The 114212-nt window shown below is 40.4% G+C and overlaps 4 protein-coding genes across 11 annotated transcripts; 2 read left to right on the forward strand and 2 right to left on the reverse strand.

Moving 5' to 3' along the window:
• The first annotated feature begins 6723 nt into the window (after positions 1-6723).
• On the forward strand, positions 6724-15501 carry PDHB (pyruvate dehydrogenase E1 subunit beta). The gene is made up of 9 exons (XM_081951381.1): positions 6724-7071; positions 9968-10075; positions 10173-10235; positions 10385-10420; positions 10693-10978; positions 12307-12417; positions 13735-13826; positions 14239-14380; positions 15000-15501. The coding sequence occupies exons 1-9, from the start codon at positions 6958-6960 to the stop codon at positions 15143-15145; spliced, it is 1098 nt and encodes a 365-aa protein (XP_081807507.1). The 5' UTR covers positions 6724-6957; the 3' UTR covers positions 15146-15501.
• Positions 15502-16643: 1142 nt separating this feature from the next.
• Positions 16644-74356, reverse strand: PXK (PX domain containing serine/threonine kinase like). 6 transcript variants are annotated; one of them, XM_081935132.1, is made up of 19 exons: positions 73967-74355; positions 61724-61774; positions 57580-57627; positions 53440-53626; positions 52308-52385; positions 51086-51159; positions 48652-48726; positions 47700-47804; positions 46239-46340; positions 45128-45289; positions 35811-35928; positions 34912-34990; positions 33780-33828; positions 31757-31834; positions 31019-31105; positions 30011-30080; positions 27677-27742; positions 22897-22926; positions 17534-17669 (listed from the first exon to the last, which is right to left on the reverse strand). In XM_081935132.1, the coding sequence occupies exons 1-18, from the start codon at positions 74066-74068 to the stop codon at positions 22910-22912; spliced, it is 1548 nt and encodes a 515-aa protein (XP_081791258.1). In that variant the 5' UTR covers positions 74069-74355; the 3' UTR covers positions 17534-17669; positions 22897-22909. The 6 variants fall into 6 exon arrangements, with proteins under 6 accessions (XP_081791256.1, XP_081791261.1, XP_081791258.1 ...); XM_081935131.1 differs by having other exon boundaries at positions 22897-22929; XM_081935134.1 differs by having other exon boundaries at positions 27677-27739; positions 73967-74354.
• Positions 74357-77884: 3528 nt separating this feature from the next.
• Positions 77885-88961, reverse strand: LOC309383036 (ribonuclease P protein subunit p14-like). Of its 3 annotated transcripts, XM_081935138.1 has the most exons (7): positions 88784-88961; positions 87436-87552; positions 87233-87317; positions 85302-85378; positions 84228-84306; positions 82927-83000; positions 82586-82716 (listed from the first exon to the last, which is right to left on the reverse strand). In XM_081935138.1, the coding sequence occupies exons 1-6, from the start codon at positions 88852-88854 to the stop codon at positions 82944-82946; spliced, it is 486 nt and encodes a 161-aa protein (XP_081791264.1). In that variant the 5' UTR covers positions 88855-88961; the 3' UTR covers positions 82586-82716; positions 82927-82943. The 3 variants fall into 3 exon arrangements, with proteins under 3 accessions (XP_081791262.1, XP_081791264.1, XP_081791263.1); XM_081935137.1 differs by lacking the exon at positions 82586-82716 and having other exon boundaries at positions 82794-83000; positions 88784-88958; XM_081935136.1 differs by lacking the exons at positions 85302-85378; positions 87233-87317; positions 87436-87552; positions 88784-88961 and having other exon boundaries at positions 77885-83000; positions 84228-84303.
• Positions 88962-92373: 3412 nt separating this feature from the next.
• On the forward strand, positions 92374-103533 carry LOC309399939 (uncharacterized protein). Its single transcript, XM_081968192.1, has 6 exons — positions 92374-92885; positions 94401-94824; positions 95794-95908; positions 96023-96087; positions 97164-97293; positions 98506-103533. Exons 1-6 carry the CDS (start codon positions 92794-92796, stop codon positions 99963-99965), a joined length of 2286 nt encoding a protein of 761 aa, XP_081824318.1. The 5' UTR covers positions 92374-92793; the 3' UTR covers positions 99966-103533.
• The last annotated feature ends 10679 nt before the right edge of the window (positions 103534-114212 follow it).

Here is a 114212-nt window from a genome sequence, read left to right on the forward strand (position 1 = left end):
ATGCTCTATTTGCCGACCTCTAGTTATGATTTATATCCTTCCCTCTCACATACCTTTGTAGCAAGCACACATTGGGCTGCATTTTGCACATGGTGTATTGTTTCACTCATAGTGAGGCCTGCATTGCAGGATGATTAAAGGAGGCTATTGAAGAATCCAAGCATGAGACCTTCACTTATATTTCATGCAACTCTTTGTTTTGTGAAAGTGATCGCTTATTTGCATATGATCACCCAGGTAGTGGGTTTCTTCAAAGTGAGGTCAGAACTTCAGCTGATTCTTTTAATCCTTTTTGTAAGTTGCAGCAACTTCTTCAGTTTATGGAAAACATGTCTTACTAATTAGAAATCTCAAAGTTCCTGTTACTTCATTGGCAGCCTAAAGAGTTCCTACCAGTTAATTCATTTTCAGCTTTCCAGAAGGCAAGATATTCCCATACAGTTCTTTCATTAAACTATTATCACCATTTTTTTTTGCAGGATCCAGAATCCTGGGACATGTATATTCTCCTTCATTTGTGACCCATTTTTCTCCCTGTTGTAGATTTTCCCGTCTATCTTCCATTCGTGCTCTAAAATGCTAAATAGAATATGTAAATACAAATTAAGATCTTTAACTACAGAAATTGCAATGAACCAAATAGCTATGCAAACATTAATATTTTATGTATGTTTCTCCAAAATGTGACAAGCCAAAACATACACTGGGTGCACAATTATTAGGCAAGTTGTATTTTTGAGGATTAATTTTATTTATTTCAAAATACATTTCAAAAAGCAACAACCAAGGACCAATATAGCCAGTCATCCTTTCAATAACAATCATAAGCCTTCCATTCATGGAGTCTGTCACTTTCTTGTTATGTTGACGATCAATTTTTTGTGCAGCAGCAACCACAAGGTGTACTGTTTTCCTTCATTGTAAATCTTCCGTTTTGAGAAGGGCCCACAAGTTTTCAATAGGGTTTACATCAAGTGAGGAAGGGGGCCATGTCACTGTTCTTTCATTTTTAAGGACTTTAGTAGCTAGCCACACAGTGGAGTACTTTGATGCATGTGATGGAGCATTGTCTTGCATAAAAATCATGGTCAGACTTGATACATACTTTTTCCTGTAGCACTGCTTGAAGAAAGTGTCTTCTAAAAACTGGCATTAGGTTTGGGAATTGATTTTGAGTCCATCTCCAACCCGAAAACATTTCACTATTTCATTTTTAATAATACCAGCCCATACCAGTGCCCTACCTCCACCTTGCTGGTGTCTGAGTCTAAGTGGAGTTGTGTGCCAGTTACTGATCCAGCCAGGGTCCCATCCATCTGGTCCATCAAGAGTCACTCTCATCAATCCATAAAACCTTTGAAAAATCTGCCTTCAGATATTTCTTGACCCAGTCTTGCCTTTTCAACTTAAGTGTCTTGTGTGATTGGATTTCAGCCTTCTTTACCTTGGCCATGTCTCTGAGCAATTAACACCTTGTACTTCTGGGCACTCCAGGTAAGTTGCAGTTGTGGAATATGACAGCACTGGAGGATAATTGGGTTCCTGGTAGCTTCACATTTGATTCTTCTCAAATCTTTGACAGTTAATGTGCATCTTTTTTTTTCTAACACATTTCTTGTAACCCTGTTAACTATTTCCAACAAAACATTTTCTTATCTTAACAATTTCAAGAGTGCTGAATCCCTCTAAAAGATTTTTATAATGTTTGACTTCTCCGAGTCAGTTAAATCTCTCTTTTTTGGCCCATTTTGCCTGAAGAAAAGAAGCTGCCTAATAATTATGCAAACCTTGATATATAGGGTGTTGCTCTCCTTAGGCCACATCCTCATTACACAAATACACATCACCTCATAAGCTTACATCCACTAAGCATTCAAGTTTATACAGCTTGGAGGTGGAAAATATGCATTAAAATGAGAGACGGTCAAAATACACATTTGCCTACTAACTGTGCATGCAGTGTAGACTTACTCAGTTGATTGATTAATGTGGCCACCACCTATATCAAACATGTCTCTAGGCAGCTAAGAGGCAATAAAAACAAAAATAAAACTGGGAAGTTATATTTTTAATTGTTCTCATTGTTTTTAATGGTTGTGTTTTAACTGTTTTGATTGTTCCTGGTTTATGTTTTTGTGTGCTAGCTGGAGTCCTGTAAATAAGAGGCTATAAATTTAATTAATAAATAATAAAACCATAGGTAAGGAATATAGCAGCCAAGATAAAACTAAAGAGCATAATCAACATAACCACAATATGGGCTTAATTGCATTCCTCAGGCTCCAGGCTTACTATTTTGGCTTTGGCCCTTAAGTCAAATCTTTTGTTAATATATTACGGTTTATGGAACTCTATTAAACACATCATTCTAAGAGTGTTTTTTTTTCTGAACCACACATGAATGCACCTATGAGATCATGACAAGCTTGCAAACTCAGAAGAAAAAGAGTTCTTACTGATATATTGGGTCTTAGGTCAACTTTGCTTCCCAGAGTGCTTCATTCTTGGTTCTTTCATACACGTAAGATGTAAACTTGAACAAGGTTATGATTATTCAGGAAATGTACGTGTGTGCATATATAGCTCCATATGTATGAGACCCAATTTAGCATATTATTTCTTGTAATGGCCTCATGGATACGGGTACTCCTGAACTTAGGGTCGCAAATGAGTTCAACATTTCTGTTGCTAAATAAGGCATTTATTAAGTGAGTCATGCCCAATTTTATGACTTTTTTTTTGCATAGTTGTTAGGAAAATCCCTGTAGTTATTAAGTGAATCATGCAGTTGTTAAGCAAATCTGGATTCCCCCATTGACTTTGCTTGTTGAAAGCCATCTGGGAAATTGCAAATGGCAATCATTGGTCTTGGGATACTGCAAGCATCATAAATACATGCTGGTTACCAACTGCCAGAATTTTGATCATGTAACTGTGGGGATGATGTGATTATTGTAAATGCAAAGTTCAATTGTAAGTAACTTTTTTCAGCACCATGATAATTTCAAACAGCTCACTAAATGAATGACTGTTAGTTGAGGACTACCTGTAATTGTTGCAAAAATACGTTTCTACCAGGAATAATTTTGCCCCCTAATTTTTCTGTGTAATTCAGAAACAAAGAAAGTAATAAGCCAACCAACCAAACAATTTAGTGTGAGCTGTTGGTCTAGATGATTGGGAACGAACTGAATCCTGACATTGTGAAGTTGCATGCAAATGCTAGATGCCATAGGTCACATTCCATGTTTTCATGAATCCCTAAATGGATAGAAGCTATCACAACCTTTACAAGGAAAAGAATTAAACATAACATCTTTCTGCATATCTGAACATGTACTTAACTATTCATCTGCAGCTATTGACAGATTCAAAATAAGAAATGGTCAATATGGCAAGTGCAGAAATTTAAATAATCTCTCAATTAGTAGTTCTTAACATCTTTGGCAGAAACAACAGCTTCCAGATGTTTCCTTTCTCTTGCTAAAATATCCAGCCTTTTTGTTGGTGGAAATGGAAGTAACCTGTTCTCTTCAAAAGAATTCCTAGAATAGAGATAATGGTTTCTGAGGAATAGCAAAAACACACTTTGGGTAAAACTAGTTTATTCTGATCAAAATAAAATAAAACTGGCACACTATCCTAACTATTTCTAGAAAGGTACTGGTATAACTGGTAAAACAAAGGCTATCTAGTTTTAAAAAGTGGTATGTGAAAATTCTGATTGACTGAATTTACAATGGGCAGCAGATGTCATTATCAATGGGCCCATTATGTAAGGATGTAAGAAGAATAGAGGATGAGATTTATGAATTAAGAAATGAAAAATGAGAGGGAGGAAGGAAGGAAGGAAGAAAGGCAGGTCTGTGAAACTAAAAAATTACAATAAGTTATGAATGCAAGTGGTATAATATTGAGAAGTTGGGTTGTGCAGGGAAATGAAGTAGATTTAATTGTGAATGAAAGAGCTAAAACATTATGAGAAAAAATAAAAATAAAAAAATAAATAAAAAAAAATTGCTATAACTAGATCCTTATGACTTTATATGACAGTAGGAAAAGATCCATATTTTGATTATAATAGATTATAATGCTGCAATAAATAATAACAGAAGAACCTGAAATGAGTTTTGAAAAAATAATGCAATATTTTGAACAAATATACTGAATGGAAAGTATGAATGAAAACAATGATCGATGAGCATTTGATTAGAAAAAGTATATTTTGATTATGTTTTTTAAAAATAAGTCTTAATATGTATGCATAAAAATGAATGAATCTGAAAGCACAATTGTTTTTGATGAAAAACTAATAAAAACTAAAAGAAACGAAGTGAAAATATAGTGAATGCAAAAAGCGTGAATCTATGTGAAAAACAATAGATTCTCAAATGCTGTGGTGCCATTACCCTGGAGATGCTAAATGAGAGTGTGATTTTTCTACCGGCTCTTTTTTGGTATTAATGAATATACCATCAATTAGTTTTGCTTTAAATGGCCTTTTATTCATTATTAGATATGAAATGACTTTGGGGTGGCTTACAACTACAATGTTTAATCTCCTAGATGCCCGGCTGTCCATGGATGACCATGTAACAGCCGTGGCGAGGGGGGCGTTCCATCAGGTCCGCCTGATGCGCCAGTTGCGCCCCTTATTGGACCGGGATGCCTTATGCACAGTCACCCATGCGCTAGTGACGTCTCGCCTGGACTACTGCAATGCTCTCTACATGGGGCTTCCCTTGAGATGCACTCGGAGACTACAGTTGGTCCAGAACGCGGCCGCGTGGGTGATTATGGGGAGGACTAGATACTCCCCTGTAACACCTCTCCTGCGCGAGCTGCACTGGCTTCCTGTGGTCTACCGAGTGCGTTTCAAGGTTTTGATTATGATCTTTAAAGCGCTTCATGGCACAGGACCTAGTTACATGCAGGATCGCATCCTGCCCCACACATCCCTACGACCAATTCGCTCACACAGAGAGGGACTTCTCCGGGTGCCGTCCGCCAAACAGTGTCGGGGGGCGACACCCAGGAGCAGAGCCTTCTCTGTGATGGGCCCAGCCCTGTGGAATGACCTCCCCCGTGACATCAGGATTATTTCCGATCTCCGCTCCTTCCGTGTACAGTTGAAGACCCACCTCTTTCAATTATCTGGCCTGGCTCAACCGTAATTTTTCATATTCCTCCTGACTGTCTTTTTTAAATTTTAAATTTTTATTGTATATTGGGTTTTTATTATTGGGGTATGTTAATGGTTTTAATTGTCTAAATGTTGTAATCTATTACCTCCTCCATGCATGTATGTCTTTGTATATATGTTTGTTTATATATGTTCTAGTGTACGCCGCCCCGAGTCCTGCTTGGAAAGGGAGCGGCTAATAAATCCAAATTTATTATTATTATTATTATTATTATTATTATTATTATTATTATTATTATTATTATTATTAATCTTCCAACATAATTAATGCAATGTTGCTATAAAGAAAGTATATAGGCTGCTTAGAATAGAGTGAATAATTATGTTGCTTAGTGTTGCAGAATTGTGTGGAGTTACACTAACAAGAATTGTAAAAGCTCTGCTTGGTGCAATGATAACATGAAAGATCCTGTGGGCTAGGAAAAAACCTCACATATGAGAGACTTCTTATTTCAAAAATCAAAGACAGATGTTTATTGTATGTGCAAAGAAAGAGAAAGCTGCAAAGAATCTAGCTGAAGAGCAAAGAATGATTTATTTGAAAAGAGCCACAGCATATGTATGCAAAGTAAGATGGTGTAAACATTATAGAAACATGCCTTGCATATGGAGCGGCTATGGGATTTCTTTTAACATGTGCAAAAAATTGTAGCCACAGCTGACAACTGGAAGAAAACTATTGTTGTTTCCATATACAAAAAGAAAAGCAGCAAGAACGAATATACAGAGGAATTAATTTGTTTTATTGCCTGAGAAGATATTTGGCTGAAATCTGATTGAAAGAATAGATTATTTATTCTTGGAGTGAACACTGCAAGCCCAAGGTAGCAGTGCTAATCAATTCAGTTGGAACTGAAAGATGCCTTTTGTATTAATTCCAGCTGCATATAATGCATTTTCATACACTTGTAACAGAACTTGCAACAAAGAATGGGCTTCGTTTCCAAAGTATGATTAGCAAGTGTATGCCATCCATTCTACTTTTTCCTTTTTTTTTTTTTTTGCAAAGTAACTATAAAGAAAATGTCTTTTCCAGGGAAAAAAACAAAACAAGATATCCAAATGAGTTCTGATATGAGGGCTCAATAATCTTAGATGAGCTTCCATTCTAAAGCTTTATTCTTAGAGTCCTACACACACATCCTTATGGCCTTTATTATTTTGGAGTGAGGAAAGGTATGCAAATCCTCCTTAAATAACATTGTTTTACAGTTTAAAGTTGTTTACAGCTTTTTCAACTGTCTTCGACCTGATCTCTTCTTTATTAACTGAAGCTTTTTCTATATAAAATCTTTTCAAATACATAAAATCTGCCCTGGAATTGGATCATAGGGGGATTTTTAAGTAGGGCTGTGGATTGGAAATATCAGCTGATTCCATTAGGGCAAAAGGTGTTAAGCTTTTTTCAATTATCCGGCTGAAAAATTGGGCTCTTTTCTATGTTGCCCAATCGAGACAGGTTTCATAATAACACAGACTTTTTTTCTCTGTCTCATCCAGCCAACTTTCTGTGACCGCCTCGAATTACAGCTGGAGAATATTCTCTGACGTTGAAATCCCAGCGTTCTTAACTGAGGGCGGAAGCGGGGCAAAAAAGTACCAGCCAACAACTACAGGGGCAGTTCTCGTTGGTTCAGCCTCGCGAGAATCTTTCTGTCGCCGGGTTACTGGGCAACCGTCGAGAGCCGGGGTGGCTGGGCGGGCGGCGCAAGGATTACGTAACAGCCGCGCGCCGGGTGGAGGGCAGCTTCAAGATGGCGGCGGGTCCACTCCGAGGTTTTGTCCGGTGCCTGTGGCGGTTGGAAGCCTGCCGGTTCTCGGCACCTCCACAGCGAGGCTTCCGGTCGTCTGGGCCTGCAGCTGTTCAGGTAGGAGGGCTCGAGTAAACTGTTAAGGAAAGATTAAAACACCTTTAAAAAGCAAAGGTCAATTTCTCCCCAAATTAAGGGACAGCCGAAAAGATGCTTGTCTGGATGGAGGTGACCTAACTGGGCATTACTTGCTTGACCTAAAGGGAGAGCAGATGCGAATAGGAGCATTTGCTGTGTTTTAATTTTTCAGGCAAAGTCAGTTTAGCTTTCTATATTTTTCCATTTTAAATCAGGCACCTAATAATACCTATTTTGTTGTGTTGCAACATTGAAGACGTACCGGGAGAACAGAGATAATAACTTTGTGTAATTTCTTCAAAAATGTTCACCAAAATCAGCTGAAATGTACACAGCCATCAAAAATGATTAACATGAATCTTAACCCTCCAGTTTAGAAACAATATAATTAATAGAATACAACTGTAAGCAATGGGTATTGGCACCCAAAACGCTAATATAAGTGGTTCTTGGTTAACAACCACTTTTCAGCGACTGCTAGAACTTATGAGGGGCACTGATTGTACATACCGGTACTTGCAATTGTGGCTGTTGCTTGTTGTCTCTCTTAATACAAAATTATGCATATACACACATATATGACACATTCCGTGCCATTGACTACCAGTTTATAGTTTATATTCTAGTAGCTTGCCTGTCAGGGTTGGTGGGAGTGGTTTTAGAGATTCTTTGGTTGGGCTGTTAGCTGTTGGCTTCTTTGGCAGTTTGATTGGAGTATTGTATACCTGATTGCTGGTCTGATGTTAACCTTGAATTTAATCTGCTGATCTGGGTGCTGATTGCTGATGAAGAGATGCTTGGGTCTTTTTGTTCCTTTTTGGCAGGGTGATAGTCTCTTTTACATAGTCTATAGATGCTGTTAATGTCTATGTATCTAGTGATGGCTGAATTGTTAGAAATTCTCTGGCATTTTTGGATTTGGCTTAGTCAAGGATGGTCACGTTTTCCCAATTGAAACTGTGGTTAAATTTGTCTATATGTTGTGAAATTAAAGAATTTTCATCCTGTCTTCTGACTGCTAGTTGGTGTTCATGGATGCGCTCTGCCAGTCTTCTACCTGTTTGTCCTACATAGTGGTTGTTGCAGTCCTTACATTGTATGCTGTAGATAAGTCCTGTTTTTTGGGGTCTTTTTGTCTGTTTAGGATGTTTTGAAGGGCTTTAGTTTATTAAAGAAACTGCCAAAGAAGCCAACAGCAAACAGCCCAACCAAACAATTTTTAGACCATCCCTACCAACACTAACAGGCAAGCAACTGGAATATAAATTGATAGCAAGCTGCATTCCTTACTAGCAACGATAATGTTTATCTAGTTTGGATAATAAAATGTTTGCAAGAAAACAAGCTCAGAGAGCACCAAGGACCCCTCATATTTTCTGCAAATGGTTGTTTAGTGAGTGGTTGCTATCTAATCCTATTATTTATATCCATCCAATCTATCTTTAAACCTAGCAGTTACGTGGAAATACCCTTGGTTAGGAATGCTAGCATAGTGATCCTTCTGGATTTTTCAGGTTTTTGACACCACTGATTATTTATGGAGCAGCTCAGCAGTTGTAAATTAAAGGCATGTTGTTACTGCAGTCTTATTTCTAGGACCATCACTAGACAGTAACCTGGGAGAAATATTAGTTTAACCTCAGTGTAATGTGTATTCTGAGATTGTGATTTAAAAAATTAATTTTTTAAACTTTGCATACCATAGTTTTAGTTCTTATAGTAGTGGAAATGTTTACACACTAAGACCTAGCTGCTGGCTTGCCATTTTGTTGTTGTTATAAACATTGTAAAAGGTGCATTGTGTAGGTTAAAAGTGAATTGTATTGGAAAGTTTTTATATTTTTTGCAGAGGTTCCTTGAGACCTAAACAAATATTTAAGAGTAAAAAGCTTGAGGAACATTGTTCTAGAGAGTGACTTGAGTGCTCTTACTATTCAGAGAATATGTGCTATTAATGCCCCAGTCCAGGATAAAATTATTCATGATCATGCTGGATCAAAATGTGATTTGCTTAGTCTTAAGTTAGCACATTTTTTGAATCCAGATATTGTGTTTTGTAAACCATTATTTTACCTAAGTTTAATGTGTAAAAGAGCTGTGATTTATTGAATCAATAATAGCAATCAGGACTTAACATGAAAATGCACAAAAGAATGCCAAGATACATTAAAAATACAGATAGTACTTGCTTAAGGTTATGATCAACCCCTCCAAAGCTACTTATGACCCAGTTCCAGAGTTCTGATTGCTGCACACATCTTTCCCCCCTGTGTCAAATGTGATCACATTTTGGGTGGCTATACAACCATTTGCAGTATCCTGTGGTCATGTGATTGGTTTTCTGCGATGTTTGCCAGTTTCTGGCGTTTACTTCCAGTTTCTGGTAAAAACGCCCATTGAGTAAAATGAGTTTGCTTAACAACTGCTGCAAAAATGGTAATTAAATCGGGCAATCATGTGGTGACCTGCTTAATGACTGCCGTAACTTACAAGCATAATTTCGGGCTCAAGCAAATTGAGGACTAACTCTAGTACAGAATAATTCAGAAACTTCTATAATAGTCACATAGTCTTTTCCCCCTTGTAAGTGCCAATGTAGAAAAATAGTATTTCTCGAGCATGGGCACCTTTCATTTTCCCCTGTACAGAACTGAGACAGATACCCCTCACCTGTTCAATACATTGTTCTCCAGGGTGGAGGATAGCCTGTCCTTTCTAATCCTATGGTAGGATGTCGGATTGGCGTAAAATACTTGCTCTTAACTATTGAAACTATAATCCAGTTAAAATATTGCAGTATTCCTTCCTCTCTCGGGACAGTAACTACTAGAAGTAACAGTTTATGGATTTTGACTTAGGTATCTTATCATCACAGGTCACTGTCCGTGATGCTTTAAACCAGGCCTTAGATGAGGAGATAGAGAGGGATGAGAAAGTTTTCTTGCTCGGAGAGGAGGTCGCGCAGTATGATGGTGCATACAAGGTAAGGTCTATCAAGGCATTCTAGTATAAGTATTAGTATAATTATTTAAAAGAATATTGTTTTAGCAGCAATTTGACCTCCTTTTTCAAATCTACAGATTAGCAGGGGACTTTGGAAGAAATATGGAGATAAAAGGATAATAGATACTCCTATATCAGAGGTATGAATTCAGAAAATTCTTTTAATCTTTTTATTTTAGCTTTAAACAAATTGGCTTGCAAGTGAGTTCATTGGTATCTGTAAATCTTATTTCATAAAGTGATGGTCTGTGTTTGTGAATTCTTTAATTTGCTTGTTTTCCTTCCTTAGATGGGATTTACTGGAATTGCTGTTGGTGCTGCCATGGTATGTAGCTCCCATATGTTATAAAGTATTTTAAGTACCTTTAAAGATACCTTAGTTTTTGTTTACACACCCACCTGATTCATTAAAAGAAACAAGATTTTTAAAGAAACTATTCTTTAAAAAGAACGGGCACCACACTTTTGTATTCAAGGGCCTGGCAGTTCCAATTAGATATAGGAAATGAATAGAGGAAGATATGGAAGAAGGATTAAGCAGCAATAGACTGTGCAAATTTGTATCTCAATATTAATCCAGTTGGTTTGTTTTACCAGGCTGGCTTGCGACCTGTTTGTGAATTCATGACCTTCAATTTCTCCATGCAAGCTATTGATCAGATTATAAACTCGGCAGCTAAAACCTACTATATGTCTTCTGGGTTGGTATCCGTCCCTATTGTCTTCAGGGGTCCCAATGGTGCCTCAGCAGGAGTAGCAGCCCAGCATTCACAGTGTTTTGCAGCCTGGTATGGGCATTGCCCTGGACTGAAAGTAGTTAGCCCCTGGAGTGCAGAGGATGCAAAAGGTCTCCTTAAAGCATCAATCAGGGATGATAACCCAGGTAAACCAATCCCCAAAATTACTATGTAATATGAATGCACTGCCGCCTTATATTTTATCTGCATCAAATATTTTCTGTACTTATGAAATCTAAAATACAGTCCTTGTTTAGCAACCACAATTGGGACCAGTAACTTGACTGTTAAATAAAGCAGTCACCAAGGGAAACCACAACTGTGCTGTCACCCTTACTTCAACTTTCCTTTGCTTTACAGACCTGCAAAGGTTGTAAATGCGAAGATTGGTTACAAAGTTATTTTTTCATCATGGGCATAACTCTGAAATGTCTCTAAGCAAGTCAGTCTCTAAACAAGGACTGTCCGTATGAATTGCTGAATTTATATTAGAAAGCTTCCACGTGTATTAAAAGTATCAACATCTTATAACCAGGATGTAACAAGCTGGGGGCGCCCAAGTTAACTTTCGCAATAGCAACCTATTTTCCAGATTCAGGAAGTATGTCTTCGATTATCACATGCTTTTGTGAAAGTTTTCAAATTCAGGTAGTTTATAATTGTGTGGGCCTAAACTAATGTACTGCCCAATTAGTGCATTTCTTTATTATACAATTAGAATTTTCATGGTTGGAAGTGACCTGATGGTTTTCAAAGGCAAACTTTTATGGGTAGAGGATGAAATATCAGGAAAACCCCACAAAAAGTCACTTTATATACCCGTATTAAAGGAACCATTTCAGGAAAGTTGCTATTAACCCTTTGATTTTGGATCTAGCAAACATTGTCTGAAAGTTTCAGGAATGTTCTGTTCTACTGAAGGATTAATAATAACCTGTAAAACTGGGTGCTTTGATTTTTTGCATTAACATTTCATATGCTGTGCAGAATTAATTCACTATTTGCATAGGTTTAGTTGAAAAAGTAGCAATGTTTACTTGGCTATTTTAAAACTAAAACAAAAAATCTAATGTGAACTAAATAACCACATTTCACTTGTGGTATAAAATGTACGGAGGTGTTTCATGGTAGAGAGGCACAGATCAATTATTTTAGGCTTGAAATATTTAACACCGGAGCTTCTAATACACTCCTGATTCCCATTTGATTATTTCTGGCATTAGATATTAAAGGCATACCCAGAATGTTATTTTGCATGAATGCACGCGCACTGCAGAATTTTGACTTTTGGAACTAACATGAACTCCTGGTACTTATGTTTCATCAGATATTTTTTGTACTTTAGGTTTCACTCCAAAATATCAAGCTGATAATGTGCAGGCCTTTATTGTGTCTTTAAGTGTCTTCATTGTAAAAGTAATCTGTGATGAGCACAAGAATTTGTGATTAAAGCACATTTTTTTATTTCTCATAGTTGTCATGTTGGAAAATGAGTTAATGTATGGTGTGTCGTTTGAGTTGTCTGAGGAAGTACTTTCAAAAGATTTCGTTGTTCCTATTGGAAAGGCCAAGATAGAAAAGCAAGGTGAGCAAGTATACTATTTGCATTTAGCCTTCCCAAATTTGCTGAGTGCTCTACAGTGTCTAAACAATTTGCTCTATTCTGCAAGTATTTTTTTAAAGAGAGATTCCAAAGTAGTTTTTAAAATCAGCCAGGTTTTCTTTTTTTTTTTAATGGCTTCTTTGCATCGGCAAACTTATTGAATTTATATGCTGCCTGATTCCCAAAGCAAAAAGAAGATAGACTGCAGTTACTAAGCTCAGAAACAGAGAAAAAGAAAAGGCCTGGACGAAAAATAGAACGAACTGAGTTTGCAAACTTCCAGAATTCATCCTACCCCTAATGATCACCCATTATTTCAAGCCTTAAAACCTACATTATTCCTTGTAGAAGTATGTTTACAAACTCAATGAGAATAGAAACAATCCAAAACCTTGGTCATTCATTGATTTTGATTTTTGAGAGGTAGCTTTTGAGTATGCATGATTAATCCCTACGTTGAATAGCTTTGTCTGGTGTATTCACTCCTATATTGTTATGTATGCTCCCCAATGGTCCATCATGTTTGTTTAATTTGGTGATAGAAGTATACATAAACATTCATTGATCTTTTTAAAATTGACTTACCCTTTTTCATTTCTAGATGGTTCTAAAATATTATTCACACATGTAGAAATTCTTCTAATTTGCTAAGTTAGGAGAGTTTCAACTCCTATGTTTGGCAGTACCAGTAGTCTTCAGGTTACGACCATTCATTCAGCAACCATTCAACGTTACAGTGGTGCCGAACAAGGGGGACCTATGAGCAAGCTTAAAAATGTTACACCGTCACAGTCATGTGATCACCATTTGCAACATTTACTGCCAGCTTCTCATAAGCAAAGTCAGTGGGGAAACCAACAGGTTGTACATTGCTCTCGTTCCTGGGTTTGTTGTTGTTTTTACCTCACTGTAATATTCACCCAAAATGACTGGCCATACCCACTTGCCAGGGTTCCCACTGTTTCCTCTATCATAGTCATGTGAAGTCCTCACTTAATGGTTCAAAATTCCCTGCTTATGATGGCAACCAGGATTGCCATTGCTAAACCATCCCGATCCCAATTACTATTGTAACCTTAGGACTTACTGGTAATTACAACACTCCTATAGTGTTTTGACAATATTAGATATGTTTTTTTTAACAGTAAAACATTATACATTTTTGAGATAAGAAGTTCAACTTCAGTTCAAGGGTTTAAACGTAGACATGGCGACTATTGGATAATATTTCTTTTAAAAAATTGAATTTAGAACAGATCTCTGCCCATGTTACAACTCTCAATCAATTTTGTGTTTCAGGAACCCATATAACCTTAGCGTCTCACTCAAGATCTGTCAGCCACTGTCTCGAAGCAGCTGCTGTCCTTGCCAAAGATGGAGTGGAATGCGAGGTACACATTATTTTGTTTGGATACAATTCACGAAAAAGATATCTTCGAAACTTGTTTCCTGCCTTTAAAGTGTGCTAAGAGTTCTGCTGGTTCCTTGGCCCCAAGCAACCGAGGCAGCCTTAGAAACCATCTTTGATGAAAATCTGTTACCCATCATTCACATATTTGCAGGTAACATATTAACAACTAGACAAGGTAGATATTTAGAAGGAGAACAGTTATCTACCATGGCTGAATAATTTCCAAGATTTTCCAAAGTAAAAAAAAAAAAAAGATCTTCAGTAGTACACAAGTTGGAAAAGTGCCATTCTGTGAATTTTCTCTATTTACTGAGAAAAAGTTACGATCTCAATTTATTTTCCAGACTACAATGGAACTGACAACTGGTCAATCTCTCAAATCTTTCTCATAGGTTGTAAACCTTCGTAGTATTCGACCATTGGATATCGAAACCATTGAAACTAGCATCATGAAGACCAATAATCTTGTTACAGTAGAAGGTGGCTGGCCCCAGTTTGGGGTGGGAGCTGAAATCTGTGCCAGAGTTATGGAAGGTATTTGAAGCATCATACTATTGTGGTTGTTCTTAACATCAGGACACTGGCGTTCTCTTTGGGACTTCCAATGAAGGTTCAGTTGCCCTCATCCTTCATTAGAGTGAGTTTCTCTTTAGACTGCAAAGACCATCCAGTGTGCAATAGCAGTCTTTCAATGAAGGTCAAGTATACCCACGCATATACTAAAAAGAGCCAGTTAGGTCTAATGGTTAAGCACCATGCCAGGACTTGGGAGACTGGGTTCTGCCCAATTCACATCACAGGGTGGTGGTTGTGGGGAAAATAGGAAGAAGTAGTAGTATTAGGTACTTTGCAATAAAAATAGTAACAGAGATAAACTAAAATCTAAATGGATAATAGAACCTTCAAACTTACAAACCCCTATTTGACATATCCTCATCCTAAATAAAATATGACTTTAGGGTGTGTTTTTTTCACGAACTCTGTGCTAGTGACCACAGTACCTCTTTCTAGCCTCTTGTTTCCCGAGAGAAATGATAAGTTAAATCTGGGGATGCAGATTCTTGGTTCTATAAACTTTCACAAGCAGTTTCTTAGACATACCAGACCAGCTTAAACTTGGAGGATGAATTTCAACCCATTATTCTGATTTCAGGTCCTGCTTTCAACCATCTGGATGCACCCGTGGTTCGTGTCACAGGTGCCGATGTGCCAATGCCTTATGCAAAGATCTTAGAGGAAAATTGCATACCTCAAGTAAAGGACATAATAGTTGCTGTGAAAAAGACACTCAATATCTAGATCTTGTGTGAAAATGTTGTTCTTCGAGAATTTATCTTTTAAAAGAAATATTATTTATGGAGCATACTGCAAGCCACTGTATCCAGAGCTGCACCTTATATTGCACGTGGATTGGAATAAGGCATTACAAAAGGAATAATAGAAACCATGTTTGTTACAGACCATGTCTCTCCCTCTCTCGCTCTCGAGAAGCCAATGCAAAGAGGGATGAATTATTAGGAACTTTCATTATATGGTAAAATGTCTTGTTATTGCCTACAAGATCAGGTTTGCTCTGATGAGCAACCTATTATATCAAGAATCAGCTTGTGATTATTTTGTAACTTATGTAGCTTGTGATAAAGATATTAACTAAATTGTGTCGGTGTTGCATTTCTTATTTTCTCCTTTTATATCACAGAGAGCACAATCATGCCCCCTTCTATTCTTTCCTCCAAGACAGAATTCCCCAACCTTTCTGGCCTTGCGGACCAGTCAGGAGGAGGAAGAGGAATTGGTTTTGCATGTGAGCGCAACTCCGTTTGTGCAAGCAGAATGCACGTGCACCTGCCACTCATGCAATTGGCACGTGCATGCAGAGATGTACAAGCGCTCCCCCAGCGCTCACATAAGTGGGGATGCGTGTGCATGCTTGCCCGTTTCCATGACCCAGTTGCAAACATGGCCCATAGGTTGGGGATCCCTGCTCTAAGCCACTGATGGTGAACCTTTGGGGCTGGCATGTCACAAATTTGGAAAATGCTTAACTTGACTTTTCAGGCATGTCACACACACCTCTCCAAACAAAAGAAAAACAATTTCTTCACCCCCAATCTAGGCCAATCTGGAAAGTGGCATTTAGTGGGAGTGCCAAGGGTGGGCCTTTTTTAAAGTAATTTTGGAGAATGTTCTTCCATGGCTATGCAGTTGCCCAAAACCACACAAAAGCATTATCCCATTCTCGTGAAATTTTCAGAGGCTTCACAAGAAAACACCCCATTTCTGTGTGGCCTTCAAAAATCGCATAAGAATGTGAAAGTTCACTTGCTGAGTGTAGCAACCCTATATTCATTAAGCTAAGATGGGGAAAGATCTTGATTACAGCTAATGCATCAAAACTGATCTTCAGCTTAGAGCAGTGATGGTGAAACAAGGAGAGAAGCAATTTAGAACTGAGGAGGAATTTCCTGACAGTGAGAACAATTAATCAGTGGAACAGCTTGCCTCCAGAAGTTGTGAATGCCCCAACACTGGAAGTCTTTAAAAAGATGTTGGATAGCTATTTGTCTGAAACGGTATAGGGTTTCCTGCCTAGGCAGGGGGTTGGACTAGAAGACCTCCAAGGTCCCTTCCAACTCTACTATTGTATTGTATTGTATTGTATTGTAAACTATCATGTGTGCCAAAGGTGACATGCCATTTTTTTGATTGCATGCTGGCATTCACCATACCCAACATCTATTCTTGATAACGTCTCATTTTCAAGGCATTTATGCTTTACCATGTTTAGCAGTACTACTGAAAGATTAAGCAGATTTATTTTCTTCCAACATCAATGAAATCCTATTGACATTTTAATAAAAATATGAGTATATTTCAGACTACATGAACTCTTCTACACAATGACATTGTCTGCATAGGAACAAACACTGACACATACTTGACTTTAAAAATGGATTACTAATAATCCTTAAAGTGCAAAGATTTTCAACAAATCAGAAAAATGACATTTTTTCACTAAAACATTAAACTTATGTAGGTTTTTTTTAAACACCCAGCCCAATAATAAATCATACATTGAGGTTAAATTTGAATTAATGGAAACCCTGCATACGTAAGTAGCTTGATATCCAATTTAACCCCAAGTCTAATGGCATTATAATTTAATGCCCTCTTTTCTTTCTAAATTGAGTTGCATTGGGAGCTGTACTTCTAAACTTTGAATAATCCATGGATTACCTGCGTTTTGCAGGACAAAAAAAAGAAAATCTCAGCGTTGCCCTATTTTTCAACATTGCTGAATTAACAGTACAGTACAGCTAACATCAATGGGCCAGGGTTTATAATTCATCCTTTTTGGAAAGCAAGCCTCAGAATTTAAATGGTCACACTCTATCAGAAGAAATAATATCCATCCCAAGAAAGATTCCATCAAAAGAAATCTCTAAATGGGATCTTTTCACCCTTCAACACAAGCCAAAGACTCTGATCATAGTTATTCAATTATATTACTTTAGGGGGGAAAGTTTGAAATGACTCTAAACAAAGAGTGGCTAGGTCAAATTATTACAGGAAAGACTGGTTCTGAGAACAGAAATAGAAAATATATCCAATTTGATTTGTAAACAACTTCAGCTGATTCTGGGAGTACTGTGGTCACAGATTTCTGTTTTCTTCAAAGCTGCTTTCTGGAAATTCTGAATGGAACTGAGTAAGGCGTTCCTGCTTGTGCTGTTGACAGGCTGCAGCTCAGGGGGAGTTGGCACATCCACATTAGGAGGAGGACCAGGAGCTGCTGGTGGTGATGGAATTGTTGAGGCACCGGCTAGAAAGAAAGAAAGAGTTCAAGAGTTGAACTTGAAGGAAATGCTGCTGGCAAATGATGGATAACAGAAGCATGATCTGGAGAAGCTCAATACACAAAAAAAGAGAGGTAGGAAATCACACATGGTAAAAAGTAAAAAAAATGGTTTAAAATGAGTAATGGCATACTGCAGAAAAGTGCAAGTTTTTTTTAAAAATCAACATTCTGTACAATTATTAAGGACTGGCAGGCAACCCTTAATATGGTGAAAGTTTTGTGAACTCTTTAGAACTATCCATAATCATGCAGTGGTATAATCTACACAATGTCGTGAAAAGCTTCATCTGAGGCCCATTAAGAGATAAGAGATTCTGGTTAAGCAGTACCCAAAACTCTGCCCAGTCTTTGGTAGCATCTCTTTTAGCAGTAATGTTTTAATGCAAACATTTCTGTACCTGTTGAACAATCCATACATTTCTTGGAAATATTTTAGTCCATTCCTTTTTTTAAAAGCTTTTAACTAATTGATATTATTTGACTGTCATGCATGAATTGTTCACTTCACTTGTCCTACATTTCAATTGAGTTCAGTTCAGTTTCTTTGACCATCCATTCACATATATGAATGGCTTTAGCCTTTCTACTGTAGATTTATTTATTTAGGATAGGTGTCCTGTTGCCGTGGCCCACATTTAAAAAAATCTTCAGTCACAGACAGTTATTCTGACATTCTCCTATAAAATTTGCTGACACGATTCAGAATTCCTTACTCTCTCACTACTTGCACACCTTCTGACTGATCATATGTAGGTTACAATACTGTTTGATTATAGATCTCTATAAAGTGTTCATAAACTTTCATCACTGAAGGAAGAATTTCAGACCTGATCCCATTCTTAGGCAGAAATGCTAAGCTACAAGGTGGTTTACATCATAGATATCAAGTTTTTAGGATGCATCCCCTACTTTAATACCATTTGATAACAACTTGCAATTCAAATTCAGAATAAACTAACTTGTTCAGTTTCCAATTTTAAGTAGATATTTGCTTAAGACTAAGTATCTCAACTACTATTAACTGTATTTATAACTTATTTGATTAATAAAAGCAGATTTTCCTGTATTAAAATTGGCAGTTTTTTTCTCCATAAACCTGAGTCAGTTCTTACAAAAATAATTATTAAATTAAATTAAATTGCCACCAATCTCACTATCAAGTTACTCTGGGCAGCTTGCAGAATCATAAAATCATGTTGTAAGGAAAAATATGAACATTATGTGAACACATATGATTTACATTTGATTTAGGGCAGTGTTTCTCAACTTCAGCAACACAACTCTTTTAAGAATTCTGCAATCTAAAGTCCACACATCTTAAAGTTATTCAAATTGAGAAACATTAAGAGGATTTGTGAAGAACAAGGATTAATTCCAAAATATTTTTTTATAGAAAACTGTTTCCAATGTGTAACATGTTCAAAACCATGAATCTTTGTCTCAGTTTGAGAATATGAGACCAGCTAGGTAATTTTCAGAATGAACTTTAAAAAGCGGCTCCATTGCTCAGGAAAGAAAGTACTCAAGTATAATATTAAAGCTTTAGAACTTTTCATGAATTAAAGATGAACTGAATTATCTTCATGAGAAAATAAAAATATGTACAGTAAGTCTGTATTATTAATTAACAATAGAAATCTGGGGAGAAAATCTTCTATCAGTTATATTCTCCTGAATACAAAAATAATCCAGGGTGGACAGATCACCCAATTAACTAAAGGAGTTTCCTATAGATCCATGATGGCGTACCTATGGCACAAGTGCCGGAAGTGGCACACAGAGCCACTTCTCCGGGTATCTGAGCTGTCGCCTGTTGCTCTTCCGGGTGCACCAGCCACCTGGTCTTCATATGTGCAGGAGTGCCGGAAACCGGGAGAGCAGCTGCTAGTGCACATGCACACATCTGGCGGCTGCTCTTCCTAATTCCAGTGCATCCATGCGCACCGCCCACCTGGTCTTCCGGCTTCTGGTGCATAAGCCCGTACGAAGACCAGCTGGCCGATATGCATGCATGAGCCAGAAACAGGAAGATCATTTTCCTGGCGTGCACATGTGCACCGGGCGGCTGCGCTTCTGGTTTCCTGTATGTGCGCACACGCTCCCATTTCGGCACTTGGTGTCAAAAAGGTTTGCCAACACTGCTATAGATCCACTCTTTCTTAAAGTGGCTCTTTCTAAGGAATTATAATGGCAGGGTGAAGACACCAGGGCAGAAACCAGGAGACTGTGAGTTCTAGTCCCATCTTTGACATGAAAGCCAGCTGGGTAACTTGGGTATATATATCTCTATCTATCTCTATCTCTCTCTCTATCTCTCTCTCTTTCTCTCTCTCTCTCTCTCTCAAGATTTTTTGGATTATAAGACGCACTGGTGTATAAAACACACCAATATTTCGAAGAAGAAAAGAAAAAGAAGTAAGAAAAAAAGTTTTTGTCCTCCCCGGCCCACAGGAGCACTCTGCAGGCTTCAGCAGGGCTGGGGGAAGGCAAGAACGCCATTTTTGTGAAAAATGGGCGGAAAATGGGCCATATTTTGCAAAAACAGGGAGATTTATGCCTTGCCCCAGCCCTGCTGAAGCCTGCAGAGTGCTTCTGGAGGCTGGGGGAAGACAAAAATGCCTCCACTTTTGCAAAAAACGGCCTATTTTTCACAAAAATGGGATACGGGGCTGGGGCTTTGGGAGGCCAAAAATGGCTGTATTCGGTGTATAAGACGCACCAGCATTTCCACATTCTTTTAGGGGGGGAAAGGTGCATCTTATTCTCCGAAAAATATGGTAATCATTAGAGAGTGAATTTTGAGTTAGGACAAACTAAATAGAAAGAAATAAATGCTGTAATAAAAGTTGACTGAGTATATGCTCAAAGTACAAATTCCAAAGAATATGAAATGGAACTCAGGGCTAAGTTATACTGGTCACAAATAACAGTCCAATGAATTGTAGCTTTTCCATCACTTTCCAGTTATATGAAGTTATTGGGGCATCTATTTAACTTTGGTCTTACACAGATATTTCCTTTACTAACTCTGGTTTTATTCCACAGACAGTTTTTTTTCCAGCCCAAAACCTGAATGGCCTTTATCAAGTGAAAAATGAAAACAGTTGAGGGACCCAAAAGCTATTAACTCTAGTGACATTCTGTTGCTATGCGTTCCATTAGCCAATTTGACCATTTCACTAGTGAACTGTGCATAGAATTCCCATCAGAAACAAAGGTTGTCATGGCTCCACCAGCACTGAACAGCACATCCTTACATGTGATATTTTTTTTCATAAAAGTAAAATGTTCCTCTATATCACTGAAGCAGTGGTGGGATTCAATTTTTTTTACTACCAGTTGTGTGGGAGTGGCTTGGTGGGTGTGGCAGGGGAAGGATACTGCAAAATCCTCATTCCCTCCCGATCAGCTGGGATTCAGAGGCAGAGAATAGATGGGGGCGGGGCCAGTCAGAGGTGGTATTTACTGGTTCTCTGAACTACTCAAATTTTCTGCTACCAGTCTCCAGAACTGGTCAGAACCTGCTGAATACCAGCTCTGCACTGAACCCTGTTTCCCTGAAAATAAGCCCTCCCTGGATAATTAGCCCAATCGGGCTTTTGAGCGCAAGCACTAAAATAATCCCTCCCCCGAAAATAACCCCCCCCTGAAAACACTGCAACACAGCAGCAGCCATGAGGTGACCATGCTCACAGTCTCCTGCACCTCAAAAATAATGACCTCCCTGAAAATAAGGCCAAGTGCTTATTTCGGGGGTCAAAAGAAAATAAGACCCTGTCTTATTTGCGGGGAAACACGGTACTCTTGAACCCCACCCCAAAACAAAAACTCCCAAAAGCTAACAGTGCTCCATTGCCCCTAGAATATCATCCCAGAAACCATGTTTGATGTTTAGCTCCTTTAAATCTATGTCCTTCTCTCCTTAACAACGGAGTGCATCTCTTGCTTTCAAGATGTAAATTGCCCATGTGGAAAACCAGCCCTACAGCAAAAATACTCCCCCAGGTATCTTACATAACTCCTGCAATATCAGCAAACAATATGTTTACTTGAATATGGTAGCTGTTAAGTAAATGAATGTTCTCTCGTTACATAATACTCATGTAAATAAATGAAATGTTCAGGCTGCTAAATAGGTTGGGTCATCCACTATTCCTAGTTACCATTACATCTAAAATATTTTTCTAAATGGAGAGAAAATGTACTTAAACAGCATTTTAATTTATTTGCCCAGTTACTTCATAAAGACATTAAAAACATCAATAATTCAGCCTAGATTGATTTTGAAAAAAGTTTAAAACTGCAAAATTTTATTTGCTCCATAATTGGTAGGGCTAAAATACCGGTAGATGGACATACTTCCAATGTTCCCATATCTCTAAATTAGTGAATATTTTGTATTCCTTCAAGAAATAACTTACTTAGCTGATAGGAACTTCCCAGTGTCGCTCTGCTAGTGGTACATTCAGTAAAACTTACTAACTTCCATGGAAGAATAATAAATACTTTGATGAGTTATGTTAAGAAACACTGCTTGCTTGAAATGAGCTACTAAAGGGGCTTTTTACCCAGTATTGCTTCCTCATTTTACTCCACTATGGAAATTTCTTAATTTAATTATTTACCTTTTTACTATGGTGTGGTATGATTTATCTTTTCTATGTGAAACACCAAAATATATAGAGTTATCCCTGAAACCGGGTCCTCCATCTTTATATCGGACATTTTATCATTTTGGATTAATCTTTTAAAAAGTTTAACAGAGGAAAAGCTTCTTGGAAGTTTTCTTCCAGTTTCTTTTCTGTTGTAATTCCCTAGGCTCCTCTTTTGCTTTACAATTGACTAAGGAAAAACATTGTTTATAAAATGCTAGCAGTGTATAGCATTGCTTGCTTATATATTTATTTGAAGAAAGCATCTACTTCAAATTGCTTGAATATTGGATAATCCTAATGCTAACAAACCTAAGGAGGAGTTTAAAAAAATGTTTTCTCAAAAAAATAAATATTTCAAGGATTTGTTTAATAGTAGCAGCTGCAACTTTGATCCAGGGAGGAGGGAAATTTTTCTGCTTTTTAACATAATTTAGAAAATTATTAAAATCAATATTTCATATTTTTTCCTTTCAGCATCGATATTCTCATAGTCTAACATATCATTTTTTAAAAAGGGACATCAATATTTACTTTACCGAGAATTCATGTTCAAAATGGCGCATGCTCTACTGAAGACAGAAGAAAGGAAGAAGACAGGAAAAAAAGAGCACAACAGTCAGTATTCCAGCATTCGATTATATCCATTCAACAACAAGAGAAGAGATATACAGATATAAGTAGCCTGATATACAGGACCCAGTGCACATAATTGCATTAATTGGTCTGCTGATGTGTTTGCCTTATCCATAGGTTCAAACAGGTGCTTGTGACAAATACAGTAACGTCAGACACGTCCAAAAATTTTAAACATTAAAAATTGTAGTGAACATATTAAGCTACTTAATATGATTGAACTATCTGTCCACATTGCCCTGATTTTTCCATTCTGATTGGCAAAAGTTTCCCACAATCTCCAGAAAATTGAGTGTTCCTCAGCCTTTCAAACTGGAGATGCTAAGAACTGAAAAAGAACATAGGCTCTATACCTCTGCTATGAAATACAGTTTCTATATTATCAGAACTACTATAAAAAGATGAGGGTGTGATGGCTCAGTGGTTAAAGATGCTAAGCCTGTCAGCCGGAAAGCTGACAGCTCGGCTTCAAATCTTGAGAGCCAAGCAATGCGGTGAGCTCCCCTTACTTGCCACAACTCCTGCCCACCTAGCAGTTCAAAAGCATGGAAATGTGAATAGATAAATAGGTACCACTTTGGTGGGAAGGTAACAATGTTCCGTGCGTCTTGGCAAACAGCTATGCTGGCCACATGACCACAGAAATGTCTTCGGACAATGCTGGTTCCCTTGGCTAAGAAATTGAGATTAGCACCACCCCCTCGAGTCAGATTTGATTGGAAAGGGGGAACCTTTACCTTTACTATAGAAATACTCTGCCAAACGTAATGGTAAAAAAGCTACATCCTTATAGCCTGTCTTGTCCAATAAGATGCCTTGAGGAGGTATCACAAATAAACAACATTGAAATTGGAAAATAAGGTGAAAAAATACATAATTGAGGTAGCCCTCAATTTACAAAAGTTTACATTTAGTGACCATTCAAATTTGCAACAGCAGTAAAAAAAAGTGACATGACAATTTTTCACACTTGCGACTTTTGAAGCACGCCCATGGTCACATGATGAAGTGTCAGACATTTAGCAACTGGCATGTATTTATGATGGTTGCAGCCTCCTGGGGTCACACGATCACCTTTTCTGGCAAGCAAAGTCAATGGGGAAGCCAGATTCACTTAACATCTGTGTTAGTAACTTACTTAACTATCTTAAAACTGTAGTGATTCACTTAACAACTGTAGCAAGAAAGACTGTAAAATGGGGCAAAACTCACTGCCTTGTTTAGCAATGGAAATTTTGGGCTCACTTGTGGCCGTGAGGACTACCTGTACACAAAGAGGTCCACTCCACATTTTACTGTACATAAAACAACCCAATGATACTGGGTTGCTTAAAATCTAATGACTGGCATTTTTCAACCTTGTTAATGATAGTAATCCTTATCAGCTTTACATTCTCATTCTACTCAAATGGGAATTAATCAGAGTAACTGTGCAAGTAGCAGTTATTTCTATATTCTCACCTTATTAGTGAGACAGACAGAAACCCACTTTTCACACAGTTGCTGTCTCAGGCTAAATCAGCAAGTGTCTGTAACAAAATTATCTAAGATTTGGCACTACTGATCTCTATCACTAGATGTCAAGGTAAATTTACAATGCAAACAGCCTCAAAGAAACGTAAGACAGGCAATAGGCTCATGTTACTATGACCAAATGGGGAGCTTAAATAGTAAGTTACTGTACTATTCTGTAACTGTCAGAATAGATGTCATGGGTTAGTCATATGAAAGCATTCTCTCATTCATTCTCCAATTTGTCTCTCTGTAATGCTTTTGTGCAACCACACTTGATTAGGAAAGTAGAGAAAAGAAAGTTTTGCAACCAAGATAAAAACCATGTAGTATAACATGAATATGGTATGATTTATATGTTACTATTGGGTTCAATGGGATTTACTTTTGTAGATCGCAGCTAAGTTCGAGCTTATCTGATTTAAGCAAGATAGATATTTGTGAAGAGTTTTTTTTATATTGCAGAACCACTCTCCTACTGGGATCAATGACAATTTTACCACCTTTTTCCATGTAAATGTTTTAAGAATAAAAGCTAACTAGCAACACTCATATGCTTCCATCCCTTGAAAAACTAACTAAATGCAAACGTATAACCATAAACACTCACATGTCACTCAATTTATGTCATAATATTCATGAACTGGAATAGGACATAGCAAAAGGTCAGCCATTGGGGACTGGCTGGAATAGGATGTGGTAACAAGGTCAGCCAATGTACAGGCATGGCAACTGGGTCAGCCAATGGGAACTATTTGGTGATTGAGAGCCATGCCAGACAACTCAGAGCCTGGGCATGGCTTACCTATGTAGCTCTGAGCCTGTGCAAGTGAACTACCGTAATCTAGTCTGCTCTCTGAACTCTGAATTGAAACTGTTCTCTCCTCTGCCTGCGAACCAGCTGTTGGTATTGCTACCTTCATATACCACATTATTATTATTATTATTATTGATAATTAACTTGCAAACATATTCTACTATTTTATCCCTTCATTAAACATATCTATTAAATTTAATTCTGGATGTTTCCATTCCCCTGTTCAGTCCTCAAACTAGCAGCAGTAGTTTGAAAGAATTCTATTATTACTTTTATCAGTCTCAACTGAAGGAGAACAAAGGACAAAGACGTGGATCTGGCAATAATGAAAATCCTCTTGCCCCACAGAAGAAACAGGATAGAACTCAGCAATCTCCTTTAATGAAGAAAAGGGGAAATTTAAAAAAAACTATTCTCAATTTAATTCATTCTCTATTGGTCTGGGCTATCGAGGGGGAAACTGATGTAGGTAAGCCTGCTGGCCAGATTTGATGGATTTTAGGTTTTGGTAATATTTTTACTGTTGTTTTTAACTTGCTTTTTTGCCTCTTTTGAGTTCTATATCCAGTATGCAGCCATATAAATTGAATAAATTAATAAAACCAGCCAGTATTTCCTTTACAAGTCCTGGCACTCATATGCTGGGAAGGTAAGGCAGGTGTTCTGTCCAATTTGCAACAGTTTTAGCTACATTTAAGTTTAAAACAAATAGCTTAGCCTTCCAATGTTATTAGTACAGTAGAAACACAAAGGTCTGCAGCTGTTTTCAAAGGCACCTAGAATCTTGGTAGATTCCTCAGTTCATTACTGCAAGATGCATAATTGCTCTTTTACACCTATACAAGAAACCACTCCTTTCTTTTGTCTTTGCTAGTTTTCAAAAAAAAGCATATCCTGGCAATAGCTGAAATAGCACATACAATCACAGTCAGTGGGATGCCAAAGGGTGAAAAGCAGATTTTTACTCAGATACACTTGTGTTCCAGACAGATGTAGAATCTTTAAAGGCCTCAAATATATTTTGAATAGAATAGAATAGAATAGAATAAACAGAGTTGGAAGGGACCTTGGAGGTCTTCTAGTCCAACCCCCTGCTTAGGCAGGAAACCCTACACCACTTCAGACAAATGGTTATCCAATATCTTCTTTAAAACTTCCAGTGTTGCAGCATTCACAACTTTTGGAGGCAAGTTGCTCCACTGATTAATTGTTCTAAATGTCAGGAAATTTCTCCTCAGTTCTAAGTTGCTTCTCTCCTTGATTAGTTTCCACTCATTGCTTCTTGTCCTACACTCAGGTGCTTTGGAGAATAGTTTGACTCCCTCTTTTTGTGGCAACCCCTGAGATATCAGAACACTGCTGTCATGTCACTCCTACTCCTTCTTTTCTTCAGACTAGACATACCCAGTTCCTACAACCGTTCTTCATATGTTTTAGTCTCCAATCCCCTAATCATCTTTGTTGCTCTTCTCTGCACTCTTTCTAGAGTCTCCTCATCTTTTCTACATCGTGGCGACCAAAACTGAATGCAGTATTCCAAGTGTGGCCTTACCAAGGCATTATAAAGTATATAAAGTGGTATTAACACTTCACGTAATCTTGATTCTATCCCTCTGTTTAGGCAGTCTAGAACTGTGTTGGCTTTTTCGGCAGCTGATGAACACTGCAGCAGCTGCCAGAACAGTTTCACATCTTGAAACTATTCTGTGTAACAGTTCAGAACTGTGATCCTCATATTACAAAGGAGGAACAGAAGGTGGCTTACTAAAGCTACCTTATCGCCCAGACAAGGTTTTCTGATTTATAGTTCAATCTCTTAATCACGTGCAACTATTGAACTAGAACCAGCTATTGCCACTGCAGGAATAAGCAGTTTCAAACTTCCTTTCCTCTTGCTAGGAACCAACTGCCTGAGTTTCGAGATTTATTTCTTTTCCATGACGATCTTCCGTTGACATTCCAAACAAGGGGTGTGTGTACTATTGACACAAAGGGAATAAATTATTAGTCTTATTGCACATAAAGGACAAAAGCGGAGCACCCAGATCAGAGTCTAAACGGCGCTACATATTACTCATGTTGATCCCTATGGATCCTTCCTAAAACTTACAAGGGAAACAGATTTAAGTTAACACCAATTATGCAGCAAGGATACTTCAAAAAAATAATAAAAAATAAACAGAAGTTGGAAAACTAGAATGTGGAAATATTTTCCTTCATTATGAGAAAAAAAAATCTTTTTTTTTTTAAGTTTCATTTTTACAGAAGCCAAAAGCCACCATGATCCATGGAGGACAAGGTTCGAAGCCAAACCATGTTAGATGAGCATGCAGGGTACCGATTCTTCAACTCACCTGCTGTAGGAGGAGGAGGAACAGGAGAGGAAGGTGATGTTAGAGGGGAACTTGTGCCAGACCCTGCTGGATAAGAATGTTCACAATTAGCATGAAGATCATTTCAACACTTTTTTTTTAAGTGAGAAAGAGACTTCCAAACTAAAGGGCACGTCCCAAAGTAGTAATATAAAAGGGGATTTGGGCCAAACTATAGATACATACATATAGTCATTTGCTGAATTTATATAGCACTGAAATCACAAACAGTTTCTCCCTTAATGCTCTTGTAAATTGGGTCAATCCAGGTCAGAGGCGATTGCTTTGCAGGTATGATAGAATCTGGAGCTGGCTTGCAAGAAGAATGGGGCTCTTTCTGAAAGAACTAAAAGACAAATCAGCCTTGAGTCATTGGTATGCAGAAACAGGCTCAGAAGGGATTCTCCCTAAAACCTTCATAGGATTTAGTTGATTGTTATGAATAGTGTACTTTAGTCAGGCAAGATTCTCTTCTATAGGCAAGCAGCAACGAAGAAATTATTCTGTGCAACTCATCTTGTCATTCTTGGTTCCTTGCGGGACATTAGTATTGCTGTTATATGTTCCCAGCATCAGGAACCTGTTGATGCACTGTGGACCAATTGTAATTTCTGAGTCACTTTTGAAGGAAGTCCCATGTATTGTCAACACTGCAATATTTTATCTGATTAGTACCGAGGGTACTACTGGTTCTCCTACACCATATAAGATCCCAAAGGGCGCATCAGCTGAAGCTGGGCAACGGCCCTTCTCGCCATGGCCTCTAATTGTTGTTTCAATAGGTACTGTGAATCCAGGAAGGTCCTAAACTGCTAATCTGCTCCTTCAAAGGTAGTGCCTGCTTGTCCAGAGAAAACTTCTTTACGAATAGCAACTCTACCTAGCTTTGGCTTGTTCTCTCCATCCAGATCTTTACAGCCTCCAACCACTGAAAAAGAACATCAATAGCATCTCCCTTCTAGCCTGAAGGGGGCGATGTATACCATCAGTATACTCAAGATAGCACTCCAATCAGTTGACTGGCCCCAATAATTTCATATAGATGTTAAAAGACGGGCGAAAGAAGATTGCATCCAGTGGTGGGATTCAGCCAGTTCGCACCACTTCGGAAGAACCGGTTGTTATCTCTCTGAGCAGTTTGGTGAACTGGATGTTGGAAGAAATCATTAGGGCAGAGAACCAGTTGTTAAATTATTTGAATCACACCAATGATTGCATCCCTTATGGTAAGGCCTACTGGGTTGACTTCTCAACCTTCACCAGTACAGATTAAAAACTACACACTGAAGAAGGAGCATAACCACGGCACAAAAGTGCCTCCGATCCAGGATTTTCAATTCCCAATCCTAGCAGGGGGGTTTAAGTCTGCTTAATAGCATTGTCTCTTAACAAGGGACATTGACAACCTGCAGGACCCAGGGTGTCACATCTCCATGCATTTCTTGAAGCAGCCACAATGGGAAGGGATCCAGAGCACAATTGTCAATAATTTAGCGTATGGTGATGTTCCATTAGCCAGGAGACTACAGGGTTAGTACAGAGTAGTTGTTTGGCTCCATAAGATTGCTAGTACGTTTGGTTCCTGCTCTCATGCTATCCAGGGCGCACCACAGGGGGTGAATTAGATCTGTACTAAGAATGGTTAACAGCATTCAGTAACGTCATCCAGGGCTTTTCCCTCAACCTATGCCACTTCATGTTCGGGCGTCACATTTGAGCAAGTCCAGCACTGGTTGGGTTTGGTCTCCTGCACAAAGCGTGTAGATAGTACCTTATCCATATGCTTACAATTCTTATCTTCACAGACCAAAAGGAATCCTCAATAATATAGCAAAATATAGTCACCACCTGCCCATCAGGAAGTAAGACTTCAGCTGTGACTGGAAATGTGATCACTAACACATGTTTATGGTAGCTGCTTTTCCTCTACCCTGGCTTACAGCAGCTTAGCTCTTGGCCTCAAAGAGATAAATTGCCCAAATCAGATGTTATAAACAGAGATTAACATTTGCATGTACACACAGCGGTATTCAAACCATTAAAAATGAAGGGCACAATCTAAATTGAATAATTTATCATGCATATACCAAACAGAGCATGTTCTTTTGTGAAGGTGGCATTGTAAGTAATCCCTGCTTTTTATTTTCATAATAGGAAAGACTAACCACCTTGAGTTCCTATAGATTGTAGCTACCATTACGAAGAAAGCTTTCCTAGTCCACAACCGGAACAACAGCAAAACCCCTGAGAGTGTCCCTACGACAAAAATAGATCACTTCGGTGCCACGCATCACAGGAAAAACCACACTTGGTTACCTGAATTGTTTGAGTTGCTGTATTTCATCGACTGGTCTTCTCCGCTCTCAAAGGCTGAGCGTTTAGATTTCTTCAAACAGCAGAAAGAAAAGACTAATTAGTTTCCGTTTGCTTGATAAATTGCTGTTTATACACCATGTTGCTATCAGACAAGGTTTTATTACACAACTCCCTTTTCTGACAAGAACTTTCCTAAGAATGATAATTAAGCTGTCTCTCATTTGTGGCCCTTCCTTGCTTTCTATCCATTTTTTCTGACTTCTTAGTTACCAGAAAGAAAAGTATGATGGGGAGTAAAGTCTTTTGATTGGTAGCGCTAGCAATGAGAACCGTCCTTGATTTCAAACTGTCATTCATTCCAGTCCATTCCATTCCAAGTAACGTTAACCCCGTTAGCATTTACTGTACTATTAAGTATGGTTTGCAGACTATGAAAAGATAACGAACACCAAAGTTTAACTGCATTTGCCGTATCATTACATTTGATAACACATATTGTTTCCTTATGCAGATAATGTGGAAAAGGGACAGGTGTCACTTTATATGAGCAGAAAATTTCCTGCAACTGCGGATTTTTTCATTGAAAACTCTTTCTAGGAGTACCAATCTGGCTCAGAATAATGTGATATTCCACATGAATAACAGATGAGACTAATGCACAGAGAGAGCTGCACAGGATATAATGCCTATCTATTGATGAGAATCTCTACACACACAAAAAATGAAACTATAACTTTATCTCAAGAAAGGCATGCGGGTGACATAGGATTACTGCATGCCAACAAAGAATGGCAATATCCAAATATCTAAATCCCAGGTTATCACAAAAAACGATATGGTTTTTCTCACTAGATTTTGCAAGAAAAGAAAATCACTTTCCAGATTTTCTACAGTCCTTCAAATTCTTCAAGGGAAGAGTTGACAGAGCAGTTCGTGGATGTTTAAATATTTGATAAAAACACTGGTTGGAAATATGCTGCATTTATTTTAAATTGGGCTGAGGCTTACTTTCCGTGCCAAGATTTTCCTCCTTTTTTTCTCTTCTTCTGACCCATGATGCGACTGAGCTCTTGTCAATCTTCTGTGCTGATGAATCTTTCAGTGGAAAAAGAAAAGTATGGACTTAGAACAAAGCATGCTACACTACCGTGTTTCCCTGAAAGTAAGACAGGGTCTTATTTTCTTTTGAACCCCAAAATAAGCACCTGGCCTTATTTTCGGGGAGGTCTTATTATTTTTGAGGTGCAAGAGGCAGCGAGAGTGGTGACCTCATGGCTGCTGCTGTGTTGCAATATTTTCAGGGGAGGGCATATTTTAGCGCATGCGCTCAAAAGCCTGATTGGGCTTATTATTCGGGGAGGTCTTATTTTCAGGGAAACAGGGTATAAAAGCAAAAATCACTAATGTCTCCTTAAATCTCCTTTGGTACATTTATTTATTGGTTTGTTTGTTTGTTTATTACATTTCTATACTGCCCATCTTGTCAGAGACTTTTCTTTCTAAAATGACTTTTGTTTCTTTTTATCAAATGGCCAAGTCCTCAAGAACCGGCCTCTCCATGAAAACACAGGCAATCATGTATGCATAGTGGTGTAGGGTTTCCTGCCTAAGCAGGGGGTTGGATTAGAAGACCTCCAAGTCCCTTCCAACTCTTTTATTCTAAGATTCATATTATTTGCTGTGCTTCTTATTACAGCATATTACAAATTTTAAGTATGGGAGCACAGAATAAAATTTGTAAGTTACCAGTTTCTGTTCTTCTACTAGCCTCTTCTCTATACATTCTTTGGCAATCCTTAAAGCTTCTTTTAACTTGGCTGGAATCTGATAGAGAAAAGTTTTCAAAAATTACAACCATAGAAACTGACACCCTTATGGATATTCATGTTAATTAATAATCAAATTAAGCACTGTGGCAAAAAAAAAGGCTTAACTTTGCATAAGAGGCAAATTTATTCTGATTAATGTAATGCCAAGCAGGATTTTCTCTCCATGAAGAAGGGTGAAGCAAGATCAGAAGCAAAAGAACTAAATATTGCAATGGTGAAAATATTTACTGAAGTAAGCAGAAGAATCAGTTAAGTTTATTGATGAGTTCAAAAATAGTAAATTTTACGGTGTCTAAAGTTGGCTTTTATTGCATTCTATTCCTCCTCTGTCTTACTGAACCATGTTATATGAAGGTCTCAATTCACTGAAGTCACAGTGAGTATCAGAGTTCAATATTTATGGACAATCTTGTGATGTTCATGCCTTGTAGAATGCTATATTGCAACTTGGAATGTAAGCAAAGGGAATTGTAAAGAGCATGAATTATCACATGAAAGAGTAAAAAAAAAGATATTTTGGGTCTCTGTGATGCTAAAAGAGGGGGGGAAATGGAACAGGTCTGAATTCAACCTTGTGTTGTACAGTTGATGAATTCATGCAAGAAAGTATAGGTGTAGTTTTAATTAAAAATGAATACACTAATATGTATATTAGAACATAGGAACTACCAAGATTGTTATAGATGTGGTAGGTAATCAGAGAGGTGATATAGACATGTCATACTCTAATGAAGGATATAATAGAAGAACCAGACATGAGTTTTAGGGGGGGGGAAGTACATCATTGTGAACAAATGTGATCCATGGAAAAAGCTTTTCATTCACTCTGACATAAATGAACTAATGTATGAAAATTATTTATATCCTGCCTTCATTATTTTCACAAATAACTCAAGGCAGCGAACATATCCAAGATGCTTTCCTCCTCCTATTTTCCCCACAACAAGAACCCTGTGAGGTGAGATGGGCTGAGAGGGAGTGGGTGGCTCAAAGTCACAAAGAGCTGGCTTTCATGGCTAAGGCAGGACTTGAACTCACAGTCTCCTGCTTCCTAGCCTCGTGTCTTAATCATTAGACCAAACTGGGTCTCTGAGACAGTTCCTATGGAATGAGTGAAAAAGTACCGGTAATTACTACAGGCTGTGTAGAAACCCGAAAATGAAAGAGAGGAATGATTTAGATTAAAATCTATTTGTTTTGAATACACGGCAGACTTAGTAGAAGGCACAAGTGTAATCAGAGGTTTTGTAGGACATACTATTTCTTGATTGTGTTAACAGCAGGCTTTAGGAAAAACATGGGGGAAAAGAAAACAGTGAAAAAAAGTGAAACTGCAGGAAATGAAAGTACAAGTCTTGTACAAAAAAGTAATAGGAGATACATTTCTCCCCCAACAGAATGAATGGAAAGAGGGCATGGAAACTTCACGGGACAAAAATGAAAAAGAAATGTTTAGAGAATTTGATAGAAGGTGTGAAGTTATAATACTAGGAATTATACAAAAGGATGTGGAATGGAATGGTTAAGTGGGAGAAATTGGTAAGAAAAATCCCCACAAGCAAAAAATAAAGAGAAAAGAAAATTATATAAAGTGTACAAAGAGAAAAATATACTTTCAAAGAGAGAAAAGGACAGTTAAAATTAAAACAGAAAAGGCAGACTGATTTTTATGGAAGTAAACGAATGTTGGAGAAATGAAAGAAAAATATATAGCCAGTAAGGTAAGTTTAAATCAGTTTAACATAATAGAATTGCTACAATCCTGAGAAGAACAAAGTCCGAAGTGGCAGATGCAGAATCCTGATGTGGAAGTTACCTAGAATGACATAACGATCTAGAACAATTGGTGGAAAGATAGCAATGAGCTAACACTTGTATGTTATGTGAAGCACTGCTAGATAAAACATACTCCCAAACCAAATAATATCATTCAACTGTACCTTAAACTGTGTTTTTTCTGAATTTGTTAGAAGAACATCACTGAATAACCTAATGGAAATAAAAAAAACACCAGTTACCTGGAAGAAATCATAACCATCCTACAATTTGCACTTGGAATTAACTTGTTCCTTTTGCACAAACGTACAGGAAATGTAGGTAAATGATTTTGTTTAACCATTTGGGCACAGCGGCTTCAATCAAAGTCTATACAGGTAGTCCTCAACTTATAACCATTCTTTTAGTCACTGTTTGAAGTCACCACAGCACTGAAAAAAGTGATTTATGACTGATTTTCACATTTACAACTGTTACAGCCCCCTGGGGTTACGTGATCAAAATTTAAGGACTTGGAAACTGGCATCATATAATCATCATTTGTAACCTTCCCAACCAGCTTCTGGCAAGCAAAGTCAATGGGGAAAGCAAGATTCACTTAAGTACCAAATGATCCACAACTGTAATGATTAGCTTAACATCTGTGGCAAAAAAAGTGGTAAAATGGGGCAAAATTCACCTAATAACTGGCTTGATTTAGCAACAGAAATTTTGGGCCCAATTGCGGTCCTAAGTTGAAGACTTCTTCTATTCTGTTTACCGTATTTTTCAGAGTATAAGACGGATCTTTTTCCCTCAAAAAAGAAGCTGAAAATCTGGGTGCGTCTTATACACTGAATACAGCATTTTTTGCCCGAAACCCCACCCCAACCTCACTAAAATGGCCGCTTAGGGCCTGTAGAAGGCTTTCAGAGAGTTCCCAGGGGCTGGGGAGGGCAAAAATGAGTGACAAATGGGCCGTTTTTTTTTCTCAATTTTGCCCCCCCCCCCGCCCCCAGGTGTAATCTATAAGCCTCCTAAAGGCTATCCATGCAATTTCTTTGACAAAAAACGGGCTGGTTTTTGCTTGTTTTGGGGGGGCACCCCCCAGGAGCACTGGGCAAGCCCCCTAAAGGCTATTCATGCCTTTAGGTTTGCAGAATGCAAAAACTTTTTTTTAATTTGCCTCTTCAAAACCTTGGTTCGTCTTATATTCCGGTGCGTCTTATACTCCAAAAATATGGTAGGTGTCTGATTCATTTTTCTTCAAATCGTTTCTCAATATCTCTGTACTCTATTTCATTGCTACAGACTTACGGCATTTGTAGCAGCCTGGAGACAGTTGGCATACCATTCTTCATGGCCTCAGGAGAAATAACAGATTCTAAAACAGTCACTAGAAAGAGAAGAGATGTGGAAAACAGAGATTCTAATATAAACTTGGACATAATGCACCATTCACATATAGACTTTACATAGTATCTTTTTAAACTCAGATAATGAGCTTGGCACATAGTCTTTATTGACTTTTAAATTAACAAAAGATAAAATTAATTGTACAGACTACAATCACATAGAGGGAGGGAACTAGGGGCAACAGATTAAGATTTCCCTCCATGCATCTCTCCACACATCTACCACCAGCCCAAAGATCTACCCTTTCATTGCAGAAAAATGGAGCACAGAATCCAAGAGGACTTCTCAGAGCTTGAACTGACTAAATGAACTAATTTCTTCCTGCAAAGGCTCACATCCATTTGCTCCTCTTTTATGTCTTATGGGAGGGGCCAATCATCTCCAAGCCTTACTCCTGAGTCGCCCTTTTTGTCTTAACTGTTCTTGCCTTCTGGCAGCTCTACGCATGGACACACTGGGAACAGGCTCACGCTGTTCTTCTGCCTCACTGATGTCAGGCTCCGGAGGCAGCACGTAATTACCAGATGGCCCTGGCCCCCTTTCTGCCTCCGACGCAGATCCCTCATCTGAGCCTTCCCCAGACTCCAAAACTGGCCCATGTTCCTCCACAACCTCCTCACTGTCCGACTCGGCTGCCAGCAGACCACAGCAATCCCCTTAGTTATTCTATCAGGAGATGATTCTATCCTCTCATGTGTCTTTGCCTTATATCTTAATCTTAACATATGGATTAAAATTACATGAATCACTCCATTTTCACTTTAAAATAAGACAGGCGTTGATCCAAGTTATTCACTGACCTACAGACATGGATGGTGGAGGAGGGAAGCTATCCACTGGAATAGAATCTGGAGGTCTCCCGTATGTCATTTCATATAGCAAATGTCCAAAGCAGTGTACATCTATAGCTTCTAACGTCTACAAGAATGAAAACAAAATAGACTTGGTAGAATAATTTTAAAATATCACATTGGATGAGTGATGCTGAGCATTTAGGACGCAATTATGCATGGGGGGAAAATTTTAAAAGTGTAAATGGCAACCATCAATACACATGGACTTATCAACAACAAACTCTTTCTAAAATGGAGATTGAAGATATTTGGGACACATCCCTTTTCTAGTCCTATCCTTGGAGAATGTTTGATGAAAACAGGAGGTGGCACTCTGGAAGACTACTCCATATTTTGGATTTTTTAAAATTTATTTAGATTTATTAAGGTTGCCTGTTCCAGCTGATTTTAGGTAGCTTACAAAATCCACTTTCCTACCAAAACTGCAAATCCTACGAAAATGTTCCTATTCCTGTAGGCATTTTATATTTATGGTCTACTGTATCCTTTTAATGTGTTTAAATTATTCAATTTATGTTATTATTATTATAATAATTTTATCTCTTAAAATATATTGTTAGCTACTTGGAGCAGTGTTTCTGATGGATTACAATAATTATAAGTTGAACAAATAGATATTTGAAGTAGCGCAGGGGTCTCCAATCTTGGCAACTTTTAAGACTTATGGACTTCCAACTCTCGGAATTCCTCACCCAGCATGCTGACTGGGTAATTCTGGGAGTTACAGTCCACAAATCTTAAAGTTGCCAAGTTTGGAGACCCCTAGAGTACAGAACTACCGTATTTTTCGCCCTATAAGACGCTCCGGAATATAAGACGCACCCAATTTTAAAGGAGGAAAATCTAGAAAAAAAAGATTCTGAACCAAATACTATAGTAAAATATTTTATATCAACTGTATAAAGTTAACAGCAGTTTAAGAACAATTTTATGTCAACCATGTAACACAGGGGTGTCCAAACTTTTTTCAAAGAGGGCCAGATTGGATGAAGTGAACATGCTGGAGGGCCGAACATTTTTCCGAACATTCTTTGAACAATAACAATTAAATGCAAATGAATTATTTTATGCCAAGTTAATTGCAAATGGCATACTTTTCATTTCATAACATTAAGATCAACTGACAGCTGAGTTTTCACAATGTATCCATCTTTTCCCTGAAGACTCGTGTTTAGTACATTCAGATGCTTTCTTTCCTCTTTCCCTCTTACTTGTCTATCCTTCCTTCCACCCTCCCTTCCTCCTTCCCTTCCTTCCTGCCTCCCTTCCAGTTCCCTCCTTCCTCTTTCCTCCTGCCTGCCTGCCTTCTTTCCCTCCTGCTTATCTATGCTTCCTTCCTTCCTTACACCTCCCTCCCTTCTGCCTGCCTGCCTTCTTTCCTCTTTCCCTATTCTCCTATCCTTCCTTTCTCCCTCCCTCCTTCGATCTCAGGAGCGAAAGCCTTTGAATGAAGTTTGATTGTGTCCCACCTAGCGTTCTCTACCCCCACCCCCAAATCTCTCTGGATCCGGAGAGATTTGGGGGTGGGGTTGGAGAACGCTAGATGGGACACAATCAAACTTGATTCAAAGGCTTCGATTTGATTGTGTCCCATCTAGCGTTCTCCCCACCCCCACCCCCAAATCTCTCCGGATCCGGAGAGATTTGAGGGTGGGGTGGAGAACGCTAGATGGGACACAATCAAACTTGATTCAAAGGCTTCCATTTGATTGTGTCCCATCTAGCGTTCTCCCCCCACCACCCCCAAATCTCTCCGGATCCGGAGAGATTTGAGGGTGGGGTGGAGAACGCTAGATGGGACACAATCAAACTTGATTCAAAGGCTTCCATTTGATTGTGTCCCATCTAGCGTTCTCCCCCCACCACCACCCCCAAATCTCTCCGGATCCGGAGAGATTTGAGGGTGGGGGTGGAGAACGCTAGATGGGACACAATCAAACTTGATTCAAAGGCTTCCATTTGATTGTGTCCCATCTAGCGTTCTCCCCACCACCACCACCCCCAAATCTCTCCGGATCCGGAGAGATTTGAGGGTGGGGGTGGAGAACGCTAGATGGGACACAATCAAACTTGATTCAAAGGCTTCGATTTGATTGTGTCCCATCTAGCGTTCTCCCCCCCCCACCCCCAAATCTCTCCGGATCCGGAGAGATTTGAGGGTGGGGGTGGAGAACGCTAGATGGGACACAATCAATGTTAGATATTAACATATATCGGGATAGGTCTTCCCTCTGGTCCGCTCCTACAGCGGGAAACAGGTATTCCTCTGATTGGTCGAGGGGCGTGCCCACTCCCTATAAAAGGGGAACCCTCCGACCTCAGAGTAAGCTGGATCACTATTACTACTAATAAAGAGCTGTTAAGTCACTTCGTGTCCGCAGTCTGTCTCTCGTTGCCCAGATCTAACATTGGCGACGAAGGTGGGATTGAGAGACAGATAGGACGAAGAACGCTACCTCCAGAATCTCCGGATTTGATCCAGCCCAGGAATTCGGCAGAAATTCCGACAGCCATCTCAGATCACCGCAGCGCGGCAAATTCAAACAGAGAAGATGGCGATGCATGCTCCCCCCGCTCCTTTCGACCCAGAAAACGACGAATGGGAAGCCTTCATGATTCATTTCGAGTGTTTCCTCGAAGCGAACGAATACACGGGGATCACCGATGCGAGGAAGAAAAACATCTTCCTCGGCTACTGCGGAAAAGAAGTCTTCAATACGGCCAGAGACCTCACCGCGCCTACTCCAATACAAGCAGTATCGTGGACAACGTTGCAACAGACTCTGCAAACCCATTACGCGCCAAAACCTTCCCGCCATGTCTGCCGCAAGGAATTCAACATGAGGACTCAGAAGGCGGGAGAATCCGTTAATCAATATGTTGCAGCCCTACGAAAAGCAGCAGCTCACTGCGAATACAGGGATCTGGAAGAACACATCTTAGAGCGGCTCATCTGTGGGATAAGAGACATTTCGTTGCAAAAGAAGCTGTTGGCAAACCCGAGTTTAACCCTACAGACAGCGTTAAACGAAGCAAGAGCGTCAGAATCAGCGGAGAAATCATCGGTGACCATACAACGAGGGGCCAGCGTAAACCAGCCAGCACCGAGGCAAACCAGAGTTCACTACGAGGACACAAGCCCCGACTACGAGAATCCCGAGTTCGAGGACAGTCACCTAATGCAGAGCAGTCACGTGAGGCCTGGGGGGAGACCCGGATCCCGTTTGCCGCCCTGCGCAAGCTGCGGAGGGAATCACCCCAGGTCTACTTGTAGGTTCAGGAACGTTGTTTGTTCGCATTGCAACAAACTTGGGCACATCGCACGAGTGTGCCGGAGCGGAGTCCCTGCCTCACGGCAGCCACCCATGTACCGCCAACAGAAGCCCAACCCAGGGGCTTGGCGAAATCAAAAAGGGCGCCCAGAGAGAAATCCACAAGTGTTTACCCAGAGAGAAAATTTCCAAAGAGCTGAACGAGCGTATTCCCAGAGAGACTACTCACAAGGAAGTGAGCGAGCGTATCCCCAGAGAGAATACACACAGAGAGCTGAAAGAGCGTTCTATCAAGACGCTCAACAAGAGTATTTTCAGGATGTTGACGATGAGATAGAGTTGACCCAGAGAGAGGAGTTGCGAACGTATCTCACCACGATACATCAGGTCCGCCCTAAGCGGCCCAAAAGGCTGAAAGTCACAGTCCTCTTGGAGGGCTCACCCTGCAAGCTAGAGGTTGACACAGGATCAACCCTGACGATCATTTCATGGGCATCCATGAAACAGGCTATCCCTAGCCTCAGAAAGAGCCAACTGCGTGCTCCAGACGTCCTGCTACGAGACTACCAGGGGAACCAAGTCCCCATCGTGGGCCAAGGCACATTCCGCATCCGTTTCAAGGACATCGAAGCCCAGCTGCCCGTGACCATCGCCAGCGCGCCATTGCAGAACCTTCTGGGGCTTGATTGGTTTGAAGCCCTGGGATTAGAAGTCACCGGAATCAACGCCGTGAGAAACAGCAGCGCTGAAAAGATTTTTAAGGAGTTCGAGGATGTGTTCAGCCCCGGTCTTGGTAAGTATGTGGGCAAACCAATATCATTTAATTTAGACCCAAATGTGGCGCCAATCCGACTTAAACCGAGACGAGTGCCTTTTGCACTCCGCCCAAAAATAGATAAGGAGATAGATAAGTTAGTGGAACAAGGGATCCTTGAGCCGGTAGATCACGCGCGCTGGGAAACACCTATCGTGACCCCAGTCAAACCAGACGGATCAGTCCGCGTCTGCGCGGACTATAAGTGCACAATTAATGTCGCGCTACAACAGAGCGCATATCCTGTGCCTGTAGTACAGCACTTATTGCACTCGTTGGGGCCAGGAAAGATATTTGCAAAGTTAGACATGGCACAAGCTTACCAGCAACTGCCAGTGGATAGCGCCACAGCGGAGGCCCAAACTATAGTGACGCATAGAGGAGCATTCAAATGCAACCGGCTACAATTTGGCGTAAGCATTGCCCCAGGATTGTTCCAGAGCGTCATGGAACGGCTTTTGCAAGGGATACCAGGAGTCGTCCCCTATTTTGACGACATCTTGGTGTCCGCTGCAAATGAGGAGCAATTAAACAAAAGAGTCAGATCTGTTTTGGCCAGAATCAGAGAAAAGGGTCTCCGCCTTAAAAAAGAAAAATGCCAAATTAACGTGCCTAGTGTAGAATTCCTGGGTTATAGAATCGATGGTCAGGGAATACACCCCACTTCAAAGAAAATTAAGGCGATCCAGGACGCCCCCACACCACGGAATCAGACCGAGTTGCAGGCCTTCCTCGGATTACTTAACTTCTACAGCGTTTTTCTGAGACAGAAGGCGACCGTTGCTGAGCCTCTACACCGTCTACTCCAGAGGAACGCACCATGGAAATGGGGACGAGCCGAAGCTGCAGCTTTCGCCGGGGTAAAGCGCCTGCTCACCGCTGACTCACTACTTGTTCAATACAGTCAGACTCTACCGCTAGTATTGACCTGCGACGCATCGCCTTTTGGAGTTGGAGCAGTCCTCAGCCACAGGATGCCCGACGGAAAAGAAGCACCCATTGCTTTCTACTCCAGAACTCTTTCATCGGCCGAAAGGAACTACAGCCAAATGGACAGAGAAGCGCTGGCTGCCGTAGCGGGTGTAAAACGTTTCCATGAATACCTCTACGGCCGCGATTTTGAACTGATCACAGATCACAAACCGCTGTTGGGACTTTTGGCGGGAAACCGCCCCACTCCGGTCTCCCTTTCTCCACGCATGACCAGGTGGACTGTTTTCCTGGCTGCGTACTCCTACAAGTTAATTCATCGACCGGGCTCCACTCTAGGACATGCAGACGCGCTCAGCCGTTGCCCATTACCAGACATTTTGCCAGACCCCACTCCAGAAGTACCGGTATTGCTCATTGACTGTTTGGATTCGGGACCGGTTTCTTCCTACGATGTTGCAAGGTTCTCCTCTAAAGACAGTTTAATAAAGCAAGTGCAAACTTGGGTATGGAGGGGGTGGCCGAAGGGAAATGTGGACCCGGAATTCAAAATGTTTTGGTCGAAACGGGACGAACTCTCAGTATTACAGGGATGTTTGTTGTGGGGGGATCGAGTTGTTATTCCTTATGCTCTACGAAAAAAGGTATTAGATGCTTTGCATATGGGTCACCCGGGGATCGTGAGAATGAAAGCGTTAGCGAGAAGTTACGTGTGGTGGCCAAACATGGACAAAGAAATAGAGGAGTGGGTGGCCACTTGCGACCCATGTCAGGAGTCGAGACCAGCACCCCCGGAAGCGCCCGCCACAGAATGGGAGAAACCCAAGGCACCCTGGTCACGTATTCACATTGATTTTGCAGGGCCATTCCAGGGTCAAACCTTCCTCATAGTTGTAGATGCTTATTCTAAATGGCTAGATGTAGTCTTAATGACGTCAACCACGGCAGAGGCAGTCATAAAGGTTCTTCGGCGGCTCTTCGCCACCCACGGTCTACCAGATCTTTTAGTATCCGATAACGGGCCCCAATTCACGGCCATGCAGTTTGAAACATTTTTAGCGGGTTTGGGAATCAGGCATGCCCTCATCGCGCCATTCCATCCAGCATCCAACGGTCAGGCAGAGAGAATGGTGCGATTCGCGAAAGAGGCCCTCGCTAGGATGGGTCCAGGTGATTGGCAAACACGCATTGACCATTACCTCCTCATTCAACACATTACCCCGAGCGCAACGACGGGTAGGAGCCCCGCTGAACTACTCATGGGTCGCCGCCTACGGTCTCACCTGGACCGGCTCCACCCGAATTACTCTGCCACGGCTCCCCCAGACTCTACAAGTAAGGTCCGGTCTTTCAGAGTAGGGGACTCAGTATATGCTCACAACTACACAGGGGGGACATTGTGGATGCCAGCAAGGGTCATTGGCATCACGGGTCCTCGATCGTATTTGCTGGAGCTAGAAGATGGGCGAAATTGGAAAAGGCACATCGATCAACTTCGAGGTCGCCTTACACACTCCAACATCAGGGATGAAGGCAAAAGTTTCCTGTCTACAGAGAGCCAACCGCAGGAAAACTCCATCGCAGGGAACAACGACACCGGCGAGCTAAGCGTAGAACAGGACAACACGCACGCAGCTGAAGAACCCCCAGTCAACGCAGCCGAACTAGCTCCTGAATGCCCAAGCAACGAAAGCGAAAGACCTCCAGAACGGAAAAAAGGAAATGCACCCGATCCTGCAAATACTTCGAACCAACATGCACCCGAGCCTGCAAACACTTCAACCCAACCTGAACTACGACGTTCCGCCCGAGCAAGACAAACACCCACCTACCTAAAGGACTATGTCACCTACCGTAACGTCCCATCTAGGAGGGGAGGGGTGTTAGATATTAACATATATCGGGATAGGTCTTCCCTCTGGTCCGCTCCTACAGCGGGAAACAGGTATTCCTCTGATTGGTCGAGGGGCGTGCCCACTCCCTATAAAAGGGGAACCCTCCGACCTCAGAGTAAGCTGGATCACTATTACTACTAATAAAGAGCTGTTAAGTCACTTCGTGTCCGCAGTCTGTCTCTCGTTGCCCAGATCTAACAATCAAACTTGATTCAAAGGCTTCGATTTGATTGTGTCCCATCTAGCGTTCTCCCCCACCCCACCCCCAAATCTCTCCGGATCCGGAGAGATTTGAGGGTGGGGGTGGAGAACGCTAGATGGGACACAATCAAACTTGATTCAAAGGCTTCGATTTGATTGTGTCCCATCTAGCGTTCTCCCCCACCCCACCCCCAAATCTCTCCGGATCCGGAGAGATTTGAGGGTGGGGGTGGAGAACGCTAGATGGGACACAATCAAACTTGATTCAAAGGCTTCGATTTGATTGTGTCCCATCTAGCGTTCTCCCCACCCCACCCCCAAATCTCTCCGGATCCGGAGAGATTTGAGGGTGGGGGTGGAGAACGCTAGATGGGACACAATCAAACTTGATTCAAAGGCTTCGATTTGATTGTGTCCCATCTAGCGTTCTCCCCCACCCCACCCCCAAATCTCTCCGGATCCGGAGAGATTTGAGGGTGGGGGTGGAGAACGCTAGATGGGACACAATCAAACTTGATTCAAAGGCTTCGATTTGATTGTGTCCCATCTAGCGTTCTCCCCACCCCACCCCCAAATCTCTCCGGATCCGGAGAGATTTGAGGGTGGGGGTGGAGAACGCTAGATGGGACACAATCAAACTTGATTCAAAGGCTTCGATTTGATTGTGTCCCATCTAGCGTTCTCCACCCCACCCCCAAATCTCTCCGGATCCGGAGAGATTTGAGGGTGGGGGTGGAGAACGCTAGATGGGACACAATCAAACTTGATTCAAAGGCTTTGGCTCCTGAAATGGTGCGCTGCCATCCAAAATGCTATTACTACGATCTCTGCTGCCTGGATCTGCCCGAGAAGCGGCAGGTAAAGAGGGCGCTGCAGTGATCGTGGTACCAGCATTTTGGATGGCAGCGCACCGATCTCAGGAGCCAAAGCCTTGAGGCACCTTTCATTTGCAGGAGGAGGGCAGCTTAAAGCAGCGCCCCAGCAATGTGAGGAGCCGCTGCCACCGCCACCACCGCCTAAGCCCTCTCGGGAGCCCAGCCGAGCGGGTGCTCTGAAAGCGAAACCTCTCTCCTTTCCAGCCATCACGATCTCTGCAGCCCCCTCTTTGCCTGCCCCATTTTCAGATGACCCAGTGGCTACATTCGGCTTACAAGACGCACTCAGATTTTTACCCTCTTTTTTGGAGTAAAAAAGTGCGTCTTATAAGGCGAAAAATACGGTATATACTATAATATAAGATGATTCATATACGTTTAGGAGATTCTGCTGGCTCTTAAGAAACTATAACAAAAGAACTCAAACATTTTTACACAGTTTGTTCAACAAGGCTTTTAATTATAAATATGAAGTCCAAGTCAAGAGCTCCTCTGTCTCTCTGTGTAAGCTCTCACACACAAATAGGTGATTTTAGGATTAGCATTAAAACAGAGCTAGAAAGCCTTTCCTAGTTACTTTCAAAAAATCCCTTCGCAAACTATGATTATTTTTAATCGCATAATACTACGGTGTACAATTTTGAAACACAAAACTTACACCCATCCAAGTTGTGTCTTGCAAATCATATCCACAAACTGACTACGCCAAGATATACATTAAAATTTATCTTTCCAAATTACATGGCTTTTGGACTATAGGTTGTGCATCTCTTTTAATAAGTGAGCTCTCCATAACTACATATTGAGAAGACAAGTGGTTTTTGCGCAGCAAATGAATTGCAACTGTATGTTTCTTGTGTACAAGAAGATTAATCTGGAAAATAAATAGGACCGTAAAACTGCATTTCAGTTAGAAGATAATAATGGTCATTCTGCTGCTTCTAGTTGCCTTTCCTTCCTAAATTGAAAAATGAACTCTTCATTTTGAACCCAAAAGGCCAGAAATGTATGATATACTTTGTACTTCATGTTTTATAGAGAGTTGTTAAGCTCTCAATATATCCACTCAACCCATTAGTCATAGGAACCAGAGGACATGGTTAAACTATCTTAGAAAAGCATAATGTATGCACCAATCCACATTTCTCTATGCTTCTTGAATTAAATGACTTTTCTCACAACACTAGAAGACTTTTTGCTTTGTTTTAAATAGATTATTGGCATGTATCACATTCAAAATTAATTCCCATCTGCAATAATAATTGCTTCCACTTACATTAATTTTACGGAATTGTGTGAAGTAGGATCGATAGAAGGACGGGAGCCCCAGTAGAGAATTCTCCAAATCCAGTAACCTACACGTGTCCCCTTCCAGCACAACATTGGAAGCATGAAGGTGGCCATATGGGAATCCTTTCTCATGCAAGAACTTTAAGACCTAGAGCACAAAACACAGACAAAAAATTCAGTCTGACAATCAGAAAATGAACTTCCATCTACAGCGTTTTTCCATAGAGACATCCCAGCTTCAAAGGCTAAAAACGCCCATTGGGGAAAACAGATGGCATTCATTTAATGAGCAAGGATTCGCTTAATGACTGCTGTAAAAAGATTGCAAAATCAGTCACAGCCTCATGGTAGTCCACTTAACAACCACTACGACTTACAATTAATTCTGGGTTCAGTTATGGTTATAAGTCAAGGATTACCTGTATCAAAGTTTCATCTCATGTTATCCATAGCAGGATATATTCTCTCCTTCTAAAGCAGTGTTTCTCAACCTTGGAGACTTTAAGTCCTGTGGAGTTCAACTCCCAGAATCCCCCAGTCAGCACAGCTGGCTGGGGAATTCTGGGAGTTGAAGTCCACAAGACTTAAAAGTCACCAAGGTTGAGAAACACTGTTCTAAAGCAAGGTTGACGGCATCACATGACATATCGGAACTCCTTCTCCTTCATTAAACCGGGTGTGAGCCTGGCCAGAGCGTGATGCATCCGACCCATGGGATTGACAGCCCTACTCTAAAGCCAACACTGTGTTCCAAATGGCATATCTCCCTTCTAAATTCTTTGAATAGGTATTTATATACCGCATCTAAGATATATCAGATGATTTAGAAAAGGATCTAGTGCCATTTCTTCCAATACTTTTTTTTTATCCAAGTATAATAAGAAAGGACAACATTCTCTAAAAAGGTGTTTGGGAGGGAGGGAATTTTAGACCCAAAAGTTGTGGTTTTAACTTATACAATGCTACAATAAAGCAGTGAAATATGGTGTTTGGTACACTTGTTATAAGCCTCCGACAGATGTAATTTTTTTGATCTTTCAACTGATCATGTCTCGAAGCCACATCAAAATTCATGTAGAGGATTCAACCTTTCTTACCTCTAATATTTGTCGGCCAAATGTTTTAATTTGTTGAAGTTCAAGACCTTGAATTTTCTTCGGGTTGCAGTACTTCTTCAAAAACGGATCTTTTGGTTTTGCCTTTCAAAAGAAACCCCTACTATGGTTACAAGTGTCAAATATAATATATATGCATTTGTGTGTATGTGTGTATTTGTATCTATCATCTATCAATCAATCATCTATCTATCTATCTATCATCTATCTATCTATCATCTATCTATCTATCTATCTATCTATCTATCTATCTATCTATCTATCTATCTATCTCCTATTACTAATAGCAGATTAAAAGATTCAGGAATTGACACACCTCAACTATGATTTCTTTAACTATTTAAATACGACTAATCATTAAGTAATGTGAAATTCCCTGGGTATCCCAGAAACATAAGTTTATTTGTACATTAAACAAGACTTTTGAAACAAAAGAACACAGAAATTTACTTTGGTTTGAAACACCAGTGTAATAACAGAGGCAATATTAAGTGCAGAACTTCTCTCTTGGATAAAAGAGAAAATGCCCTGAAGATAGTACTTGCCAGCTCTATGTTATATAAGGTAAAATTTCCCCTCGCACATATGTGCTAGTTTTTCCCGACTCTAGGGGGCAGTGCTCATCTCCGTTTCAAAGCTGAAGAGCCAACGCTGTCCAAAGACATCTCAGTGGAAATGTGGTCAGCATGACTAAATGCCAAAGGCGCATGGAACACTGTTACCTTCCCACCAAAGTGGTCCCTATTTTTCTACTTGCATTTTTTTACGTGCTTTCAAACTGCTAGGTTCGCAGAAGCTGGGACAAGTAACAGGAGCTCACACCGTTACGTGGCACTAGGGATTCAAACCTCCGAACTTCCGACCTTTCTGATCGACAAGCCCAGCATCTTAGCCACTGGGCCACCGTGTCCCTCCTCTGTTATGTATATTTATTTATTCAATTTTTATAGCCACACCTCAGCCAAATAGGTGTATCTAAGGAATCAGGATTTACCAATTTTTTTGTATCCAATAATGATAACAGACTGACATAGTTGGAAGGGAGCTCGGAGGTCTTCTAATTCAACCCCCTGCTCAAGCAGGAAACTCTATACCATTTCAAATAAATTGTTATCTAATCTCTTCTTAAAAACCAAGGTTAAAGGATGCTGGGAGATGAAATTCCCCAGACTGCCTATTATAGAAAGAGGGGCTAAATGTATGAGTATTTACTGCCCACAAAACAGAAGAATTGTTATTAATTTATTAAATGTTTACATCTCCCAGCATCTCTGGGTGGTTTGCAGTTACAAACACAGAGAATGATAGAATACCACAAAACGAAAGATAACACCAAAACAACTGTATTAGTTAAGCTGTATCCTTAATCAATTAAATCCTAAATATATAGTACATGTTGCACATTTATGGAATTCATTGCCAAAGGCATGTTATTGACATTACCTTATAAATAAGGTCTTTTAGAGTTCCTTTTTCACTGAAGTATCTAATTACTAGTGCAGAAGATTCACTGGCTGTGGCAAAAATGACTTTGTAAATATAAGGATGCTGTCCAGAAAAGAAAATGAATTAACATTACCTTCATGGAATACATATTTACATAAAGCCTTTCCCAATCCCCATTCCGCAGCAATTTAAATGAGACTAAGTCACACATTGGAGTGCATAGGATCGCAATTCATGATACACTTTAAGTAGGCTTTGGTAAACTTTTGTCTAAGTTGGCTTGCAACATATAGAGACCATAGCTAGCCATATTATATGTGAGGGGTGTCAAACTGGATTCCTTCGAGGGTCGGATCAGCATTGTAGTTCTCCTCCGTGGGCTGGCTGGAGGGGGGGGAGGTACAGGAGACAGGTTGGACGCCTACTGCAGCACTTTGCCGGCCAAAATGGGGCATGGGAGGCGGGACGCAGGGCCCATTTTTGGCCAGGATGGCCTCCTGCAGCACTTTGCCGGCCAAAACAGGGGTACCCCACCCCACCCCACTTTGACTACCACAGACACTTTGCTATTTCCAGGACAGCCCTTCAGGCCACATTTAAAGACCTCATGGGCTGGATCCGGCCCGCGGGCCTTGAGTTTGACACGCCTGTTATAGATGTGAAGTAGTAATAGAACATTAGCCTCTGAGCTTAAGGCAGAAGAAACGTTCATTTTTAAAAAATAAAATAAAAATTTTCTAGTGGAAATTTGCAACTGGGAGAGATGGAGGAAAGGAGATAAGGACAAGAGACCATTACAAAGAATCAGTGTTTCCTCTTCATAAGTTAACTCAGATGGCAATCTATAGGCCAGTCTCTAAAATCAAGATGAATCATGGACAAATCTTCATTGGTGACCTCTAAGTGTACAAATACATATTTGGCTGTTTAAAGCTACTTCTCTACTTACCGAACAGGAAGAAAGAAACTTGACAGCACATTGAAGATCTCTGTCAGATAAATATTTATCTGGACCCAGGTCAGCCTAAAAATATAATATTTACTAAATGACATGGTGTGTAAAAGTATTGCTATATTTAAATTATTTAAACATTTATTTATTTATTTATTTATTTATTTATTTATTTATTTATTTACTGAGCGCTTATATACCGCCCCCTCTCCCGAAAGGGACTCGGGGCAGTGTACATCCATACAAGAAATACATCATATAAAAACTAAATAATTGAACAGTTAAAATTGTTAAATAGGAAGATAGATATGGAGGAGGTTAAAAAGAAGGTTAAAAAGGAACTGTATAGCTGAGTAAATATAAATATAGATTTAAAACCCCTAAAAATATCCCATAAAATTAAATTTAAAACAATTCCCCTAAAATACCAGTTAAGAAATATGTCTGCCAGGAGGTAACAGTTATGATTATGCCAGGCCAGCCAATCGGAACAGGTGAGTCTTCAATTTTTGTCGGAAGGAGCGGAAGTCAGTGGTGGTTCTAATGTCGGGGGGGAGGTCATTCCAGAGGGTTGGGCCCATCACAGAGAAGGCCCTACTCCTTGGCGCCGCCCGTTGGCATTGCCTAGTGGACGGCACCAGGAGAAGTCCCTCCCTGTGAGAGCGAATTGGCCGCAGGGATGTGTGTGGGAGGATGCGATCCCGCAAGTAACTAGGTCCTGTGCCATGGAGCGCTTTAAAGATGGTGACCAAGACCTTGAAACGCACCCGAAAAACCACAGGCAGCCAGTGCAGCTCGCGCAGGAGAGGTGTTACGTGGGAGTACCTAGTACTCCCCATGACAGCCCGCGCGGCTGCGTTCTGGACTAGCTGCAGTCTTCGGGCGCGTCCCAAGGGGAGCCCCATGTAGAGAGCATTGCAGTAGTCCAGGCTGATGTCATTCAGAAATGGATTTTTTCCCCTTATAGTACAGAAACTTTGAGGTATGTGAAAGCAAATAAAATGATCGCATATATCCCATTCTTTTCCCTCTTTAGAAAATACAGCTGGGCAAGACAGAGCAAGGAATTCTGCTTGGCACAGAGGGAGCTTTAACTAATTCTAAAAGAGAATATGTCTAGGAATGCAATAGAAAACATTATCACAGTGTTCATGATCCACATGCTACATAACATACTTGCAAAGATAGAAGAGTCTCAGATAAACTGTAAGCCTTCTGGAAAGAAAAGGGACCAGCTAACCTCGAGTTACAACCATAATGGAGCTTATGACAGTCATAGGTTTTTATTTCCTTTAAGCCACCTTGAGCTGCCGTGAGCAAGTAGGCGGCAATATAAATTTTCCAAATAAATAAGTTGTAACCGTTGTAAAAGCTGACAGAGCCAATTTTACAATGTTTTTTGCAGGGGTGGTTAAGCGAATGCAGCAATCATTACATGCAAATGTGCAGACATTAAAAGAACATGGTGGCTGTAAGGACAGAGCCATTGTTTCACATTGGTACAGTTTGGCCGAAAACCAGAAATGCTAGTTTTTGGCAAAACTGTCATAAAACACAATCACATAATTGGAGGATGCTGCAAATAGCTGTAAATGCAGCCATGTTGCCAAGTGCCTGAGGTGAAAGCACATGACCACAGGGAGGAAGGGGGGCACTCATTGGAACTTCAGATCCAGGTCATAAGCACCTTTTTCCAGGTAGGTTGGTACCTTCAAACAGTTGCTAAGCAACCAGTTGTAAGTCATAGACTATCTGTCTCTTATTTAGCACTTGTTTTCCATTTCTCCAACTGCTTTCATAGTTTAGCAACAGAAATCTAATGAATCATTGCCAATCAACACAAGATGGCCTCTTTCTATTTGTCAGGTTGCAAGGGTTTTTTTGTCTTTACAGTAAACAAGTGATTATCTAGTACTCCAGTTTTTGTATAATGTTGATTTAGCAAATCAGTACTGTACAAATTATATTATCATGACTGTACAAATTATAAACTGACTGAATATCTTGTCTAGTCTCTCTGCCGATTAATATCTTCTTATAAAAATCAACTCTTCAAGATAAGTCAAGAAACAGACCTTGCAGGGGTACCAAGAATGCTATTTTATTGTTGTAAGATATAATAGACTCTTGAAAGCCTGTCCTAGTTTCTCTTCTATGTTATACTAAAGAAAATAAAAATGGATCTATTTTTATTTCTTTCTCATGTTTGCTTGGCTCTTTAGACTATGCAATTGTTCTCTAAGTGGCTTTACAACCACTATTCCATATTTTCCCTAAGGCCCTCACTAAACTCTGTATAATAGCATAGTAGTTGCTTAACTTTAGAGACAGTGCTCAATTTTCTTTAAAAGTTAGTTAGCACATAAAGCAAAAATCAATGTTGCAATTTTGGTAAGAGATAATGCCCCCCATACACAAAAAACAAACTAACCCAACTTAGCACGAGTCGCTCCTTTGGTTGATTCTTAATCTTCATTAAGAAATACTTCTTTCGTATCCTCCAGCCTGAAAAAACATATAATTCATCAAAATAAGTTAAAGTGAGTTGCAACCACTGTACATCATGCAATGTAATGCTCTTGTGAAATTCACGCTGGTGGGGGGGATGTATGCAAAAAAGAGAGAGAGAAATAGAGAGGGAGAGGGGAGGGTCAGAGGGAGAGAGAGAGGGAGAGCCAAAGAGAGAGGTATTTTACAATATAGGTAGTCCTCGACTTACGAACACAATTGAGTCTAAACTTTCTGTTGCTAAGTGAGACAGTTGTTAAGTTAACTTTGTCCCATTTTACGACCTTTCTTGCTACAGTTGTTAAGTGAATCGCTGCAGGTGTTAAGTTTGTAACATGGTTGTTAAGAGAATCTGGGTTCCCCATTGACTTTGTTTGTAGGAAGATTGCAAAAGGTGATCACGTGACATCGGGACACTGCAACCGCCATAAATATGAGTCAGTTGCCAAGCATCTGGATTTTGATAACGTGGCCATGGGCATGCTGCAATGATCGTAAGTGTGAAAAACAGTCATAAGTCACTTTTTCCAGTGCAGCTGTAACTATGAATGATCACTAAATGAACTGTGGTAAGTTGAGGACTACCTGTAAGTAGCATTCAAATAAAACATTTTTTTTACTGATTGTACAATTCAATAAGGCACATTCCAAGATAAAAAGGAGAACTGCTGTTTTAAAATATGGGGCAAAGCTTAACATTCAGTAACATAGTATGTGATAAGGATCCAGTCAACACTTGGCATTTCCAATTACTAGGATTTTAAGAACGGAAAGACCCTTTGACTTAAGGTCCAAGCAAGAAACAAAAAACACAGCAATTTGTAAATATTTGTTTTGTAGATCAGGGCTCTGCTTGGTGGGAATAGGGAGGAAAGATAATTAGGGGATTTAAATCCTTTGTCCCCTGCCGAAGCGTAGAGGTGAGTGGAGCCCACAAAGAAGGGATCTATAAGTTAAATAGAATGACAGCAGAATCTTGATTCTGACAATCAGGAACTTCATCAAAGTTTGCTTTCTATGTTTGCTTACAAAACAATCTACGTTACAACACAAAACACAATACAGAGATGGACAGAGCAACAACATATTCTGATGCCTGTGATATATAACGAATGTTATATGTCTAATAAAACTAATGTTCTTACCAATATCTTTTAACGGTTCTACCACTTCCCACTTTGGTTCCGACCGAAAAAACATTGAAACGTGCTGTAAGGCAATTTCTGCAGAGAGAGGGATTGCAAAGATGTTATATCAATATTGACAAATGTCTACAGTAGAGTTAATTCCAACTTTAAAATTGTATCCGTGTGTCAACATTCAACAGTAAGTTATCTTCAGGTTGGCTGATAAAGGTTGAACTAAAATTGGAAAGTATATCTACAAACAACATGATATGGGGAGGAATTTTCAAACAATATGAAGGCATCGTGACATATTTTTTCCAACTTCATCAATACAAAATACATGTATAATTTGTGTGGCCAAAAAACCCCTGGATTTTATACATAGGCATGTATGAGATCTTGAGAAAATATTTGTATATTTCTTATATTCTTATATTTCTTGCATTTCTGTAAGGCAACACATATTTTCTATCATGCTGGCTCAGTGAATTAATAGGTACATAAGGACTCCCCCTCAGCCATCCATGCTAAGAAATGAGAGAGAAGTAAGTAAATTGAAAGACATATTTACAGATATACAGAATCCAGGCACAGAAAATCCTGCATGAGATACAGCAAGATGTTCTACAACAGTTTCCAATTATTATTTTTTGAATACAAGGGCACGTTAAAATCAAATGCGAGGATAATGTCTCGTCTGCCTGGAATATATGCTATTCACTAAATTTCCTTTAGTATGATTTGCCAGCATGGAGTTCAGTAATGATAACATTCCATGGATAAACACTGAAGCCAAAATCACAAGGGAGTCCAGGAAATTCAAAAGCTACAGGCAGCATTCCACTCTCAGGTCAACCTACTGTGTTCAGGTGTTTCATCCTTGAACATGAAAGAAATGCTCAGTGGGGGAGAAATCCTTGAGCTGTGAAATGCTTTAATAAAACAGACCAACAAGGACATCACGTCTATAGTGCTGGCAATTCCATGAACTGACATATTTTCACTTCATTAGTTTCAGATATGCAGACAACAACTACTGCTTAAAATCGTGCATTCTTTTGCAGAAAAAGAGAGGAAATATGTGAAATCTGCGCTGGCTATTTGAAATATTTGATTTTTCAATGAAAATTTTTCAAAATGGTCTCCTTACCAGTGTAATTAATAGAATAGCTGTTTGGATCCAAAAATTTCTTTACTAGTTCACAATTGGATAGGATATGATTCGAAGTAATCACATTGAGATAGTTCTGAAGGCCCTTCTGTCTTTCAGCAATGAATTCACGGTCCATATTTCGAATCAATTTTTTGGGAGGAAGAGGTAGGCTAAGAGCAGAAATCTTAAAAAGAAGAACAGGCCTAGTGAAAACTACTAGTACAAAATATGTTCATTACATCTGCAATAAAAAATGTAATCAATATCCCCATCTTACAAAAGTGTTGACCGGGTTCATACACTACAAAAACCATATAATGGGTTGTTTACTGCAATACACTAACACAGTCTTTCTGATGGTTTCTAGCTTAAATGTAAGTTAGGTCTCTGTGACTCGTTCAATGAACCAAACTTGCAGGAAATCATGGCTTCAAACATCTTATCATGATTACCAAGGATGTTGGTTTCTATAAGAAGCTATATTGATAGTTCTTAACTTATGGTTTAGCACCCGTTCAAAGTTACAATGGCATTGAAAAAAAAGTGACTTATGGCCGTTTATCACACTTATGACCATTGCAGCATCCCCATGGTCACATGATCAACATTTGAATGATTGGCAACTGGTTTGTATTTATGATGGCTGCATACCTTTTGCAACATTCTGACAAGTAAAGTCAATGGAGAAGGCAATTAGTTTAACAATGGTGTTACTAGCCTAACAAGTGCAATGATTCGCTTAACAATTGTGGCAAGAAAAGTCATAAAATGAGGCAAAATTCACTTAACATCTTATCTCGCTTAGCAACAGAAATTTGGGTCTCAATTGTGGTTGTAAATCAAGGACTATCTGTAACTTTCAACAGGTCTAACCACCTTAGCAATAGTGAAGGCTGCTGCGAATTGTAGTTCAACAATATGAGAGGGTCAAAGGCTCAAACTTGCCCCACAAAGAATAAAGCCTTCCAATTAAAGATTTATATTAATTCATTAGCAATAAAATGGCAGTTTTAGTAACAAAGCAAGATTACATTCCTAAATATGCTCTGATGGTTCTATGTCACCAGAACAAACTACTGTGTTTCCCCTTTTGACTCCCAAAATAAGCCCCTGGCCTTATTTTCGTGGAGGTCTTATTATTTTTGAGGTGCAGGAGGCAGCAAGCGTGGTCACCTCATGGCTGCTGTTGTGTTGCAATATTTTTGGGGAGGGCGTATTTGGGGGGGAGGGCTATTTTAACACATGCACTCAAAAGCCCAATTGGGCTTATTATCCGGGGAGGTCTTATTTTCGGGAAAACAGCATACATCACGTAAAGCAAATGAAGCAGTATGGGAACTTTTGATCAAAGTCTTGTTTTTTTTAAAAAAATAAAGTGGAACGAAGATAGACTGTGCATGTCAGCATTCTCTATTTCTTTAACAGAAACTATACAAAAACTTTCAAAAGTATTTCCCTGTCAGAGTTTGACTCATTCTTTCATATTAAGAGGAAACATTTAAAGATCTTAGAACTCCTAGTTCTAGGAAAAATGATTTACATTGTGACGTACTTCTATTATTGCTAACATCTGCCTTTTTAGCTCATTTTTTTGAGTCAAAGTCATTATTAACATAATTTAGAGAACATCATGGCAGTTAAAGCTGTAGCTGTGATTACTGAATTTAACTAAACATTTGAAATAACTCTTTTAAAGCCCAAGGTTTGGCAAAGGGAATAATTTTGTAGAGAAGACATTTACAATCCAGATGTTACAGAATAGATTCAAAAGATGTGCTCTTTATCAATTTTGGAAATGTAGTTATATTAAAAATGAAAAGATGGAGCAATGATTTTACAGTCTAACTATAATAATACACTAAAGAATTGACTCTACATTAATTAGTTCCAGGCTAACAGAAATGAAAAGGACCTATATTTTATGGTCCTTCTTATTTCTTTAATAGTGTACTGTTTTGGTTTATTTATATTTTTGTTGTTACATTCCACCAAATTTTTAATAAATGTACATTTTAAAAACTACTTAATACTTAAGTCATTCATTGTGAATATATATGGGGAATCACGGCTAGCACATAATTAATATTTATGAGGGGATAGAAGTGTTTTGATATTGATGTAAAAAAAAGTATCCTCAAGATACAAAGGATTGGAGGGGGGATTTGGGTGTTTTGGGGTCATGGGTGACACTTAATTATTTTCAGAAACAGCAATTTCTTTTGAAAAAAGAAAAAAAGAAAAGAAAAAGGGGAAAAAGCAACCCAGATTATCAGTTCATACAGAAACAGGAAGGAAAGTTCAGAGCTTTTGTGAGTACAGCAAAACTGTTTCTTCCCTTTATCTGAGGAATGTTTTTTTTTTTACAAAAACTCTCACTGAACTCATTCATTCTCAGGAAAGGAAATCATACATTTGATTAATGCCTTTCAACAGTTTTGAAATAACAAGAAATTCTGCTGAAGCTAGCTGAGGAAATGCTTTATATTTCTGTTATATTTATCTAAGACTGAACAAAGCTGGAATGATTAACTTCCAGGATGCCGGTATTGGTCAGAAAAAGCAGGCATGTATTACAGAGACAGGATTCAGAGCCATCACTACATATCCCACAGGAGAATCTGTTAATGTATTAAGTCCCTGCTATCATGTCCGCTGTGTGTTATGCAATCTTTACCCAAAAAAGTGGTGTAGCAATAATTACCATGCCGGACATGCAATTGCAGTACTATTGTGAAAGAGCATAATTATCCTTGAACGTAGGAACAATCTAAAAAACAAACTGTACTCTGTGGGAGGAAGTTATTTTAAAAGAAATTGTTTACTGATGCCCACGCACAAAAAAATATTGATTTCTAAAATGGTACATCTAGTTTCTTTTTTTTTATTACAACCAAAGAGGCAGGATAAAAAAAAATCTCATTTGTTAAAATTTTCACCTTCCCATGGAAACAATGAATTTAAGTCACTCGGTCAGTTCCAGAAGTGACGTAAATTATATTACTCTTCTAGTCCTGTAGATTTATCTTGTTACTTGAAAGCCATTACTTTCAGAATAGCGTAAGCAACAATAAATGAGCTTTCTGCCACCGCTATGAAAGGACATGCATGGAGATGAAAACCTCCGTTATCTAATGGTCTCTCAAGATTCCCACCATAACAATATAAAATTGCTTATATGTAATCTTTCACTTTTATATTTGCGATATATTTCTTATACTGTCCATCAATAGAGTTCTTTGATGCTTCACAAATTAGACCTGAAAAATATATCTTCTTTGAAATTCAACATTTTTTCAGTCCAGCACATATTGAGAATGGACACAGAATAGTAATGTGCATTTCCACTAGTATATATAGCAGGGTCAGTGAATGAAACCCCATTAACACAACTATTGGTATCTGACAAGCACGAGTAGCAGCAAGGGAATTGTTGAAAATGACTATAATGTAGCTACCAACTTCCTTCTTCTGCCTGCAAACCACTAGACACTTTAATATACAGTCTCTCTCTGGTATTTTCCCACACACACTAAAAGAAACCAGTGTCCTGGAAAGTAAAAACACACAATTACTGCAGTGTTTAAAAAGCAAAAGGACACTATTTCACTGCACAATAAATAGCACCATTCAGAAAGGCCTTTCAAAATTGATAAAATGGTTCTCTACACTGCATGTCAGTACTTCATATTAAAAGATCAATATGACTTTTGCTTTTGTAGCAGTGAACGAGAGGAGCTTTTAAGTTAAATGATTGAGTGCTAACACTTGCAACTTTCCCACGTTCTGATTTTACCCTTCCACAATCACTTGTAGATTGTTCTAATATCTATTGCCTGGCTTAATCACTGAACTAACACTCAGCTAGCGGCTAGCTTTCACATTGTGTTTTCAATTTTCTCAAAACAGCTCTTTTCTCCCCAACTGTTAATCCTGATTATATATCTGTTTTGAGATAATTTCAAAACAGGTATTTAAAATGTATGCATGTTTACTTATTTAAAATACAGATTTCTATCAGAAAATTTAAGCACAAATTAATGTAAGAACATCTGACTGAAGACAAACAAAACTGATACAACTACCGTACACAAATCAAAAATTTTAAAACAGTTTTACATAAAAAGAAAACTAATTTACCTGCAAAGTGTTATTCAGCAAATCAAAATCACTGTATCTTCGTATAATCTGCAAAATAACATTATATTAGCTGGGTACAACTCATTCAAATACACTTTAAATCTCATCTAACGTGTAATTCAGACATAGGTTCGAAATTCTCCTATTGGCCCATGTTGGAAGATTCCATGACAATAAGGATAAATGTCAATGTCAGACACAAAATCTTTCAGGAGTTTCAAAAAGCCAAAACTGCTTTCTCCTCTACACAGAGCCTATAAAAGCAAAAATTATTTCAATGTAATTACACAAGGAATAATAGAGTGTGCACAGGGAAATTTAATGGACTTGTGCTTGACTAATGGCATGAATAATGAGTAATATTCCCACCTCCATTTATAAAATTGGGTCTCTTTTGCCTGGAACAAAAGGAAGGGCAGCTTGATAAAGGTATTTAAAATTAGGTATGGTTGAGATAACAGACTTTTTCCTCATTCTCTCAAACTACAGCTAAAAACTGAGGTCATTTAAACTAAAATTGTAGGAGTATTCAGGAGATAGAACTTCTTCATGCAATAAACCCATGATGGCGAACCTACGACATGTGTGCCAGAGATGGCATGCAGAGTCCTCTCTGCTGGCATATGCGCCGTCACCCCAGGTCAGATCTTCGTGGGGTTTCTTTCGTGAGCTTCTGTTTCCCTACAAATGACAAAACAGAAGCTCACAAAAGAAAAAAGATCTTACCTCTTGCCCCGCTGCCAGTGTTGGGACGCCCTGTCTCCCACTGGCCAGCTGGTCTTTGGGTCTCTGCTGCGCATGCATGCATGTCCGTGCATGCACGCATGTTCATGCGCTCATGCACACGCACACACCTTTCAGTTTGAATATGTGTGGGCATGCAGTTTGGACACTCGGTGTCTAAAAGGTTTGCCGTCACTGCAATAAACAGTTAAACTGAGGAATTCACTGTCAGTAGTTGTGTTATGGTAATTAATTTGGATAGTATTAAAAGATGACTGGATAGGGTCCTGGTAGATTAGCACTTAGACTTATATACCGCTTCACAGTGCTTCACAGCCCTCTCTAAGCCGTTTACAGAGTCAGCATATTGCCTCCAACAATCTGGGTCCTCATTTTAGTGACCACGGAAGGATGGAAGGCTGAGTCAACCTTGAGCCTGGTGAGACCCGAACTGCCAAACTGCTGGGAGCCGGTGATCAACAGAAGTAGCCTGCAGTTCTGCATTCTAACCGTGTGCCACTGCGGCTGTTTAGATTAGACTCATGATGGCGAACCTGTAGCACGCGTGCCACAGGTGACACACAGAGCCATTTGTTAGGGCACGCGAGGCATTGCCCTAGCAGCTTTAGCGCGCATGCACATGCTGGCCATCTGACTTCAGCCTTCTTTTGAGGCTGTTTTTCGCTCTCCAGATCGTGAAAAACTGGTTCTAAGGGGAAACCGGAAGTTCAGGAACGGACTTCCGGTTTGCTCGTAGGGCCGTTTTTCGCCCTCCGGAGCCTTTAGGAAAGCTCCTGAAGCCCCCGAGAGGCCTCAGGTGGGGGGCAGGCTGTTTTTGCCCTCCCCAGGCTCCTAGAAAGCCTCTGGAGCCTGGGGAGGGCGAAAAAAGTGTGCTGGGGTCACACGCATAGCATTATGGGTGTGGCACGTCCACGCACGACCCCCGTGCTCCCCCCCCCGTGCTTTTGGCACATGAGCCAAAAAAGGTTAGCTATCACTGGATTAAACTATCAGTGATTCCTGATATTAATACCAGTAGCTATTTACTATTTTAAGAACCATAAGTACCACGTGCCTAAAATCTTCTCTCCTGGGGAGGAATATCAAAAGGAAAATTTGGAGCATCTGGCAACATTGAGACTTGTGACTTTTCAAATACATCTGGCCCTTCCCAAAGAAGGCTAGACTAGCTGAGATAGTGATCTAATCCAGCAGGGCTTTTTATAGGTAATAAAAATATTTCTTTCTCCTATGGCATCTGTGCCTCTAGAACAACTAATATTTACAAGGATCCTAATTAGCAGCACCCTCTGTCCTTCTGAAATGAAATACAGGACCAGCTTCTTAAAACAACATTGAAAACTTTGGCATTCTCACATATCACAGACCTGCATTTCAAAGGATGAAGCTATCAGGTCTCTCCCCAAGAGTGATACAACTTTTCCTAACTCCACCTCCTCCTATCAGAATTAAAACCATTTCTTCTTTGTATCTGTGTCAGTCAAGTATACTTCATGTCTTTGATCAACATCATAAGTAAGAATTATGCAACCTTATAACTCTTGCTCAGGGCTGTTCTGGATGCAAGCGACCAATGATTCATTATAACCTGCCAGCTTTAGAAATAATTTAAAAACAAGAGTTATTGGATCTTCTCCAGGAGTTAGCATTTCATGGATGACTTTTTTCACCAGAAGAGAAAAGCAACGGGTTTTAAAGATACTTGAAAAAGAGCAAAAGGAGAGAAAAATGGTTAATGTTGCTTTTCTCCTATAGCAGCAGATGAAAATATCGCTGTTGAGAAGCACAGAGCTTCCTATTCACCCCATACTAGATTGGTGAGACTCAGACTCAGGTAGCACCAACCTACTTTCTTCAAGGCAGAGAATGCAAAGATCTGCCTTCTGTTCATATCCATTAGGTGAGGGGACTTTTATTTTAAGTAAAACTTTTGGAAGGGCCCTTATTCTGTCATTATCTGCTAGTCCATGTTCTATGCTTGGGACCAACTGTAGTCTGGACTTCATAATTTGAGAGAGGACAGGAATAATGAAATAATTGTCAGCTGGTCATGTCCTGGAGTTAGTTTCATTAGTCTTTAAAATAGAGTATCCTTATTACTCCGGCGTTTAGTCATATTGGCCACATGACCACAGAGATGTCTTCGGACAGGGGCTCTTTGGCTTTGAAACGGAGATCAGCACCGCCCCCTAGAGTCGGGAACGGCTAACAAACATGTGCGGGGGGAACCTTTACCTTTACCTATACTTATTACTAGCAAACCACAGAAAAAAGATCTTATGAAAGTATAAGTTTAACACTAACGAACAGAATTCAGTTTATTCCAATTGGCTCTTATTCCAATTTTAAGAAGATCACGGGGAAGAGAATCTATACTAGTAGTCCTCGATTTACAACAGGTGGTCACTTAATAACTATTGGAAGTTATGACAGGCTTTTAAAACAGCTACTTACAATCTGTCACATTTCAGGCACTTGGCAACCTCCTCACATTTACAACTGGTTGCAATGTCCTGAAATCATATGATTGCAATTTGTTTTCTGCTCTTTTGTGCCCATTAGATGTACTGGATTCATTTAACAACCATGTGGTTTACTTAACCATAGTGACTCTTTTTATGACCATTGTTAAAATGGTCATAAAATCAAATTTGGCCACATGATGTCTTGATTTTATGACCACAATGACTTAATGGCCAAATTCCAAGCTCCATTGTGGTAGTAAGTAAGGGCTACCTGTAATAGACTTTGGCTTTACTGATTTTAATTACTTTAAGTAAAGGTAAAAGATTCCCCTCGCACATATGTGCTACTCGTTCCCGACTCTAGGGGGTGTTGCTCATCTCTGTTTTAAGCCAAAGAGCCAGCACTGTCTAAAGACATTTCCGTGGTCATGTGGATGGCATGACTAAATGCTGAAGGTGCACCATGCGTTGTTACCTTCCCACAAATTGGTCCCTATTTTTCTACTTGCATTTTTTACCAGCTTTCAAACTGCTAGGATGGCAGAAGGTGGGACAAATAACAGGAGCTCACTCCATTATGCGACACTAGGGATTCGAACCACCGAACTGCCGACCTTTCTGATCGGCAAGCTGAGCGTCTTAGCCACTGAGCCACTGTGTCCCTCTTTAATTACTTTAGAGTTACCTAAAAACTAGTGATGATTTAACATGTATGAACTGAGTTATGGCTCAGTTGGTTCATGTCAAGAAGACTGAATATGAGAAAGAGGAAGCAGAAATAATGAGCTAAGCTCTGATCTCACCGACGATTTCTTTCATTCAAAAATTATTTATACCAAATGATTCTTAAATGGTGATTAGATGGTGAAAATACTGTGTTATCCTAGTTCAATTGAAAAAAATATGTTAGAATTTCTATTAAGAATTCAAGTTACCTGCCAGCTGTTTTCCATTGAAATCCCTCTTTGTACACGAATAATATATTCCTGGAAATTAGAACACAATTAACATATAACACGTTATATGATCTGTCAAATGAAATGCAGTACTGCTTTTAAAATAATTTCAGTATATGATATGGATTAAGACAAAAAGACTTTAAAAAGCCACTACAGCCCTGAGCTTGGTATCTAGACAACTATATATTTTCCAAAGATAACATTAGAGCCCTATCTTGCAACCCATTCACTTCTCTGTACTAGTTTATTAGGGCATGTTTTGTTTCATTTCTTCACTTGTTAATATTTTTTTTCCTGACATTGCAATGAATTGAACGGTTGTATCCCTCATTATAAAATGAAAATCTCTCATATTCTGCTTTTAGGATGGATAAGACAATTCATGCCTCATCGTTATAGAGATATTTACTTACCTCAACAGAGAAACAAAATGGCCATAATTGTACAAAAAAGCAATAGGAGCAGGAATGTCTTCTGACTTCCTGCTGTCTTCCCCACTAAGCTTTCTTGTGGGAATCGGGTAAGGAACATTGGAAATTTTCTCCCCTCCCCAGCAGGCAGGGAAGTGGTGGAAGGGAGGGACTGTGAGACTGGCTGGGAAACTGTCATGGAATGTTGAAAATGAAAATCACATGACCACAGCAGTAGCCAGTGGCACTGAAACAGCCACAACTTTGATCATTCACTCCCTATTGATGGGGCCTGGATTTTGGACACGTCTTATTAATTAGTCTATTCTGAGATACATGGGTTTAAAAATTGTTGCCCTATGATGTACCGTTTCACCCAGTCATGACCCCATTTCACCCAGGTCATGACAACATGAGTTTTAGTAGAATATGCATGTTTGTGGAGGGAGTGGGGGGGTTCCTCCTGGAAATTTCACACCAATGGAATTCGGCAAGACACGTTTGTTAATTGGGATAAAATTATAATAAATGTAAACAAAATATTAAAATGCAAAAAAAACATCACAATAACAATAAAGGTATGAACTATCAGGCTCATGTAGCATGTCAGTATGAAAGCTGAACCGTCAGAACGACTGAGTGAAGCCAAATTGATGCTTCTGAATTGTAGTGCTAGAAAACCTACTGAGAATAATTTGAACCACAAAGAGAATATTGTCACTGAGATCACAAGGCTAACCTTACAACGTCTCAAAGAAACAGTTACTGGTAATCCTTGGTTAACAATGGGAATTGGGACTGGAAACTCCTTCACCAATCAACACAGTCATAAAGCATGACATCACCGATTGCAATAAAGTTACAACAGCAGTTCGGGCTATAGTTGTCATGTGAATTATGACAATTACTCGGTGCAACCTCATGTGATCTTTATTTGCAACTTCCTGCTGGCGTCTCCGTTGACTTTGCTTTGTCAGAAGCCAGCAGTGATGGACACAAATAGCAATTGTGTGATCACAGGATGCTGTGATGGCCGCAACAATGAGGACTGGCCATAAGTCTTCTTATTTAGTACCATCATACGGTAACTGCCTCTGAACGAATGCTTGTTATGCAAGGCCTACCTCTACTGAAAGGCAAATTTGGCAAACCAATGTGCATTGTCTAAAGGAGGAAGCAATTGTGTGACAACAGTATCCAGATGGATGTTTCTCCCCCTGTTTCTTAATACTGCATTCCTAATCCATTAAAAACAGACAAATTTCAAGTAAAATGTACCAAGAATGTAACCTACACAACATGTGAATATTATACCAAGTATTTATTTTGGATTTTACCTCACATGACAATTCTTCTTGAACATATAATCCTCCTTCACCTCTACTGGATGGACCAGTACAGGTAGTCCTCACGACTACAACTGAGTCTAAAATTTCTGTTGTTAAGTGAGACATTTCTTAAGTGAGTTTTGTCCCATTTTATGACCGTTCTTGTCATAGCTGTTAAGTTAGTTCCCCATTGGGTCAAGCCTGAATGTTAAGTGGGTGTATTACTTGGAGCCTAACACATTGATTTTGCTTGTCAGAAGGTCGCAAAAGGAGGTTGCAATAAGGATAGCAGGACCCTGGGATACTGCAACCATCATAAATATGAGGCAGTTGCCAAACATTTGAATTTTGATCACATGAACAAGGGGATGCTACAAAGATTGTAGGTGTGAAAAACGGTCATAAGTCACTTGTAACTTTGAACAGTCACAAAATGAACAGTTGTAAGTCGAGGACTATCTGTATTAGTATGAGAACTTCAATATTCCACAATACTAAAGACAAAGAGCATGGAAATCACCCTAACATTTCTGTATAATGTAACATCCTATGAAATGTTTCTTCTGCCTTCTGCAATAGAATATTTGCTTGCCAAAAGAATTATATCATACATTTTTAACAGTTACCAGTAATTAAGCACATAATTCATACTCTTCCTATCTATTTTTGAAGGAAAAATGTTACCCAAGATCTAATGATAATTTATGGTTCCATGTGACCTCAATATATTCATTTCTATTCATCTATTGAATAACCAACTCCACAAGACCCTGGGCTGTATGTAACATTAACAATGTAAATAAGAATAATAAAAAGTAAAACATTCAATTAATCTATGAGTACTTGTTGATCATGTGAAAGCACATTTTCTCTCTCACCTCACTGATTATAATAAAATGTTAGTACTACAGAGAGATTAACTATCCAAAGAAATATTTCTGATTGCCATTCTTAAGAATCTTAAGTACTCATGTTCAGACCCCACCCCCATCCCAAGAAAGCTGCTTCTGGCATTTCGAACAGATCTTTATCTGTAATCACCAACATATGAAAGCAGAATGAAAAATACATTTCAGTGCATCAGTGGTGAAATGGGAAACTTATATGGGAAACAAACAGCATTTTTTTTATTTAGGCAATAGTAAAATTTGTAAAATTAGACTGTCCATCACTATTGGTCACCTGCTACATGACACAAATAAATCTCAGCTCTCCATCTCCGTTGCTCCCAGCTGTGAAAAAGAACTAAATAAAGCACCAAATTCACAAAGAAATTCCCAAAACAAACTTACTACAATTCTGCATGTAGTCAAGAACAAATAAGCCACAGAGAGCTGATGTGTACTTTAAAAAGCTATTTGTTATATTGCATAAGCTATAATGCCTGTATTAAATGATTAACATCTCATGCTTAAACATTCTGCTGTATACAGACTTCTTATCAAACTTTTCTTATGATCCTTAGCAGAGAAAACGTTTTGCTGTCTACCATTGATAATTTAGGTTTTGCTCTACAAAAAAAACCTAGCTTATATAGAAAAGCAGAAAGATGTTTCAGAAGAATCTTTTTCCCTTTAGTACCTAAAGATAATTGATATGTTTGGGTAGCTCAACAAGTAAAGCATATAATTGGGAAAGGGGCTAATAAATTGCATGACTTTATTTACAGGCAATTAACTAAATAAATAATTTATTGAGCCTAATAATATAGACATCTAAATAAAGCTGAGAAAGCCAAATAAAATAAGGAGCAATTAAGGGAGTATACCAGCAATCTGAGATTAGATCAGGACAAAAGCTTAGTAGAAGTAAACCAACTTATCTTAGCTACACAAGAAAAGAAAAACTTTGTATTTAGAAGTCATTTACAGGCTCTTATTTCAATATTCTCAAAACTAAATTGCGCTACAGCCCCTAAGGGCATATTTCCCGATTCAGTACTGAAGCTAAACAGGTCTGGGACAGCTTAGCACCCAAATATGAAATTGCATAGAATCCCTGCCTTGGATTCCACAGAACAAAACAGAAATGTAAACGAATAAATCATTCAGCGATGTAAACAAGCATAAATGTGGTCACGGATGACTAAACCCAGCCTACTTTTGTCTTCTCTTCCAAAGTACATGTAATATCTTGCTCCTCATATAATGTTAGTCTGTCTCACTGCTCTCATGCAAGTCATTTGCTCACTGATCATATGATAAAAATAGCCACGATCAAAGTTCTGTTGCATTCATAAGAGAAGAGTATGACTGATACATTCATCAGAACACACAGAAACTACCAGATTATTCCTAACTGCTTAGCATAACGTACTGTAACATTTAACTGAGCTCTTATTATGGTACATGGTGCTTACAGATAGACTGAAATGAAAGTTTCCTTTAACGTTATGGTGGTTGTTAAAAAATGGTACATTTATGGAAATATTAGGGGATATTGTTTCCAGTGCTCACACTGAAAATATGTGTTTTTATTCAGCAAACTCATATGATATTAGCTGTTTTAAGAAGCCAATTTTCATATGTTTTATGGAAAACAAGGTAGTGAACTGGAACAGCAAATCAGAATTGAACATTCAGTTACAAGCCGGGTCTGTTTTCTGCAGGGCTATCAAAAAAGAAAACCAATTATGTTTTATGAACGGTAAGGCAAATGTGTGAATGTTTTTGATTTAGTGGCTGCTTCTGCAATTTTGAGAACATGCTGTGAACATTCTCAGAAAGTGTCTTAGGTCTGCCTATTCACATACATGGTTCAGTTAAAAGCATGACCAGAATACAGACTAATGAGATTTCTATCTCTCATTTCTTATAGATCCCCACAATCACTTTATTATTAGTGCTTATCTTCAGTTTCAGTTTTTTTCTAGGCAGATGAGCATTTTTTCCACTAAAGTATTTGGTTATAATGACCTGATAAGGATGCTTACAAGGTCTAGGTGGGAGATCCACATAAATTTTGTAAATAAAGAGACCGGTAGTTGGAAATTTAAATTGCTTTTGGTTTTTTTTGCATAGGCTCAATTCAATTCTGGAAGGGACCTTGGAGGTCTTTTACTATAATCCACTGCTCAAGCAGAAGACCCTATACCAGTGATGGCGAACTTTTTCTGCACCAAGTGCCCAAACTAGAACACACGTGCATGCGTGTACATGTGTGCGCCAGAGAGCCAGAAACCCAAAGGTCAGCCCTGCCGGCACACACATGCCTATTTTTTGGCTGTTTTTCAGGTTGTTTTCAGACTGTTTTTCAGGCCGTTTTCAAAAAAACAGCCTAAAAATGCCCCCCAAAACAGCCCAGAAAACAGGCTGTTTCCTGGGCTGTTTTGGGGGCCATTTCAGGCTGTTTTTAGGCAGTTTTCTGGTGCTCTGGCATCCACAAAGACCAGATGGCCGGTGTGCCCTATACCATTTGAGACAAGTGGCTATCCAGTCTCTTCTTAAAAACCTCCGGTGCTGAAACTCCCACAACGTCTGAAGGCAAGCTATTCAACTTAATTGTCCTCACAATTAGGAAGTTTCTCCTTAGTTCCAGGTTGCTTCTTTCCTTGATTAATTTCCATCCATTTTTTTCTTGCCCTGCCCTCTGGTGCTTTGGAAAATAGGTTGAGCCCCTTTTCTTTGTGGCAAATCTTTTATTTAACATGATTAATGAAAAGTATCTTTAAAAAATAAAGGGATGTATTAGGTACCGAAGGTGGGATTCTTTGACACTGTATTGTCTACTGATATTTATTTTTATCCTTCCATTATTTTTACAAATATTTCAAGACAATGATTATATCCTATACTCCTCCCTCCACCTATTTTCATCACAACAGCCTAGTCAGGTGAGTTGGGCTGAGAAAGTGACTAGCCCAAAGTTACCAAGCAGGCTTTCATGCCTAAGGCAGGATTAAAACTCACAAGTTCCTGGTTTCTAGGTCAGCACCTTAACCACTATACCAAACTATCCGCCTGTCTGACCAACTTTCCTATCCCTTTCTCTCTCCCACTTGGTTTTTCTATACCCACTTTTGCAAGTGGACTGCAGAATGTAAAACAACAGATCCTGCAATCAAGCCAGCCAAAGTACTAGAAAAAGCAGCAGAAAACCTTCCTACAGAATCTAGCATCAATTGAATATCAACAGTACTGCAAATCCTATTCAGAATACACATTACAGGCACTTTTGTTCCTGGACACAAATAGAGTTCAATGTGCTATTCTATCCTAGCCTAACACTGATGCAACCTGACATTAATGTTTATGCACACCAATATTACATACCTCCCCCCTTCAGTTTGACTATAAGGCACAACTTCTGGTAGTATGCAGAATCTTGCTTAAAGATGCATTTGGTTAAAATAAGTATTGGGATTTGACTTGAATAACATTGATGAAGCGTGAGGGTGTCATATGACTCTGTTGTTAAAAAAAATTCACAGAACTCATTTATCAGTTTTTTTGCCTGCTCTTACATTTAACTTGGATTTCTTCAGATGATGACTGTACCAGACTTCAGTCCTTTAGTCTAATTTTCTTCTAGCTGCAAACCATAAAGAGTCTAGCACCTGGGTCTCCAATATAGCACCTGCTAACATGTCCCTTGTCCCCTGCCAGTTCTCTGCCCTGCTTAATTTTGTTTATGTTTAATTCTTAGAAACACAGATAGGAAGCCAACATGTTGCAAAGCAAAGCATCTGTGAGAGTTAATTCTTACCCTGTCAGTGAAGAACAGTGGCAAACCTTATCCCTATGAAGGGCATAGCAAATCTTATTCCTATGAAAAGAAGGACACATGGAGATGCGTGTCCAAAGGATGGGGCAAAGAAATCTGGCAGGAAAGAAAATGACTTGGAAATAGGCTTAGAGTAGGCCATGATGTGCAGAATTCTTATATTTCTTACTAGTGAGCAACGTTTTGTTGGATAAGGTCCAATTTCAAGTCAGTCAAGATCCTTTTGACTTTTGAGCCTATCTTCTGGCATGCTAGCAATCCCCTCCTTACCTCAGTTTTAAGTCATCTGCAAACTTTATGAGCATCTCTTCTGTTCTTTCATCTAATTCATTTATAAAGTGGTTGACGCGTACTGGGCTGAATCCTGAAGTACCTCACTGCATACTACTCCATGTCCACCATGCATTAGCTAGGGCTGTTCAGCCAATTGTGAATCCATTTTTGGTAGTGCGACTATCCATTCCATATTGTTCCAGTTTATCAAGGAGGAGGCTGGGCCTACTGAAATCTTACATCCAATGCCTTAAATTTAAGTAGACTCTGTTTAAAGCATTTCCTTTGCCCACAAATACAGTCACATTGTCAAATATTTGTCTGGCATAGTTTTTTACTGGTTTTACTGCTGGTTTCTGAGTATCACCTTGTTTATTTCTTAGTGCTTGCAAACTTATTTTTCTAACAGTTTCCTAGTACACAATAACTTCAAACTTAAGATAGTTAACATAGGGGAGATATTATTGTAGGGAAGACATGTTATGGCCTGGATAGTCAAAAAAAAGTGTAAATTCTGCCAATAGAATTATAAAATGTAAAGAGTATAGTTTTGAAGAACTCTAGCTCAGTGATGTCAACCTCGCAGCCGTGGGCTGGATCTGTCACACACTGGCCACGTCTGGTTAAGCGAAGGGGGGGGGGGGAGTCACAATATGTCACGTGACACCATGGTGGCAATACAGGTTTGACACCCCTGATCTAGCTTAACCCCCTGCCCAGTGTAAGAGTAATTTATTAAATCATCCTTGATGGGCAAGTAGGATTTTGTAGGATTATTAAATAGATTACATGGGTATGGTAAATCTATAAAAATAATGAAATCTCATCCATTTTCATGACTATTCCAGAGTTTGTGTACTAGTACTGACAATCTGGAAAACAGTATCAGTTTGAAATGTGCTTCCTGCCCTAATGGATTTTATTAGTTGCCAAAGGCCAAGAGAAGAATGATTTACAGGCAGATTATTTGTGGTTTATAACAATGAGCCTAACCTTCTAATCCTGTGCTGGTAAAAAGCTAAAAGAAGGAAGTGCAAGGCAGCAGATTCTGGTTCCCTTATGTAATTCACATAAAACCTTATTAACTTGGGTATTGAGATATTCCCACTGTACAATATAAAGAGTTCTTACTTATCTGCTGCTAAGTAACTTAGACATATCAGTGTTGGAAAGGAAGATAGAGAGATCAAAGCCACCTTGTTTCAATAATTCTTGGCTCTCTATTCAGAATCAAGATCCTTTTCTTGAGTAGACCCTCATAGGTAGGTAGGTAGGTAGGTAGGTAGGTAGGTAGGTAGGTAGGTAGGAAGGAAGGAAGGAAGGAAGGAAGGAAGGAAGGAAGGAAGGAAGGAAGGAAGGAAGGAACTAACGCTGTAAACATTTACTATGAAGTATTTTATATTTCCAGTTGCAATACTATCTGGTTTAGCAAACAGTACCGCATGGGAGCCTTACATAGAAAAGGATTAAAATGAAAAATTACAGTCACTACTACAAAGGCAAAAATTAGTAGTCTGGTAGCACCTTTTCAGACTAACATATTTTATTAACAGGTGTAGGCTTCCATGGAGTTTATCAGATGCACAGAATGGCTAAATTGATGTAAAATTTAAACTGGGGATGGGAGGGGAAAACATATTGGTTATCTAAATACAGGCTACATGTGGGCCAGACTACCTTATTAACAACTAAATATGTTAAAAACTTCATTTCTTGAGATCTTTTAAGGTACGTTTCAAGAATCCCCTGCTGTTATAGTCTCCATTTTTAAAATGGTTCCTTTGAGATCTGCAAAAGCATGCTGTGGGAGTTAAAATACTCTGATATACTCTGAAATGTTGTGCCCTCTTTTGAGTCCTGCTATCAAACGTATGTCTGTTAATTCTTTTGCACGGAATTTGTCTCAATCCTCCTACACAGAATTTAAAGGATCGTTGCTTGCAGGTGACAGCATATATTATATCAGAGAAAGGTTCTGAAGGCATCTCTAATTTTGCATGTTTTTTGATTGGGGCCTATGATGGCTCTGTTGGTGTAGAAACAGAGACAGCTAAGTATCTAGGTTGAAAACAGGGTCTGGTTCACATGTTATAATTACTTTGTTGCTTGAGAGCAACTGCTCAGGCTGGGTGGTTGCCTGTATGCATTTCTACTATGGAAATGTCTCAGGAGGGGCTTCAGGAAATAAGAGTTGAGAAAATGTTATTCCAGATGAAGAAGTTATGCAGCTATGTGTGTATTATGGCTGCTCCATTAATTTGCAGGCATATGTTCTACATGCAATAGTATTGAGAAAGACCTTGGGAGACTTGGGGAGGGATATTGCCAAGGGAAGTCAGATAAGAGGACACAGCCCACAGTCACATAAGGGGTGGGACAAGAGGCTCTGAAGACACCCTTCCTAAGTTCTTGGACTGTAAGAATACAGAAAGTCTCGTAAAGAAAGGCTTGGGAAAGCTTGCACTACCAAAGGTAATGTAGTGAGTAGAAAATTTACACTGCCTGCTGGCAAGTCATCCTTTATTGGCATCAGTGATTACGTTTTTGATGGCTTGAAGTCCATATTTGTGGGGAAACTTCATGCATAGTTTCTCAACATCCATGGTGGCTAAAGTGACATTGTTAAGCAGATTGCCTATGGAATTCAGTCTTCTAAGGAATCTGTGGTGTCTTTTATGTAACTGGGAATGCTGGTGGCTTAAGGTCTCAGTAAAGAGCCTTTGGGACATGATAGTCCAGCTATGATTGTTTCAATGATTGAGACAATGGGACAGAGTGGATTGTCTGGTTTGTGTAGGTAGGTAGGACTGCTAGAGTATTTCCAGTAGATATTGTCTTGTATGTCCTAAGGAAATTGTTTCATCAGATTATGTAGTTCTGTTTTATGTACAGGTAGTCCTTGCTTTACAGTTGGTCACTTAACATGTGAAGTTGCAATTGACCTACCTAGGCAGGGGTGGGTGGGTACTTATGACCTGGATTTGATGTTCTGATGGTCACCTTCCTTGGTCATATGAACATACTTTAGATACTCTGCACCGTGGATGCATTTACGAGCCATCTGCACTGCCATCTGCAGTGTCCCATGGTCATGTGACTGTGTTTTAGGACTGTTGTTTTAGCCAAAATCCAGCATTTGGGTTTTCAGCAAAACTGCACCCACAGCAACCATTGGTTGTGGTTAACAACCACTGTGTTTGCTTTACAACTGCTGCAAAAAAAAAAGTCATAAAAACAGGAACGACCTGTATTGCTGTAAAATCCGAGTTGTCTAACATTGTGTTGGAGAGTTCCTTCTCAGCTTTCTTGACACAATTTGTTTTAAAATAACAAGGTCTACTCCTTTGTCAGTTTGACTATGATGTCATTATACTTAAGTCCTTCAATAACATTTTGTTCTGCTCTGCTGAGATTATTGAATAAGGGGAGGTTTTTTTAATTGATTATTGTGGGGCTAGCTTGTTGGTGAAAACATTAGGTGTAAGAAGGAGAATAGCTTGGTAACAAATGCCTAAGCAAGCAGCACAAGTGTTGCTCTGGCATTAAATTTCTGAGATTATTATGCCATTTCCATATATAAAAAAGCAGCAAACATACCTAATACTCCTACCTATTTACCCCTGTGAGATAGGTTGTGAGACAGTGACTGCTCCAAAGCATTCAGCTGGCTTTCAGGCCTAATGTAGGCCTAGAACTAGAACTCCCAGTGTCCAAGAGTAACCCTAGGCCAGCACCTTAACAATTATAAACTACCTCCCTATTATTGTAAAAAAAAAAAAAAGGCAAAGCTTTCCCCTCCCCAGTCATATCCTACTCTAGGGGTGATGCTCATCTCATTTTCCTAGCAAAGGAAGCAAGTCATTGCTTTCTTTCCTCTCCCCATTAGGTCCATCAATCTCATCTATTCTGCAAGTAAAAATGGCACTGAAAAAAATCTCGTTATTAGCTCCTATTGCAAAACCAATTCAAAAACGATTGGTCCATGCTGGGTAATAAAGAGCATAACCAACTAGCCAATAACTATATCCACAATACTTTAAATTTCCCATGTATATGAACTACATTTAAGTAAGTTTTGTTTTTAGTATGGGCAACTTTTTAAATTATGGGTAAGCCAATCTGCCACTATCCAAAATCCTCAGCTCTCAAAGACAAAGAAAAACATACTGTTGCTTTTTTTCTTCTTCACTAAAATCTGAATACCATAGTGAACACTGTCTAAACGTAACTATATTGGTCTTTAAAAAGGCAATTAAAACTTAGCTTTTCCCTCAGGATTTGGAACTTGAATGATTGGAGCTTTTCAGGAGATGGATATATGATTTCCTGGTTGCCTATTAATATTTCGGATTTTAACTTAATTGATCATCTTGTTTTTTAATTTATTATCATACCACCCACACAGTCCCAATGTCTGAGTTGGGTGGCTCGATAAATTAAAAGTTGCTTCCAGAAGAATACTAGATCAGATTAACCTTTTCTGTGCTCAATTAAAATATATTTCAATTTTGAAGGTTTATCCTCACCCCCTAAAAGAGACTTTTATTCCTCCTTTCCTAACTGGCCTTTTCAACCAGGGTTTCCAGCTGAATCTAACTAAAAACATTTCCCATCTCAAACAAATCACTTTCAGGGAACTGAATTAACAGGCTTCCGTTGGTTTGCCACTTCTTTTATAGGCAACCCTTGCTAGAAAATATTATACAACAACCCGTATATTACACGTAGCAGCAAACCATCAAACGCCTATCTATCTTGTTAACCTATGTATTTTAAAAGGGCAAACGATCCCCAGCGCAATCCCGTCCCGCCACATGGAGCAGCGTGATTTCCATCAGGCGTTCGCTTTGGTTTCAACCACAATCACGGAGCTGGGGGGAGGACGGGACCGGATGGAAAATTTCCTCCAGGTAGCAACCGTTTTCAGACTCGTCCCATTCGGGATTTGTAACGTTTTACAAATTGCTCCGCGCCTAACATTTACCAACACTTGGAATGACCGCCCACCCGCATTCCAAGCGTAAAAGAGCCCCCGCAAGCAAAACTCTACGAGTCGCCTTTTGCTTGCTTTTTCATTGAGAAGCAGCGGACCCCGCCGAGATTTGAACCCAAGTCTCTCAGCAGGAAGGAGCTCAGTAATTGCCCGGATCAAAGGCCATCCTCGCTCGCTCCCCTTGGAAAGAAAGACTACTTCGCGCCTATGCCTGCGACCAGATCTTTCTCCCTACCATCAGGGCCCTTCCAGATGGGGTTGCAGCTCGACACCCATAATGCCTAGCCGGGACCCCAGCTCCACAAGAAATGCCCGGCGCTGGGAAAGCGAGAGCAGCGCTGTGCAATCCTCAGACTGACCTCCCGCACCCAACTCCGTCCTGTCCGCGCCGCGCTCACGGATTCTTCCAGGGCACCCCAAGCCCGCCAGCCGCCGCCGCCGCGCTCTTGCCGCAGCCCAGCCGGGGCCCAGCCGTTCCGCTCGCCTGGCTCACCGTGTGCGAATGCAGGCTCTGGCTCGCCTCAATGACGGCTGTCAGCGGCACCGTATCGTCCAGCAGCACTTTTCCAGCCGGCAGCTTCTCCATAAAGGCCATGCCGAGCGCCCGGGGCAGAAGCCTGGCGCCCCTCGCGGTGCCTTCGCCAGGCGGCTCCCTCCGGCTGTGAGCGTCTCCGGCGGCTGTCAACACAGGAACCGCCTGTCCGGAGCCGTCCCTCCTCCGGGTCTTAAAGGCCGACGAGTAGGCAGAGCGGGAAGCCCTCCCCCGGCCAAGGGACGGCCCCGCGACGTCAGCTTGGCCGGCACAGCGCTTGGGCGAGGAAGGCAGGGGTGGATCTGGAACTATCGCCTTGCAATAATTGATTCTTGCGAAGCGTGCAAAACAGCCCACCGCTCTATTGCAAAACCGTATTTTCCTCTTCGTTTACTCCTCCTGCAGGTTGAATCGCCCGAAACAGAGGAAACAACGCGTAGTATCTTAGGGATTTACGCATTATGGCCAAAGGGTTTACGGCTTCCTGGGAGGCAGGGGGCTTTATCTTCCCTGTAAGGCTGCCTATACTTTTACAGCTATAGCACTCATGCCTCATCTTGGAAAGTTAAAAACGGTGAAGGATGCCTAAGGAAAGTGAGGGCGAGTGGTACAGGTGAGAGGAAAGCAACCGAGTGGCCAATGTGATATGGTAACCTGGCTCAGTATTAAATTCTCAGAAACATTTTGGTTTTGATGTTACTTCATCATATTTGGGTGGTGTTGCCCCGGAGTCCAGTATATTTGAGAAAATATATATGACAACCTAGTCACCTCACCCAAGGTAACAGTCTTCTTATTCAGTGTTTCTCAACCTTGGTGAAGTTAAAATGGGTGAAAGTCAATTCCCAGAATTTCCCAACCAGCATGCTGGCTTGGGAATTTTAAGAATTAAAGTCCACACAGCTTAATGTTGCCAAGGTTGAGAAATATGTTTATATGCTGCTTATAAATTGCATCATTTTGGAACAGGGGGCTAATGGAGGAAAATATTTAGAAACATCAGTATAGAAAATAACACTTGCATAAATGTGCAATGCTGCACTTGTACGAGGAAACAATTCATAAAATGTTTAAGGAGACTGCCTAATAGTGTGTTTAAGCAAATTAATCAGTTTTTGGCAGCAAAGACTGTCTTAAGCCAGGTTTGAAATAACATCCTATGAAAATTTGGCATTTAACTTATCTTTAGTGGTATGTACAGAGAAGTTTTAAAATGGGGCATGTAATGTCATAAGACGACATATCTTATTCAGCAGTTATCTAGGACTTTTAAAATAAAAGCGGTGATCTGTAAAAACTGGACAAAGATCACCTTTCTACACACAATGCTGCTGTTAATTATATAGTGCAGGTGTGTCTCACATTGGTTAATTCTTCGGACAATGTTTTCATTGTATCCTACAGACTAGAGGCTGTGAATTAATCAACCATTTCCTAGAGAAACGAAACTCAGATGGTAAAGACTAGGAGAAAGGAAAGTGAAACTAAGTACTGTAGTTCAACTACAGTGTCATACCAACCTTCACTTATTTTAAGATGCCTCTTGATTAAATACTTTAAAAAACAAACAGTAAACGAGACAAAACTTTGTGGTATTCTCATTGTTGTCTAAAGTTGTATATATTGACCATCTTTTTTTAAAAAAAAACTTCTGCAATTTAACACCCTTGTAATGGATTGAAAACAAAAACAAACTTGCTAGTATTTAATGAGTCTAGGAGAGGATTAAGAGGTCTGCTGGAATTGATCCAAGTTCCTACTAGATAGTGTAGGGTGCTATTACAATATACTTGAATAATAACTGTTCGGTCTCTCTCTTTACCTCCAATTATAGAAAACAGCTCATTCTATTAAGTATCACCTCTTAATGTTAGCCAGAATAATGTTTCTTGCATTTTTCTACCATGCTTCCTGCATGAACAGGTCTTAAGTGCTTAACAGCAATCAACCCGGCTCCCTTTAATCTTGTCTTTGTGATAAATATATAATATTCTGATTTTTTTAACATTTCCTTTCCTAACTTGTTTAACTTGTTAGCGCCTTCATTTTCTGAATGACAGAGATACTGCCACCATCATAGATTCCAATTCAACAATTATTTAAAAAGTATGGTCTTCCCCATTTGGTTTATACTTCCAACCTTCCTAAATTGAGTGGAAGAGAAATTGAAAACTCTTTGTGGATTGGGGAGATCTAAATGTATTTCCTCCAACCTCCAAAATCAACCTGTAGGAAACAAGACAGCTCAGTAAAGAATGTACATGTTTCTTCACTTGTGACATTTTCCCATTATGACACTGTTTTCAGACTGAATGTTGATGGGGTGGGGGTGGGGATTCTATTATTTTTAATTGAGCTATGGACATTTTTTTAACCATGGATGTATGTGTTTGTGTTACCAAGTAGCTTATGATTGTGACTGTATAGAAACTTAAGAAATATGCATTAGGGCAGAAACAACACATAGAGCCTGTATTTGTCTTCAGGGTTTTTGAAGTTATGCCAGGAACAAGTCTTACTAGTAGTTTTTCTTATGATCTAAACATCATACATACATTAATGATAACATGTGATCGTGTGTTCCATAGGTGCTCATTGTTGAGCATTCACTTAGGAGCTGCTTTTCACACTGTAGGCAAGACAAGTGTACCATATACCGAAAGTTGTGCAATATACAAATAGGCTCATTTACTGTACACACAAGGTCATGGAAGCTACACCATACACATCCTTCTTTATCATCTTAATATATATGTAATTGAGATACCCAAAATGAGTAAGAACCCCTGGAAATAGTAGCATTTCTCAGTGTGCCTTAATTATTCCTCATTTGTTACCTGGCTACTATCTCTAGGGAATATTAAAAATCCTAAGAAGATGAAATACCAGAGAAGTAAATATAGTATTCTACCTGTTACCTAATGGATTCATTAAGTTAATATTTTTCACAACATTTACAGCTGTTTGTCTTGCATCTCCTCTGCAGAAAGCTACAGAAAACATACAGAGTACACAAAGAGTTATAATACCTTTATAAATAAATCATGACTATATGAATAGCTTCTGACTTTTCAGCTGCAGAAAGACACACCCATTTGTGTTACTACACTTGTTCTTCTCTTTCACACATGCAAATAGGTTTTTTGGGAAATAAAGCTACATACAATCACGTTTCAATTCCCTTCACCTTCCATGATCACTTTTCTTTCAAAAACAGCTTTGAAACAATTTTTAAAAGTGATCTGGAAAGTCAAAAGAACTGCATTTGAAGGAAGTATAATTTTAAATTGTAACTTATGTTGATATGCATTATCATAATGACTACATTAACTGTGCCTACCAATACCTGTGTGACCAGATATGGTGAGGTTGAAAAATAGGCAGAAATAGAGGGAGAGGGTTACCCCCCCCCCCACCTCACAAATGCTAACCATGATAACAACCCTGACGTGGTCACGCTCTGTGATTTTTTTTTTATTCAATGGAAAAACAATTAAAAAGGCAACTGCTGTCTCCAGTGTAGAAAATAGTCCCTTGAAATGGCTTCAGCTGAATTAATTTACTGGGAATAAGGATGTCTGAGCCTTACTTTACCATATAAACTCAAGTATCTTCATTAGCCAAGAGCATCCCTGATCATGCTTGACAGGTACAGTATTGGACAAAAATATATTTTTCCATAGCAGTCCATGTATTATCTTCAGCATTACATGAATATATTCCATAAAGTTGGTTTGTGTCTGCAACCAGAATGTATACTTTGGCTAATTACTTTAACAAAGAGTCCTTTAACAAAGGAATTACACCTGTGTGTTGACTTAGCATAGGTTGTCAATTAACTACTGGGGGACTTTTTAAGAGCCTAAAATGCTTAGGTACAGAATGTCTGAGAAATTCTTGAATTCTGATTTGACTTAACTTTATATTCTAGAGATGCTATTCTGTGGATGCACTGTGTCTGTGCTACAGAAACATTATCATGGAGTATTGTCATCATGTGAAACAAATCTCCAATGGAATTAAGTGGGCCCAATGATTATGAAATGCCTTCCTTTTCTCAGCTACTCTTTTTCCAAGAGTAATTCTGTTTTTACTATTGTTTATAATGTCCCAAATGTGCTTTTTAAAGAGGCAATCGGATTTTCTGGTTTTTCTTTGAAGACATTTCGCTTCTCATCCTTCCACTCCCCGCCATCCAGTCAGAGCTGAAGAAGCTCCTTGGATGAAAAGCAAAACATCTTCAAAGAAAAAACAGAAAGTCCAGTTGCCTCTTGAAAAAGCACCTTTGGGACAACCATGACCTGAATGATTGAGAATCTGTATAAACATATTGTTTATAACCTTTATGTAAATAATTTGATATATGTAATGAACAGAAGTATACTATTTTTAGATATTTAAAACACTGTTTTATTTCATCAATTATTCAACCCTAATTAGGTTTGTTGGCATTTATTTTTATAGACATTGATTTATGATTGAATGTTTTGACATGTTGTTTTCATTAATGCAGGTTGCTTTTATAATTGGGTAGATTATAAACGCTCTAAAAATAAACTTTATCACTAGCTTGGGAGACTAGGAACATATAAATTAAACTATTAATAGAATTAATAAGCATTATATTTAAATTGTGAGCTGGAAAATAAGAACTGCTGGAGTATATTATTCAGAGCTCAGCACTTAGAGAGTCCAAGTGATAGAGGATATAAAAGTGTGTTCTCATTACCATTGTACAGTTTTTGAGTTTTAATAAAAATGATAGGTCAGGATGGTTAGTGCTGACTTGATCACCACAAAGGAAATAGGATGTGCCAGAATATTGAGTCCTATGGACTTCAGTATCATCCTGAACAACTTGAAATAAATACAAAATCCCTTTTCAACAGAGCATCGTTTGGCATTTACAGTTTGACTCAAAGCCAGGAAAAAAAATCAACCATCTAAGTGTATCAATGGCAGATGAGAGCTTGCTGGCTATTCATGGGTAATTCATAAACTGGCAATTCCTGAATACTTAACAGCATTTGTTTTGAGGTCTGTGTTAGACTGGTTGATCTCCTGTGGCAGTTCAGGGAATAGCTTATGAAATTCATGTTGGAAGAATGTTTTGGATGTACAGAAATGAAGAGCTAGCTAAACCAGAGAGAAACAGAATGTAACCTCTTTGCCAGCATGTCCAGAAAATATTTTTCAGTAATCATGATGGATAGCAATAGCACTTAATGCTATTGCTTATATACAGCTCCATAGTGCTTTACAGTCCACTCTAAGTTTACAATGTCAACATCTTGCTCCCAACAATCTGGGTCCTCATATTACCGACCTCAGAAGGAATGGAAGGATGAGTCAACCATGATATTGAGCATTAACAAATATTACGATGAATACCCAGTCTAAACAAGTACATCTAATTGCAGACAAGTGGAAAAAGAAAAGCACACTAGAGTGGACTAAAACAACAATATGCTATGAGATTTTCAAAGTATTAGAGATTAATAAAAGTATCTAGTCAAGATGTGAGTTTTTACAATCAAGAATACCCATGCTAGACTACTGCCTGATTTGGTTTTAATTGTAACAATGACAAGATTGAAGGAAATAAAGTGATCTGAGTCCAACACACTAAAATAGGAGAGCAAGAGAGAAGTGTTAAAAGCTGTAGTGTGCTTTCTAGAATCAAGGATCTGCAAGACAAGTTTTGGCAACCGATTATTTAGATAATCACTCTGCTTAGGTTAGATGATCAGTAATGTGTATGGTAGTTGTGCTGGAATTGTGACATTTAGTAAAGGGGCAATTACATTCAAGATTTGATTCAATAAACCTATGCAATTGTTACACTTTGTGCTGTTGCCTTCCTGACAATTGTACCAAAAGAGAGAGAAAAAATGCTTCATATTCTCTTTTAAGAGACCCAGCTTTCTTCCCTGAGCTACCATCATGGCTCCAACAGTGGATCTCAAAAGTTATTGATGGTGTAAGCCTGAAATGTATTCTTTGCTAACCTAAGAACAGACCTGATGTATCAGTCTTGTCTAGTATGTGGCTTTGCACACGAACAACAAATTTACCAGCAGGAGAAAAAGACATAGAAAAAGAACACTTTCCTTGCAGTTTGGTATTCAAAGACATGCTGCCCCCATCTGGATGGCAGCACTGAATTGTTGAGACCAATAAGAGCTTGATGGATTTGTTCTCCATTCATTTACCTATACTTTTTTTTAAAGCTATCCAGGTTCTGTCATTACATCATAATATGCTCCACGGGTTAGTAATGTGCTGCATGAAGAATTGCTTTTTTAAGAATCTCCTTTGCTACTTCATTGGTTTCAATGGCTGGTTTTTATTGTTAGTAGTAAAGGAAGTTTACTACTTTGTATCCAAGGCAAAACTAGGACTGAGGGCTTCTGGTTTCTTGCCTGGAGCTTTAATCACTGCGTCAAACTGTCTCTCGTGTATTGATTATATAGCATCAAGCTGTCTACTCTTAGCAACTATCCAGATAGGGGTGTCAAACTCACATTGTCACAGTGTCATCACATGACGTATCACAATTTTTTTTCCTTCGCTAAACCAGGCGTGGGCATGGCCAGTGCGTGATGCATCTGGCCCACAGGCCGCGGGTTTGACATCCCTAGATAGATTTTCTCCATGAGGATCTGGTCCTTCTGATTTTCCAGTGGTACACTCATTGCCATTGTAACTGAGCCCATCCACCTTGGTGCTGGTCATTCCCTTCTATATTTCTCAGCAGGAGAGCCTTCCCCGGAGAGCTGGCCCTTGCATGTGTCTGAAGTAATTTGTACCTAAAGTAAAACCTTGATTGATGCCTCATCAGTTTGTTTTCTTAGCTATCCACTATATTTTCAGGAGTCTTCTACAACACTAAAGTTCAGCCGCTTATTACTTTCCTGTCTTCTGTCTGCTGATTCGGGTTGGAAGGGACCTTGAAGGTCTTCTAGTCCAACCCCCTGCTTAGGCAGGAAACCCAAACCATTTCACTGTTACCTTTTCCATTTATCTCAAATTAACTCCCTTAGGTACATGCTCTCCCTGAATCATAAATAGCTTTGTTATAGAGCCTGGATGTTTTTACATCTCGACTCTCAAGGATATTATTAAAAATGCCCTGTTTCTCCTGTCCAGGTATTATCAGGGATACTTTTTAAAAATAATAAATGGCAGTTAAAATGCAATCTGTTATTCTGAAGCTAAATGCCTAGCAATACAGGATGTTCTTAAACCAGAAAGGAAGATGCCAGAGAACCTCATCTACACTTCTTTTCAGCATCAATTATTCCTGCAATAAGATCAAGCTAGTATCTATTTGACTCTTTGTGAACTGTGTTGGGGTCCCCAATCTTCGGGCTGCGGCCTATTGGGCTGCCAAAGCATCAGGCAGGTGTGCAAAGCTATGTTTGCGCATGCGTGGGACTTAGTTTGCGTTTGAAGCCATTCCACCCACCCCACCCCTCACACGCTGCTGCCACCAATCCATAGAACCAAAAAGGTTGGAGACCCCTGCTGTATATATGATCTGCACTCTTGAAGACCTTGCTGGCTGGGAGCTCAGTGACTATTATCATTTTATAGTTTAATGAAGAAAAGTGGTTTGGGCTTCTCCAGTTGCTTTTGGTTTATTCTTTTTTGCATCAAGATGTGTTGTGGAAGGATTGCAAACAGTTGCTACAGTATAAATACATAGTAGAATTACCCAGATCATTAAGAGCAACAATACAAGGGTTTTTTTTAAAAATCAATCGGGACAGTTAATACAGAAGGAAGATAAAAGAGCTGTAGTTGAGATTAACATTCCAGAGAAGTCAAGTGTTACTTTGTGCAAGGAGAATATCAGGCGTGTACTGCTTTTTTTTTTCAGGAAGAGTATTTTAAAAAATAATTAAGATTAAGTTCTTAATCTTATTTTTCATCTTGTATCAAACATACTTATATAAATGACATTTGTGGGAGGAAGTAGAGGACAGATGTACAATGTACTTCTAGTTAATGATAAGAGGATGGATTGCACCAACTGCCTAAGCAATACAACTGTCACCTGAGTGGTTATTATTTATTGATAAAATTGAGAGCTAATGGGTTCACTGGTCAAACCCAACATGACAATCCCTAAATCTGTCCAATATATAACTCTAAATAAACAACTCAAGGCATTTTAGATACTGATTTTTACCTCAGCATTCTTCTGAAGCTCTCATCCTATCTCACTGTCACATTGAGAAAAGGCAAAGCTATCTTTTAAATCAGATCAACATCAAAATGTTGGAATTAAACTGTTTCAAATTCCTCACAGAGTTAGGTAACTACTTGATTACAGCTAAAAGTACATCTCCGCTACCAAAAGGACACACTATACAATCAGGTCACCGGTTTGTGATCTTCAGGCACTACAACTTTAACAATACCCTCCATGACAATTTTGCCACTTTGGACAACTGTACATGACACTGCAATATAAGCAAGACATCTCTTCAATTTCTTCACTTCTGCTGAAGCCAAGACCTGTTCTCCAACATATAAAGGAGATGGAAAATTAATTTCCTGAGAAAGGAAGATACACCCAGGCCCAGGCATTTTCGTACCTAGGACAGCTGAAATAAGTCCATTGATCAAAACACCATGTACAATTGTTCTCCCAAACCTTGATCGCTTTGCATATTCTTCATCCAAGTGTAATGGGTTAGTATCTCCTGTTAATTCAGAAAAGATAACAATATCCTTTGACGTGAACTTCTTAATTATTTCAGCTTTGTCTCCAACTTTTATGTGTAAAAACTGAACACGGTGTTGAGTGAAGAATGGCATGGACATGCTTGGCTTTGTGGAAAATATTCTCCCAAGTCTCACACAGAAAAATCTGCATTTGGGCAATGCCATCAGCATCATAGTGTTATACAAACCGTAAGCAACTGAATAATTAATCGAGCACCATTTCTCTGCTGTTCCCAGCTAACGCAAGAAGAAATGGAGAAGTCTAAAGAAAGAGGAAAAATTCAAATAAAAGCACTAAATCAATTCCTTTTGCATAAAAGAACATTCAGGCAGCTTCAAGCAAATAAACGGCAGTTGATTAACTTCCTTGGAGACCAAATTTAATAACTGCAAGCCTAGGACAGGATGGTTAAGTGGCTGAACTCAAACATTTCAAGTAGAATGAGATGAAAGGAAATGTTGCCATAAATAATGGTGATGACAGCTTGAAGCCCTGAGAAAAGAAATGGCCATAGCCAGGTTGGCTTATATATTCAAGAAATATAAGTTGCTAACAGCAACAGATTATTTGTACTCAGAGCAGAACAAGCCGGGATGAAATTATTCTCCAAGAAAACAAAAATAGTAATACGATAAAGCAATCAACAGTAAAGCAGCAGATAGTAAACGAAACAAACCTTTACAAAAATATATTTATCCTGTTTCTTATCCACACAATGAATTCTCTGATTAGGTTAAAAAAAACTATACTAGGTTAAAAAAACTATACTAGGTTAAAAAAACTATTGAAAAAAATATAAAGCAATAAAACACAGAAAACCCAACATACCGTATTTTTTTGGAGGATAAGACGTACTTTTTTCCCTCAAAAAAGAGGTTGAAAATCTGGGTGTGTCTTATACACTGAATACAGCATTTTTTGCCTCCCGAAACCCTGCCCCCTTCACCAAAATGGCCGTGCAGAGCCTGTAGGCTTATAGAGTACTCCTGGGGGCAGAAATGAGCGAAAAATTTGCCTTTTTTGCCCCTCCCCCCCCACAGGAGCACTCTATAAGCCTCCTAAATGCAATTTTTTTTTTTACAAAAGCCTGTTTTCGTGAAAAATGGGCCATTTTCTGCTTGTTTTTGGACCTCCACCCCACCCCGTAGGAGCACTCTACAAGCTGCCTAAAGGCTATTAATGCCCTTAAAAGGGGGGAGGGCTGTTTTCGTGAAAAATGGGCCGTTTTTCTACAAAAACTTTTTTTTTTAATTTGCCTCTTCAAGACCTTGGTGTGTCTTATACCCTGGTGCATCTTATACTCCGAAAAATACAGTACATACACACACAATGAAAGTCAACTCTAATACTTTAAGGAAAGCATAGGATAAGAAGTGCATGTGAATATAGTCTATGGGATGCCTATCTTCAATATAAGATCTAAAAGTCCAAGAGCAATAATTTTATTGAACAAATAAAGCTTTCAACTGATTATTTCTCAATTCTTACCTGTATCACCCTAAAGGCACATTTTCTGTTCTGGTATGAACCAAGCAATGATAGAGCACTCCATGGTTTTACAAGGCCACTGTATAAATAATAGCATTGGATATATTAATGGAAATGACTAATCAGTAGGCAAGTAAAGTAAGCCATAAATATTTTCATGGTAAATAGAATCAAGGTTCAATGAGCTTGAAGCCATATCTATCCAGAAATTAGATCCAAATAAACTTGATGCTGAAATTTCCCAACATTTATGCTAAGATAACAAATAATGCTTTCCTGATAAAAAATTGCATTTAATGTAATCAATGGTAGCAAGTATGGAGCCTGTCCATTTATATACAGCAGCTTGCCCTTCCAATGTTAATGAGGGTGTGGCTTTCTCCTTGGTCTTTTCTTAATTAGGGTATTGTTTTCTGCTTTATTGTTTGACTGGTGTCAATCCCTGCTTATCTGGATGTAGGCTAGCAGACAGAAGACACACTGAAAGCTCCTTAATCTCACAATTATGAACAGATTCAACCATAGTTTCAACTGGGAAATCACATAAATAATCCAAATCAAGCCAAATCCAAAAATGCTAGAGAATTTCTGGAAACTAAGCATTCAGACAAACCAGCCATCAATGGACACATAAAGATAAACCACATTTACAAACCATTCAAGAGACTATAAAAAAACTAAGAAGGAAATAGATTAGAACACATCCTCACCAACCCTGGCAGGACAAGCTATTGTATATAAACAGGGAGCAAACACCACTCACAATCCCTGATGGTGTTAGCTACTTGGGTAATGAAACATCTGCAAGCAAACAAGCTCAGAGAACACTAAGAATTCCACAAACCAGTGTTTCTCAAATTTAGCAATCTCAAGATGTGTGTACTTTAACTCCCAGAACTTCCCAGTCAGCATGGGAGAAGTCTACCCATCTTAAAGCTGCTAAGTTTGAAAAACTGGTACAAGACATATGACACCTTACTCAAATTAAAAAAAAATATCTTCATTTTTATTATGCTAGAGAGCATTCCTTTATCTAACCACACCTGCCAAGAAAGCATATTCAAAATGTCTTACGCATTAGATACTCTAAGTATGGCAGTCAAAGTTTTTTCTTCATATGTCAAAACATCAACAGGTAATGCAGCACCAACCTGAAAGGAAACATGCCACTGTTACTAAGATGCACTTTAAAAGTCTCAAAGTCATTAAGAAAGCTCTCATAAGAAGTTCAATTCTGTTCCACCAGTACATTTAATCTAATTTGATGTAATTGCAAACTTGGTATTCAAGGTAAGCTTAATGAAGAATGAATGACCTGCAAGTTTTTTCAATATATTTCATTACAAGCCCAAACTTGTAGGATGTAATGGAGAATAATGAGATGATCTTGAATATTGTTTTCATCATTTTCATTTTTTAATCTACTTTTCTTGCACACATTTTAATCACCAAGGCCCCTTATATCTGGGAGAAACAGCTGGTATTTGTAATCAGAAGTATTGCCTGATCCTACCTTATTTAAAACATAAGGACTCTTTTGCTGCCAAAAACCATAAATGAGGTTTGGGAAAGGTTGTTTATCTCTTTAGCTACAAATGACAGCAAGGAATAGAGCAGTGGTGCAGTATCATTAGAAGGGGCAGAAATTATCTTTTTAAATTTTTGGTGACAGGGTGTGTTTTCATTAAAACAGATGCATGCCAATTAGTGTTTGACGTATTTCCTTATTATTTTTTCCCATGTAACAAAACATTACTGTCATTTGATACTGGATTTTAGTAATGAAGTTATTATGAAACAGGAAGCAGTGCCAGAGTGTAAAGAAGAAACTAAGTGACCAATGTGTTCTAAAGGATATTAACTAATAACAGATAAAGGCTGATATGCAAAGAACCAGTTTATTAACAACCTGAATCCTAGCTTAGCATGGTGTACAACTGCAGCTAGTAAAAGTCTTCTTAATACAGAGATTTCAATCAAAACTTTTACAGTTTCCAATCACCTCCTTCTGTATATACCAGTGATGGCGAACCTATGGCATTTGTCAGGGCACACGAGGCGCTGCCCTGTCAACTGGCCAGCGCGCATACGCGCGCTGGCCAGCTGAGTTCACCTTTTTAAAAGCCATTTTTCACCCTCCCCAGGCTCCAGAGGCTTTATAGGAGCCTGGGGAGGCAAAAAGAGCCTCCCCCCCCCCCCCGGAGGCCCTCCGGAGGCTTCAGGGACCGTCCGGAGGCTTCCCTGAAGCCTTCGGAACCGGAAGTGACTTCCAGTTTGCTCGGAGGGTGGTTTTAAGCGTTCCGAAGGCTTCAGGGACCGTCTGGAGGCTTCCCTGAAGCCTTCGGAGCGCTTAAAACCACCCTCCAAGCAAACCGGAAGTGACTTCCAGGTTGCTCGGAGGGTGGTTTTAAGCGTTCCGAAGGCTTCAGGGACCGTCCAGAGGTTTCCCTGACGCCTTTGGAGTGCTTAAAACCACCCTCCGAGCAAACCGGAAGTCACTTCCGGTTTGCTCGGAGGGTGGTTTTAAGCGTTCCGAAGGCTTCAGGGACCGTCCGGAGGCTTCCCTGATGCCTTCGGAGCGCTTAAAACGACCCTCCGAGCAAACCAGAAGTCACTTCCAGTTTGCTCGGAGGGTGGTTTTAAGCGTTCCGAAGGCTTCAGGGAAGCCTCCGGACGGTCCCTGAAGCCTTCGGAGGGCCTCCAGGGGGGCGGGGGAGGCTCTTTTCGCCCTCCCCAGGCTCCTATAAAGCCTCTGGAGCCTGGGGAGGGCGAAAAAAGCATGTAAAAATGGGGGGGTCGCGCGTTGTGCGCGCATGCGCACAGGGGGGGGTCACACATTGCATTATGGGTGCGGCACGCTTGCACACGACCCCCCTGCGCTCCCCCCACTTGTGGCACGCGAGCCAAAAAAGGTTCGCCATCGCTGGTATATACTGTACATAAATCAGAAGTTGCAAAGGATTTATAATTACCTCAAAAATATATATTTTTTAAAAATGACACACCTCACCATGGAGTCGTTTCAAAGCAGAGATTATAAGTTGTTTGAAATCAACAGGATTTAAACTAATGCCAGCTTCTTCAAACTCCCTACAAAACATTTTATGCAATACGGTTTATTAGTGTAATACGCCACAAACATGTTAAAATTATTCAGAACTGGGCAGAAATGGAATGGGAATATTTTAGAAAAGGGATTTGAACTTACAAATGGATCTTCAAATAATGGTATTCAGAAGCATTCTTCAGGACTATTCTTTCATAAGCAGCAGGTTCGATGCCCTTATTTTCATCGTCAAATTCAGACATCTTAGGATGCCCACATCTAAAAGACAGAACAGTCCATTCTGACATATTGCCAAGTCCTAAGCTCAAAATCACAAACTCTTAATTATGATCAATTGTCACCTGCACTTTTAAAATGTATGCACTGGCAGAGGGGGGGGGATTTCTCATTTTTCATTCTTTTGGTTCACTAGGCAATCTAAGCCAGGTTGCATAGGTTTGTTAGTAGTTATTCCCATAGTGGCCATAGGTGAGTCCAAAGAAGCAAACATAGACTGGAGGAAGAATGAGAGTGTCCAAAGCTTAACTGGTGTTTCAGATTCAGTCACTCTTCAATTTAAGTGATCTGGAGATACAATCTGTCTGATCCAGAACAAGAAGCATCTAAAGCTGTCAGGCTTAACTGAAACTCACTTTTGCTTTACTGTAGCTTAAAATAATTTAAATGCCCATGCAAAAGATCAGATGAAAATGCAAGCTTGCAATTTTTGTGGACCAATCTATGGACAGATAAAACTGAAAGCAATTTGATTTCAGGAAAGCCAGGTTGAAGGGACTTAGCTCCCCCCAGAATGTTTCCACCTGGAATCTTGTTCTGCTAAAAAAAAAAGTCACTAAACATCTTTATCCAAACTACTTTCTTTGTTACATCAGCGATATGACAAAAACATACGTTTTCATTGCATCCAGACAATACATGCAGTGCACAATTTAAGCACACAAATGTTATGGAGAGAGGTTTGGTAACAATAATGTTTAAGTGTTGCCACTGAAGGAGAATATCTGTAGCTCAGGGTTCAAATGAGGGAATCCTTTGTGCTTGCTGTCTCAGCTTGGTTGTTTTCTTGCAGACGTTTCATTGTCCATACTAGGTAACATCATCAGTGCAAAGCAGAATATGCTTCCAGCATCCACCTCTAACGAGAGATGGGTGCTTCAGCGCATCATCCTACAACTCTCATCATCATGGGCCAGTGGCATTGATGGGAGATGCATTGATAAGACATGGGGAAATGGAACTTAGGGACCTTAATGGAACTTGGCGAATTTTGTCTTGATCATCACCATTAAGATTTCTGAATCTTACCCCCGTTAAGCAAAGCTCTGCGCTTTTCACAGAGTTCCTGCCTAAATGCGGGTCATCGAGCTGGGCCAAAAAACGGATGTTAAGATAAGCTTAAATGGGTATGAAAGACGACAGGGTGCATTTCTTCCTCCCAGTTGTAAAATGCGCCAATCCCTCCCTTCTATCAATGATCACCGCTACTTACATCCGAGACATTACAACCAGCGCGGATCGCTCATCCTCACGCGTCCCCAACACGTGGCCGAACGGAAGCATCGAGTAGACGTGCCTCCAAACGCATCAGCCAATGGCAGACCGACATTTCTCTTTCTGACCAATGGGGGTGCGTGGCACAATGGGATTCCGTGCGGCGAGTTGGGCATCTCCATAGGTCAGGCGAAGTAAAGACTCTGGGACGAGCCGGCAGTAGGCGGGGTAATTGGAAATCAATAGGATGAAGCGCCGTGGCCGGAAGGCGTGGTCTTTGTTTCTCCGACTTCAGGGTTTCGTCGTCTTAGCTGCGGCTGGAGTTTTCGCCTTTTTCTTGGCTGCTCAGGAAAAGGAGGGGCTTGTTTATGGCTGGTTGTTCTGTTCCGATCTTTGCTGCCGCGACTTAGTAGTATCTGAATCCTAGGACTTCGTACCAGTGTTTTCTTCGGGAATAAATGTCCCCAAATCACAAAGGATTTGATCCCCAGTGAAAATGTACACTACATATCTATGGAGATTCTCAGTCATCCAGGTCACGGTTGTCCCAAAGGTGCTTTTTCAAGAGGCAACTGGACTTTTTGGTTTTTCTGTGAAGACATTTTGCTTCTAATCTAAGAAGTTTCTTTGGCTTTGATTGGATGGTGGGGAATCCAGTATAAACCCTTCTATTCCCCATGAGAAGCGAAACGTCTTCAAAGAAAAACCAGAAAGTCCAGTTGCCTCTTGAAAAAGCACCTTTGGGATGTACACTACATGCTTCAACTCTTGAGTGCTGAAATTGTACTGGCTGGATTCAAGCTTTGTACCAAGTTGTTACTCACATTTTAGTGCTAGATGGTTGTGTAAACCAAGGCTTACTTTGTGGTTTACTGTGTTATTGAAACTTAATGTTGAGTTCCTATCATGTTGGGCTGCATAAACTAATTTTGGCAGTGTGTTCATTTAGATCAGCATTCCTTAAAGTGTGGTATGATATTAGACGCTCTGAAGAGTCTGTAAAATACAAATTATCTTCCAGTCAGACAATCACAAAAAAGTCATTTTTGTTTAAAAGGATTTTTATGAAATATTTAATATCGTAGTGAACTTAATACTGTTTCAACATGAATCAAATCTACAAATGCATCAGTTTAAATTTTTTAAATTATAAACTAATATATCACTGGAGGGGGAATTGGAACCAGAAGCATCTGATGGGGATGGCACATCTCCCCTGGAATGTCTGGGGAGTCCAGAGGCAGAAGACGGTTTTGTGGCAGGCCACTGCCTGCCTTCACAAACACAGGGGAGGATCAGCTGCACACAGGCAGTGGAGATGAGAGACCACAGATCTGTGATAAGGAATAGCCCCATCTCGCTCCTCCCACTTTTGGAAACCTTGACTTCTAGACTCCGACTCATGTTTCAGCCTCTGGATTTGCATATCTTGTTTTATGAACTCTGATTCTGACTGGTGGCTTACAGATCTTGTTTCTGCGACCTCTGCTCCTGGCTTATGGACTTCGCCTTTCTTCCTTTGGGGGGCTTGTTTCTGGCAACTATTGGATTCAGTTGGTGGGACTATGTTACATTGACTTGTGGGTGGCTGGTTGTTGGGAACAGCCCTCCAGGGGTGTTGGGGAAAGTTGAGGTTTACCAACACCCCTGGAGGGCTGTCTGTTGTGATTTAGCAGTACAATAAAATACTTTATTGATGCCTGCATCTGCTACTCAACCTGGGTCAGGACAATAGATCTTTAAAAAAGGAGGAGCAGCTAGAGAGATCTTTGGAGCATGCAGAGAATAGATTTTTCTGGACAGATCTCTCTTCCACCATCACTACTTTAGGAAGGAGGGGAAGCACTGCAAAACAGTGCATTCCCTCAGACATGTTGCAGTAGAAGGTTATGATCAGTTGCACTGAAAGCCACTGAGAGATCAAAGAGGGCTGCACTCCCCCAATCCCGCACTCTCCATAAGTGATACGTAAGTGTAACCAATGCAATTTCCATGTAGCATGCTGCCAGAAAGTGATTGTCAAGGAGCCGAATAATCTGCTTCCTCTAAGTCTGTCTGCAGTTGTGGAGCACCAACCCTTTTACAGGCAAGCCAGATCAGGAATCGGACACCACCAAGTCTATTGGAGTGCTTTAATATTGTTGCGGTATAATAACAGAATCTTGAAAGGCCATCAAGAGTTTCCCATTCATGGACTGTCTGTTAAAACAAAGTAAGGTTATGGCATACACTTGAAAGAAGACGGGGAAGGATGCAATTGTGGAATCTGTCTGGCAGGAATAAAGAATGCTTATTCACAGGGAATATGCTCGTGTAAAGCTTGTATCAATCCTGGTTAGAAAGTTGGTAAAAGTAACAAAGAGTTAGGCATCTTGCAGACCTTAGCTGGAAGTTAGGAACAGAGATGGCCTGGAACAAATAGAATGTGTATTACGCTGTTCCCCCCCAAATAAGATCTTCCCGGATAATAAGCCCAATCGGGCTTTTGAGACCATGCACTAAACTAAGCTCTCCTCTGAAAATAAGCCCTCCCTGAAAATATTGCAACATAGCAGCAGCCATGAGGTGACTACGCTTGCTGCCTCCTGCACCTCAAAAATAATAAGACCTCCCCCAAAATAAGGCCAAACGCTTATTTCAGGGGTCAAAAGAAAATAAGACTCTTATCTTATTTTCGGGAAAACACGAGAGGTAAGTCCTGAACCATTCATTAGGCAAGGTTAGGAATAGGGATGGCAATAGAAATTATAGAATAATTGTTAGATCATTACAGAGAATGAGGTGGTTGGATGGAGTCACTGAAGCAGTAGGAGTGAGTTCAAATGGACTCCAGAGGATGGTAGAAGACAGGAAGGCCTGGAGGAACATTGTCCATGGGGTCGCGATGGGTCGGACATGACTTTGCAACTAGCAACAACAAAAATGTTTATTAGATGGTATTTCTTATATATCCTGCCTTATCCCGCCTTCTGCTTTAGTAAAAATGTATAAAGCTTTCTTAATTCTATTGCTCAAAGTTCCTTGGCATATTTGCAGTGCTTCAATAAAAGGAAACAAAACTGGCAGGTTGTGTCTGGTGTTCTTCATTGGCTTAAGCACCAGGCTGAGACCCAAACTGGGGACAACACTATTGTCTCTTTTATGGGGTGCAGAGGCAGGATAGGATTATTTTGAGGCTCTTGAGTGAAAAGAAGGCAGAATTCCATTTCTTGTCTGCTCCTTGCCCCCCCCCCCGCCTCTCTATGCAGGGATACAACTTTCTCCAGATTTTCTTAAATATGGAGGGTTGCGGATAGGCCTAATGTTGTTAAAAGCACTTGGATCCATCAGGAATCAGGGTGGACATGACAAACACCTACTTCCCATCAGAAATGTACCTTTCTTCCTTCTTTGCATTAGTACCTACAATGTACATACAATCCACCAGGAGCTCCCTCTGCAAAGAGAAAGCAACATCCATGCGCTTCAGCATTGTACCACTGGAGGGCCACAGATGGATTTCAGAGGAAGCTGAGAAGGGAATGACATGCTTAATCTTGCCTCTCTAGGACACTGCACTCTCTCTCTCTTTAACCCTTTGAATTATGCAGGAGATAAAACCGGAGGAAAGCCTTGGAAGGAAGAGATCCAACTGTGGTGCTGGGTGACTGGTGGATGTTTTCCCATTCAAAGGGAGGCAGGAGGTTCTGACGCTGAAGAAGTAAGAGATATATGCCCTCATCCAGGTTCAATCTTCTGAGTCCATGGAGCCCTGATCCCATGCTCCCCTGCCCCCCTTTCTATGCTCGTAACAGGCGGGGGTGGAGGGAGGAAGCAGACCTCCAGACAAGGCTGTTTTGCCTCCAGTTGTGTTGTCCCCAGAAACAAATCCAGGTCCCCAGGAAGAAGAAAGGTATTCTGGGGTAGGCAATCACATGCCATTTCCCGGGGAAAGCTCGGTAGGGGGAGAAGGTGAACTTCCATGGCAAATCACAAGCAGGAAAGAAGAAAAGTTTTACAAGGAAGTAGATGCAGAAGATTGTGCCTGCAATCAATTACTATGTGCTGGATGCTGCTAAAATAGGGCTTGGGTCATCTGCCGTTCAATTTGCCTTCGGAGGGTGAGTGAACCTGGAAATCATCTCCAATCTACGTTCCTTCAATCCTTGTGTTTCACACGAACTCATCACATGCAGTTACTGTTTGGGCTTAAGGCACGTTTTTGTGAACCTGCCTGCCTATAATAATGTAATTTGACTCTTAAAAAGCAACTAGGCTCACTTCGTTGGTTTTCATGTTATGTGGACTTTCATGGTTTGTTAAGGTGTTCGGGGATTGGCATGTTGTGTAAACCCTGCCTGCAGGTATATAGATATATAGAATAACATATATATTGGAGGTCTTCTAGTCCAACCCCCTGCTTAGGTAGGAAATCCTATACCATTTCAGACAAATGACTATCCAGTCTCTTCTTTAAAACTTCCAGTGTTGGAGCATTTACAACTTCTGGAGGCAAGTTGTTCCACTGATTAATTGTTCTGTCAGGAGATTCCTTTTTTGTTCTAGGTTGCTGCTCTCCTTGATTAGTTTCCACCCATTGCTTCTTCTTCTACCCTCAGGCGCCTTGGAGAATAGTTTGACTCCCTCTTCTTTGTGGCAACCCCTGAGATATTGGAACACTGCTATTATGTCACCTCTAGTCCTTTTTTTCATAACACTAGACATATCCAGTTCCAGCAACCGTTCTTTGTATGTTTTAGCTTCCAGTCCCCTAATCATCTTTGTTGCTCTTCTCTGCACTTTTTCTAGAGTGTATATGTATTTCTTGGTTTTTAAAAGCAAGCCCTTCTTTGGGGGAGAAAGAAATAGGGGGGGGGAGTGTTCTGAAATGCATTTATTCAGTGCATTTCATCCCAATTTTTGATGAGGGTCAATCCCATAGTTTGCAACACACGCAATCACACACAAAAACTACCGTATTTTTCGAAGTATAAAACTCACCTTTTTCCCTCAAAAAAGAGGCTGAAAATGTGGGGGCCTCTTATACACTGACTATAGCATTTTTGGCCTCCTGAAACCCCGCCCCGTCACCAAAATTACTGTGCATAGCTTGTAGGAGGCTTTCAGAGAGCTCCTGGGGGCTGGGGAGGGCAGAAATGAGTAAAAAACGGACCGTTTTTGGCTCAATTTTGCCCCCCCCCCCCAGCCAGCAGAAGCACTCTATAAGCTTCCTAATGCCCTTTTTTGACAAAAAAACCCCGGGCCTGTTTTCACGACAATCGGGCCATTTTGGGGAGGTTTGCAGAGTGCAAAGTCTTGGTACATCTTATACTCCAGTGCGTCTTATACTCAGTGCTACTGTAATTCTACACTAGCTCAGAAACATACTTCCTTCCAGAAGTAGGATTATTATTGAATGGTTAAATGCACCACTTTCTAATTCTTGGCATTTATTTGGTTTTCGGTCTCAGATACGTAAATGGGAAGCGATTTGTACAGCCTTTCATCTTCAACAAAGGGGGCTGAATGGTTTGTTCTGGTTAGTCCTGAGGCTAGATGAATGCTCCAATGAATGAAAAAGCATTTGGGGATCCTCAAGATTCCTTCAACCTATTTGGAATTGTGTTATAGGACAGAAAAAGAATGGCAAGCTGTTTAGCAAATGAGAGAACTGGAAAAGGCCCTTCTGGTGCTCAGTCTGGAATCCACGGGGAGATCTCGGCAAGAACTGGGCAGAAGAAGCTGGAAGAAGGAATAATCGTTTCACAAGTTCAGGCTTTGAATTTCAGGAGCGTCCAATATCAGGAGGATGAGGGTCCCCGAGGACTTTGCAGCCGACTCCACTTCTTTTGTAGTCGATGGTTGAGACCAGATAAGCACACAAAAGCACAGATGCTGGACCTGGTTGTTCTGGAGCAGTTCCTGGCCCTTCTGCCCCTGCAGATGGAGAGCTGGGTGCGGGAGTGTGGAGCAGAGACCAGCTCCCAGGCGGTGGCCCTGGTGGAAGGCTTCCTCCTGAGCCAGGCGGAGGAGGAGAAGAAGGAGCAGGTTGAGTTGCAGGTGAGATAATTTCATCTCGGGAGACTAGAATGGGTTTAAATGTAATAAACAATGTGTTTTAATTCTATGCTACTCACTATCAGTTATCTGGTATTCATAAGTTTTCACTAATTCTTGAAGGACATTGTTTGTTTGTTTGTTTGTTTTATTAGATTTATATGCCATCCTTCTCCCAAAGGACTCAGGGCGGCGTACAGCATTAAAAAACTCATATTACAAAACTTAAAAGAAAATTAGAAACAATCCAAGCAATAAACCGAATTAATATAACACTAACATTTTAAAAATTTGATGAAATTAACAGGCCAGGCCGACTTGCTGGAAAAGCCAACTTTTTAGGGCGCGTCGGAAGGACCGGAGGTCGGGGATTATGCGAAGCTCCGGGGGCAGCTCATTCCAGAGGGAAGGCGCTCCCAAGAGAAGGCTCTCCCTCTGAGGGTCGCTAGCCGACACTGACTGGCCGACGGCACGCTGAGGAGGCCAACTCTATGGGATCGCACTGGACAGTGGGAGGCTACTGGTGGCAGTAGGTGGTCTCGCAAGTACCCTGGGCCTAAGCCATGGAGCGCTTTAAAGGTCATAATTAGTACCTTGAATCGCACCCGGAAAACAACCAGCAACCAGTGCAGGCCGCCGAAAAAGGGGTGTAACATGGGAGCACCTAGGTACCCCCATGATAACCTGCGCGGCCGCATTCTGGACCAGCTGAAGCCTCTGGGTGCTCTTCAAGGGCAGCCCCATGTAGAGAGTGTTGCAGTAGTCCAGGCGAGAAAGGACGAGGGCACGAGTGACTGTGCATAGATTGTTCCATTATCCATTCTTAGAAGAAAGATTTGGGGAGGCCTTTTCCTAACTCTAACTGATGGACATTGGGTGTTTTCAAGTGGTGTTGAAAAACAGAACAAGAATCCATTTCATAGTTTGCATTGTCCTTTCATTCTTATTCTTTTATCTGGCTTATATTTCAAGTCCTTCACTGAGGAGAATAGAGATCCTGAGAGAAGGAGGCATCTGTCCGATACCCCTCGGGAACTATTTTTCTTAAGGACTACTCAGGATGACACAAATCAAGAAGCATCCAGAGGTAATACAAGACTCTCCCATTCCCCATAAAGATGTCAGCTGTCTCATCTTCTCTATGTCTTTGCTATTATAGCACACCTCTACCTAGCATTTTAAAATTCTGTCTCCCTCACAGGGAAGAATAGAGGGAAGCTGACTGTCCCTTTTGGTAAAGATGAAACAATGGCTGAACCAACTCAAGTAAGAGAAGGAAAAATATTTATTAGATTTGTATTCTCCTCTTTCTTCAAAAAATCAAGTTCCGTACATTGTACTGTCTCCTTCCATTTTTTCTCTCTTGTTTGGGAGGCCTTATTTTCATGTCTCCAAGCAACAAAAATTCAAATGAGATTCTTATTAGGATTTTTTTAAGACCAATATTTTAAAAAGTATTCTTTATACGAATTATACTCCATACATTTCAATAACTACTTTTTTTTACAAAATCCTTCACGATGCCCATTCTTTTTGCCATTCTTTGACTTAATTTAGGCAAGGATGCTAGAAAAAAATGACGTAATATTCATACTGGTACATTACCATTTAAAAAAAGCTTTGTTGCAAAGTTTATATTGTATTTTACAAATATAATGTTTACATTACAAAGACACAAGAAAATAAATTCATCAGATTAAAAGATAAGTTAAAATTGATTGAAAGTGGCCGTATAGAAAAAGCTGGGTACAAAAATTGTTCTGAAAGTCCCCTTTGGCTACGAAGGTTAAGACATGTTCTCCTTAGGAAATTTTCTGTTTCTTTGACTCCTGTTCAGCCAATGGCTCAGACTATTAGCACTTTCCTTGCTATATGAAGAGTTTTGTGTCTCTGGATATTGATGGCACTTTACCAAATCTTCCAACACATACACACAGACTTCCTTCTGCAAACATAAGAAGGATTACTGACAGATGGTGTTGCCAAGGCCCACCTGCCAGATGATTCTCTCCAGATGATGAGAGTCTTTTGATGGTGGATGGATTAATGGATTGAGAAGAGCGTTTTGAGAGTGGATGGTAGATGTATCAATCCAGAAGGAAACTGGGGTTACCTTTACTGAATGGTACCAAAAGTCCTGTAGAATCAGTCAAGGTGATAAAAGCTGCCTAAAATATTTTTTCAGTCAAATGCTTTTTGTTCTGTCCATTTTCTCATCTCAGTCCTGGAATCCTATTAAGCATAGACCTTAGCGCATAACTTTGCTTTGGGAATTTCTAAATAATGGGGCAGATCTTGCAGTCCCTCCCAGGCCTATTCTGTACTTTTTGTTTTGTTTTCAGGGAGGGTTTGTGCCCTTTGAGGAGGTGGCTGTTTATTTCTCAGAGGAGGAGTGGTCTCAGCTGGATCCTGACCAAAAAGCTCTGCATTGGGAAGTCATGATGGAGAATTATAGGAACATGGCTTCTTTAGGTAAGGTTTTCTATTCCCCAGTCAGAGTTCAGGAAAACATGTTGTAGTTAGATGCCATTGGCTGTTTCTTATTTTAAAAAAATCTCCAAATAGAGGTCATCTCTTGAGAGGGAAAAGACAAAGATATGCTGTTCTACTGCTCCTAGTATGGAAATAGATCAATGGCTTTCTGCTTAGATGCATCCTGTGCCATTTGACATCTGTTGAGTTTTTCTATTTCTATTTAAACCTGTCAGTGATAAAGTAATTCCTTGGTTTGAGATAATGCTAAACTCTGTTACAGAGATTTCATATCTTTTGGCCCAGGTACTTCCGTATCAGTACTATGAAGGATTACAATTCAATTAATTTTTGGCTTAATGGACTTTCCTTCCATTTCACTTCTATCCTGAGTCTTGAAATTAGGGCAAACTGGTGCCATTTTTCTATTGCATGCATGCTGCTTAGGATTAATACAAGAACTCTTATTTTTTTCTCTCTGCAATCATGTGATCTTTGGCAGGAAAAAATAAAACACAAATGGAAGGTAGCTTTGTATAGGAAGAAAAAAATGAGTTTCAAAATTAATTCTCAGAGGGCTCTTCCGGAATTGGCCCACCTCCAATTGGGTTTTCTATCAATGCTTTCTTGGATGTTTCTCCTGGTTTTTAAATTAAAATTTTGTTTTAGATGTTTGAAAGCTTTGATGTCTCATGAATAGAGATATTATAATGTATATACCATGCCATTATAAGTATAAAGGTAAAGGATCCCCTTGCACGTATGTGCTAGTCATTCCCAACTCTAGGGGGCAGTACTCATCTCCGTTTGCCGAAGAGCCAGCGCTGTCCGAAGACGTCTCCGTGGTCATGTGGCCGGCATAACTAAACGCCAAAGGTGCACAGAATGCTGTTACCTTCCCACCAAAGGTGGTTCCCATTTTTCTACTTGCATTTTTACGTGCTTTAGAACTGCTAGGTTGGCAGAAGCTGGGACAAGTAACGGGAGCTCACCTGGTTATGTAGCGCTAGGGATTCAAATCGCTGAACTGCCGGCCTTTCTGATCAACAAGCTCAGTGTCTTAGTCACGGAGCCACTGCGTCCCTTATAAGTGTACAAATGTGCAATATATTGGAATTTTGCACAATATCAGAGGGACATTCATATGACTTCTGGAAAATTGACCTTTTTTCATAACCTTGCTAACATTTTTATTTCTCTTTTCCTTTGAAGGTAATAATGGGCAGGAAAATAAAGAGTCAGTTGAACTATTCCAAAAGTTCAGGCTTGGGAACAGAACAGAGAAGCCTGCAAATCAAATGGAACAACAAAGGCAAGAGAGAAACCCATCAAACAATTGGAATAAGGGAAGCTCATCTTCAGTTGATGCTCAGTTGCAAGGCTTTCTTGACCAACTAGGAAAAATAGAGAAAAAATATATTGGGAAAGGTATAGGACTATTCAAAGACATATTAGATGTAAATGAATATTATCCAACCCAAGCCAAACCAGAAGCCTATATATGCAAAGAAAATGGAAAAAATTACAATGGGACTAGAGAAAGAGTGACATCTCATAAAAGGATGCACGTAGGAGAGAAGCCGTTTAAATACTTTGAGTATGGAAAGCACCAATGGGGTCATCTTATTTCCCATAACAGTAGACATATAGGGGAGAAGCCGTATAAATGCCTGGTATGTGGAAAGGGCTTTAGCCAAAAGAGCACCCTTATTAACCATAAAAGGATCCACACAGGAGGGAAGCCATTTAAATGCATGGAGTGTGGAAAGGACTTTAGCCAAAAGAGCACCCTTATTAACCATCAAATGATCCACACAGAGGATAAGCCATATAAATGCATGGAGTGTGGAAAGGGCTTCAGAAGAAACAGTTATCTTAGATCCCATCAACGTTTCCATGCAGGGGAGAAGCCATATAAATGCATGGACTGTGGAAAGACCTTTAGTTTCGACAGTAATCTTACTTCTCATCGAAGGATCCACACAGGGGAGAAGCCATATAAATGCATGGGCTGTGGAAAGGGCTTCAGCACAAGCAGTGCCCTTACTCTCCATAAAAGGATACACACAGGGGAAAAGCCATTTAAATGCATGGAGTGTGGAAAGGACTTCATAACAAGCGGTGCCCTTACTCTCCATAAAAGGATCCACACAGGGGAAAAGCCATATAAATGCATGGAGTGTGGAAAGAGCTTCAGAACAAGCAGTAAACTTACATCCCATCAAAGGATCCACACAGGGGAGAAGCCATATAAATGCATGGAGTGTGGAAAGAGCTTCAGAACAAGCAGTAAACTTACATTCCATCAAAAGATCCACACAGGGGAGAAGCCATATAAATGCATGGAGTGTGGAAAGAGCTTCAGAGCAAGCAGTAAACGTACATCCCATCAAAGGATCCACACAGGGGAGAAGCCATATAAATGCATGGAGTGTGGGAAGGGCTTTAGCCATAAGAGTGCCCTTATTACCCATCAAAGGATCCACACAGGGGAGAAGCCATATAAATGCATGGAGTGTGGAAAAAGCTTCAGAACAAGCAGTAAACTTACACCCCATCAAAGGATCCACACAGGGGAGAAGCCATATAAATGCATGGAATGTGGAAAGGACTTCATAACAAGCAGTAAACTTAAATCCCATCAAAGGATCCACACAGGAGGAGGCATATAAATGCATAGTGTGGAAAGACCTTTAGTTCCAACAGTCATCTTACTTCTCATAGAAGGATCCACACAGGGGAGAAGTCATATAAGTGTATGGAGTTTGAAAAGGGCTTTAGCCAACAGAGTAGTCTTAATTCCCATAAAAGGATCCACACAGAAGAAAAGCCATATAAATGCTTGGAGTGTGGAGGCTTTAGTCAACAAAGTCATTTTACTTATCATAGAAGGAGCCACACTGGGGAGAAGCCACATAAATGCATAGAGTGTGGAAAGACCCTTAGTGACAACAATCATCTTCCTTCCCATAGAAGGATCCACACAGGGGAGAAGCCATAAAATGCATGGAGTGTGGAAAGACCTTTTGTAAGAACAGCCACCTTACTTTCCATAGAAGGATCCATACAGGGGAATAGCCATATAAAGGCAGAGAGTATGGCAAGACTTTTATTTACAGGAATCAACTTACTGGTAATAAAAAGATCCACACGGGAAAAACCATACAAATCCTTGGAGTGCAGAAAGGGTTTCAGCCAAACTAGCATCTTACTTCCCATAAGAAGATCTGTACAAGGGAAAAGCCATATAAGTGCATGTACTGTGGAGAGAGAGCAACAGGAGGAGGAATGATATAATTTCCCATACATTTGTATGAGAATCTATGTTAATTCTAGATTTAATTACTTAAATCCATGGATTTTCTTTTCAAAAGTGAGTCTCCAGCTCTGTTATTTCTTCCCACTTGATCACATACCAAGTGTTTAAAATGTCCTTCTTTTGACTAATCTTCTTAGAATAGTTTTCCCCTTCCTTCTCATTCCTTAAAACATTATCATTTTATTAAACAAACCTATGTCCTTTATCCTCACAAAAAGTTGGAAACAATGCACCAGTGAAAATCAAAATTATAATCCAAAGACAGTTCAAGTTTCATCAAAGTTTAGAGTGTGATGGAATGCAATACCATCCTGTTGAGGTGAAAGATGGGTAAGATCCAATTAACCCACAGTCATAAATCAAAACTTGGAAAAGACAAAGAATCCTGAGAGCATAAATAATATTAATAGACAGATCTGGATTTTGGCAAAAAGAAAGAAGGGGAAAAATAGAGGGTTGAAACACTACCCCCCCCCCCCCGCAAAAGCCATTTGTGTGAAATAATTTGGACAGAAAAGGAGAAAGCAGAGAAGTGACAAACCCACTCAAAAAAACCCTCTAAATTTGGTTTTGGATTTGAAATAGAAACCAAACATTCCGACGAGATTTCCTTCATCCGAATTTCTTCTAACTAATATATCTTAAGCAACTCCCAAGTAATGAGAGGTAGAATGCAACAAGGGAGAAAAATCAAGAAAAAAGCACTATTTTCTCACTGATAACTGATAACCTAATCTTACCTGTGCGGGAAGATTTAATTAACCAACTGCCATAAATCAGAACTTGGAAAAGCAGAAGGCAAAGAGAAACATACCCGAGTTTGGCTGTGTGAAAGTTTGGTCCAATTAATATATTTTTAGCAACTATAACCAATGAGAGGTGGAAAGTAGCAAGGGGAAAAAAATCAAAGAAAATACAAAGGTGTTTTTTTTCTGCAAAAGATCAAGATGGCTCCCGCTTCTGTTTTACATTAACTGAATTAGCTAAATTTAAGATGGACCAGAACTTTGAAATAAGAACTTTATAACTAACTACAATTTTGGAACTGGACATTAAGGAAGAACAAAAGACCAAGATGGCACCTGCCGCTTTTCTTCTCCACAGCAACTGAACTAGCTAAATTTAAGGTGGACCAGAACTCTGAAATAACAACTGTATAATTAACTGTAATTTTGGAACTGGACATTATGGAAAGGTGGGAATTTGAAGAACTACGTGAAATTATAAAAAATATGCATAAATCATTAAAATCAATTCTAAATAGAATTCTGAACTCAGAGAAGCAGGAATTTAAGGAAGAAGTGAAGGAAGAAGGGGGAGAGATAATGAAGGGATAGAAATGGTGGGAAATAAAAAACAGACAAAAAACTTCATTGGGTTTGGCAGTGGTATAGGGAAAATTGGAAAGTGGGGATGTGTCCCAACAAAAAGAAATAAAAAGCAGACAAAAGATCTTATGGAGGTTGACAGTGACATAGGGAAAACTGAAGGAGGGGGTTACGCCCCAACAAAGGAAAATATAAAAGATTTCTTTGACGGTGGTTTGGGGAAAATTAAAGAGGGTGGATGTGTCAAAACAAAGAAAAGGGAGAAGACAGGAATAGAGAAGTGGGACAAAAGACTTACTAGGAAAAATCAGACAATTATAAATTGTTATATGGGGAAAGATAAAGGTGAGATATGTGGTTTACTCCTAAACATGACAATAAAATTGAGTTGCTAACTGATTGAATATGATAACAGAAAGATAAATAAAGGTTAAAATATGGACAAATATGAAACTGTAATGGGGAGATTCTAAAGCAGAGGTTTGTGATTCACTTTTATACATGATCATTAAATTGAGTTGCTAATTGATTGAATATGACGATGTAAGGACAATTAAGCATGGGTTAAAATATACGAAACATGGACATATGTAGAACTTCTAAGATGATGAACAAAATGAGATGTTTACCGCTTGTTATTCAATATAGTAGATTAAGGGAATTGTAATGAACATTGAACAGCAAGGATTGCTATTCATAGACAATTAAGGGTAATCTAAGCCAAGATATGGAAAAATGGAGAGGGATTATGAAATATACTTACAATGGGAAATTATTCAGATTTAAAGACAGAATCACAAATTAGGGGCGTGTAAGGATGCATAATTATATAAATATAACGATGAGAGTAGCTGAGAATTGTAACCAGGTCTACATCTCGTCCAAAATTAGGCAGGTTTTTTTTAAAAAAACACAATTACTATATATGTATACTTTTTTTCTCTCTCTTAAAAAAAGGAGGAAGATATATGTTAATTAAATATGTATATTGAAAAGGAATTATAAATTCCATCAACATAAAATGGAGCTCGCTCAGAAGCTGAAATACACCAAATAAATGAGATGAAGTGTGGCGTGAAGTAGAGGAGAGTGGTAAGGGAAGAAGAGAGGGACAGGAGAGAGGGCAGGGGGGGAAGAGGAGGAGAGAAAGAAGGAGTGAAAAGGGGAGAGAGAAGGAGAGAGGAAGGGGTAGTAGAGAACAGAAGGATGACAGAGGGAAGAAAGGAGGTAGGGAGGGGAAGGAGAGAGGGAGAAGAAAGTGATGGATAAGGTACAAATATGGTGTATGGAGAGCAAAAGAGCCAATAATTGTTTTTGGGAGTTGATGATAAGGTGAATTGATGTAAACATTTAATAATACAATATGATGTTGGCTGTGTAATAGTATACATGTGATCATATGTTATGAAAATGGAAAAATAAAAAAACTTTATATAAAAAAAGTTGGATACAACGCACCAGAGAAAATCAAAATTATAATCCAAAGACAGTGCAAGTTTCATCAAAGTTTAGAGTGAGGGAATGTAATACTGCATTGTCCTGTTGAATAATTGTGATATTGAATTAAAAGTGACAAATAGGAGGAGTTGTACTTTGAATTTTTCATTACTTCCTCACTTTCTATTTTTTCCCCTAGTTGGGGATACTCGGGAAAATAACAATGAAAGTGATGCTTAACATTGCAAATGATCAAGCAGGAAAGGTGACAATTGGAAATCAGTGGGGACCAAAATAAAATAATATCAAATTAAGAAAAACTATTTCTTGTCCTCCTATCAACACAGAGAAATGAGAGAGGGAACTGCGCTAGGACGCAAAAACACCCCAAAATGCCGTATTTTTTGGAGTATAAGACGCACCAAGATTTTGAAGAGGCATATTTAAAAAAAAAAGTTTTGCACTCTGCGGACCTCCCAAAAACGGTCCATTTTTTGTCAAAAAAGGGGCATGCATAGCCTTTAGGGGGCTTGTAGAGTGCTCCTGCGGGCTGAGGGGAATGAAAACGAGCAAAAAATGGTCCATTTTCCGCTCATTTTTGCCCTCCCCAGCCCCCAGGAGCACTCTGGAAGCCTCCTAAAGGCTATGCATGGCCATTTTGGTGAAGTGGGTGGGGTTTGGGGAGGCCAAAAATGCTGTATTCAGTGTATAAGATCCACCCAGATTTTCACCCTCTTGAGGGAAAAAGGTGTGTCTTATACTCCGAAAAATATGGGTAATCAAAGTTGCATCCATGGTGTAGAACTGAGACTTGAGGCAGCCAGTAACTATGCAAAAGCATGGAACAATACTCAGTCAAAGACCTCGTGGTTTGAGAAACTTGTCACCTGCAGATCAATGAGTGGCCTGTGGGGAGAGCTGAAAGGATGAAGAATTCCTTTCTCACAAAAGGAGCCAGAGCGACAAGTTCCAAACAAGGGTTTTAAAAAGAAAGGTTTTCTATGGAGCCTTGAGTTTTGGTTTTGAAAAACAGTTTTCAAATTTGTTTTTTGTTCTGCTTGTGCTTTAGTATCTCTCCCAGGTTTCTTTATCTTACCTTTCCAAAGGCAGAGGAGTCACTTCAGATATATCTCTTTCCCCCTCCTCCTTCCTGCAGTCTCTTATTGGAAGAAATATCTATCTGGTTCAGTTCCAAATGGGGAGAAAAACACTGGAAACATGGAGCTGATTGGAAAGATGTTTTAATGAAGCAGAACCCTCAAGCACATGGTCCTGCTGTAGCTGACCACATGGAGTGGAGAGTGAGGGTTATTTATACCCTCTCTTAGGCCTTCCCCTTGAACTTCCTGTTGCTGCAACTACGTTGTTGTGATTAGACTATGAGCAGTCCACTCCAGTAAGCCTGGGAGAAACCCTGAACTGTGAATCATTGTCAGTCCACCTCTGTTCAAATCAATGGTGGAATTTCTGCAAGCCCCAAAGTACTTGATCTTGCAGAGATTAACTCATTTTGTCCTGGAGATATGAAAAATAACTGGATATCATTAGCACACCAGACAGGGTCAACAGATAACCTCCCCCAGCAATTCCATATTGATCTTAAAAAGTAAAGATCCCTGGTGCAAGCAGAAAATAGATTTGTCTGAAGAATTTTTTCTTCTACCATCACTACCACCGGAAGGAGAAGAAGCACTGTAAAACAGTGCACTCCCTCAGAGATGTTGCAGTAGAAGCCTGAAAGCTATTTCTGAAAGCCATTGAGACATCAAAGAGGGCTGTACACCTCCGTTCCTGCTCTCTCCATAAGTGGCCGATTAGTGGAACTAATGCAATGTATTACCATCTTCAAAGCACTCCATGGCACAGGACCTAGTTACCTGCGGGATCGCATCCTACCGCATACATCCCTGCGACCAATTCGCTCTCACAGGGAGGGACTCCTCCGGGTGCCGTCCACCAAGCAATGCCAACGGGCAGCGCCTAGGAGTAGAGCCTTCTCTGTGATGGGCCCAACCCTCTGGAATGACCTCCCCCCCGATATTAGAACTACTACTGACTTCCGCTCCTTCCGACAAAAACTTAAGACTCTCCTGTTCCAATTAGCCGGCCTGGCCCATCTATAGTTCCATTTTACCTCCTGGTGGATATTTTATCTGGGATAGTTTTTAAGGGTTAATGTATTTAAAATTTTTAAAATTCTAATCTAACTTAAACTAAATTTGTACAGTGAACTATTGTTACCTCCTCCAGCCCTATATTTATTCTATATTTATACTATGTATATTTATTGTTCTGTTGTTTTAATATGACTGTACACCGCCCCGAGTCTCTTCTGAGAGAGGGGCGGTCTAGAAATTGAATAAAGTTAAAGTATCCCAGCCAGGAACGGATTGCCAAGGAGCCAAAAATATCCCTACTCTAAGGCTCTCCACAATTGCAGAGCATCAACAATTCAGGCAAGCCAAGTCAGGAATCAGACTCCACCAAGCCTTTTGGAGATCTGTGATATTGTGGTGGGATGTAATAACAGACTCTTGAAAGAGTTTCCCACTGTCCTCTTTTAGAGCCGGACAGACAGGTGAGTCCAGGAAGGACGGGGATGCGGTGGAGGGGGGGAATATAAAGGTCACGAAAGCAGAGGGTTGTCCTATTACAACGGTCGCGGGGAGGAGGGGATGCGAGGACAGGATAAGATCCCAAGGTCGGTTGGGAGACCGCGGCTGCTGGTTACGCCCGGTCGCTTGTACCAACCCCTGCAGTCTAGGTGGACAGGTGCTACAGAGCCAGGGCCTGCGGCTGATGCTTTGCAATGCAAGGTCTGTCACCAACAAGGCCCCCCTCATTAATGAGTTGATCTCAGAGGGGGAGCTAGACCTTGCAGGGATAACGGAGACCTGGTTGGGCCACGAGGGTGGTTTACCCCTCGTGGAAATGTGCCCACCGGGTTTTCGAGCATTCCATCAGCCTCGGGCCCTGGGTAAGGGTGGTGGGGTGGCGGTGGTTATGAGGGAATGTTTAGAGCCGAGGGAGTTCACTGTTCCTCAGATACCCGGGTGTGAGTCCCTTGGTGTGAGCTGGGGCCCAGGGAGGCAGTGGGGCTTGCTGATTGTATACTTGGCTCCTCGCTATGCATCAGCAGCCCTGCCCGAGCTCCTCGAGCTAATCTCAGCGACGGCAGTTGAGACTCCCAGACTTTTGGTCATGGGGGACTTCAACTTGCCGTCAACGGGAGCGGCTTCCGAGGTGGCTCGGGAGTTCATGGCTTCCATGACGGCCATGGACCTGACCCAATTAGTGCAGGGCCCCACTCACGAAGGGGGCCACACACTGGACCTCATTTTTGTATCTGAACAGTGGACGAGTGATCTGGGAATAGGGGATTTAGTTATCACGCCCCTGTCATGGTCAGACCACTCATCCCTCCGGCTGGACTTCCCTGGCGCTATCCCCCACCGCGAGGAGGCGGAACCAGACTCTATAAACTGGTACCGCCCCAGGCACCTGATGGAATCTGATAGATTCCTGACGGAGCTTGGGCCAATACCTGTAGCCTTGTCCCGCTCCCGTTCCGAGGACCTAGTGACTGCCTGGAATAGGGCGACGACTGGGGCCTTGGACCGGGTTGCGCCTTTGCGACCTCTCCTGCGGCATCGACCCACCCGGGCTCCTTGGTTTACTGAGGAGCTCAGGGTGATGAAGCGCCACAGGAGACGTCTAGAGAGCAGGTGGAGATCCTCGCGCTCCGAATCTGACCGAACACAGGTAAGAGCCTATTTGCGGACTTACCTTGTGGCAATAAGAGCGGCCAAACGTAGACATTGTGCTGCTCTTATTGCGTCCGCGGATAACCGCCCTGCCGCCCTGTTTAGGGTAACTCGCTCCCTTTTATCGCAGGGGGCGCGGGAGACACCCTTACAGGGTAGAGCAGAGGAGTTTGGGGAATATCTTCAGGACAAAATCGATCAGATCCGGAGCGGGTGGACCTCCGTCAGTGGACCAGACGAGCCGCCAACAGCGAGTCTTGAGAGACCATTCTGGGAGGAGTTTGACTCTGTTGCCCCCGAGGATTTGGACAGGCTGCGTGGACGGCTGCGACCCACCACTTGTTTAACGGACCCGTGCCCCTCCTGGCTGGTACTGGCAGCCTGGGAGGTGACACGAGGCTGGCTCCTGGGCCTGGTGAGCGCCTCACTGAGTGAGGGATACTTACCAACCGCCTTGAAAGAGGCGGTGGTGAGACCCTTGCTCAAGAGGCCTGCGCTCGACCCAATGGAGCTAGCTAACTATCGTCCAGTCTCCAACCTCCCCTTCTTGGCGAAGGTTGTCGAGAATGTGGTGGCGCAGCAGCTCCCACGACACCTAGACGAATCCGACTATCTAGACCCACGCCAGTCCGGCTTCCGACCCGGGCACAGCACCGAGACAGCCTTGGTCGCGTTGGTTGATGATCTCTGGAGGGCCAGAGATAGGGGTTGCTCCTCTATCCTGGTCCTATTAGACCTCTCGGCGGCTTTTGATACCATCGACCATGGTATCCTATTGCGCCGGTTGGAGGGGATGGGAGTCGGAGGCACCGTTTTGCGGTGGTTCGGCTCCTACCTCTCCGACCGGAAGCAATGTGTGTTGACAGGGGGGCAGAGATCGTCCCTGAGGCCACTCACTTGTGGGGTGCCACAGGGGTCGGTCCTCTCGCCTCTCCTGTTCAACGCATATGTGAAGCCGCTGGGTGAGATCATCCGTGGTTTTGGGGTTGAGTACCATCTTTACGCTGATGATACTCAGCTGTATATTTCAACCCCAAACCACCCCAACGAGGCTGTCGAAGTGATGTCCCGGTGTTTGGAAGCCGTCGGGGTCTGGATGGGGGACAACAGACTCAAACTCAACCCCTCCAAGACCGAGTGGCTGTGGTTACCGGCACCTCGGTTCAGCCAGCTGACTCCATCGCTGGCCATAGGGGGCGAACAATTGTCCCCTGTGGAGCGGGCGCGCAATTTGGGCGTCCTCCTTGATGCCCGGCTGTCAATGGAGGACCATGTGGCAGCCGTTGCAAGGGGGGCGTTCCACCAGGTTCGCCTGGTGCGCCAATTGCGCCCCCTACTGGACCGGAGTGCCCTGCGCACGGTCACTCACGCGCTGGTGACGTCTCGCCTGGACTACTGCAATGCCCTCTACATGGGGCTTCCCTTGGGACGCATCCGGAGACTGCAGCTAGTTCAGAACGCAGCCGCGCAGGTTATTATGGGAAGTACACGTTACTCCCACGTAACACCTCTCCTGCGCGAGCTGCACTGGCTACCTGTGGCCTTTCGGGTGCGTTTCAAGGTATTGATCACCATCTTTAAAGCGCTCCATGGCAGAGGACCTAGTTACCTGCAGGATCGCATCCTACCACACACGTCCCTGCGACCTATCCGCTCACACAGAGAGGGGCTCCTCCTGGTGCCGTCTGCTAGTCAATGCCAGCGGGCGACACCTAGGAGTAGATCCTTCTCTGTGATGGGCCCAACCCTCTGGAATGACCTCCCCCCAGACATTCGAACTACCACCGACCTCCGTTCCTTCCGGCAAAAGTTAAAGACTCACCTGTTTCAATCAGCTGGCCTGGCACTTTCTTAGTTTTACCTCCCAGGGATTTATTTTATTTTAGGGTTTGGGGTTTTAATTGTGATGTTTTAAGATTAGAATTATTTATTTCTTAGTACAGCCTATTTCCCCCTCCAAATGTATCTTAAATGTAGTTTAAATGTATTTAATTATTATGAATGATTTTATTATATTGACTGTACACCGCCCCGAGTCCCTTTTTGGGAGAGGGGCGGTCTAAAAATCTAAGAAATAAATAAATAAAAATAAATATGGGATGGAGAATCAAGAGAAGAGGATTACTATGAGTCTCTTGAATACAAAGAATAACTACATTCCAATTCCTATCTGTTCCTTTGCTCCCTCTCTGTTCCCTTTACTCAGGGAGGTGGCTTTCTATAGAACTGCAGAAAAAACAATTACTACCAACCTGCCTTCCATTGAGGACCTGTACACTGCATGAGTCAAAAAGAGGGCTGTGAAAATATTTACAGACCCCCTTGCATCCTGGACATAAATTATTTCAACTCCTACCCTCAAAGCGACGCTATAGAGCACTGTAAACCAAGACAACTAGACACAAGAACAGTTTTTCCCCAACACCATCACTCTGCTAAACAAATAATTCCCTCACCACTGTCAAACCATTCACTAAGGCTGCATTACTATTAGTCTTCTTCTCATCATTCCTATCACCCATCTCCTCCCACTTATGACTGTACAACTGTAACTTTGTTGCTTGTAACCTTACGATTTATATTGATATTGATTGTTCCCTGATTGCTTATTTGTACCCGATGATGATGATTAAGTGTATCTTGTCTTTTTATGTACACTGAGAGCATATGCACCAAAGACAAATTCCTTGTGTGTCCAATCACACTTGGCCAATAAAAAAATATATTCTATTCCTATTCTACTCTATTCTACGCTTAAAAACGAAAGGTTGGAGATGAGTCTAACTTTGTCAAAAGTGGTTGGATTGACAAGGCTTCCTGATCAGGGCAGATATGACAACCTCTTTCCTTCTGACCTCCCATGGGAAAGGCACCCTTTCTCCCTTCTTCGCATGAGCACCTGCCTTGCCCACAGAATCCGCCAGGTGGCTCCCTTTGCAAAGAGAAGGCAACATTAGGCATTTCACTACTGGGCCACTGGAGGGAGAATGCTACAGGTGACTTTTCAGAAGAGGCTGAAAAGTCAGTGACATTCTTAATCTTCCCTCTCTAGGATGCTGCACACGCTCTTTCTTTAGCACTTTCAGATTCGCAGGAGTTTTTTTTTAAAAAAGGCGGCAGAAAAGAAATCGCTAAGGGAGGAAGGTCCAGAGGTGGCCAAGGTAAGTGGGCGGGGGCTCTCTTCCTATGCAAAGAGAGGCAGAGAGCTTTCACACTGGAGAAGGAAGAGAAAGATGCCAAGCCTCATCCCGGTTCTATCTTCTATAATCCCTAGGAGTAGGAGATCTCTGGTCTCCTCTTCCTCTACTGCCCCATTCAATGCTTGTCATAGCCAGAGGGCAAGTAAACTTCCCGATCAGCCGTGTTGCCCCACCAGGAACAAATCCAGATTCCCCAGGAAGGAGGGAGGGCATCTGAATTGGGGGGTGGAGGAGAGGAGAAGCTTGCATGGCAAATCTGAAGCTGGAAATTAGAATTGCAAGGGAGGTTGTGCCTGCATTCTCAATAGTGTTGGATGACACTAAAATAAGAGTTCACTCTCCTGCAGTTCAATTTATTTTAAGAAAACCAGACTTCTTCTTAAACTATGCCTGTGTTTCAGATGAACTTACTCAGCCCCTAACATTTTCTGTTTGGACTTAGGAGTTGTTGTGTGAGTGTTGTTGAATGGTAAAATATGCCACTTTCTAATTATTGGAATTTATTTTGTTTTCTGTCTCAGATACACAAACTGGAAGCCAACTTTGCAGTCTCTTGTAGAAAGACAGAGTTATGTCTTCAGCAAAGTGGGCTTATTGTCTCTTCTGGTCATTCTTGTGGCTAAAGTAAAAATCCTATGAATGAAAAAGCATTTGGATTTTGGAGATCCACAAGATTCTTTGCATACATTTAAAGTTCTGTTTCAGGACAGAGAAAGAATGGAGAGCCAAATATTAGCAAGTGAGAGAACTGGAAAATGCCTTTTTAGTGCTCAGCCTGGGAGCTATGGGGAGATCTGTGCAAGAACAGGGAAGATCCTAAAGGAGGATCTTTCAGAATTTCAATCCTGGAAGTTCAGGAGTGTCTGATATCAGGAGAATGAAGGTCCCTGAAAACTTTGCAGCCGACTCCACTTCTTTTGTAGTCGATGGTTGAGACCAGATAAGCACACAAAAGCACAGATGCTGGACCTGGTTGTTCTGGAGCAGTTCCTGGCCCTTCTGCCCCTGCAGATGGAGAGCTGGGTGCGGGAGTGTGGAGCAGAGACCAGCTCCCAGGCGGTGGCCCTGGTGGAAGGCTTCCTCCTGAGCCAGGCGGAGGAGGAGGAGAAGGAGAAAGTTGAGTTGCAGGTGAGAGACATCAATCTTGGAAGACCAGAAGGGACTGGAAATATAATAAACAATGTGTTTGAATTATTTAACCCTTGCCTACACCAATGTTGTCTGGCATTCATAATATAGGGAGATCCTTAAGTACCATATTTTTCGGAGTATAAGATGCAACTCCCCCCAAAGAGGGTGAAAATCTGAGTGTGTCTTATATACTGAATACAGCATTTTTCGCCCCCCAAAACCCCACCCCTTTGCAAAAATGGATGTGCATAGGCTTTGGGAGGCTTGCAAAGTGCTCCTGGGGGCTGGGAAGGGCAAAAAGGAACGAAAAACAGGCTGTTGTTTTGCCTATTTTTGCTCCCCCAGCCCCCAGAAGCACTCTACAAGCCTCCCAAAGCATATGCATGCCCTTTTTTTGAAAAATATGGGCCCATTTTTGCTAAAAATAGGCCATTTTTGGCCCCCAAGCCCCCAGAAGCACTTTGCACGCCTCTCAAACTCTCTGCATGCCCAGTTTTTCACAAAAAATGAGGCATGCAGAGGGTTTGGGAGGCCTGCAGAGTGCAAAAACTTTTTTAAAAAATTTACCCCTTCAAAATTTTGGTGCGTCTTATACTCTGGTGCGTCTTATAGTCTGAAAAATACAGTAATTCTTGTAGGACACCATGGTTCCATTTTACATTCTAGAAGATCTGTTAAAGACAACTGATTTTTTTTCTTTCTTTCCACCCTCACTGATGGACATTGAGGACTTTGAACTGGTGTTCAGAGAACAAAAATCCACTTCGCGTTGAGTAATGTTTGTTAATTCTTTTCTCCTCCCTAATATTTTATTTCAAGACCTCCATGGTAGAGATCAGAGATTATGAGGAAAGGAGGAATCCATCAAATCTCCCTCAGAAGCTGTTTTTCAGGTGGATCTTTCAGCAAGATCCAAATCAGGACACCTCAGGAGGTAATACAAGGTCTTCCCATTCCCCATAGTGCCTCATCTTCTCATGTCTTCTCTTCTACAGAATATCTCTTTCCTATTTTATTAATTATGTATTTTAAAATTATGTCTCTGTCACAGGGTGGAACAGAAGGAAGTTGACTCCTCCTTGTGGTGGAGCTGAAACAGTTCTTGAACCTCAAGTTCAAGTAAGAGAAGGAAATGTATTAATTTTTATTTTCACTTTCCTTCAGGAAGTCAAGTTGGTATACACAGCATTCTCTCCTTCTTATTCAGGCTGATGTTATTGTTTTATTCATGAACAATGTAGAAGATTCAAGTAGCATAGGTAAAGGTAAAGGTTCCCCCGTACATGCATGCTAGTCGTTTCTGCCCCTAGGGGGCAGTGCTCATCTTCCTTTCAAGGGGATCTACTTGCGGGATCGCATCCTGCCCCATACATCCCTGCGACCAATTCGCTCTCACAGAGAGGGACTCCTCCGGGTGCCGTCCACTAAGCAGTGCCAGAGGGCGGCGCCCAGGAGCAGGGCCTTCTCTGTGATGGGCCCAGCCCTCTGGAATGACCTCCCCCCCCGACATTAGGACTACTACTGATCTCCGCTCCTTCCGCAAGAAACTCAAGACCCACCTGTTCCAACTAGCCGGCCTGGCTCAACTATAACTCTATCCTCTAATCCCCCTGGCAATTTTAAATTTTAGGGTATTTTAATGTTTTTTAACTCTATTATTATTGTGTTATTTTATGAATTGTAATAATTGATTTTTTCTATATACCTCCTCCGTGCAACATGCTATGTATTTATTGTACGCCGCCCCGAGTCCCTTCGAGGAGAGGGAGCGGCTTATAAGTCTAATAAATAATAATAAAATAATAAGGCCAGCCCTGTCTGAAGACATCTCTGTGGTAATGTGGCCGGCATGACTAAATGCCGAAGGCACATGGAACGCTGTTACTTTCCCACCAAAGGTGGCCCCTATTTTTCTACTTGCATTTTTACATGCTTTCAAACTGCTAGATTGGCAAAAGCTGGGACAAGTAATGGGAGCTCACTCCATTCTGCGGCACTAGGGATTCATACCACCAAACTGCCGACTGTTCGTGTCTCTGAATATTGATGACCCCATACAAATTCCTGGCTGAACTCTCCCAACACTTTGATGAAGTTGTTGACAGGATTGGTCATTCTGGGGACACCATGAGCTACTTCCTGAAATGCTGGAAATAATTCCTCCCCCCTATTCTTCTGCAGACGCAGGATGGATTGGAATCACTGATAGGTGGGGTTTCCAGAACCATTTGCCCATTGCTTTTCTCGAGATGCTAAGACTTTTGAGGATAGATAGTTGGATTGATAGAATAGAATAGAACAGAACAGAATAGAATTCTTTATTGGCCAAGTGTGATTGGACACACAAGGAATTTGTCTTTGGTGCCTATGCTCTCAGTGTACATAAAAAGACAAGATACATTCATCAAGAATCATAAAGTACAGCACTTAATGATAGTCATAGGGTACAAATAAGCAATCAGGGAACAATCAATATCAATATAAATCGTAAGGATACAAGCAACAAATTTACAGTCCTGCAGTCATAAGTGGGAGGAGATGGGTGATAGGAATGATGAGAAGACTAATAGTAATGCAGCCTTAGTTAATGGTTTGACAGTGGTGAGGGAAATATTTGTTTAGCAGACTGATGGCATTCAGGGAAAAATTGTTATTGTGTCTAGTTGTCTTGGGTTTCTCCTAAAGTCTTCTACCATTTCTACGTTTTTGAGTGTGTTCAGTTCCAGATTGTTCCGGTTGC

This window comes from Natrix helvetica, assembly GCF_964273705.1.
Source record: "Natrix helvetica genome assembly, chromosome: 1".
Classification (NCBI taxonomy): Eukaryota; Metazoa; Chordata; class Lepidosauria; order Squamata; family Natricidae; genus Natrix; species Natrix helvetica.

What these genes read in the sequence shown, in the direction of transcription:
- PDHB (XM_081951381.1), top strand. Translation starts at nt 6,958, where the DNA reads ATGGCGGCGGGTCCACTCCGAGGTTTTGTCCGGTGCCTGTGGCGGTTG. An exon ending in TAGATACTCCTATATCAGAG is followed by an intron (nt 10,236 to 10,384) that starts GTATGAATTCAG and finishes TTCCTTCCTTAG; the next exon opens with ATGGGATTTACTGGAATTGC. An exon ending in AAGATGGAGTGGAATGCGAG is followed by an intron (nt 13,827 to 14,238) that starts GTACACATTATT and finishes TCTTTCTCATAG; the next exon opens with GTTGTAAACCTTCGTAGTAT.
- PXK (XM_081935135.1), bottom strand. Translation starts at nt 74,068, where the DNA reads ATGGCCTTTATGGAGAAGCTGCCGGCTGGAAAAGTGCTGCTGGACGAT. An exon ending in AGAGCCTGCATTCGCACACG is followed by an intron (nt 61,775 to 73,966) that starts GTGAGCCAGGCG and finishes TCTAATTTCCAG; the next exon opens with GAATATATTATTCGTGTACA. An exon ending in AGCGACTCGTGCTAAGTTGG is followed by an intron (nt 48,727 to 51,085) that starts GTTAGTTTGTTT and finishes TTATATTTTTAG; the next exon opens with GCTGACCTGGGTCCAGATAA.
- LOC309383036 (XM_081935136.1), bottom strand. Translation starts at nt 82,912, where the DNA reads ATGATGCTGATGGCATTGCCCAAATGCAGATTTTTCTGTGTGAGACTT.
- LOC309399939 (XM_081968192.1), top strand. Translation starts at nt 92,794, where the DNA reads ATGCAGAAGATTGTGCCTGCAATCAATTACTATGTGCTGGATGCTGCT. An exon ending in GTTCAATTTGCCTTCGGAGG is followed by an intron (nt 92,886 to 94,400) that starts GTGAGTGAACCT and finishes GTTATAGGACAG; the next exon opens with AAAAAGAATGGCAAGCTGTT. An exon ending in CAATGGCTGAACCAACTCAA is followed by an intron (nt 96,088 to 97,163) that starts GTAAGAGAAGGA and finishes TTTTGTTTTCAG; the next exon opens with GGAGGGTTTGTGCCCTTTGA.